General features: G+C 37.2%; 5 protein-coding genes across 10 annotated transcripts; 3 read left to right on the forward strand and 2 right to left on the reverse strand.

Annotated features, from left to right (window-relative positions):
- Nucleotides 1–14,302: 14,302 nt before the first annotated feature.
- Nucleotides 14,303–15,860, reverse strand: LOC140149535 (uncharacterized). Its single transcript, XM_072171614.1, has one exon. It carries the CDS (start codon nt 15,434–15,436, stop codon nt 14,303–14,305), a length of 1,134 nt encoding a protein of 377 aa, XP_072027715.1. The 5' UTR covers nt 15,437–15,860.
- Nucleotides 15,861–21,427: 5,567 nt separating this feature from the next.
- Nucleotides 21,428–71,486, forward strand: LOC140150625 (androgen-induced gene 1 protein-like). 6 transcript variants are annotated; one of them, XM_072172684.1, is made up of 6 exons: nt 21,428–21,574; nt 60,349–60,486; nt 62,667–62,768; nt 66,300–66,415; nt 67,668–67,819; nt 68,863–71,486. In XM_072172684.1, exons 1-6 carry the CDS (start codon nt 21,443–21,445, stop codon nt 68,904–68,906), a joined length of 684 nt encoding a protein of 227 aa, XP_072028785.1. In that variant the 5' UTR covers nt 21,428–21,442; the 3' UTR covers nt 68,907–71,486. The 6 variants fall into 6 exon arrangements, with proteins under 6 accessions (XP_072028785.1, XP_072028784.1, XP_072028782.1 ...); XM_072172683.1 differs by lacking the exon at nt 21,428–21,574 and adding an exon at nt 43,976–44,648; XM_072172681.1 differs by lacking the exon at nt 21,428–21,574 and adding an exon at nt 48,272–48,463.
- LOC140149704 (uncharacterized) lies at nt 23,549–25,770 on the forward strand. The gene is made up of 2 exons (XM_072171771.1): nt 23,549–23,868; nt 24,411–25,770. The coding sequence occupies exons 1-2, from the start codon at nt 23,649–23,651 to the stop codon at nt 25,766–25,768; spliced, it is 1,578 nt and encodes a 525-aa protein (XP_072027872.1). The 5' UTR covers nt 23,549–23,648; the 3' UTR covers nt 25,769–25,770.
- On the reverse strand, nt 26,630–30,647 carry LOC140150624 (uncharacterized). The gene is made up of 2 exons (XM_072172677.1): nt 30,438–30,647; nt 26,630–29,768 (listed from the first exon to the last, which is right to left on the reverse strand). Exons 1-2 carry the CDS (start codon nt 30,594–30,596, stop codon nt 28,266–28,268), a joined length of 1,662 nt encoding a protein of 553 aa, XP_072028778.1. The 5' UTR covers nt 30,597–30,647; the 3' UTR covers nt 26,630–28,265.
- Nucleotides 71,487–76,765: 5,279 nt separating the features above from the next.
- On the forward strand, nt 76,766–86,727 carry LOC140150627 (sulfotransferase 1A1-like). The gene is made up of 6 exons (XM_072172687.1): nt 76,766–77,469; nt 78,714–78,823; nt 79,425–79,662; nt 81,828–81,922; nt 82,449–82,590; nt 85,865–86,727. The coding sequence occupies exons 1-6, from the start codon at nt 77,283–77,285 to the stop codon at nt 85,996–85,998; spliced, it is 906 nt and encodes a 301-aa protein (XP_072028788.1). The 5' UTR covers nt 76,766–77,282; the 3' UTR covers nt 85,999–86,727.
- Nucleotides 86,728–144,179: the final 57,452 nt, after the last annotated feature.

A 144,179-nucleotide genomic window follows, 5' to 3' on the forward strand; every position in this document is an offset into this window, starting at 1 on the left:
TTTCTTCATAATTGTTGTTTTTACCCCAAATCTGTATTTATATTAAGATTTATCGATGTCTTGCCTTCATAAAAATGTATACTTTTATATGTCTTGCGCGAATAATTACAAAGTTATTGCACTTTTACTACATGCATGTCTGAGAGTACACAGCCTCCTTAAAATAAGGCGAAGTCATCATCAACGACTTTGACAGATGACGTCAGACACAATCTCTGTCTTGATAATATCGACATGGACTATATTATAGAGCACGTATGGACTGGAAACTTAACGCATCGATCTGAGGACAGCTTTCAAACATAAGTCTTGATAGTAATACGCTGTTTTACTTAGCCTATATCTGGTGGCAGCAGCATTTTTCTACAGTCACGTGATAATGGCACCGGCGGATAATACACGGGGGGAACCGACGGTGTCCACATCTTTTTTTTTTTTTTTCAGTTTTTTGTATTTTATAAGTACTTGGAGCTGGTGGGGGAGAGAAAGCATTAAAATACATTCAGGAAAAATACAACTCGAACCAAAAATGAAGGCTCCATTTCAAAATCAAAATTACAAAAAAAACAAAAAAAACAAAAACCCAAAACAAAAACAAAAAAACACCAGACAATGAGCAGGTTCAAAGACCTACAGAAGGAAGATGACAAACCAGAGTCATGACCCAATCCGAATCATATTTTGACCTTTACACAAATAAAAAACCAGCCCCCTTCTTCATCACATACAATATTTTTATAAAAACATCCAGTGTTAATTAAACAAAAATCTTTTTGTATTGCGCTGGTATAGGAGTTGCAAGGGCCTGATACTTTGCTGATATCGAATGATGAAATTCGCCATCTTCCTCCTGTGAAAAAATTTGAAGAATAGAAGGCTGACGTTGCGCCAAAACACGCAGGCCTATGTAAGTGTATAATTAGGCCTATGTAATGATAAAATGAACTACCACTAAATGTTCTTGTCAGTGCTGCAGTGCAAAACTTCTCTTTAACATTACATTAAAATAATAGTTACATTGTAAATTGGAACTGACACCAATTGTTTTCAGGAATTCTTGTTTTCCAAGTGTAAGGATACTTTTTGGCGCCGTATATGTAAATTTTACACAAACTTTTTTACCATCAATTCAGTGTTAATTCAAAAAATATTTTGGCGTATATAAAATTAAAATAAAATTATCTGACTCCTAAATCACATAAACTGTAGCACGATTGGGTATCACGAATCGTTATATATCATGTACAATTAATATTCAAATATTCTTTTATACACATGATGCTTCAGTTTTTACACAAAAAAATATTTCATTGAAAACCTTCCCTGTCGGCTATTTATTTTAAAAGGGTAATCAGGCTTCCTTAGCACTTGCAATAAATTAGCATTATTTTTTTTCTTATTCTAACAGCCTTATAGAAACACTTGGTTAATCGCGGCCACTGCTGTGGAATGGACATTATGTTGTCCAAATAATTGATCTGCTTATCTTATTTGGTATCTGTCAAGTATGTCAGTGCCGGATGATCATGCAAATTATGGTTTCCTTAAATTGTGATACCGTTGTATTGAACTATTTTACATTTCAAAGTCTTTACACTATAGCTTTGGAGTTAGTTTTCACTAAAATCTCATAAGCCCCGTGGGTCAAATTTTTTAAGTTTACAGATGTGAAGGATGAGATATTTTACAAAAAGCAATCTCTGCACAGATTGCCATGAATAAAGCACGTGTATCTTCACTTGTCCTATGTATCTTTCACGTGGCAATCACGTTTTACTATTGCTACTCTGTATGGTACGACATAACTTTTGTAACTGGTATAGTTGTAAATGGAGGTTGGCTCTCGCAAAATCTTCTTAACTTTCTTCCGGGATGGACGTACAAAGCGGTATATTTAACGATATGGTGTCAGGTGAGTTTGTTTGACCATGTTTGATGTCATTTACACGCGCTTTGCGTGTGGGCGCATGCGCTCGTTATTGATTTCAAAATCCGACTCGACATCATAGGTCAGGAGGGTGACTGAGAGTTCATAGGAGAAATGTCGGGGACCCCGGATCACAGTCATGTGAATACACAGGCGGTAAAGGACACGCCACGTACGTTACGAGACTGACGAATTAACACATCTGACATGGAATGGCTACAAAACGATGCGCATCTGTGTACAGTTTCCACCTCGATACAGAGCACACATTTCTTCCAAGCAAGAGCTAGCAAGCTCTACACAGCTGTGTTTATACACTACACGGTTGAGTGGAAAATACGGCAACTGTGATTGGTTTTTGTCAAAACCCCGAGTGTATCCTATAAACTTCCCTTCATCCAATCAGAAGGGTTTTTTTATATATGAAAGCTAACACTTCCCACTAAAAACACTTTTTTTTTCATTACGTCAACAGATGACGCAATTCAATGTTTAGAGCAAGGCGAAATGTGGTAAATCTGTTAAAAACAACCTATTCACGCACACTTTTGACGAAAATGTAAATTTAAAAGTCAAAACCCCGAGTGATCCTTAAAATATTCCAAAAGGTGTTGTGTGTACTATTCATTTGAAGATATTCCTAAAGAGTAGCAGTACACATAGCCTTGGCAATCTATAACATTGGACCACAAGAATTATAAACAGTTTTTTGGCTATCTTAAAAAAAAATTACAAATCTCTTTAACCTCCTACGTGCGATGAAGAAATTTTTTTTTTTTTGTTCCAAAGGGAGCCATTTTAAAACTTTGCAATGGAGATTTTTTATGGGATAAAATTATGTTGAAAATTGTTCGAAAATAATCTAGAGTTACATCCATTCCTATCGCTAAATGTCATTTAAACTTAAAAATGTTAAAATTATACCAGAATATTGTGACACAGGGCAGTAATCTAGTAATTTAGATTTCGGAAACAAAATCTTTATTTAGTTATTAGCCATCTATTATAGGTCTATGTATTGATTTGAAGACAAATCCTCAAGGGCTGGGGTATGAACGTTTGGACAGTATTTATTTTGGGACATCAGAGCACATCAGACATATCGAATTGCATTCTGAATACGAAGAATGTCATCCTGATATCAAATAATTTTGATTTTTTGAAATTCGCAATTTAATACACATTTTATGGCAAATCATTAAAAATTGATATTTTTGATATTTAACAGTACTTGAAGTAAACTTTATAAATCTGATGATTTATGCTTAAAGTGATACATGTAGGTGGGATGAAAAGCCGACGATCAATTGAAAATTTTGACCTCTCGTACTGAAGATATGGATTTTTTTTCCCAAAACACCAAAAAAAGTAGGTCTTTTGGGAAAAAAAATCCATATCTTCAATATGAAAGGTCAAAATTTTCAATTGACCGTCGGCTTTTCCTCCCTGCTACATACACTTTAAGAATATATCATTAGATTTATATAATTTACTTCAGTAGGCCTACTGTTATATTATATCAAAATTTGAAAAATATCAAATGTTTATAATTTGTCATAAAATTTATATTATATTGTGATTTAAAAAATTAAAATTATTTGAGGTTATAAATACATGTTTCGTATTCAGAATGCAATTCGATAGGTCCGAGGTGCTCTCATGTCCCACAAAAAATACTGTCGAAACGCAATAAACGCTCATTTTAGATCCCTTAAGTGCGAACATGCAGTAAATTAGCTGGATTTGTAACATACTGCGAGGGCTTAGAGCCAGAAGCAGCTATTTCCATTTGTTTTCTCAATTACATGTTACTCATTTCGGTAACAAATGGACGGTTAATTCTTCCATCCATAAGAAAATGTAAGTGACTTTGGGGTATATGCATGGTCACTTGCGGCTATTAAAACTGTTCAAGTGACCATGCATATACCCCAAATATACTTGCATTTATTATGGAGGGTATACTTAACCGACCATTTGTTGCCGAAATGAGTAACATGTAATTGAGAAAACAAAATAATGGACATAGCTGCTTCTGGCTCTTAGCCCTCGAATTTAAACTCTCGGATTTTTTTTTGCGCGCGCTATAAAGGAATTGGTCTAAATTAATCACAAAAGCTGAATAGTGAGAATGCTGTAGGCCTATGTAGTTTGTTTATTTATTTATTTATTTATTTATTTATTTATTTATTTATTTATTTATTTATTTATTTATTTATTTATTTATTTATTTATTTATTTATTTATTTATTTATTTATCTTTGGACCTAATAGATTTTAAAACTATGGGGTAAAATAGTGATTGATAATAATGAACTTTTCGATTAAAAGCTTATAATTTATTCAACACTATATAAACAAACAAAAGACGAGTCGGGTCAACTAATTATTGTTATAGGCCTATATTAATAAGCGTGTCCGCATAATTTATGCATGTGTTCTTTCAAACCAGACCGACCGACCAGACCGACCGACATGGTCAATATGATTGAATGAACTGATTGGATGAATAAAATCTAATCTTGTATTTATATAGGCCTAGTACATGTAGTAGTATTCTACATGCATATTTACTCAGCAATGAAAGCAAGTACCAGGCGATTGACACTAACTAATTTGCATGGCAGAATGACCCGTCCATTTATTCAACTCCGCAGCCAATTTGGTTCCGTTGTGTTTGCTCATCTGTGTATGGAGAGCCATTCTTGGAGTCGTAAGACTTAGGCTACGCTCTCAGCTAGAGTCCGACGCTGCATTGTACTAGAAATACCTATTCTGATTGTGATGTTCACCATGGCGCCCACAAAATCTTACCCTCCTACACAATATTCTAAGGCGAAGTTCAAATTAATCGTTACCCATCGTAATATAAATTCACACGGTTTATCCTGTTATGATGTTGCCGCCGGGATGTGTTGGTCAGCTGTCATACTGTGAGGCTGATAAGCCAACCGGGAACACACATTGATTTTTAAAAAAAATAGCATTAAAATTAGTATCACCCCGGCGCCCCCCCCCCGTGCACTGGAAAACCTTAATTCTTTAATGTAAAAGAAAATTAATGTGTACATTGGGTACAGAAATTTGTCTCAAATAATAATGAATTTTAAGAAACATACGGGATATAATGAACCATTGACCTAACGCCATGATAGCAGGCTTTATTAGTTATTTTATATACCTTGTATATACCGTATTGTCATAATACCAATATTTGTGAAAATATAATTTTATAATGAGTAATATTTAGCACGTTTTAAATGTGCAGTCCAAATGCACGAACGAATACTGATCTTTGTAGTATTCAGTTTTTATACAACTCATGTCACTAAGTAGGTCATATATGTCTTGGTCTTCTCCTGTTGTATTTGTTCATCTGTGTATGAAGAACTAAAACTCCACCGGTCTTAACTCTTAAACCACCCAAATTCGTGATCTTTTTGCATTGGAAAAGAAACCACGTGAATAGAGTGCCCTCTCAAGGATGTCTACTCTCTGGTAGTAGTATTCTACGTGCGTATTTACTCAGTGCAAGCAAGTAGGTCTATTCCGATATTGTGAGGGCATTGTTGTCTCTGCCATGATAAGACGTCAGTGTAAACAATAATAGCAAATCCGCATTAGTACCGTATTGTTTCTTCATCTGGCGGATTCTGGCCATGATCACGTTCGTCGCAAATGTGTTGATAAAATTCTATATCCTAATTCATGTAGGCCTAATTATTATACACAATTTGATGAGTGCTGCTACCTTCATGGTCTAACTTCAACGTTGTTGGATATTATTGCGAATATGGGACATTTTGCTGAGTTTAATACTTCGAGTTGAACTGATAAACCGTGAATTTGGAGTTGCAATCAGGATTTGATAATCACACGAACTATTAAGTATCTTTGAATTTCGGGTTTGTTTTCGCCATTTAATCACTGTAAGGCAATTGATTAATGGAACAATAATGGAACATTCTATTCGGACAGTAGACCTACGTCAAACAATCCACGTATGTTTGTGGATTATGAATGCATATTCTTTTTACTTTAATTTTGTTGTTACTACACCACACCTTCGCAAATTTCTACCAGAAAAAGATAGGAACTTCATGCCAGGATGGACGTATAAACTGTACTTTTTAACATCTTGGAATCAGGTGAGGGAATTTTTGATGTCCGGTTTTTTTTCTTCAAGAAATAGGGAGAGGGGGTATAGGGAGAGGGGAGTGGAAGAGAGAGAGAGAGAGAGAGAGAGAGAGAGGAGGGAGGAGAGAGAGAGAGAGAGAGAGAGAGACGCCTAGAAAGAGGGAGAGGGAGAGAGAGAGAAAGAGCAGGAGATGGAGAGACTGGCAGAGTGAGGAAGAGAGAGAGAGAGAGGGGGATACGAGATGGGAGCGGGGGAGGGGAGATAGAGGGGGGCAGGAGTGAGTAGACGTCCGTCTGAATGATCCATCCTAACTTTCGCTAATCTCGAGATGCCAATGTGCGTTTTCCAAACTCCGGGTCTCCGTTCAACTGCTCCAACAGTTGGTCATCAGCCACCAATGGTTTTATATATCGTTTCTGATTCTGTCCACACATGCAATTGGTATAATTTGTTTTGTTTGTTTGTTTTTGTTCTACAAATTCTTAACACGTGGCGTGTGTCATTATAATGTTTGTTTATTTAATTCTTCGATTCTTTTTTCTCCCTTAAACAATTGACTCCATAACACAGTTTTAAAATTTGAAACAAAAATATCAAGGATCTAAATTTATCAGTATAATGAACAAGAATATTAATTAAAAGAAACTAGCTCCCAGCTATTTCGGAAATAAAAGCACATTTTGACAAACTATAATAACTTAGGCTTCAGAGTTCAGTGTAAATAATGATGTTTGTTTCGCAACCCCCGGTTTCAACCTCAATCAATATGACGCATGCTATACACAATGTAAATAAACTTTGTACCTTAATTATATTAGTTATGCCTGTAGTCAGATTTAAACTGATAAACCGGTGAATTTAGATGATATGTAGGCCTATACCTTCTTTCCTATTACCACTCTGTATGTTACCTGCATGGAAGCGTTTATTTGTCATATTCCCCAGAAATTCTTTATTGCGCTATTTTTGAACGTGGATGTATCGTAGCATAATACTTTCAACGTTTTGGTAATACATGCGGTGATGTAAATATGGTGAAACATATTTCCAACGGGAGAAAATATTCGAGAAGTCAGTGAGGTCTGAAGTTGTAAATTAGTATTTGGTGATCGAACCCCGGGGATCCAACTATCGTCATATAAATATATATGTCGGATCTTCAATTTGTTTCTTCGTCATTTTAGAAAACTTAACGCAATTGACATAAATGGATCATTCTAATCGGGTAATAGAACTACGTCAAACAATCCACTTATTTTCTTGGATAATTTGGACATATTCTTTATATTTTAATTTTGTTGTAACTACACCACACATGCGCAAACTAATACCAGAAAATGAAAGGAATTTGTTGTCAGGATGGTTGTACTTGTATAAGCTGTACTACTTAACATCGTGGAATCAGGTGAGCATTGGTTTCAGGCCTACGAGAGAGGGAGAGAGAGAGAGAGTGGGAGAGTGGGAGAGTGAGAGAGAGAGAAAGAGAGAGAGAGAGAGGAGAGTTAGTCCCGGGGGGGGGGGACCCCAACTTTGGAGGTGACGCGTATATAGGGCTGTTAAGACCCCCTTTTTCAGCATCGCTGTCACCCAAAGACCCCATATTTTTACATTTTGCTCTCACCGAATGCCCCTTAGTGCGAAAGTGCCAGCCCTACACCTATCTCCATTTCATATTGAAGTGCCCCCCCCCCCGGGGAGTTAGTATCAGGCCTACGTACGTCCGTCTCAATGATACAACCTATATCTCGTGATCATGGTGATGCTAATGTGCGTTTTCCAAACTCCGGATCTCAGTTACGGTATAATTCATTCAATTTGCTCCTTGGCTAACCATCGCGGCCGGTTTTATAATGAAAGACAGAGATAAAAAAAAAAAGAATTTATCGCGTCTGACGTCATCTGTCAATCAAACTCAAGCACGGTTTGTTTACAAGTGTCATGATGATGACTTGCTGAACGCGGCGGTATGATAACCGGGCGCCTTATTGCTAATTTTGCACCTTCAAACTTACCAACCGTATCAAAAGTTAGGTCTTTATAGTAGAAAACTTTATTTCGCGAAGGCACCATGTCAACAATGCCTAGAAAAGTTGCTTTTTGCCTTGTAAAAGTACGTAATTTTTCGCCATTTTCTGCTATTCCTTTTCTCCGATCAGCACCAGATAAATCGGCCTTAATTTTACGCGCAATTTAACATGTGTAAACCAATCAAGGATCATAATTGACAATGACATCAGACGCGATAAAAAAATGTTATCTCTGTCTTATAGCATTTCTGGTTTTGTCAACACTTGCAATTGTTCTAGTTAGTTTGTTTGTATAGGATTTTTTTTTTTTTTTTTAGTTTTTTTTGGTGGGGGTGTTCTTTTTATAATTTAATATCTAAATTGACATGGCGTTTTCTGTAGTAAAAACTGGATTTAATTAAATCCGGCGAAATACAAAATGTGTTCAGTCACTATTTTCAGTTGTTTCCACTATAATTAACATACCGCGTAGGCTGCAACACATTTTGGACTTTCGCCCCCTTGGACTCTATATAATCCATCATGATTACAAGTAGTGTAAACTTGACTATAATTATATATAGGTCTATGGTTCAATTAAAGACCTTCAACTTGTTTAATACATACACTGGCAAACTGTTGCTTAGGCATAGTCACGTACCAATAATATTATAGACTATACCAATAATGGCAGCCCATCGGAGACCAAACGTCGGTTTAAAACTCGTAGTCCTAACACTCCATGTTGCATTGTTAAATATATACCTGTTTTCTGTGTATAAAAACTATGTGGAAATAACACCAAAGTTTCAACACAAGATAATTCCGCATTTGGTTCCAAAAGATAAGCGCCATCTTTTCCCAGGTATAACCACCAAGTCATTTTTTCTAACGCAATGGAATTCGGTAAGTTTATATTTTGATTTGAAGATACGTCATGTACATCATTATTTTTCAAGACAGTTTACTATAGCAACTGCATTCACTGAATTACTATTGAGCATGCGTCAATTCAGATTCTATAGGAGCAAAAGTATTTTTTGAAACGAAAATTTTACCGACAGTTAAATTATGCCATCGATATAGGCTATTCAATGGTAGGCCTACACAGTGGCGTAGATTTCTTTTATACATTGGGGAATGGGGTTGGAAAACATTTTTAAAGTATAGTGAATCCAGCACCTTTTGACGACACAATAAATTTAGGGTACAAAAGAAAGCGCGAGAAAAAATGTTGCCATATTGAAGCTAAACTGGTGAAAGCGCGCAAAAATTGGCACTTTTTGGGCTAGACTGACCAAATATAAGATAAATGTGGTCAGAAACCCATACAGGCCTCAACATGGGGGATGCTTGTACTCCCACGGATCTACGCCTATGTGATGGTACAGCACTGCTGTCAATATTAATTCCTCAAAATCAAAAATGTAATTCAATTTTAATTGGTTAGTCCCGGGTGCATGGTTAACATTCAAAAAATTATCTGCTGCACTGAAAATTTATTTATTATGATAAAAACAATCTAAACATTATTTTTAATTTTTTTCAGCGCAAAAAATAATTTTCTTAATTGATGAAAATCCCATTGTAATGACAAATCAAATGACAAGTGGATGTTGTCAAAATAATTCGTCAAATAATTGCCTGCCTGCGAGTAGTCTAATGACGTTATCAGCACTGCGCCCTCGGGTTGTGATTTACGTACATGTTTTCATAAAATAAACATTTTATAACTCGGGGACAGGAGGGCACTCAAATACTTGCCAATACTGTCGCGATGCCGCGATTTCCAAACATAGGTATCGGACGCACGTCGATCTATTCAAAACCACTCTCCCGTAGCCAGTTTTAAGATTTTGCACGTGCGAAATTAGCGTACATACATTGAAAAGACACAGAATTTGTCCATTTTCAAGTATAGCTAAATATGTTAAAGTCTAACTGTTATTATGATCCTTTTTGTTTGTAAGAAATCATTATAATAATGCTACAGCGATGTGTGAAAATTTGACTTAATTCAAACGAGAGGTTCATACGTAGAGATTTTCCATTGAAATGTGTATGATACTTTCCGTATAAAAATGACATTGCGATTTCACATTTTGGACTCCAACGTCGTATAAAACGCATGCACGTGCACGTTGAAATATGCTGATTTTTACCGCATGTCGAGGTTCATGCAACGCGCGTAATTTTCACTACGAAAAAGTATCATTTTTAAAATAAAGTCATGAAATATGCATGTAGTGAGTGGTTCTTAATCTCCAAAAATATTAGGTTTTTTGTAATATAATATTCGGGAAGGCACTGAAAACAATCAATTTTAAGGGGCATGTTAAGAATGTTCTAAAATCAAATGAAGCCAACTTTTCGTTATCACATATATTAAACAACCATATGTCCAGAACATGGATTTAAAAATCGACGAAATGATAATACAATTTTTTGGATTAATCGGCATGCAATAAGAAGATATAGGCCTACTTTACATAATAGATACGTTTTTTATTCAAAAAACATTACTTTTTCCCAATGATTTTAGAGGTGCAAGTCTTGATGAAGCCGTTGATCGATCATGGAGACAGAATATATACTACCCCAAAAATGTTGCATTTTTTACCTAATGGGACTTGAAGTGCATTTGTTGTCAGCCTATCTTTCAGTTTTAACTTTAATGCAGAGGTTGTTATGGGTTATTATTATATCACTTCATCTGAAATATCCAGGTTCGGCCGTTTTCCATCTCTGTTTGTCTTTCTGTTCATATGCCTATAAAAAATACCATTCACGTATTAGTGTATTGACTTACAAGAACATAGAGTGTCAGTTATATTCACAACTTGTATCTTCATCGATCCAGAACAAATATGTATTAATAACTAATTTTTAGCCTGCTGGACTAGTGTTTGATTAGTCCAGCTAGGCCGACTAATGTTGCTAGACTAGTTTAAGGATTGACTATTCATTGACTATTCTATGGTTAGTCAGGTTGGATGGACTAGCTTATGTTAGTAATGTAGATGGACTAGCTTCAGGTTAGTCAAGCTGGCTTGACTAGCTTCAGGTTAGTCAAGCTAGCTTGACGACGACTGAACTTATGAACCTTTTGGTTCTCTTGGTTCTTGGTTGTATAATCCTTAAAAGCTTCTTTATATTGCCGGTTCTTTAAGGTTCTTTATATTGCCGGTTGTTATATCGGTCATCATACAAACATGTACATGCCAAGCTGCAATTATTTGGATGTTACTTTTAATAGTTATATTAATAGTTACTAGTAAATTTGTCATGGCTGTTTGGGTAGGCCATGACTTGGTCACTCATTAAAACTTCTTTAAGTTTCTGAAATGCTACTTGACAATCATCATCCCAAGAAAACACATGTCCAGCTTCCAGTAACCGGTTAAGAGGATGGGCAATTTGAGCATATCCTTGTATAAATCGTCGGTAGTAACTTGTTATTCCCAAGAAAGATCTAACTTCTGTGAGGTTCTTAGGTACTGGCCAATTGCTAATAGCGTCCACCTTTGCAGAGTCGGTCTTCACTCCGTCTTGGGTTACTATGTGTCCCAAAAATGCTACTTCTGTCTTGAGTAAATTACATTTGCTTGGTTTGAGCTTTAACCCAGCTTTCTTGAGTCGATAGAAAACTTCTTCCAAGTGTCCCAAATGGCTAGAGACAGAGGGGGAGAAGACAATAAGATCGTCGATGTAGATGAGCAGAGTCTTCCATTGAAGTTTGCGAAATATCAACTCCATACAGCGAGTAAAACTTGCTGGCGCCCCACATAAGCCAAATGGCATGGTGACATATTCGTACAACCCTCCTCTGGTTACAACTGCTGTTTTAGGTCGGTCAGATTCCTTCACTTCGATTTGCCAATACCCTGACTGCATGTCAAGAGTAGAAAAAAACTTAGCATCTCCCAAGCAGTCTAGACACTCGCTTATTTTAGGCAAAGGATATGCGCACTTCTTGGTCAAATCATTGACGCGGCGGTAATCCACGCAAGCGCGAACTCCTCCGCATTTCTTCCTGACATAGACAAGTGCTGATGCCCATGGGGATGTGGAAGGTCTGAGTACCCCTGCATCTAGTTGCTGTTGAATAACCTTTTCTTCTTCACCTGCGAATGCCATTGGAGGCCTGCGTGGTGCTGATTTGACTGGTAGCGCATCCCCAGTGTCAATTTCATGTTGTATGACCGAAGTTCTTCCCAAGTCAGTAGGTGATGTAGCGAAACAGTCGATATTGTTATTCAACAGTCTTGCCAAATTGACTTGCTGCTCACTATCAAGATCTATACAACTTCTCTGATATAACTCTTGCAGATCCTCACACCAGGAACTAATGTTGACATCAGAACTCTCCATACTATTACTCTTTAATCTGCCCATTTCCTCAACTTTTGACTTGTCATTTGGGTGCACATGAACATTACACACAGGGAATCTGATTTCCTCTTTTTCATCTTGGTACTTTTCGCTGTGTTCTGCTTCTGCTAACACATGTTCTATCGAGTCAACTTCATCAACATACCCAAGTGTAGTTCCCTTGTACAAAACAATGTCCTCATTAGTCGGATTCATAACTCTCACTGGTATTCCCAAGTCTTGTCTTTTAGTGTCGATAAGGGAGTTTCCAATTATCAGGCTTATATCATCATCATCTTTATACATCTTATTAACAGAATAACGAGAGCTGGGCTCAACCACTCCGTGACGGGTTCCAAATTGCTTAAAATCGGCTTTTCCTTCAACCACACACTCGCTAAGTGCTGGTATTGTTGTCTGCTCCACCAGACTTACTCTTGTCGCTTTCGGGGGTCCCATCTGAACTTCACACGTGGTCCATTGACCATTAATTCGTACTCCTCTAGCTCTTCGTGCCTCAAAGGCACAATCGAAATAATATAAGAAGTCAAACCCCAGTAGTCCCTCATCTTGGATCGGTGCGACGTAAACTTCCCACACAAATGTTTGAGAGCCAATTTTCAACTTTACTTCAGCTATCCCATCGACAGCTATACACTTCCCGTCTGCTGCTTCTAGCTTTACTTTCATACATGGTTTAAGACATGGTTTTAGACCGTCAGGTATTCTGTTAAAAAGGCGTGTTGACATGATGGTAACTGCAGCACCAGTGTCCACAGGTATTTTGGTAGATGCCCCATGAATTTGTACTGGTAATAATGCAGAAACTCCAAACTTATCAATTTGTCGTCTTATCGGTATCTTGGTATACTCCTTGACCGTACCTTGGCCATCAGGCACGGTCACTGGAAGTTTCCCGCCGGGTAATTTCCATTTCCGGTGACTACTGCACTATGTTGCCCACTGCTGGTTTCACTGGTAGCTTGGTTGAGGGTTGACCTAATAGGTGATGGTCTTTGGTTGTTTTGCTGGCTGGGTACAGATTGTGGTGGCCACTGTTGTTGAGGGTGTGGTCGGATGTCATTCCCATTTGACTGTTGTAGGCGTGGCTGCATTGGGTGTGGTTGTGATGGTACTGGTCTTGCCCATGGCTGTGATGTCTGTTGTTGTGGCGGGTGAGGACACTGTCTTGAATAGTGTCCCGGCTCATTGCAGTTATAACATCTGGGAGGTCCTGATTGTCTTCTCGGTCCAGATGGTCTATTATTAAATCGTCTTGGTCGTTGGAGAGCTGCCAACTGTTCCATTTTTTTTTTTTTCTTGGCAGCCAGCTCTCTTTCTAGTCGTCTAGCTACTTCCTCTTCAAACCGTTGAAATCTAGAGTCCGTCAGGTCATGAGGGCTCTCAGAAACACCTTCAAAGTGGACCGCCCGTATCGGATTTCTTCTTGGCTTCATGCAGTCTTCAATGTCAATGTATCTCTCTACACAATCTCTTGCCTCATCTAATGTGCTGGGGTTCTGATTCCCCACAGTTCTGATCATGCCAGGATCCCCCAAGTTCCTGATGAAATACTCAACTTCCATCTCACTTCTTGTATCCTCATCTATGCTTGGCCAAGCGTGCCTTACATAGAAACAGATGTTAGTTGCATATTCAGCCAGGGAGTCCTTTTGGTTGTATTTCATGGCGTCAAGTTTTGCGATGTAACTAGATGGCGTGTGATGTTCTCCGAACCGTTGACGAAGCGCTTTCAACAGTTTAGTATAAGAGCTCCTTGTAGTCTCGTCACACATGTTGTATACAAACTGTGATGCCTCATCAGTCACATGGTGTAACAGGCGAAGTCTTTTAGTCTCGTCATCCCATCCAGAGTACTCTGCCATACTCTGAAACTGTGCAATGAAACCTTCCCAATTTTTTCCCATTGAACAATTTTGGTTTTGGCATTGGTACTTGGAATTTTGTTGTGTTATTTCCTTGCTGCGAGAAAGTATTGCCAGTCTTTGATGACTGCGCAGTTGGTTGTGTATATCTAATGCTGAATGTTTTGGCTTCTTCCAGGGATTGAGCTGCCTCTGTTTGTGCCATTCTGACCTCTGAATCCATCCTTTTCATTTCCTCATCTGCTGCTTTCCTAAAATGCCTTTCGCTGTTTTCTTGTTCTTGCAGAGCTGACTGCACCTGTAATTTCTCTGCCTGAAGTTGCTCTATTTGCTTATCTTTTAACCTGGCTACCTCCTCTGTCTTTTGTTTTAGATTAATAATTTCATCTTGTAGCTCTACATTGTGTGCCATAAGTCTATCATTTTGCAGAGTTTTTGACTTGTCGATATCCACCATATTTTGTTCCAAACATGCAATCTTTTCTTGCTTTGCTTCCTCTGACTTGTGTTTGTCCTCCAGTTGTACTTGTAAATGACCCAGTTGTGCTTGTAACTCATTATTTCTCCCAATTAGTATTTTCTTTTCTTTCGCCAGCTCGTTTCTTTCTTCCTCCAACTGAGTTGCTTCTTCATCTAAGGCTTGTATTTCTTGATCTTTCTTATTAATGATGTGTTGCTGGTCAATGACCTTTTGACCCTTCTCTTTCAGAGCTGCCTTGAGCTGTTGAATTTCTTCTCTCATTGCCTTATTTTCTTCTTTTGACTCTTTAGTTTCTTCTTTCCTTGCTTTGTTTTCATCTTCTAACTCATTAATCTTCCCTCTTTGTTCATCTTCTATTTTCTCTCTATCAGCTTTCAATTCTTTCATCTTCACTTCCACAACTTGATTCTTCCCTTCTAGCTCTTTTATTTTTGTCCTGTCAGCTTCACTATTCTCTTCCAACTCTTTTATTTTTGTTCTATCAGCTTCACTCTTATGCCTATCAGCTTTGCTCTTATCTTCTAGCTCCTTTATTTGTCTTCTTAATTGCTGAATTTGGTCATCATATTGATCATCAAAATCATCTTCTACAGTTGGCCCTGATTGCCTCTTTTTACGTCCAGGCATGATGAATTATTATTGGTAGCGTGTCTTTAAAAGGCCTATCTCGATTTAGTGTTGTAGCTCTTATCCCACCGCTGCCACCATTGCAGTGTTGAGTTCTTGGATATAGAGAATGACTAGTAAATAAGTATCACACACACAAGCTGTAGGTTACTATATAGAGTTATTATTGTTCAGTGTATCTACACACAGAGTGAATGACATAGATGTTGTCTGGTCAAAAGCCAAGCTCTGAATGACTCTCAGCTCTGATCCACTGCTCCTTATATACACTTTTGGGCTCTGCTGGGGGCCCGCTAAAGCGTGGGTGCAGTCTGTGTTGAGTATGGGACTATGGGCACACATCCTGGTATGAGTCATCCCGCAATAATGGGAGGACTCATCCCGCAAAATAATGTGGGCCCGCTAAATAACGGGATGACTCATCCCGCAATAACGAGCCCGCTAAGCAATAACGGATGAGCCCGCTAAGCCATAACGGATGAGCCCGCTAAGCAATAACGGATGAGCCCGCTAAGCAATAACGGATGAGCCCGCTAAGCAATAACGGGATGAGCCCGCTAAGCAATAACGGGATGAGCCCGCGAAATAGTTGGGGTTGTGCAAGAAACATAGAAATTGATAAATACCCCATCTGAGATCTCAACACTATATTGCTCGGACAACATCATAATTATCATTGCCAAGCTAATATTATGAGGACAATGAAAATGACTCCTTTTTTGAGAAAATAAGACGTTTAAAATGATATTCTGCAAAAACAAACTTTTAAGTTTGTTTTTAACTAACCGCTTAAAAGCGGTTAGTTCCTTCGAAGGAGACACTCTTGATATTGGTATATATGGTTTATTCTATCTTACGTTGTTTTAATGTGTAGTAATATATAGGCTTAAATGAAAAGATGTTCGGGATTACCCCACTCTCCCCTATAGTGTCCGCTTCATTTACTGCGTCGGCCCGCTGATTGAAAATTAATTTCGCTTCGAACGGGGGAAGGACATCACGTACGAGCCCGAACTTTACCAACACAATTTCCTCTTTTTTAGGAGAAATACGTATAAAAATGTGCAACAAGTGTCAACTTTTAATATAATAATTATTCTCTTCGAATGGAGATAAACTTGATTTTGCAATAGATATGCCCTTTAGGCCTAAATATTAATACAGCATTTCAAATCAACCATGCCGTACGCCCGGGGCCGTACGTACGCTGCAGACATCAAGTAATTAGAGAGCTTGCGAAATGGAGTTACTTTAACTTTAACTTTAACGTCTAGAGGATTATAGAGGATTACGTATTCAAAACCACTCTGCCATTAAAGCCGCTTGAAGTTAAAGTTAACGCCAGAATCTACAGTGTGCCGTAAATTATGATGAAAATACGTCATAATTAAAACAATGGTTTGCATATTTCCTCATAGACTACATAATTATCCGGGACAATAATATAGGCATATCACAAGAATATTTAATTGAAACATGTTTAGAAGTATAATATTAGCGTATAGCTCATAACATAGGCCTAATTCCCATTGCATTGGTCATCGCCAAGAGATGTAATCCATGTTTATTCATTATTATGTTTTGATGGATCCAAGTTGTGATAATATTGGATCCAAAACATAATAATGATAAAATTGGATGCTTTACGCCCAATATTTATTGGTCTCGCTATGCGTTGTAAAATATTGGACTCGACTACGTCTCGTCCAATATTTTAAAACTCATAGCTCGACCAATAAATATGGGCTCAATCGATCCAATTTTATATCAAACTAAGTGTAATAAGTGTTACCAACAAACCACTTCAGCAAACAAAAGGGAAAAATTTGATGCAGTCGCTTTTACATACCCTTCTTTTGATCACCCATTGATACACTTCCCCTAGTTTAAACAACAAGACGCTGTTGGCAGTACAGAAACCAATCTGACGTTCGCGTTGAAGTGAAATTGAGCAAGAAATCGAATCGATATTTTTGAAGTTGCCGTTAAAGTTCCAGTAACTTCATTCCGCCCCGGGGGGGGGGGGCACTCAATTTTTTTTTGGGTAGGGGTGTGCCACCGTCAGTTTCGAACTTGAGGTCTAAGGAACTGATCGGCAGGTCAAAAAGGGGGGTCTAGGGAACTGATCGGCCGGTCAAAAAGGGGGGTCTTGGGAACTGTTTGACCGGCCAAAAGGGGGTCTTGGGAACTGATCAGCCGCCAAAATCTGAAAAATCTCGGCAACTAAACCATGCAGGCCAAACCAGGGTTCAATTTTGTTGCGTTTTTGCCACAGATTTTTGAAGGAATCGATTTCACTTTGAATTGTGCATTAAATTATTAAATCAGGAAAACCATGCAAAATAGGTCTGTTTGGCCTATTACGATGAAATTCTCAGCAAAGCAAAACAGCATTCGAATCAAATTACTAGACCCTGCAGACCTACAATCTATGCTATTAGCCTACTGATAATTATAGCAGCACTACATAAAAGCCCACCATAAAAACAAACCCACAAAAATATTTTTTTCAGTGCCGAAAAGTAAAACATTGACTACATTGAACTGCATGAGATGATTGAGTGAAGTGTGCAGAATTTGACACCATTCCACTAGACCAGTAGATCGTAAATTACCTTTTAATTCACTGTTATGGCCAGTTGCAAGGATGTGCACACAATTATTTGAGGTACTTTTCCTCATATTTGGCAATTTTATTCCCAAAAGAGATCTCAAAATCATTTATTTCTAGCGAAATGTTCATCAGCTGAAGGCATCGGCATCGCGGCAGGCACTCGACAGTGCAGTGCTGTTTATCAACAAACCAGTGTTGCCACTACTAAAGGAGCCCAAAATCCCGCCCAAAGTTCACCTTACTCCTAATACAATGTGTTTCAATGGGGAAGAAATTTATGGAAAATTCCCTTTGAAGTTTTTGAGCTCGCAAAAGTAGCTTTTGGTACGGTGTCTGATCTCCGCCAAACTCCCCCTTTTATAATTCATATCCCCAAATTTTCAGTTTTCCCCCTTTTTGCGAAACTGCTTTCCCCCTTTTTCAAATATTTCCCCCTTTTAACTTTCCCCCTTTTCAAATAGTTCCCCCTTTTCGACTTTCCCCTTTTCAAATAGTTTCCCCATTTTCTAATTTCCCCTTTTCATATAGTTTCCCCCTTTTCAATTTCCCCCTTTTCATATAGTTCCCCCTTTTCGAATTTCCCCCTTTTCATATAGTTTCCCCCTTTTCGAATTTCCCCCTTTTCATATAGTTTCCCCTTTTCTAATTTCCCCCTTTTCATATAGTTTCCCCCTTTTCGAATTTCCCCCTTTTCATATAGTTTCCCCCTTTTTTTCATATAGTTCCCCCTTTTCAATTTCCCCTTTTTTCATATAGTATCCCCCTTTTCAATTTCCCCCTTTTCATATAGTTTCCCCTTTTCAATTTCCCCTTTTCATATAGTTTCCCCCTTTTCAATTTCCCCCTTTTCATATAGTTCCCCCTTTTCGAATTTCCCCCCTTTTTCATATAGTATCCCCCTTTTCAATTTCCCCCTTTTCATATAGTTTCCCCCTTTTCATATAGTTTCCCCCTTTTCGAATTTTCTTTTCACCTTTTACTGATCAAATAATGGTTTTCCCTCATTTTTTACTGTAACTCCACAACTGTTGGCTGTGCTGAAATAAAATTTCCAGTGCAGTAGTTGTAGTCCTTGCCCCTATAATATACATATCTTACTTGTCCCCAATGCGCCATAATATTTGAGAACAATTGGGCAGGGGTGTAGTACCGGTACCCCCTTAATTGCTACTTAATTCTTCATCTAACATATAGGGCCTACTAATTCTTTTTGGATTTTTGAGGCGTGCACCACTGACCGAAGTCCCTGGTTCATTTGTCTGGTCAATTGAATATACGCCATAGAGCCTTTGATTAGAAAGCACATTTTTATTGTTAACGGGATTGTTGACAAACAAAGAATAGAGAAAATTACTCGGAACTGGCTTAAAAATAAAGTTGCATAAAATCACACAGCCACACTTGTCATAAATATGCAATGCCCATTTTGTCCAGGCCCGTTTTATAAATGTATGCTTTTATTGTCATTTCACTGTTAAGACCGCTTGTTTTAAACTTTGGTGCTAACTTTAGAAAAACACTTTTGAATAATTATATAGCACAAACAATTCTTATTATCTAGGCTTCTGTAACAATGGCAGCCAGTTGTTTGTTGTCTCTGACATATCCCTGTTTATAGACAAGTTCTTCACAGACTTTCAAACATCATTGCTATGAATTTGACCAGCATAAATATTTATGCATGCCATTTCACCCGTTTAACATTCTGAACATCATTTGGTTTATCAATCATATCGGATTTGCTCTTTGTACAGCCCCTCTATAAACGTGCATAAAAGTTGACGGATCCCTAACCCATTGAATTTAGCGGCGCTTGCACAACAGGCTATAAATCTACCTACGTTGGTATCCAATTCATGTAGAACGCCTTTCCAATAATGGATGTAGCGAAATGAGCTCTAGTGAGTGCACGGTACTCTCCAGGGTCCAGGCTTACTGGTAAAGCCTACGCACGGAAAACGGGGAGTACCCAAACAAAAGGGAGTATTAAAAACAAAAGGGAGTATTATTTAAAAGGAGAAACTATTTAAAATGGGAACCTATTTGTGAAAAGCGGAGGAAAGTTAAAAGGGATTATTTGTAAAAGGGGGAACTATTAATTTTACAAAATGGGTGAAAATAAAAAGGGGTATTATTTGTAAAGGGGTAATTCAAAACGGGGAACTATTTGAAAAGGGGAAAGTCGAAAAGGGGAACTATTTGAAAAGGGGAAAGTCGAAAGGGGAACTATTTGAAAAGGGGAAAGTCGAAAAGGGGAACTATTTGAAAAGGGGGAAAGTTAAAAGGGGAAATATTTGAAAAAGGGGGAAAGCAGTTTGAAAAGGGGGATTCGAAAAGGGGGTACTATTTGAAAAGGGGGAAAGTCGAAAAGGGGAAACTATTTGAAAAGGGGAAAGTCGAAAAGGAGAAACTATTTGAAAAGGGGGAAACTATTTGAAAAGGGGGTAAGTCGAAAAGGGGGAAACTATATGAAAAGGGGAAATTCGAAAGGGGGAACTATATGAAAAGGGGGAAATTCGAAAAGGGGAAACTATATGAAAAGGGGGGAATTCGAAAATGGGGAACTATATGAAAAGGGGGAAATTCGAAAAGGGGGAACTATTTGAAAAGGGGGAAAGTCGAAAAGGGGGAACTATTTGAAAAGGGGGAAAGCCGAAAAGGGGGAACTATTTGAAAAGGGGAAAGTCGAAAAGGGGAACTATTTGAAAAGGGGAAAAGTCGAAAAGGGGAACTATTTGAAAAGGGGAAAGTTAAAAGGGGAAATATTTGAAAAAGGGGAAAGCATTTCGCAAAAAGGGGGAAAACTAAAATTTGGGGATATGCATTATAAAAGGGGGAGTTTGGCGGAGATCAGACACCGTATTTTGGGCTTGAAATAGTAGGACAGAAAACACGCCTGTCAAGATGCCAATGAGAGCGGAAATCGATGATCTGAGGGTCTATGGAACGGCTAGAAAATTTTCGGGGCTTCAGAGCGGGCAATCAATGAATTCAGAGGGTCTAAGGAACGGCTAGCGGCTCTGAAAAGGGGGTCGTCGCCGCGGCACATACCCGTATAGCTGGGAAATGTGAGTGCCCCCCCCGGCATTCCGCAAGCTCTCTAATGTCTATGTAGGCCGACACATTATCTTAGTATCGGTGTTCTTGGGACCACTGAAGTGTGTCGTTTTGGAATATAATTATAGTTTATTGCATTTTAATGTAAATACACGGCACTTGCATTTCTGACCTTGTTTATTGCCTTGCACGACGGCGTCTATCCAATAATTGATGTTTTTCTAGTAGGCCTACCAATATACTAAATGGCTGCTCATCGAAGACCAAACGTCGCCTTAAAACTCGCAGTCCTAACACTCCATGTTATAATTACGTTAAATATATACTTGTTTTCTATGTATCAAAACTATGTTGTGATATCACCAAAGATTCAACATAAGATAGTTCTGCGTTTGGTTCCAAAAGATAAGCGCCATCTTTTCCCAGGTATAACAACCAAGTCATTTTTTCTAACGCAATGGAATACGGTAAGTTTATAATTATAATAATTATTTTGATTTTGATGATATCATTATTTTTTCGAGACAGTAGCGCTGCATTTGTTTGACTCTTAAGCATGCATCAATTCAGATAATGTAGCAAAAGTATTTCTTGAAACGAAACGTTAAGTTACGGACGGTTCAATGTTATGTGACAAAAAAAGAATATGACATCGGTGTGTATATAACAATTCCTTTAAAAAGGAACAGGGCGCCCAATTGGAACTTTGATGTGATGTGGCGAAATAGCTTGAAATATAACCGTTTGGATAACATTTAGCATTAGTGGGAAAGGTGTAAAATAAATGGTACTGGTACAAGCGGATTGGTTTCAAATAAAATTAATAAAGTAAATCTAAAAAAACCCAAAAAAACCGCCTGCATACTTTCTATTTCGACATCGAACCGCATACCGCAGCGTAGCCAGCCTTTAATAGGCCTACAGTGTTAGGGGGAAGCCACGTTAGCCACATTTTTGTCCCCACTTGTAAGGAATGGATTTTTCATCCCATTTTCAGTCATTTTAATGACACTTTACCGTTGCCGTCCCCTGATTTTCACTCCTGAAATTTTCAGTTACCATCTGTGGCCAATCTACTGATACAATACAATTGTCCAATATTTCAACCGTATTTGCAAAATGGCCCCAGTCCAAAGTGCGTTGACCTCTGACACATTTCTGCCGTATAAACTTTGTGCAGATACAGCAATTAAACATATTAAACTATACATTTTTAGATGATTCCTTATGACCAAACAAATAATTGTACAACAGGATTGGAATATGTTACGACTTTTGACCCCTGTTTGACCTAAATTGACATGTTCCGGGTTTTGTTGGAGCTGGTCACATTATTTATAATTGTTTTGAAATTCAGTATATTTTGATGTTTTCCAAAACATGTGCAATTTTGGTCAAAGTTAATATTTTGTGTGCAATTTTTATATTTATTTTTGATGTCTTTAAAATTTCATTAAGTGTTCAATCTTTTAAGGGGGTACTACACCCCTGGCCAATTTTGTGCCTATTTTTGCATTTTTCTCAAAAATTATAGCGCATTGGTGACAAGTAAGATATGTATATCATAGGGGCAAGGACTACAACTACTGCACTGAAAATTCAGCAACTCAGGGCAAGTAGTTATTGATTTATTGATCAAATATTGGTTTTCCCTTATTTTAACTGTAACTCCACAAGTGTTGTCTGTGCTAAAATAAAATTTCCAATGCAGTAGTTGTAGCCCTTGCCCCTATAATATACATATCTTACTTGTCACCAATGCGCTATAATTTGTGAGAAAAATGCAAAAATAGGCATAAAATTTGGCAGGGGTGTAGTACCCCCTTAATATGTATTTACCGCTTAGTTTGTAATTTTACATGTAATTTGTCCATTTGGCCACGATATGTGAATACCGATAATAAATAAATAAATTGACCTCCTACCTATAAAATTACCAGAACTTTTACAATTACGCAGTCCAAAGAAATTTTGTTCAGTATCCTTCAGGCAAGTCAGAAACACTTTTAAACATTTGTTACAACGTTCTGGTCACGGAACATTAGCGCGGTTGCTCTACTTATATGATGTATGACGTAATGGTATTAATATTAGCATATTAATAAAACTATTTCTTCATAAGAGGAGTTGGTCATACGAGACCTTATAGACCGTATCGAATAACACGTCACCGATCACGTGATCACTGGACCTGTATCCTGGTTACCGCAACGGGAGCCATGCTGGAGGGCAATCAGCTGTTGAACAGCTGTTGTGGGGCCAGATCGGCGTTTCTAATGTCCCTAAAATGAAGGCATTTTTTTATTATTAATTGAACCAAAGGAATAATTTTTTATGAAAATAAATGTTTTAATGATAAAAGGTTACTCAATTAATGTGAAAAAACTAACAAAAAAATTACGACACCGAAAAATAAAAAATATTATCGTATTTGGGAATTTTTGGATTACGTTCTAGAAACGCCACGTAAACAACAAAACGAAAGCTGAATTTACGATTACTCTACTTTCTTGTCCAATTTTGTCGCGTTTTTGTGAAAATATGCCGTCATTTTGTTGCGTAAAAGATTGTTCAAACCGTTGGGAACGTGATGGAGGAAAGCAAGGTGTTAGTTTCTTCAGAATTCCCAAAATATTAACTAAAGGAGGTGATATAGCAGTGGAACGTTCGGAGAGGCGAAGAAGAATGTGGAATTCAGCGATTAGTGTTGACAGAAAACTAAATGACAACGATAGAGTTTGTTCTCGGCATTTTGTATCAGGTACGTACTGTTATTATTTAATTCTTGATCTAACGTTTTAATCTAGTATAATTTGTCCACTGTGAACTGCAGGAGATGAAATTGTCCTGAATCGTAATTCAATCCTTATATGACCATGACAATATTGCATTCACCATCATGACCATGTTCACCATTCTTTTAGGGTCTATGATTCATGCCATGCACTTGGCCTGGTCATTGACAATGTTGTTTACTACTGCCATAAGAAAATTGGTTAATTTTGTGTTCATCGTAGAACTTTCCCCACTGTGGATTTCTTTTGGACTACCGCAAAGTTGCTGTCGTATTGTACCGAGAGCTCTGCGATGAACACAAAATTGTCAATTTTCTATACTGAAGTGCTAGTACTAGTCATGCTAGTCACCGTCAATCATAATGGGAAAAAATTAAATTATAAAATGCTTGTAATGCTTGTCAATTTGAATTTAACAGTGTCCAGTGGATACAGTTGCTAGTTGAGAGTATATGATTGCCACCTCAAATAATGCAAGAATTAATTATTTATTTATTTTTATTGACAGGTATGCGTGCTAAAGATTGGGAGGAATTCAACGTAGACTGGGTGCCAACTCTCCACATGGGCCATGAAAAAGTGAAAGTAACAACTGAGAAGGCTGTAAAGAGAGATGAAAGAAAGAAACAGAGGGCAAAACGCAAAAGTGTAATAGAAGCAGAGCATTCTGAAGCAAAGAAGCAATTGAAACATGATGAAGCATCCGATGTGACAGTTATAGTTCGCCAGCCACAATTACAGCCTAGTTCCACTGAAAGCGAGTCCACTGAGCATGACGCTGAGGTGGTGCCCATTCCTAAACTCAAAAATATGGAGTCGCAAACTGATATGACCAGGAAAGACATGGAATCGCAAACTGATTTGACCAGTAAAGACATAGATACTCTTCTCAGACATACAATAAATCAAGATGAGTGTATTCGCAAATTTCAGGAGCAAGTTGAACTTTCAAACTCTGTAAGCCAGAAGCGATTGGAAGGTGATGACAACATGGTAAAATACTACACCGGACTACCAACATATTCACTACTTTTAGCAATTTTCAATTTGGTATCTCCATTTATTACTGTCACCCATCGGTCAGCTATGACAAAATTTCAGCAGCTAATTATCGTTTTTATGAGACTACGGCTGAATTTATCCGAGTGTGATTTGGCGTACAGATTTGATGTCGCACAGTCAACCATTTCAAGAACATTTCATTTAACATTAGATGTACTGTTTACAAGGCTCAATCATCTGATTGTTTGGCCTGAAAGGGAGCAGCTACGACTAACAATGCCAATGCAGTTTCGTGAACATTTTGGAGTACGTGTTGCCTGTATCATCGACTGTTTTGAGATTTTCATAGATCGACCGTCTAATTTGTTAGCGCGTGCTCAAACCTGGAGTAATTACAAACACCACAATACCATCAAATATTTGATAGGAATCACGCCACAAGGGACAATTTCATATCTTTCAAACGCTTGGGGGGGTAGAACATCGGACAAACATATAACTGAAAATTCAGGGTTCCTGCAAAAATTAGATGCAGGTGACATCATTCTTGCTGACAGAGGGTTTAACATAGCCGAGTGTGTCGGTATGCAGAGTGCGGAAGTACTTATACCTGCTTTCACCAAAGGTAAAAAGCAGCTCACTCCTGCTGAGGTAGAACTGACGAGGAAAATTGCACATGTAAGGATACATCGTAGAAGCGATGCATTGGTAATGCACGAAAAAAAGTACAGAGTTCTTTGTGGACCAATTCCCATAGACTATTTAGAAAGAAAAGACACTAATGGCTGGATAGCCATGGACAAGATAGCAAGAACTTGTTGTGCGCTAACTAATTTAAGTGACTCTGTCGTTGCATTTGATTAGCAAGGTGATTAGCAAGGTGAAATGCACTTAAGGGGTCACCATTTGATTTCGGGATGGGCATGGGAGTTTTTTTGGAAATAAACTTTGCCCGCCATCCAATTCTGTATATATCCTACATTAAAATTTTTAAAAGTTCGCCTGGCCCAAACTCTCGTGCCCCCCTGAGAATCAAATGGTGCATCCCTAAGTATGATGCAAGGTGACAAAAAATGGTGATTTTTTTTCCGACACTACAATTGAAAAATTGTTATTTTGGGGAATTCCCTAAAATAATTAGTAAAAAAACAGAACAAACTCAACAAAGTGCAACTGAAAAACTGCTTTGCTTGATGTTTCTTGTGAGCCATTGTCTTTTATTTTTTTATTGCAATATTTCCGGAGACTTAAAATAAGTTAACATAATGATATTTAATTGTTTGCGATATGAATTAAAAAGCTACCTCATACTCTATTCAGTACAAACAAGTAGGCCTACCACAAGATATTGTCTGGCAATTCAACATCCATAATAAATTGAGTTTATGGATGTTGTATTGCCAGGCAATATCTTGTTGTAAACCTACTTTACTGAAGAGCACAAGGCAGCTGTTTATTTCATTTTGAACTATGGTGTATAATACTGTGCTTGATGTTTCTCAGGATCCAGTGTCTTATTTTATTTCATTATTTTCTGGAGACTTAAAATAACTTTTAAAACAATATAAATGATAATTGTTTTCCAATATGAAATAAATAGCTGCCACATGCTCTATTCAGTATAAGTAGGCCTACAGTACCACAAGATATTAGCTGGCAATTCAACATCCATAAATTGAGCTTATGGATCTTGTATTGCCAGACAATATCTTGTTGTAGGCCTACTTTACTGAAGAGCATGAGGCAGTTATTTATTTCATTTTGAACTATACTGTGCAGAATTTGTAGAATTATTAACAAAAAAGTGAATGCCGGCAACTGAAAAACTGCTTTGCTTGATGTTTCTCGGGATCTTTATTTTATTTCAATGTTTCTGGAGACTTAAAAATAACTTTTAAAACATTATGATAATTTTTTTGCAATATGAAATAAATAGCTGCCTCACGCTTTATTCAGTATAATAAGTAGGCCTACAGTACCACAAGATATTGTCTGGCAATTCAACATCCATAAATTGAGTTTATGGATCTTGTATCAATTGTCAGACAATATCTTGTTGTAGGCCTACTTTTTTACTGAAGAGCACGAGGCAGCTATTAATTTCATACTGAACTATCATGTTAAACTATACTTAATTTGTAGAAATAATTAACAAAAAAGTGCACACTTGCAGCTGAAAAAACTGCTTTGCTTGATGTTTCTTGTGATCCAGTGTCTTCATTTTCTTTCAATATTTCTAAAGACTTAAAATAAGTTTTAAAACATAATGATAATTAAATTATTGCAATATGAAATAAATTGCTGCTTCATGCTCTATTCAGTATAGATAAGTAGGTCACATACTGCATACATTGAGCTTATGTAGGTTGTATTGTCAGACAATAGCTTGTGGTAGGCCCACTTTACTGAAGAGCATGAGGCAGCTATTTATTTCACATTGAACTATGGTATATTAAAACATGTTGCACACAAGTAACAAAATATAAAACAGTGCATCAGGCAGCTATGTTAATTACATGAATTCAATATCTCAATCAAATAGCTGCAACATGCTTTATGCAGTGTAGTAGGCCTGCAATAAGGTATGGAATCTTTGTAGTCGCCCATGTATACGTCCGGCACACTTCTATAACAAAGTCAGTATAATAAATAGCTGCCTGATGTTTTATTCAGTATAATAGACCTGCTGCATGATGGGCTTGCTATACACTTCCATGTACAGTACATCCATGCAAAAGAAAGCACCAGGCAACTGTTTTGATAACATGATTGATAGTTCAATATCAATAAATAGCTGCCTCATGCTTTATTCAGTATAGCATACCACAAGCAGGTCTACAACTTTAGACCAAAGCATCAGGCAGTTATTTAGAGAGCAGAATTTCATCATGTTTTAACCAATGGATCAATAAGCTTCAATTAACATGCAGAACAAAGTACAAGGCAGCTATTATGTATAAAAGAAATAAAATGGCTTCATTGCATTAAATTTGCTGTTCAAACATTAATTTATTAACACAATAAACACATTTTCACATACTTTGAATTCATGCATTTTTGTCTACATGGTATGCACCCGAGTTTGTAAGGGTACAAACCAAATGATCGATGTCGTCCTATAATTGTAACTAGGGAGTAATACAAGTTGGAAAAATTCTGAACAAAATATTGGTCTGAAAAAGTTCTCTTTAATTATGCAGACTCCAAATTTTCAACATTTCAGGATTACTTTTCTGGTATGTGGAAGGGGCTCTGGCTGAGAAACCAAACTAGTTTATGTTTATAGAACGGTATCAATCTTTTTGGTTGTTCCCTAAAGTCAGACCGCTTTTGGTCTGACTTTTGTTAATTTGTTCAGTTCTTATACTGAGCGTGGTCTCTTCTTCGAAAGAACCTGTTTAGCACAATAGGGGCAATACCAGTTCTTCAGTTTTTTCTGGTGTTCTGTCAGATTGAGGTTGTCGTACTTCATGCATGAAATGTGGAAGGTAGGACCGTAGGGACATTTGTTGTTTCCACATTTAATTGTCTCATCCCAATTTGCTAAGTTATTGCAAAAACAACCAACAGATGCGCTTTGTTGAACTGGTTCCAATGGTCGAGTGTAGAACTTGCCCAGTAGTTCTGGCAAAATACCCAACAAAAAAAACTTACTGCTGCGTTCCACACACACTTCCCAAAAGTCTAGATCAGGAAGAATACGTTCTTTATGAAGCGGTCCCCTACCTGTCCACACGATGAAATCTGCGTACTCTGTATTTGTGCAGTGTATTTGAGCTTGTACTTGATAATAGTACTGATGGTTTTGTTTCAACTTGGGTTCGTCATTTCTAATTTCCAAACAGAATGTTTTATCTTGCTCAATGGCATCGCGTATTGTCATATCTCTCTTGCTGTACGGGCACTTAACCTCTACACATCCATTTCCACAACATTCACACGACACAAGACTGTCAGGTGATGCACCAAGGTATGGAAACTGTGTGTTGATGACCAACCCTGTCTTGCTCATAACAAAGTTATCGTGCCACTTCATCTCTTCTGCATACATATCTAGTACCTTGTCCTCATTGTCAATGCCATGCCTCGTTGCCGCCGTACTAAACTTGTGTTTGTCTGGATAACAAATTGTGTTGATGAGGGACTTGGCAGGTATACGAGGATCTGAGTGACAAACCTGCTTCAGTTTTGAGGCCGTAATTCTGCCAGCTCGAAAGCCATACCACAGCTTACTCTCCGACTGTTTGCGAGTAAGCTCTTCAACGCGAGAACTCTGTCTTTCAGTAACTGTAAATGTTTTCACGAAGTCCTCACATTTACCAAGAATTTGATGATATGATTGAGTTTCCTGTTGTATGTCGTATAGTTTGTCCAAGCGTCCTGGCAAGTTACAATCTGTGGCTTTGGGCACAAAGTCGCCACTGTACGGCGGAACTAGAGAAAGTATGGCAGGCTTGGATGCTGATCGATGAATGGCTTCACAAAATGCATCAATTTCCAGCTGGGTTGGGTTTGGAATATTTCTGCATTGTTTTGGCTCTGCAATCGGTTCAGTTTTACCCTCAACAATATTATCCATTCTAATCTTCTTGGATCTCGCTGAAGTGAAATCAATTTCTTTCACTTCCCGGTAGTCAGCCTTTGAAACTGACGGCACCAACCAGTACGCTGCCACTTGGGTAACCGTCTTCATCTCTCGCTGACGGTTGAGAAACTCTGTAGCAAACAGAAGGGCTCCAATGTGAGTGCATGTCTCCGCTAAGCCAGCCATACAGTCACAGTGCGCTGAACAAATCTCCCCGTCCATCTTGGCAATGACCCATGGTTTCAAAGCAGTTTCACTAAGGCGCTGGGAGTGCATAACCTGAAATTAAAAAAACAAACAAATAATAAAAAATAAACTTTTTATAAAATAAGTGTAAAACTAGGCATGGAAAAATGAATCACAGATGGGCAGATTTGGCAAGGTAAAAAAGGACTAAAAGATACTAAAAATACCCCCAAAAGGCCAAATCTTGTCGATGTCTGTGGAACAAATTTATTATTATTGTTTATATTATGCTTTTTTATTTATTTTATTTTTTTTTGTTTAATATTTTCTATTTCAGTTTTTTTGTGACATCGGTTCTATTTTAGTTTAACCATAATTTTCAATATTTGAAGTTAAAATTCCCAATTTCTGTCTCTATTTGTTTTGGTTTTATATTTCATTCAAGTTAAACCAAAGTGCAAGTTTAGCTGAGCCTGCAAATTGTTTTTATCAACTTTCAACACAGGGAAATGCCATTTTGCACAGGGTAGAGATCCTGACAACTGCCTTTCCGCATCCATGGCCTACAGGTCTTTCCCCCGTGTTACAAAGAGACAAACGCTATTAATCGCGTAGTATGCACCTGCACAGTATAGCTACGGCGAATCGATAAAAACAAACGCCGTAAATTTTGTAAGCATAGTTGTTTCACGTACGAGTGTTCATGAACCATTGAGAATGTGGCAAATATTTAACATGGACGAAGGAAATAAAAACACTTACTCGACAAGTTAAGATGCATAAAGATGTTCCCTGAACATTGTAGCTGCACAAATCCCGAACCCAACCGCTGACAAATTGGTTGTAAGCTTCCAAAGATTTGAAGCTCTTGAACTGCTCCTTCGTGTAGGCACTCGTCCCATACACAAGGTAGTCTACCATGTCTCCCCACGCACACGCTGGAAAAGTTTCGATGTTTTGACACCATTCTGATTTATTGATGACATATGGATCTATATAATCAATCTGACTTATTTTACTTGTGTATCGCTCCCGGACACCTGGATATTTGGTTTCATCTAAACCTAAAAAATAGCGAGATAAAGATCGGGGAAAGTCACCCATGGTCCACACAGATGCCCTCCAATATGGCGACCGACGCTAAACCAGAACGAGGCCAAGGTTTGTTGCTACGGATTAAGTGCCTATTCGATACGGTCTATTGCCTATATAAGTCTAAAGAAGGCTCGTTTTTCTGAATCCTTTTGAAGAGAGCAAGATATTGGTATGGTTTTAAACAAGATTTGACCAACTTTGAAATTTCACCCCCACCCCCCGGCACTGATGTTCCACTACTTGGACTTCTGCCTACTACAGCAGCTGAAGTCCTGACATTTGCTGAAGTATATTACAATGGTGTAAAAAAAATATATAAAAAATAAAGAAGGCGTCATACATCAGCAAATGTTACGGCTTTAAACAGCGGAGGGCACTCAAATAATATGATATGGGATACAGGCCGTTCATGTGGTTTAGATCCGAGTGTATCAAAGGGGCAAGATAAATATTGAGGGGGGACTTTTGGACCTAAATTAAGTGGATTTATTAGGTGAGAATTGAACAAGTCTTTTACAAAAACAATGGGGCTTTTGAGCATTATAGAGTGAGCAGTCCCGCTGAAGCTTATCTGTAGTTCTAAATGGCTTCAAATAAATACACAAAGTTGCCGTTGAAATTGACACATAATGGGGGAAATTTGCAAACGCTGATCATTGATTTGGGCTAAATTTGGCGGAAACTATTGACTAAATTGATATTTTGATGGGTCCAAATTTCTTGTAAAATTGGTATATTGATAGGTCCACTTTCAAATTCTCAGTGGCACATCACCAAAACCAAACTTGATTACCCGCACTTGGAGTGACATAATTGGAGGCAAGCCAAGCCAAACATTGGGAATTATTCAGAGAATTCCAAAGAATGATATCACGTTTGTTTCTTTGGTCGCAATCAATCAAAATGCGGTGTCACCATGGTCATATTTTAGCAAAACACTGTTGTTCATTCAATGGAATTCATTAAACATGGCCTCTGCTTTCGCGCTGGTTCTTGGATTTTTGAGTTACGTCAAAAGGATTCAGGAAAAATTTAGTTTGTTATATATAACGTCACGCTTTTGGAATCAGAAGAAAGCTAATTTTTCCACCATGGTGGGATAATTCTGAATTGACACTTAATTTGGGTGTACTTTGTCTAGGGTCTAATCTCTATCATGGAAAGTTTGCTATATCTTTCTAAATATATGATTGTTTGTTCTAGATTTGGGCTTTAGCGTTTCATATTTGAAAGAACTAATGTTTAATTGCAACATTTCGAAACCACAAACCAAAACTGGGTGCTATGATGTACAAGATTGGGCTACGAGTATGCATTTTACCAAGTTAGCAATAGGTAATTGCTTCATTTTGCATATGCATGACTTTCTTTATTATACTCAAAATCGGATTTTATTATACATGTTATAAGGAAGTTGTTACGTGCATTAGGCTCCTTCACAGCCGGTTTCTTTTTGATTATAATTGTTAAAGGTCATCTGAGCCTGAGGTGGAATAAGTATATATTGTTGGATTGTCAGAATGTTCAAAGTCATGTCATAAAACGTAATCACAAAGTCGTCTGAACATATAGATTGTTGGATTGATGCGAAACTTGGTGGATGTGATTTCCATTGATCCCTTTGTTTGTACAAGTATAAATTAAGTATAAATTAAATGTAGGCTAGACCTATTTAACACACATTTTTCAATTTAGCTTATAGTATGTCATTGGTGGTATTCGTGGTAACAACATTTCCAACCCGGTTAGTTGTGCATGTGCTACTACTGTCTGTTCAATTAGCTTAGATTCTTGAATGTTTAAGATATTTGAAAAAATAAAAAATTATGGCCAAAGTCATCAAAGAAAAGTGTTAGCACAGCCTTAGACCCAACGTGATTTATACTTTTCAAATTCCCAAGTTCAATTTAAAACCCAATTTCTTTTCAATTTTGCCTCATTTTAGGCAGTTACTTGGGTCCATCAAAAGGGTTCGCGACTTTTTTACAAATCGAGTGGGACAGTCCGTTCTCAACTTAGGGCATATACCCTATCCAATTTAGCAAAACAATCTGTCCACCAACCAATCTGTCCTGGCATTTCAATTGTTATACCGTTCCGGTTATTGGATAGGTTCTATAGGTGATGATGGTCCACCGGTTTTTGTTAAACGAAATTATATGGCGCGATTATGCATAACATTATTCTGAGCATTATTTTTTTCCTAAACAAGGACATTAAAATGATGGATTTCGTTCTTATTTCAACTGGTTTACAATGTAAATTGAGTTTTGTTTAATACAGGGTGTATCAAAATGATTGGTACCGACGATTTTTCATTTTGGCAGAATTTATTTTACTATTTTTTGTACCAGTTTGGGGTTAATTGTTTTAATATTTGAAATTATACTAGTTTTATCTTCTCTAAGAATTTTAGATCATTAAGATAGCGCATTCCGTTTAGAAGTTACATGATTCTAAAGGAAAGTAGGTGTTTTACACTTTCAACGCTGGATCATTAGTGCGCCGTTTTCAAAGGTATATTTTACTACAAATACCTTTTAAGTGAGAATGAAAATGTTGAAAATCTTGGAAATGTTTTATTTTGTCCTTGCATATTCTCATTCATAATGTACATGTATAAATGATCTAATTTATATTTACTAGCGGTCACCCGTCTTTCGCGATCAGGGTCTTTCGCGGTTGGTAAATTTTGTTATATTTTGTGTACATGTAAATGTTTTATTTAATGTGATTAATGGTATGAGAGGAGATTATTTATCATTTAGAACTTAGAAGTATAATATTTAGTATCTTTTCCATATAAATCAATGGCTTGAAATTGCAATTAGATCATGATCGAAATAAGTCATCTTGCCACCATATCATATCCACCGTGACTCCGTGAGAAGTCTTGCCCCTGTGGGATGCTGGCCGGTCTGCTATTTAAGATTTTTATGCATTTGTTTCTACAGTACTTTTTAGCCCATTTTGGACAAATTTGTTGTACCTTTTAGCTCATTTTTTATCATTTTCGTCCAAGTTTGTTCCCCACCTTGAAATGTACCTTGCTGCCCCCGCCTCCTGCAAAAGTCCTGGCTACATCACTGAGCAGATGAACACAATTTTATTCACATCCCTCTTGGCCCCTGTGGCCTGCTGGCTGATCTGATATTTTAGATTTCTATGCATTTGTTGTACTTTTTATTTGTTAGCCCATTTTGGTTAAATTTGTCGTACTCTTATAGTCCATTTGTGACAACCCCCCCATGAAATTTGCCTTCCCCCCTCTCTCTCTCTCTCTCTCTGAAAAAGTCCTGGCTACACCACTGTGCAGCTGAAACAATTTTATTCACATTTCCTTACACTCTATTTCATATAAAGTTATGATTTTTTTTTGGCAACCCTGATTAATTTGTCCTTCAAAAGTTTCACTTACAAACTAATTCAATAAACAAACACTCTACTGTTGACTATAGGTTCTCCATAAAAACACAGAATACATGCTAATGTTGATAAATTAGTTGAATAAACAATAGATGTTAATTGAGTTTCTACTGTGTTTGAGACTACAGGCATACTTCTACTGTGTCATGTAATAGTTGAGACTACAGGCATAATATCCTCACACCGATGACAGGATCTTCTCTGGTCAACATTAGTGTATTGTGTTGGCCTGAAAAGTTTTAGCATGGAGGTGCTCTGGTAGTGGCTTTGAAACTAATTAACATAATTTGACACCCTTAACGTAAACAAAAACAAAATTGGACGTTTTATTGGGGTGCGGACAACTTTACTCTACGCAACGCATAAATCTGTTTTCCGAAATAATGTAAAACGTAGAAGTTTTTAGCCTTACCAAGTCGCCAAACTCAGTAATTTATTATAGATTGGGTAAGAGTAATACCTTTTAGGATGGTAATTTAACTTGTAGTATAAGATGCACTGAGATTAGATGCAAGTAGATGGTGTGGCAGAATGGTTATAGACTCTAGACAGTGTCTGTTAGGTTAGACCAGAGAAGATGTGAGTTGTTAGAATGGCTCCACAGTATTCTACACTTCAGCGTGGTTTCATAATGAAGAATTACTGGTTGACACGAAGCTATAGTGCAGAGAAGATTTAGGAGACAGTTTCCAAGAGCAAGGAGTATCCCATGCAAACATGCTATAAATGTATAACTTACAGTTTCAAAATTTGATATGGGCAGTTACAGAATGGATGCATCCCATGTGTTAAGTTTTTTTTTTTTTTTTTTTTTTTTTGTCATTATATTTTTTATTGGAAAAAAGCAAACATAAGAATAATATAATCACAGAGAATCACAATTACAGCTGCAAATGTGTGTATACATACATGGCAATGGCATAGTGTACTACATAATGCACAAATAATGAATAATGAGATACATTTTGTATATCATACAGAGTCAACATACATGTACATGTGACATAATGGCAACAAAATTACAGTGCTGATGCACCTTGTACATCAAATGTCAAAGCACCACTTTTTAAAGTGATTGCTTAATTTACCCTTTTTATAAGCAATATCATACTCCATTTTTCTTTTCATCAAAATGAAGTTTTGCAAAGCAGTAAAGTTTGGGTTCACTTCCTGAAATCTACATCTGTAAATGTAGTATTTACTGCATAATATTAAAAAGGAAAGTAAATTATCATTGGCAATACCAAACATAAGGTCAAAACTATTAAACTGAATATTCAGGTGAAGTTTATCATTTAACATGTTAAATAACTCATTCCAGATACATTTAACTTTATTACATTCACAAAAAACATGAACCACAGTTTCGGGAAATTTGTCACAAAAGAAACAAAGAGGAGAATCTTTTCTTCCAATTTTGTGGAGAAAGCTGTTGAAAGCAATTGCCTTATGGAATAGTTTAAAATAATGATCTTAATTGAGTCTCAATGGTACATTTGAAATTCCGGATATGAATTTCTTCCCACCCTACATTCCCCTTATCACAAAAATCTTCAAAGATATCTTCCCAGAATTTTTGAATTCTTTCAGGGGGAAGCTTGTTTAACATTATACTGTAGGTGTAGCGAGGGACCCTGGGGACCAGGATAAGATTATTAGAGAAAATGTCGAAAGTGTCAAAATCCTGGTCCTCAAAATCATCCAGCATCCCACAATAATGAACAATGCTATCCATCAACACATTATATTTTCTCCTATCTCTGTAAGAGATATCAAATTCAATTATTAAGTCGTCAAAAGATTTTAAGACTGGTGTGGGAAGATTATCATAAAGAACATCAGATAGAGTACAAATCCCTTTAGTATACCAAGAATCGTAATAAAAATACTGTTTTGATTTGGATCTAATACTTCTATTGAACCAAATACAAGTGCTATTCTGACTCCTCATTTCTCGGATCTCATAACCAAGGTCTTCAGTGGCTTTATCTCTAAAAGAATACCACGATCTTATTGAATCAGCCAGCTGCACATTCTTCAGACGCGAAAGAATACTTTCAGGTGCATGAGATTTCCACAGAATTTTAACATCAGAATGAAATTTTTGAAGAAAAGAAATCTCAAGAGATTTCCACATGCACTCATAGTTGTCATCAAGTAAATATTTTACCCAAATCAATTTTTGAGCCTGCGCAAAACACTTTAAATTAACCATACGTAAACCACCCAAAGAATAATCAAGACATACAAAATCCCTCTTCACTCTGTCATTTCCCCCATTCCAGATGAAATTAAAAAATAATTTATTTAAATTTTTTGAAAAAGTTTCTGGAATTTTTATACAGAGCACAGAAAAAGATACAACAACTGTGGAAGCAAAAGAGATTTTATGACACAAATTTTACCAATGAGTGACAAACTTCTAGCTTTCCAACAATTTAAGGTTTGTTCAATTTGCTTCAGTTTCACCTTATAATTTAAGTCAAACAACAAACTCAGATTGAGGGAAAAATTAATACCAAGGTAACTGAATTTGTCTTGAACCCAGCAAAGCCCCTTATCTTGAAATGGAAACTCTTGGTTGCCTTTTTAGAGCCTATCCAAATTGATTTGGATTTAGACATGTTTACCTTACAACCAGAGCATTTACCAAAAGTGTTGAGGATATCAAACAGACTTTGAAATGATTCCTTTGAACCATCAATGTAACATGTAGTGTCATCAGCAAGCATGGACACTTTCAATTCTTTCCTGTTAACCAAAATACCTTTAATATTGGAATTAATCCTAATTGCACTCCCAAGCGTCTCCATGACACACAGGAAAAGGTATGGGGAGATTGGGCAACCTTGAAATATGCCCCGTTCCATATTGACTGATTTTGTAAGGAAACCGTTGTTAATAACAAAAGATTTCCTGCCTGAGTAAAAAGTTTTAACCCATTTGATAAAATTTTCACCAAAATTAAGATGATCCAACACTTTAAAGAGGAACTCATGACTGACCGAATCAAATGCTTTTGGATATCTAATAAAATAACAGCAGCAGGGATATCATTCGCCTCAGTAAAATCAATTACATCTAAAAGTAGCCTAATGTTATTACCAATGCTTCTGCCTTTTAAAAAGCCAGACTGGTCTGAATGGATCAAATTACCAATACATTTCTTTAAACGGTTAGCCATAGTCTTGGCAATAATTTTGTAATCAGTAGTAAGAAGTGAGATTGGTCTATAATTTTGAATTTCCAATAGATCCTTATCTTTCTTTGGCAATAAAGTGACAATTCCATTTCTTTGGGACAAACTAAGAAGGCCACTTTCAAAAGAAAAATTAAAAGAGTCAAGAAGCATATCACTAATGTCGTTCCAAAAAATGATGTAAAATTCGACGGGTAAGCCATCATACCCTGGAGATTTGTTGTGATTCATAGAAGAAATAGTCTGAAAAACCTCATTTTTTGAAAGGGGCTGATCAAGATTATCTTTATCTTCATTGGAGAGCTTGGGAATATCAAGAGGATTTAAAAAATCATTAACTGTTACATCATACTCAGTACAATTCTTTTCAATACCAGAGTATTGGTACAACTTGCTATAAAATTTGTGAATTTCCTCCAGAATATTCTTTTTGTTTGTTATCATATCTTGATCGGCAGTCCTGATGCGATTAATGCTTTTCTTTTCATTAGATCTTTTCTCCAAATTGCAGAAGTATTTGGAACTTCTCTCACCCTCTTCTGCCCAACGGCAGCGGGATCTAGTGATAAGCCCATCAGTCTCAAAATCAACAATCTTATTCAACTGGGAATCTAACTCTTTAAGCTCATCATTGATAGTAGCATAAGCATCGTCATCAAGACCATCGACCAATTTGAGTTGAAGCTCCTTAATCTTATTAATAAGGTTATTCTTAGAGGATGTTCTCTCTTTCTTCTTTCTAGATGTGTACTCAATACAATAACCAGTGATGGTGCATTTGAAAGCATCCCAAATAGAATTGGAATTACAATCAGTGTTACATAGATTGGTCATTTTAAACTCCTCAATTTTATTTTTAATAAATTTAATAAAGTCAGCATCTTTACGAAGATAATTACAATTCAATTTCCAGTAGCCTCTGCCACGGGGGTTGGGATCCAAATCAAATTTCAAATTAACAATTGAGTGATCTGAGTTAACCCCAGGAAGAATTTTAGAACCATAACAGGAACCAATCATATTCTCTGAAATCAAAATATAATCCAATCTTGATAAAATCCCATGTGTTAAGTTCATTCAATATGGGGCTTCACCTCACACTGCCATAGTCGTAAGGCAAATTCTTCAGGAACTAACTTTCTAAAGGTACATGTAAAGCAATTTTAAGTTATTTAGACTGAAATGAGATATTGATTGAGAGCATGTATGCAATAAATAGTTCAAGCAGTGAACCTATTCATCTTGTGTTGTGTAAGTAAAATTATGATTACGACGATCTTCGTTTAAATGACAATAGCATTCAGATGAATCAACCTATTATCTTCAGATTATTAGATCAATAAGTTAACTTATGCCCCTTTCTATTTATAGTACAAAAACTATATTAATTAGCAATGTTATATTTTTGATATATTTTTGAAAATGTCACATATCCCGGTACCAATCATTTTGATACACCCTGTACCATCATTCCTTCCCAAGAATATCAGCATTCGCTTGACATTTTCAGATACAGTGACTTTACAAGAATTGTTTTCTGTAACCTGATTGTTTTAAATAACATTTTCTTGTACAAAAGTTCTTTTGTTTCCAAATGTCCTTCTCATAGTTTGTATATATTCAACAAACAAAACAAATAAATAGTTTTTATAGTGTAGTTTTATATTATAGGCCTATAGGCCTACACCTTCTCAGACCCATTCGCAAAGTAAATAAATAAATAAATAAATAAATAAATAAATAAATAAATAAATAAATAAATAAACAAATAAATAAATACGCAAGGAATGTATTTATATAAGCTGGGCCTATTAGTTCATAAATAATATCGTAATGTTTCAACAGTAGGATTTCAACACAAATAGGCATACTGGCAAATATAACTAGTATAGCTATTTTGCTGGACAATACTTCTTGATGCGGATGGTCGAATAAATAGGCCTACTATCTCAGCGCATTGTGACATTCGTCCCCATTGCTCTAAATGGATTGATTCAAAAAGTTTATGGTACCCGACGTTCTACGGCTTGTTATAAAAAATATCGCGGAAAAGACCAAAATTGAAAAGAAATGGGGTTTTAAATTGAACTTAAGAATTTGAAAAATATAAATCACGTTAGGTCTAAGGCTGTGCTAACACTTTTCTTTGATGACTTTCACCACAATTTTGTATTTTTTCAAATATCTTAAAAATTCAAGAATCTAAGCTAATTGAACAGACAGTACGTAGCATTCCAAGTACTTGTCAACGTAAAATTATGAAACATGAATTTCATCCATGGTGTTGTCTTTTTAAAGACATTTCTTGTTTTATACTACCCTATTAAAATTTTGTACACTCAAGATCTTTTCGGTCTCTCAAAAAAAGTGTCAATGTTAGCCTATGATATGCAGTCTACTGTCTAGCCTACTCTTTCACGGAAATCAACCAACTCTATTTTGAGTAGGCCTAACTTCAGTTGGAAAAGAATGCACTTTTATTTTGCGCATAGCATATTCCACAGCACACCGTGTAGCCGTCACAATATTATTGTATCCACTCTAAAAATAATTGTGCCTCATTTCATTCGTTTACATATTAAGTATCTTTTTCAAAAGATGAATATTATCAAATTAAATAAAATTTGACACAATTGACATAGTATACCTTCTTTCATTTTTGAAACTACAATACATATCAGTACATTATAGACCTATGTCACTTGCAATTTGTATTTATCCACATCATGTGTATACTGAATCAACTTGGTTTAAATTAGTCCGACGAGTAGGACCTTTTTTTCTAAGTTACCAGACTATACTCATTTCACACTGTGATCACTATCTCACATGGTGCAAGAAAGACGAATCGCAAAAGTCCAGTGACCGCCCCGCAGGGCTACAAAGAATCACAATCGGGAGGGGCGGGTAGTAGTGTTAGTGGATTTTTGTGGTTAATCTTTCTTGAGCGAGTCAGAGTATATATGGTAACTAATGAGAAAAAAACAGGTCCTACTCGTCGGACTAGTTTAAATGTACATGTAGATATATCGTTTTGGGGAAGACAGAATCTGTCACCTCACTTTAAATCAAGTAAATAGATCTTAATGCATGGCGCATTTTACTTAATGTGTAGTACTGCATGTAGTAATTTGGCAACCTCGGGGTGCCGTGACTTTTTTGGTGTATACATACAAAGTTAAAGGTGATAATGTCAACTTACGTGAACTTGGCAAACACAATTGAGAAATCAAAACAGTAAAAATAGTCCCATTGGGTTTTTTATTCAACACAAATTCAGGTTCAAACTTTTTTTATAACCACGTTCAGACGAGTATATGAACTGCCAAGTGTAATGAACTTGATCCCAGTCACTCTGAGTCACTGTGTCCACATCCACACACAGTGACTCTTCGGTGACACAGTGGTTTAACATGTTTAATATTGATAGACCTGAAATTCATGAGCCTATAGGCCTACCTCTATAAAAGTGACCAATCATAGGCCTACAGACTGTATCAAAATGATTGGTACCCATCAGTTTCCAGTAATATAGTCATGACTGCCACCTCGAAATGCAACATAGGATCCACACAATTAATAAATGTCATCAGTAATATATTAAACTATATTAACCATGGCCATTTCAAGAAGACCCAACGTTGCATTTGGCAGTAGCAGGATTTTTAATAACCATCAAAACTGATGGGTACCAATCATTTTGATGCACCCTGTATAATGCATATTCATACAAAACTGATCGATACTCGTAAATGTGTCCACACACAACAAACTTCCAGGTTCAAGGGGTTCAGGCTTTTTTTTCTGAGGTGTGCTTGGAGGTAAGGTGGAATCCCCCCGGTTGTGGTAAAAAAAATAACTTTACAAATTGGAATTAAGGAAAAAATACCTTTCTTTTGCTTTTGTTTGGCAACAATCAGAGCTTCCATTCAAAAGTTATATTCAAAATGTAACTTCATGAGGCAAATTTTTTAAATTAATTCTTATGTATTTTTTTTTTCAAGCTGCGATATTTAACGTTTTTCCATTTAAAATTCATATCTCAAAAAGAATCAAGATTTTGACCTCAAATCTTCACTATTATTTGTGATAATTCAAGTGTGACTTTTCCAAAACAAAATTAAAGTAAAACAGTGTTTCTAAAATATAAAAAAATCCTAAAAACAGTGTTTCTAAACTAAAATTCACTAAATTGCTGATATCTCGAAAACTTTTTTTCGCAAACGCATGTCCACACGGAACACAATATCTCAAAAAGTATTTGAGGTATGGACTTCAAATTTGAACTGAGTGTTGCTGGTATGCAGGGCTATAAATTGAACTAGAAGTTTTTAATTCCAAGCTTTGGAACTATGTTGTTGCTATGGCAACATCAAAATAGCATTCAATAATAATTATTAAATTTTGAATTTGACATTTGACCTCCCGGTAGACACCCAAGACATCACATGATTATCATAATTCTAGTTCAGATTCGAGTCCAGCCTATGAAGAACACATTCCCAAAATTTCATTTCTATTGATAAAATACTTTTTGAGATATCATGTTCCAAAGGTCTCTACCTTTGAAATTCACCAAATCCAATATGGCGGCCATTACCATGGCAACGGGTGATATGACCAACAATCTGAGTATTGGATTTGAATAAAAATTGTTTAAGGTATACATGCTACCGAGTTATGGGAAGTTTCATTCACTAAGTTTACCTATACAAGCTTTAGATTCCAGATCAACCAAACCGGGGGGATTCCACCAAACTAAACCCCTTAAAGAGGAAGCCCACACGGCACAAACCTCCAAGAGAGCAGATCTGACCAAACCTGCCTGGTTATCAAATTAATCAGTGACTAGGTTATCTCTGAATGTGACTGGTGCTAATCGATGCAATAACATTAAAACATCAGAGATAACCTTGTCACTGATTAATTTGATAACCAGTCATGTTTGGTTCACCCCAGAACGGATCTGGCGGGGCTTCCTCTGTAATACATGTATCCGTTGGGGTTGCTTGTACGTAGTCAACCGAACCTCTTAAATAATCAAGTTTCATGAAGTGTCAGACCAGTCAATTATCGTCAATTCAATTACACGAACGTAACGAACAGTAAAGTTCAAGATGAGACTAGAGCGCGGTTACCGCACCATGGCTGAACCATGGAGCTCTGGCAATAATGTGGTATACGTATACGTACCACTGTCATGTCACACGTTTCAGACTTTTTTTCTTTCATGTGACACCATCTGGAGTAGGGTGGGGCACACTTTTGTTTTATTTTTGAGACATTCAATGTAGAAAAGACACAGACTATGAGACGGGTAGGAAGCAAACGAAGGAATATCTGGTCTTCACCCCCGGTGCATGGGGAAAATAAATTCATTATATTCTATTTACTTTTTTCTCTTTCACATCATACATTTTTGGTGGGTATGCTTTTGAGGTGGTGGGTCTTTGGGAGCTGACGTCGTACCGGTAAAAGGGGGTCTTTTGGAGCTGCGTCAAGGGAGTCTTTTGGAGCTGCGAACAGTCAAAATCGTTTTGGTTGAAAATCACTCGGAAAAAAACCCAGAAATAATGAGGAATTAAGGGACCGTTCCAAAACACTTGTAAGGAGGGGGGCTGATGCAAAAAAAAAAACGGTCCCTAAGTCATGGCAAATATAGGGATCTTTATAGAGCTGAGCCTGTAGGCCTATGGAACTTTAAAAAATAAGGATCGAAAACGAGGATCTTTCTGGGGGGAACATATCTGTATGGTCATTTGTGTTAAGTGCACCCCCACCCCGGGCCTCCCCTGTTCAAACCATGGTAGGTATTAAATCCATTCAAGTGATGACTTGCGTTGAATAGCGTAATCGGCTTAACCCTATTGAGTGGATTAGGATTTTTTCTGTGGCATCTATAATACCTACCATGTTCAAACCACTAAAGCGCTCCACAGACTCCGAGTATTAGACGTACAATATTGTATGTAACATATCTACGTTATTTAATATATTGCCATTCTATTTCCAGCCTGTTTAAGTTCTAACGAATGTTTGATGACGAAAAATCGATATTTATATGTTACATATAATATCTAGTAGAAATATATTATCGATTTTACGTCATCAAACATTCGTTAGAACTTAAACATTACTGGAAATAGAATGGCAATATATTAAATAACGTAGATATGTTACATACAATATTGTATACATTACTGGAAATAGAATGGCAATAGATTAAACAATGCAAATATGTTACACACAATATTTTACGTACAATAAAAAGTCTGAATACTGCTTTAGTCTTCAAAAGTTATGACCCTTCGAGTTTTTGCCTCCCGTGTGCATGGCGTATATCACGCTTCATTTATCTAATCTTTCACTATTCTGTGTAGGCTTATTCTATGCAGTTATGGTTATACCCTTTTATTTTGCACTTTTCACTCAGTGGACCTATTATAGGGTTTATGAGGTGACATTTATTAATATACTGAACCCGCACAATTCCATAATATTTATGATAAATATCGCTGTGTTTGTGCTGATACAAAACAAATTGATCATTTTGTGAACATTTTGAAAGCATCAAGATCAATCACTCGAGGTCGAGGTGCTTTTGTGTTAAATAGCTAGGTTTATTCTGCATTTCATTCAACGAGGCTTCTGAATGGATATTCAATAGAAATACAAACATATTTAGCGACATAAGATTATGATATTTTTACTATACGCGTGATTATTGATGACCGAACATGCCAAAGGAAAACTGATGAGAACAAGTGCAATCATAGACAGCGGCATTTGTTATTTTTACCTAAAAAGGGACTTTTCTCGACAAGAAAGCGAAAGCTAAGAGGTGAAACCCCAAAAATGCAATAGGCCTACTCACGTGCGGATCTTTAGCAATTGCTGGGTTTCTTAATGCTGCTGTGTACAAGAGTTTACAAGAAAATTTCAATCGTACCTCGGACTTTATGGAGACTGTTTTTCTGCTGAATTCCATTTCTTCATAATACATCATGGGATATTTTCAAACAGGCGTGTTGTGTAGGCCTACCTCGGACTTCATCATAGTTTAGTTCAAAGATTCCGGGAACTTCAAAATGCTGTATTTCATATCTACTGGATTTCATGTCTTGAACCTTACTTTGTTCGCTACTGCAGTATATTTCCGTGTAATTGAGTTAACTCGTTTAGTGCCTGCAAAACTCAGGCTCAGTTTTTTTACGGGTGGTGGAAGTGGGAACTACCTCACAGTGTGGAACGCAGTAAGTACTATAGTATATAGGCCTATAATTTTATAAGTTCAAGAGAGGGTGAGAGGGTGGGAAATTGTAAGTGCCATTATACGGTACCATAGGCGTATATGCCGGGGAGGATACATCCCCCCCCCCCAATATTTTGCCAGGGGGATTGGCAGTTAAAGGGGTACTACACTCCTGGCCAACTCCTGACCTATTTTTGCATTTTTCTCAAAAATTATATCACATTGTGACAGGTAAGATATGTATATTATGATTATAGGGGCAAGGACTAGTACAACTACTGCACTGGAAATTCAGCAACTCAAAGCAAGTAATTATTGATTTATTGAATTGATCAAATATTGGTTTTCCCTCATTAGTCCAGCCGAGCGGCGACTGGACTTCTGTTTTTCAGCGGTTTCTGCTTCTTCTTTCTGTCAACATTTGACATAGGCCTAATTAGCTCTAGCTCCTTCACTATTTGACTGATTATAACCAAACTTGGGCAAAAGCTCCACTACCCCAGCCTTTACATTTGACATGACCCATTTGGGGTCAAATGTCACGCATGAGTAATTTCGGCTAAAAATGCGATTTTTACCAAAAATGCTTCTTCTTTTACAGATTAGGCCTACATGGTAGCGCAATGAGACTTGGTCATCGGCATGGACTATAGATGGGGTCTATAGGGTAAACACAGATTTGGGGTCAAAGGTCATTAAGGGGATTTTTTCTGCACATAACCAAATACTTTCAAAATGCTTCCTTTCCTACAGATTACATAGTACAGAGATGAGATTAACACATATGCACTGACATTAGCTGGTGTCTATAGGGTAAACACGGATTTTGAGTTCAAGGTCATTAAGGGGTAAAATATGGTGGATTACTGAAAATCACCTTAAAGTTCACTTTTTCCTGCAGATTAAGTGCTGTGATCATCAGAATAATGCCAAAATGACTATAGCATTGGGTGCATATAGGGTTATAATCAGATTTGGCTTGAACATGGGGAGGGGTCTGTTTTGGGGTCAAAAGGGGTAAAATTCAATTCAAACGAAAATTAGTAGGCCTATATGTAATCATGGTATGATTCAAAATATGATGGAGGTCATTTCAAGGTCACCAGAGGTCAACCAAAGGTCAAAATGGGTCAAATTCCAAAATTCGTCCACTTTAAGTCTAAATTAGAATATGTAATATTGATATGATTTCAAACAAAATGGAGGTCATTTCAAGGTCATCAGAGGTCAACAAAGGTCAAATTATTCATTAGATAGATTGTTATCAAACGTAATGGCCCAACATTTTTCACGAAAAGGCAATTGTGTTACAAATCTTTTCAAGGTCATAAGAGGTCACTTCAAGGTCACGGCTGGACTTCGCAGCCTTCTGAGGATGCAATATATCTAGTTTTTGACTGTAACTCCACAACTGTTGTCTGTGCTGAAATAAAATTTCCAGTGTTTTCCTAGTTGTAGTCCTTGCCCCTATAATATACATATCTTACTTGTCCCCTATGCGCTATAATTTTTGAGAAAAATGCAAAAATAGGCACACAATTGGGCAGGGGTGTAGTACCCCCTTAATGCAAATATTTTCTATCTTGCTGTATAGTAGCTACGGTATTAACTTATTTATATGTTGCTGAAAAAGAAAATATTGCCACACAAACTCATTATCAACACGAATGTCCTGTTCTTACCAATTCCATATCTGCCTCAGATATATAGTCGATTGACGTCACATGTTGCAGGGAAAAGTTTCCTCATGTAAATTGCATCACCAGGGATCATTCAAAATGGGATTTATGGTTATTGTGCAGGCAAGGAATATTGCTTCGTGAAAACTGGGCTTTATAAACTATGAGACCAGCCGTCTTCATTATGTACAAAGCAAGTCGCCCAATTAAATCAAAGTTCAATATATCATCAATAGTCTAAGGGTGGTGCAATAATTATGTGTACCCCGGGGTGGTGAATTCTCAAAATGGTCTGCCAAAATTGCTTGCCCCCCCCTCCTTTGGCCGTGCCAAAAATCTTTGCCCCCCCTTTCGACGTGCCAAAAACCTTTGCCCCCCTTTTGACGTGCCAAAAATCTTTGCCCCCCCTACACATGCAAGATTTTGGGGAACCCGAATTTAAAACCTTAAATTGTATAATTATCATATAATGCGAGCGCAGCGAGCAGGAAATTTGCATATTTGAACGTGTTCGTAACGTTTTCTTACGCCTTTTTACATGTTTTAGGGCGTAATATAGAAACGGTGCCCAAAATATCTGTGCCAAATATTGCTTGCCCCCCCTTTCGACCTGCCAAAAATCGCTTGACCCCCCCTTTCGACCTGCCAGAAAATGCTTGCCCCCCCTTTTGGCCTGCCAAAAATCTTTGCCCCCCTATAATTCACCACCCCGGGGTACACATAATTATTGCACCACCCCTAATTTAAAGTATACATTTGCGTTGTTGTATTAAAAGCTGAGTGGATATACAGCGCAACCGTTTTCCTTTTTGTGTACGCTTTTTTTCGAAGGCAGTGCTTCAAAGTTACCATATCCTAAAAATCATCTTGCTTTCGTTTTCGGTGGCCAATGGAAATTCTTGACCAGGTGGAACGTGGTAAGTGACTTGAAGTGGGCTTACTGCTAGTCGAATTTGCTCACCGATATAGCTTCATTTTCGAAGAGTCTATTGCTTTCGCTATGTATAGAAATCGATGAAGCATGACACCGTGTTAAGCAAGGGTAGTTCGGGTGTTAACACAGCGGATAACGACGGGTGATCGCATCAGAAATCAAGTTGTGTTAAAATTGCCCTTCAACTCAACTTTTCACTGTTCAAACATGGTTCAAAGTAGGCCTAGTCACCAAAAATAATTATCATCCCAATTTAAACACCAACAGAATATTTAACATGCGTTGCAAAAAATGCCGGTCAATGCTGATCTACCGGAAAACGACGGTCTTTAGTCTTTATTGCGAACTAATCAAGTCATTCAAAATACAGAATTGAAAGTGTGCATGTGTCGCAGTAGAATTAAAAATAAACTGGTAGAGCAGATTTACTTAGAAACTACAATTTGTTCTGTTATGTTGTAATATACCTGAAGCTGCATTATTACTAGTAATAAAAATGTCAATCGTCATATTCTACAAAAAAAAACAACAAAAAAACGGTTCCACGGTTAGCAAAATATAAACACCCAAAAAACATGTGATCCTGTTTTAATATTTGTTTCCGAATGAATTGTAGGCCTAATATTATTATGCTTTTAACTTTATTGAAAAGCTGCCTCTGGGCATGTAGGCCTAATGTATTAAAATTCTGTGCAATATTGAATATTGTAATCAATCAATCAATACTCCCCAGGTTTGCAGTTGCAGCAGGGAAAGTTGAACTAGGGAAGTACCCTGGTTGAACTATGGTTGCAGTCACTCAAAATAATTATTTAGGCCTATTAATAATCATTGGCATTGAAACGCATATACTCTCTACTGTCTATGATTAAGCTCTGCATTTAGTCAATTGCAGGGATTGGCCATTGTTAGTTCCTGCATGCATACTGCACAGTAACTGCGAATCGCTCACTGGAAATAATTGTATTCATTTTACCCATAGCACAGTACGTATTTCTGTGTACATAGGCCTACTATAGGCCCTAAGTGCTGGTGAACATGGCGTCTGGTCTAGCTTACGCATTTTATTTATTCTTTCACAGCGTCGTAGTCATTTTATACGTATACACATGTTATGTAAATTACGTGTTAACAACACTACCGAAAACACATCTTATACATGCATTTGCTGGAAGATGGAAATTTCTTACAGAATGGTGTTTGGTAAGTGCAATTAGGTCTAGCGTATACATGCGTAGTAGAGTAATTTGTTCAAGTTCGTATATTTTTATGTAGACCGAGATTCAGAACTCTGGTAAAATTTGAAATATTTCAATAATTCATTAGTTTTACATGCTGTTTTGCGGTGCGGCGTCGAACCTATGCAAATACCAGAGAAGACCTTTTCTGTATAATTAATACTATTAAATTCTGTAAATTTACGATGGAAATATAATATATTTTCCGTGTGGTTACAAGCTTCTGTTAGTAATACTAAGCCTTCGTTTTTTAAAGCTCTCCTTCTAACGACCGCAGTTGGTCCGTTGCGTTGAACATAATCTACATTTTTAGAACTTTGACGTAAATAGAGACTAGCTGGCTTGATGTACAAAGCTCGTCGCCCATTATCTTCGCGACATTAAAATTATCTGTTATTTTAGGAAGTTTGATAGATCTAATAAATACGATAAAACGGGCACTTGATCAACCACAGCTAGCAGTATATCTTGTTTGAGAGTGCATGTATTTATATTTCACGTGACTGCTTGGATGCTTCACCAGCCAGAGCGTTATCAGGAAATATACTGCACGATTGTCGTTCGTTTGTATAGCTGCACTGCATGTATTGACTATTGACATTGTGTATGTGAACCCAAGTGTCTAGTGTAGTAAAGAATCAACATGGCGTCGCAGCTAGCAATAGCGTTCTGTACTATGGCCCATGTGGTATTGCTAGGCTGTTACTTCTACACGGGTTTTATTTACAAATTTGAGGTTGTGGAAAAATTACATGGCCATCGAATTCGAGCCTTTCAACGTGCTGGATTGCGACCACCGAACTCGTTTGGAGGAGATTTGAAGTTTCTTACAATTTGGAATTTGGTAGGCATTAGACTCATCAAGTACAATGTTTATAATATACGCAGAGTGAGGGTGTTTTTGTGATATAGATATTTATCACAATCAATAGATCAATTTTGTGAGGCCATTTACATGTATAGGATGACTGCAAGCTTTTGTGATAATGAAATTCTGAAACCTAAATAAAAGCATAGTATTTAAAAATGATTCATATAAAAAAATTATAAAAAAAACAGGTTAGGTATAGGCTTGCACGAGAAGTCTAGCCAAGAATTTGCTCACCGATAGCTTCACATAATGCGTAAAGTCGTGTGCAAATTCGAAGCTAAGAGTTCTCGACTAGGGCCTAAGCTCTATCTGACAAGGGGTTATGAAGATACAATTTATTCAAACCAACACAAAGTAAATCATACATTTTCCTAAGCTAATACATTGCCCGCCACCACCTCAACCACCACCCCTGATTTTTCACATCCAAACTGCTGTCATTTTGTTATCTGAATTCCTCTTTCAATGAAACTTCTCACAGCCATAGCCTCATCTTTCAGCTATAAATTGATGTATTAACCAGCTCTATAGGCTAAGGGGTTGTGAAGTTATAGTATTTTATTGACGACTCCATTCAGAAAAATGTAACACCGCCACTCTTTTTGCATGCCCACCTAATGACTTGCGACCTACTGCCTTTTGAGAGACAGGTGGTTTTGAATCAAGTTGCTTCCCTTCCAGTGCAATTGCAAAATGGAATATCGAGGTTCATAACACAATCAAATCCTACTGTGTTTTTATTTTAGTGAGACATATATCGAGGGTTGAGAAAAAGCCTTGAACTCACAATGGTTTTCATTGTGAGTTATTAAAGGCTCGGTCACCCACCAACACTGTCCTTTACACACCTGAGAGCAAATCATACCAGACAGGCCAAATTGCATTCTGAATACAAGGAATGTCCTGATGATATCAAATAATATTATTTGGATTTTTTTGGATTATATTTCATACAAATTTTATATGGCAAATTGAAGATATACGGTACCGTACACATAGGGGCCTACATGTAAGTTTCAAAGACCTTAAAACATTTGAAGTCTTTTGGGAAACAGTATAATTATCTTCAATATATGAAGAGCTTGTTTCCAAACCATGTTAAGTCCACAAACACATGTTTCTGATTTACCTGTGCGATATTGCAATGGGTTGTGATGCTACAGGTGTAGTAATTTCAGTTGGATGCACCATTATGAAGCAAACAGTGGAGGGATGTACAGTAACTCAGCCTGTGTGAGGCCGTTGGTTCCCAAATGAGAACAATAGTCTGCAATCTGCATATATGGTCAATTCCAGCCAAAGCGGGACAAAATTCTCTCTGGGGGCCATTTTTAAAATGTTTTCCTTTTCAATTCTAGACTTATCAAATGAGACGATCATATCTAGTGAATCATCAGGTGGAAGTGCCCTCGGATTGAAAAATAACTTTTCTTGCTAGACCAAATAAAGTGTTAAATGCGCATATGCATGTTACCCACAAATTCAAGCCTTTTTCACCTGTTGTACGCCATAAAAGTTCACTTTCTTTAATATCTTTCAATATTTTATGTGTGACTCATATACACTAGAAATCGGTGAAGACTTTGAACGTAAAATAGAATTTTATTACATATATCTACAAAGAAATATTTTGGTTATTACACATTTTAATAAAGAACAAGGTGTACAGTTAAGATTGTGTCAATTCTTCGAACTCTTTCCAAAGTGGATGTCAGTTAACATTACTGTATTTATTTCGAAAGATTAGAATAAATGCTTCATATAAATATAAAGTTAGATTTTGTATCTCGTCGCAGGATGAGGATCTCGGATGGATTCGTGGGTAACAGCGTCTGGAAAATAGCAATTCCTATTAATTTTTTTTTAATAAAAATAAAAAATACTTTTCCGTATGTCAATAATTCAGGCTGCAATGGCACTAAACTGAATTTTAATCAAAATACAGACTACATGGAATATTTAGAATGGATCATTATGGCATTTTGGGTATAAAAATTTTGAGAATAATGAAGCTGCCAAATTCAAATAGACAGAGCAAACAGTTTTATATTATTATTTTAGTAAAATCATTCCATATTTTCATGCAGCAATATTCTATTAACTTGTGTTTTGACAGTTCCTATGAACTAAAACACTATCAATACATTGTTAACTATAATTTAAGTAGGGATTCGTGGGTAACCAAAATGTTCGTGGGTAACACATATTTGAAGGTATGTATTGGTAATTGGCAAAATAGAAAATATTACAAAAGGTTGGAAACCATCATGCGGTTATTCCTCCATTGTTTTTCAATGATTCCCGTTTCTCTAACCAATTGCATTTACCCAAAAAATGGTAATTTAGGATAATCAATCAAAACTTCATGATACAGCTTCAGTATACCTTCAAGAGGACGCTATTAAACAGGACTGTTTTGGAACCTATTTCGCATGCTTTCAAAATGTTAAGATGCATAAGAAACATATAATTTACGAGTAAATCCTTGGATTCGTGGGTAACGCCGAATTCGTGGGTAAAGCTATAAGTACTATAGTACCGTTTGGGGTTTACGTTTCTTAGGTGCATAAACTGTAAGTACTGTAAAAATTATAGCATACCCATGGCTTGAATATGTGCTGATTTAAACTTAAAATAAACAATCTCCTTGTTTTTCAAGGTTAGCATCTATTCGGGATTCGTGGGTAACAAAAGTTTAAACCGTCGTAGATTCTTTTTTTAAAGCGGTGAACGTATTTTTACGACTTACAATTTTAAGCGCTTGTCAAACTAAATTCAGTGTCCAAAGTCATTAAATGTTAATTTAAGGCGATATAATACCCCGATTTTCATCAGTACCCCTCTTCTTTTTTTTTTTGCAAATTTATTAAGTACATATATATGTTTATCACCTCATGTCCTGAACTTATAAAATATATCTACATATAAAGTGACTTTCAACCATTTTAGTAAGTCATTTTAACCCTATATATTTTTTGTTTACTGTAACCTAGTAACTCAGATCTGTGTTTCATAACAAACCATAATTTATTCTTTTCAAAATGTTCAAGTAGGGTACATGAATAGAATACATTAAATCCTTTGTTATACTCTCTATAGAAAATCTATAGTGGTGCATGCAAAATACCTACCATGATATAACACTGAATAAATTAAATAAACACTTATACAATGGATGCATAATATAGTCATTAGTTGTTAGGAGAAGAAAAGGCTATTAGGTCACCGTATGTCAGGTTATAGGTCAATTGGTTCAGGTCAAATTTAAGCATCAATTTTGAATACACATGTGAGAGTCTGTGATACCATATGAGGCATAATTTTGATATTCTGTCTTTAACTGGATATATATCGAGAAGTGCATGGTGGATATACTAATATACCTTGGGATGTAAATGGTGAGTACAATTTAGAATGCCTAGTTGAGACGGATTTCACAAATAAATATAAAATAGTTACCAAAATCACAAAAGTTAAGCTTACGGAAAACTACCCAAAATGGTTGTATAGGTGACAAGAAATACAATTTTTTTCATCATTGCTGTAGTATGGTTGTTGTAACCTGTTACCTATGGCTTAATTAAGTTTCAGTGCAATAATGTCGCAAGTTAAAAATACAAAATATAGCTCAACATTGAAAATAGAAGCATTTTAACCAGTTCCTTTTTTGATAGTTGTGGAGCACCAAGTTCATGAAGTCATAAAAGAAATCAGGAACCACTTATTCCCATTTTACATATCAACTTTATTTCCCTAATGTGTTAGCAACACATATCCAAAATTTTAACGAAATCCGTTGATAGTAAGCTTTCTAAAATGAAGTGAATTTAAATCATCAGTGATGTACCTCCTTTTGGCTTCTATCTGTAAAAGCATGTAAGCTACATTGATACCGATACCACCAATAAAACGAGAAGATTTGCCCCTTCATTTTGCATACCACTTTGTCCAATTTTGTTTTGTAATTTCTTCACAAAATGCAAAAAAAAAAAAAAAAAAATCAATGGGTGTAGTACCCCTTAAGTTATGGCAATTATATTTGCTGGACTCGTGGGTAACAGTTGATACGTGGGTAACGTCAAATTTGATTTTATGGAATTTTATGGGTAAAACGTATTTGCATAAAATAATCGCTTGGACCTCAGAATTATAGAACGAAACTTCGTTTCATGATATAGTCATTTATGGCATATTCACTAACATTTTTCAGAACGATCATTTTATTTTTGATACGCGGGTAACAAAATTATTAGCCAAATTGACTTAATGGCCTCTAGAGTCCACAAACTTTGGTGGAATTCAATCGTTTTACATACGATGAGAGATCATGCAAACGTCTTTCTAACGGTAATAATTTCATTTTGATTGAAGGACATTCAATGACATATATGGTGCTTTATCTTTGAATTCGTGGGTAACGCCAATTCATTTAAGCCATCATAACTTGTCCTCTGGTATGACTTGCTAGTAAAGGTCTATATGCACAAAGAGAGCACATTGGACGTGACATGATATGCTCCATCAATAAAGTGATTTCCTTTATTAATGACATTTTAAAGTGGAAAGTTAACATAGAGAGAATTTTGTCCCGCTTTCGCTGGAATTGACCATATATATATATATATTGTTATAAGCAGCATTGTTGTGGTAAATAATGGCTTGTTGATGGTACAACTTATTGTTGCCAATGTCAAACTTGTCCAAGTAATTGTGATTGTATCACACAAGTAAATGAGAAACATGTGATTGTGAACTTAACAAGATTTGGAAACAAGCTCTTCATATATTGTATATTCAATGTTTTTGAGTCGGTCTGCGCACTGCCAAAGTAAACATGGTAAAGGGCAATTTCGACTGCTCAGGGCCAGAACTTCAGAAGTGGGTAAGTGCAATAACTGCCCTGTGAATATTTAGCAATTTACACACAATCAATTGTAGCTATTGCTGTTATCCAATTTTGGCAATGAGCAGTCGATATCAGCTGGTAAACAGTGAAGATACTGCGTTTTTCTAGAGGGCAACAGTTGGTTCACGGGGGGGCACTCAACACAAATGACATACAGGTATGCTGCCCTGGAAAACCCCCTGTTTTTGGACCGCGCAGCTCTAAAAGACCACGCAGCTCTAAAAGACCCCTGAATCTAAAACACTAGAGCACTGAAAGATCCTTAATTTTGATAACTTTAGCTCTAAAAGACCCTTAAATCGCTCATTCCTCCTGGTGTTTATTAGGCGAATTTCAACCAGTTCGCAGCTCCAAGTTTTTTCTTTGAAGTATGTAAAAACACGTTTTGATTTTTTTTTATATAAATACCCGATAGGATTGCACATAATATCTGGCATTCCACTGATCTCTTTTGACTTTATCATGGGGTATATAGCAGTTCTTTGAATCAATAAAATTAAAAAAAATGATTTTTAAAATCGAATAATTCGATTTAACTCAAATAAATCGATTTTTTATCGATAACCCTGTCAATATAACCCCCTGAAATGAATAAGCAAGACACGTCGTTTTCATGAAGAGAGACATATCTTTTTATGAGGTTTTCTCTGCCCTGTCAGAGGGGATAAGTGTTTTCGTCTCAGTTTTCTTTGTTCTTACTTCGGATGGAAAATTTAAGGTCGGCTTTGGAGCATCCTTCGAAGGGGTAACAGTGTCACAGGGGATATGGTGTGGTTTTTATTGTGTCGGTTTTTTGTTGTTGTTGTTTGTCTTTGATGGAAAATTTAAGGTCGGCTTTGGAGCAAAACTAAACCTTCAATAGAAGATTTCTCTACTACAATGACTACAATCCGGGCATGTTGTCTTTTTAATACAAGGATGAAGTTGAACCCCAAAATGAAGCAAGCAAGCAAGCAAGCAAGCAAGCAAGCAATCAAGTGAAAAGGAAGTAAATGAGTCAAGCCACATGTTCTGTTTATGTAAACACGCGATGATCATGATTCATTTCGATCATTGCATAACATATGATTTGCGGAGCTCAAGTGTCTGATCGATTGGAACAGTCTGGTATGCTTCGTTCCACTCCGAAGCTTCAACAGACTTTAAAAATTCATTGGAAATATTAACCGAAAATGGCGTGGCGTCTTCCACTAGTTTTCTGCACTTTCGTGCACTTCGCGTTTTTGATATTCAATCTCTGGATATATTATTACTATAAATTTGTCTTTATGCCTAAGTTAATCAACAAGTTTATAGAAGAAGCCAAAAGTCGTGGAATAACTTCACCGCCGTCAGACCAGGCCGCAGGAGACTCCGCTTTTCTCACCATTTGGAATCTGGTACGGTAGGAAGCATGTTCGAAGATGGAAAGATTGCATTGCAATTTGCCATCATGTCGATTCAACTTTCATTGTCGTATTTTTGTCATTGAATTTCATCAAAGAATACATGCATGTACATGTATATGGCATTTAGGCCTGTAATACTATAGAATTAAGAAAAGTTCAGCCTAATATGCTACATGTATAGGCAGTTTATACTAACGACTTTGGTATATATATATACTGTCATTTGTTACCAGTTTAAATTATAGACCGAAATATAATGGTACTTTAGGCATTTTAGCACAAAATTGAGGTATTCTTTGTAATATTCAAATGTATGGCATTCGAACGCCTTAAAATCGTTAATTGCGTTCTACATAAATGTTTCATAAAACCATGACGTCATGCATTACATGTCTTACCCCTCTTAAGTTATATCATTTCCATCGTTATATGATTCTCACGTGGCCCGTGTGCATAATAGGCCTATGGGTCACCTTAATGCTTGGATTAGGCTTATATAGATCTTGACAAACAAAACATCGCTACGGACTGAAGAACCCGAATCTATATAATATCGTTCACCTTCGCTTCATATTGAATCCCGATATTAAATTGATAGAATGCACTTGTGATTAAAACAAGCATGACAAGCAGCGTGTTTCAACAGAATAACTTGCGGACCTCATCTTCTATTCATACTGGTGATAGAAATTGAACACACTACAGTCACGGACGATATATATAGGAGCGACGCGTCAGACAATCTAAACTTGAGCGACGGATAAGACTTCTTGTACATGTATATAGGCCTACCATTGTCTACAGGACCATAAATTTCATATCATCGAAGATAGACTGATGCATTTGTGAACAAAACAAGCAGTATTTTTCAACAGAATAACTTGCGGACCTCATCTTCTATAAGGACGGGAGATGATATTGGTGACACCTACACTCACGAACGATATAGGAGTGACGCGTCGGCAATCTACCTGTAAACTTGAGCGACTGATAATCATTCTTGTACCATTGTCTACAGGAGCATACATTTCATATCATCGAAGATATAATGCTGCATTTGTGAACAAAACAAGCAGTGTTTTTCAACAGAATAACGGGAGATCATATTGGTGACACTTACATTCACGGACGATTATATAGGAGCGCGGGCCGCGTCGGACAATCTACCTGTAAACTTGAGCGACGGACAAGACGTCTTGTACCCGTATTTGTTGTACCGTTGTCTACAGGAGCATAAATTTCATAAAATCATTGAAGATTTTTCAAAATGGCATGGTATTATCGTCTGGTCAACTTATTAGTTCACTTGTTCTTTCTTGCGTATTATATTTTCGCTCCTCCGTACTTATTGGCTGGAATTGATCCAACCAAAATACAAAATGGGTTTATGGCGGGAACATCATCAGGAGAACAGAACACGACGTCATTTCAACGGCATTCGGCGAAGAATGATGAGTTTGGAGGCGGCTCAAAGTTTCTTACTTTATGGAATCTGGTAATATACAGCATTATTGTATAGGCTTGGATTGAGGAAATTCTTTATGAATACAGACCTGATGAATGTATTCATTTTGTATTAACAGTTAGGCCTACTATATCACTTTTTGCTTATATATACAAATCCGTGTGAATTTGGCTCGATCATGCCATACAATGTATAATTGAGCTTAGGTTAACAACATTTTGTTATAGTGATACGTAGTAAATTATTTCTTTGGAGCAATATGTATAAAAATCGCAGTATTGGTTCTCGAACCACAAACCATGAGGATCATGAGTTCTAGGGGCGCTTTAATTAGTAGAGTCGGGCGTTCATCAGGGGAAGGTTAGGCTTACTCTTTATGGGAGGCTTATCCCCCCTCCCCAATGTTGACCGGGAACACACACAGTTCTAAATCAGAGTTTATGATCAGTGTATACATAATTTCTCTTGAATGCCGAACCTGAATTATTAGTACCTCAGAAAAAAAGGTTCAACTTAGAACCTTTTTTTGGCCTGTATGCAGAACCCTAAGCAGTAATAAGGTTCTAAAAAGAACCTTAAAAGTTCTATATAAAGAACCTTTAAGATATAAATAGGCCTGGGGACATTCTAATTCATTCATTCAGGGACTCATCACACAGTTCAGAAAAGTAAAACGTAGTGTTAACCCTTTTTGGTAGGCCCTACTAAAAATCATTTTCTTGGATAAAAAACCTTTTTTTTCTGTTCTACTAAGAACCTTTTGAGGGTTCTTTCTTTAAGATTCCTTAAAGGTTCTTCAAGCTTAAGGTTCTACAAAGAACCTGTTTCTTGGCTACAGAACTTTTTTTGGTTCTACAAAGAACCCAATTGAAACCCAAGTTCTGTAGCCAAGAAAAAGGTTCTTTGTAGAGCCTTAAGCTTGAAGAACCTTTAAGGAATCTTAAGAACCCTCAAAGGTTCTAAGTAGAACAGTAGAACAAAAAAAATGTTCTTTATCCAACGAACTGATTTTGTAGTAGGCCTACCAAAAAGGGTTAACACTACGTTTTACTTTTCTTAACTTTGTGATGAGTCCCTGAATGAATGAATTAGAATGTCCCCAGGCCTATTTAAATCTTTAAGGTTCTTTATAGAACTTTTAAGGTTCTTTAGAACCTTATTACTGCTTAGGGTTCTGCATACAGACAAAAAAAAAGGTTCTAAGTTGAACCTTTTTTTCTGAGAGTGTGGCCCGGCTCGCGAGGAGCGTCGAGGGTCATCATGATCATCGAAAATTCGTGAACAAAATAAGGACACAATCATGAACCCTAACGCTCTGCAGTTTGTATTTCATTTCATTTCATTTCATTTTATTTAGCACTCAATATACATCAAAAATTGCAAGCAAAAAGAAAATACAATAGATTGCACATTATGGATAAAATACTTTAAAATCTACTGTACATGTAAGGCCCCTATGTAATTCAGGGTACCAGAATAAACTATTGCACGAGGTGACAATGGAATAAATACCAATGAGTACCAAGGATAGCCCAAAAAGCCTTCCGAAGAAAGCTAATTTAAAAAAAAGGAGGGGGGTAAGAAAGGAATGAAGAAAGAAGGTGAAGAAAAAAGGTTTTCTCGGATCCCGTCTTGAACCACGTACCCGCGTGCAATGCTGAACAGAAGACCCGGGATAGCACGGCATGAGTGCATGGGTATACCTTTGCCAACCAACATTTTCGCGCATGGGATACTTGGACCCCCGGGCTTGGACCTGTAGTCGCTCTGTGCTGTATTATTTTGCAGTATACGCAATATGGTTCTCAGAATTTACTTCCTTACGCAACAGACCCAACAGATGTTTAGGCTATCATCGTTTTATAATTCAGAAATTGCAAAACGTTGATAGCCTACATAACACGCTTAGCATGAGTCACTAATTAAAGGACGTCTCCGACCATCACATTATGCCTTACTATGTTAGAAAAATAATTAGCAAGCACGAATCACATGGTTTTATTTAAAAACAAACTCATATTGACCATAAAAACGAATTAAAACAGTCGTAAACACGCGATATTCAAAATTCCCGCGCCGAAATTGTGTAGTGCAATGACGTCATGGTTATTTGTGCTCAACTGTCGCTATCACACCATTCATTCTGGGAGGACATTGCACCAGACATGCCAGATGTGTTTTGGCGTCCGAGAATTTTGAATATCGGGTGTTAAGAATTGGCTTGTTTTTATGGTCAGTATGAGTGTGTTTTATAAAACCATGTGATTCGTGCTTCATATAGGCCTAATTATTTTGCTAACATAATTATAAGGCATATTGTTGTGATTGCCGGAGACTTCCCTTAATGATAAGAAAGTTTTTGTCATGTGCAGGTCATGTGATAACCATACTTCATTTCTCGGAATAGGCTAGTGACACACGTGTAATATATTGAAATTACAATATATTGAAATTACAAAATATCTGCGGAGGCCAACTTGTGTATGAAACTGAAACTGCAAATGCATTCTTTGCAGTTTTTAATAGACCTAAAGTATTTGCACGTGCAAATTTATTCGTCCAACTCTTTATTATTATTGGTGTTGTTATTATTATACCCATGAACCTTAATGTTATAGCGTTAATTGCATTTCAGTGGTGTCATATAGGCCTAATCGTGAACTGCATGGTACTGCACAAGCTTGTACATTATAGCCTAAATACCGAAAAATAGTATTTCTTCCACAGCTCTTCAACTACGAGTCTTCTTTATCGAAGGTTTCGAACCAGAACTCTTAACTATAGCAATGTCCAAATATTTACATTTTTGAGAAATATTAAGTATATCAAAAAAAAAATGTTTTTAAAACGTTATAAACGCGTTTTGGTTTCGGTCTAAACGGTTTTAATAAGGGTTATTTTAAAGGTCATGAAACGTTTTTCAAATATTTAAAAAATTTATTTTGCAAAATATTTTATCAACACTGAAATCAATACGTTCGAATGTTTTACAGCAAGTTTTCAAAAATGTTATTAAAATGTTATAATGTAAAACCCTTTATATAACCCGACATTTAAACGTTTTCTGTCAAACGTTTTGCGTCTTCATAACGGGTGCTAAGCCCTCAATGTCTTTAGCGGAACATTTAGATACATTGTTATTTCGATATGCGATGATCAGTTTTGTACCATCAATATAAATTTCACAAATCTCTCTTTTTCGTTTTTATTCATCTCACAGATCTTCCAGACGTTTTACTTCTTTTGGTGCTGCGTGACAGACTTAGTACTGACGTCAGGTTCCAGGAGCCCGATAGCAAAGAAGTTTGTTGCTTTTAGGGACTGGTTCTTAGCAGCTGTAGCTTTCCCTATTGGCACGGTAAGCATGCAGAGGATGATTTAAGGAAGCCCCATCATGCACTGTAAAAGTGTTATCACTAGAGTTTCAACTGCCACTTTACTTTTCAAATCCTATTGAACTCTGTGCAAAAGATGTTGTTTTAGAATTGCCCGTGTGTCATTATTACTTGGTCGATTTCAGATCTAAAGTGATGTATGCATGAAGGATAATTCACACCTTCTGTAGATAACATAAAATGTGAAATCGACCAATATTTTGAAGGTGTTTTTATTGTAAATATATCTATCCAAATTCAAATTTAACCATGCACGTGTGTATGCAGTGGGCGGGCAGTGGTGTCATATTCACTCACACAGCTGTGCTAACCGCAGGACTTGCTGGGAAGTGCTTAAATCATCCTCTGGTAAGCATGGAACTCGTTGTGATTTTGTAGAATGCCGTATCACAGGTTACTATAAACCGTCCCTACCTAACTAGCATGTGAAGCGCTTCAAGCGATTCGCCAATCGCGTATAGCGATCAAGGCAAAAACGGCTTTTCACTGAAAAACCAAGTTGGTAACGTCGTCGATCTCTGTTGATGGAATACTACCCTATCCTGAATCCTGATCCTACAGACGGTTTATATTAGGTATATGTCGTGATACTGGCATTATGCAAATCATCGTTAATGTTCAGGTTCCCCTTAGTGCACGGCAAGTAACTATGTAGGCTACATGTATGTTTTGCACGTGACACCTGCCTATGACACCGGGAACATGGCAACACTTTCCTTCTTGATATTATATTGATATAGCTATTAAGGGCTCGGATAGCAACGTTTGCACAGTATTTTTTCTGGAACATGAGAGCACATCAGACATATCAAATTGTATTCTGAATACGAGGGATGTCCTTCTGCTAGGCCTATCTAATGATTTTTTGAAATTCGCGATATAATACACATTAGATGGCAAATTATTAAAAATTGTTGCTCCGCTGTTTTTGCAGTGTTAATGTGTCAAATGAATTGACAAAATGATTCCAAAGAGCTTACAGAATTCTTGTCTCTAGGCTGTAAACATTAAGAAATTAGGGTTTAGCATGGTTGGCGCAAGAAGAGCTTTCTGCAATAGCTGCCTAATAGACATTTGACAACTTCTGCATTCTATATTGTATATACAGTCTAAACATTATGACACCCGGCAGCTATTGCAGGTATAGGGCCTTTTTGCACTAAAGCCACAATGTGTCTAAAAGATAGATGATGCTGTCATTCTATCATTACTAACCAGGAAGACCCTTCATAATGATACATTATAGACCCTATTTGAGTCACTACCTGTTGTATATAAACACATAGCTTGACCCCATACTTCCTGATCCAAAGGGTCAGTTATAGTCAAAATTAAGATTTTTATGAAACGGCATATTTTTTTTTATAGTTTAGAAATACAGAAGATATCTCAAATGGCATGAAATAGTTGAAAAGATAAAACACATGTTTGGGTTTTTAACATGCATGGTTGTTTTTGACAATATGTATCAAATAAAACATGATTATTGAAGGAAAAATTAATTATGAATTAACAGCCACATTATACAGAAACACAAACGGATTTAAACAAACGAATAAATAAATCACACACCATGGATAAAAGGAGTAAAAATTGGTGTAAAAGGTAATATCGCGTGAAAGAAACAAAACATTTCACACGAGTAGGGCCTATCCAATATAAGAATATTACGGAGAAAGTGATATTTGTGTTAAATCAACATGATCAACAAACGGCAAACATTTTTGGCAATATTTTCAAATGAGTACAAAACGTCTGTCAGCAAGCGTGGAAACGTTTTCACGTTTTAATAGCATTTTTATGCAATGTTTCCACAAAACGTTCGCAAAATTTTAAAACTTTACAAAACACTTCTTTCAACACTTTCCACAAACATAATTTACAGTAACATTGTTTTACCATAATAAACAATATAATATTATTTTTTTATTAACAATCATTTATATAACCCAACATTTAATGCTTTAAAAATGTTTTGGACATTTTTACAAAGTATTTTTAAAACATTTCAAAACAATTATGTTGGGATGGTACGAAAAAGATGTAAACATTCAAAGTTTATTATTAAAGAGAAAGTTTATAAGTTTAAATGTCATTAGCAACTTAGCATCAAAACGTTTCGCAATATTTGTCTGTTTTGCAGCTAGTGGTGTCGATGTTCTGGGCAATATGGGCAGTTGACAGAGAGCTAGTCTTTCCCAAAGAACTCGATGAATTCTTTCCACCTTGGCTGAATCATGTGTTGGTAAGTACTGTTATAAATATAATACTACTCATCATGAGGTTACCATGATTACGGGGGTATGGCTCACACCTTTGATGACCATACAGATTACAGACTCAGCATATATGCCCAAACAGACTGGGATTATGCAGTTTATAGAATAAAGCTGTATACGCTCTCAATGAAGTCAGCCCATTTAGTCCAGGCTTACATGACTCGGGGCTGCTACAGACTTCTTAGTTGATGTAGAATATAACATTAATCTATTCCCATTCTATTTCCAGTTTACGGTGTATCCTTTGTGTAAGACTAGAGAGCACCAAATAAATTCTAACTCTAATCCTAACCCTAACCTTTATCCTAACCCTAACCCTTACCCTAACCCTAAATCCTAACCCTATAACCCTAACTCTAATCCTATTAGTATTTCGTGCTCTCTTACACTGAGGATAAACCCATTTTACCTCTAACGAATGTTTGAATGGCATCGAATGTCTGGTAGAAATATATTATCAATGTTACGAAGATATGTTGCATCGAATATTCTATATACAACTAAAGTCTGTAGTGGCCCTGAATCATGTAAGACTGCACTAAATAGGCTGATTGTCAAGACATAATTTAGGGATTCTACTGTTTTAGGCTAACTCTACCAGGTTTACATGAAGATACACTAAAAAGGGAATTTACCTCAGATAAAAATATAAAAATATAAAGATACCCTATTTGTTATCATTTTAAGAACACATGAAGTTTGGTTTACGAACGCTGTTTTGTAATTTCAATCACATGATCACCTGGAGAACAAAGTCACGGGATTTGATGTTTCCGAACCAAGATACATATCTTGAAAATGTTACTGTTAACAGTAGGGTCACTCCATATCAAATCAAGGAGGCGCCCCACCTGACCCCCTCAGATTTGCTTTATATTTTAGTCATATGTTGTACCTGTAAAAATATTTAAAACCTGCAAATTTGAGGTCTGTAGCTCTTACGGATTTTCTGTGGCAGGCATTTAAAGTTGGAGTAGGGAGGTCTAAATTTGGACCTAAAAGTCCCAGTAATTGTATAGGTTGACTTCATATAAAATGACAAGCCCAAAGTTGACCATTTTCTTATGATTGCATGTAGTGCAAATGTGCCGAATTCGGAAGGCTTGAAAGTCAAATTGGCCACAATATTAAAAATAAATGATTAGATGAGTAGTTATTGGCCCCATTTACTTGTATTTCCATTTCGTTTTCAATATATACAGATTTTCTATGGTAGCCATTTAAAGTTGGAGTGCAGCGCCCTCACGAAGATGTTTTGTAAACTGGCAAGTTTAGCCCCCTAAATTCACATTTTTGTCAGATTAATTTTTTTGTCACCGATGCTATATATAGGATAAATACAATGCATACCCAAAAATTGGGGTCACAACTCATTTACATTTCGAACAGCGCCCTCACAAAGATGAAATTTATTGCAAATTCAACATTTTCAGGGCGCTCAAAGTCGATGTGGTCAACCTTCAAAATTTATAAAACATCACTTTTATATGACTACTAGTCTTAAATTGCAACTTTGCTCAATCCCATTAATTTTATAGATTGACTTCATATAAAACGACAAGCCTAAAGTTGACCGTTTTCTTATGATTGCATGTACTGCAAATGTGCCGAATTCGGAAGGTTTAAAAGTCAAAATGGCCACAATATTGAAAATAAATGACTAGATGCATAGTTATTGGCCCTATTTACTTTTATTTCCATTTTATTTTCAATATTGGGGCCAATTTGACTTTCAAGCCTTCCGAATTCGACACATTTGCACTACATGCAATCATAAGAAAATGGTTAACTTTGGGCTTGTCATTTTATATGAAGTCAACCTATACAATTACTGGGACTTAGCAAAGTTGTAATTTAAGACTTGTAGTTATATAAAAGTGATGTTTTATAAACTTTGAAGGTGGACCACATCGACTTTGGGCCACCTGAAAATGTTGAATGTGCAATAAATTCCATCTTCGTGAGGGCGCTGTTCGAAATGTAAATGAGTTGTGACCCCAATTTTTTGGATATGCATTGTATTTATCCTATATATAGCATCGGTGACAACAAAAAAATAATTAATATGACAAAAATGTGAATTTAGGGGGCTAAACTTGCCAGTTTACAAAACATTACATTTTTCTTGCATATTTAATGAGCCCGTGACACAACGCGCAATTACAGAATTTTTTATTTCTTATTTTTGACAAATTGGGCATGCAGTTAGTGTGTATGCAAAGTTTCAGACCTCTCTTTCTTTTTTATAAAGAAGGCACAAACGCCCAAAGATGAAAAAAAGATTAAAGGGCAACTTTTGGGTCCAAATTTAGACTCCCCTACTCCAACTTTAAATGGCTGCCACAGAAAATCCGTAAGAGCTACAGACCTCAAATTTGCAGGTTTTTAATATTTTTACAGGTACAACATATGACTAAAATATAAATCAAATCTGAGGGGGTCAGGTGGGGCGCCTCCTTGATTTGATATGGAGTGACCCAGTAGCGGAATTTTCACTTCTATCTGTGTGGAACCATTCAAATTCTTCTGTTAAACATATATTTAGAGAGCACAACTGAAGAACGAATGTTTAGTATGTTAATATCATTCAAAAAAATTAAATACTTGGAGAGAGCACAGCAGAAGAACGAGTGTTTAATATGTTAATATCATTCAAATTACTTGGAAAAGGGGATTTAATATTTTAAAGTAATTATTACATTGTTGGTTCCACGTGTACGTTTGACAAGTTTCAGTAAATTCATTTCGATTCTTTCAATACTGTGTTACATCTTATTATATAGCATTGTTATAATCGCTTTCTCTAAACCCGGTCATATGCATCGGAGACATTAATACTTTGTCAAGAGGTTAAAAAGTAACTAAGGCCCACGTTATACTTTATATTCGACGTAGAATATTCGATGCAACATGTTTTCGGTATTCCATTTCCAGTCATGTTTAACTTCCAACGAACATGACGAATGTTTTTAATGAAAATCGATAATATATTTCTACCAGACATTCAAATATAATTGATTTTCCGTCAACAAACATTTGTAAACTGAATTAGATGGAATAACAAGCACTTATTGAACGAATACCGTAAAACCTCGTCTACAAGCATTATAGTGTGTTTTTGATGAAAGCTAAGTTAATATGAAACAGCCGTGAATATGCCAATACAATAGATTGGTCTTGTATCAATAATTTATTTGCTCAAACTCCATAATATTTTTATGCTGTCGATGGATGGCGCCTGGATTAATTTTCATCAAATATACTCTATATGCTGCTAGACGAGGTTTTACGGTATTCCACGTCGAATATGGGATGGGGATGGTGAAAATTCTTCCACCCATCTCTCTCTGACGAAAGTAGACTTACGAATTTTCCGTATGGTATGGTAATTGACCCTTGATTCAGGGATCTTCTCTATTGTCATAAAATTATTGTACTTCCACTTTTTTTCATCTTCACTAATTTTGAAAAACATTTTGTTTTGTTTTGTTTTCCAGCACACAACTGTATTGCCAATTCTTCTTATAGAGATGTTTTTAGTACAGCACAAATTACCGTCACGAAAAGTAGGAGTGATGGGAACCTTATTTGTTGGATTGTCATATTTATTATGGTAAGTCTATGTTAAAACATTTCCCATTTAATATTAAAGAAATAGCGAAATTGCATGGACAACTTTCTTTAGTCCCATCGTAATATACAATGTATTAGATCCTGTGTAATATACTGGGCGGGTACCCAAAAAGGTGGTTTTGTTACATTTTGATGTGCAGCTTGGATTTCAAAACACTGTCTCTTGAGTATTCCTTCACTTAAAAGATTCAATTAGATCTTAAATTGATGCTAATTTATTCTATATTACTCATGTTTTTAACCTGTTTTAAAATAATTTTTAATTATTTTCTTATGACGTTTGGCATGAAATGTGCCAAGGGTGGTTGAGGATTAGGAGGAGGAGGATTAGGAGGAGGGATTCGTATCATAAATTTGATCTAAAACCCCCATTAAAAATTTGAATCGAGTTAAAAAATGTCTAAATGAACTCCCAGACATCTAAACCAAGTAAATAAATACAGAAGGTCATTTAAAAGACTAATTCTTGCTCAGAATGATTGTAAATGTGGAAAAAAGAGGTGGGGTTAAATCCCACCTACTTTGTGAATGTTTTTGCCCGCACTCTCTCATTTTTTAACCGATTTCCTTAAAAAAAGGTGTCAAAATGCTCAGAAGGATGAACCACTTCAAATGAGACGTGTAGGTAAAATGTTTGAAATATTTCATTTTTTTACTATGTAACACAAAGGTACCACAGGTTATGACACAGGACCATTACCATTTTGTTCAATTTTATGAAAAAAAAGCGTGCAAGAAAAAGCACCCACACTTCAGAAATGGTGTTTTGTAGTTACAGGAAAAAGCACCCAAATGATTTTCTATAGTTTCACAAGTTTGATATGTATACAATATACATTGTGTTCTGAAAAAGCATCACAAGTTTGGAAGGTTTTTTTCTCTTTGCTTTTCTCTTAATTCAAAATATTATAAAGAGACTAAGCATTAAAGGTCTAACATCGTTGGCCAGGCTAAAAGCCCAGTTTTGTGCAGTAACTAAATACCATCAATTACTAGATTTTTATACTAGGATTTGGGCAGGTAACCTTTTACACTCAGTACCTTGGCGAATTGAACACTTTATTATCATGGATTATGTTTTACTATAAAATGTTAAGCTTGTGTAACATTTTATGAATAAATCCAGATGTGCTGTTAACTCTTTGAACAAGAAAATATTAACTCGTGCCCTAATATTAACCCATGCCCTGTAGGACCAACTAACATCTCACATTGTCTGTTCTCCATTACAGGGTCCTATATCTAGGGTATGCAATGGATATATGGGTGTATCCTGTTTTAAAAGTACTTTCTGGATTCTACTTCGGGTTATTCCTCACAGTCAGTGCTTTCTTTCTACTGGGTCTATATATAGTGGGAGAAAAGATTTCTGAATTCTGTTGGAGTAAGTATTTTGATATAAGTTTTTTTCTTACGTGTAATGATTTGAGACATTCTTACACATTTTCATCATCGTCGTCTTCGTGGTCATCAGCATTGCATTATTATCATCATTATCATCATCATCATCATCAGTCCAAGAGAACGCCAAATATGGATCAGGAGTATTACATAATAATACCCTGCTATGACAATAGCTGCACTAGGTTAATCGTATAATCTCCTTATGTGGTTAGCATGGCTGGGCCAGGAAATCCACAAGGTCAGCCAATGTATGTACATGTATTCGGTACATATGCCATATCTTTTACAATGGGTGATAAATTTCTGGTTTGTTTTATTTCAAAACGCAACAGTCGATATTCTAAAGCTTGGTCCAAAGAAGAACCAACTCTAGTAATTTATGTGGTTTCAAATTATATCGGCCGTTGCCTTTTTGATAGAAATGGTGTTTGTTGATGTGCACAGTTTCCCATTAGATCCCCGGGATTAGATCATAACATGCTGTTGTACATCCAAGGTCAAAGGTCTTTTAATCCATATTTGGCGTTGTTCTGGGACTGATCATCATCATCATCATCATTATCATCATCATCATCTACATAAGAAGGCACCCAGCAAACACATAAATGTTCTTAAAGCGAAAACGTTTTAATAACATTTAAATGTCGGGTTATATGATGTAAAATAGTTGGGCAGACAATTTTGCAACATATTTTAACACATAAATAACATTCTAAACAGAATGTTTTGCATATTTTTTTTTAATGCTATTAAAATGTTTTATATAGCCAACATTTACACAATTTCTGTCAAACATTTTGTGTTTGCTGGGTACTAGTACTTAACATCAAATCATTATAGGATTCCCAACCCGAATGTTTTAAAGTCATCACCATCACCATCATCTTCATTTCGTCATTGTCATGATTATCATTATTTTCTCATCAATATACTGACCATGCTTATGAAGTATAATACATCGCAAGTAATGAATTATCTTCAGCTAACAATAACTTTTGTTATTTATTTCTGACTTTGTTCCAGGAGGGTACCCAGATAGTGACTACGAATTTACCAAAATAGATTAAGATCTTCACGACTCCGTCTAATCCACCGTATATGGCTGAATATAAGTTTTTTGTAGAGCTTAATCAACTTGTTGGTTTTATAACATTTTTACTACGCCTCATGTTTATAAAAGCACTTTTTTCAGTGGCATATGGGCATGATGAGGGGAGGGGCAAAGATGAAATTTTCCCGGTGGACATCGTTTTGGCATTGTGAAAAATTATAATTTTAGACTATATTCTCCCCATAGAGGTGACATATGTTATTACCGTACAGTTTTAAATGTTGCACTATTTAGCCCCAAATCAATATGTTGTTTACTGGGCTCAAGATCATGAAGCCCGTCATGAAGATGATTCGCAGATTTCTGGTCTCGATCTCTGCACGGCATAGATGGAGCTGGCTGCTAAAATCATCTGGACGGACGCTCGGCCCCCCCTTCGTCCCCCATAACCACTGAGTTGCATTAATTGAGATTATTTGTATGCAAATTACATGGATAAGACTACTTCAATAGTTCATGAAAGAAATACAGACCATTCACCGACAGGCATAGTCACTGTGCTTTATATGCTGAGAATTATCGCATAAATGCACCTCAACAGACTAGTATTTTTAATTCGGTGTTCATGTGTGTGTCTTTCCACTTTCATTCAAGAATTGACTATACATTATCAACCTGTTGAGTATTAGTTTTGCTATGAAATTGGCCAATCCATTCGTAATCCACCTCCCCCGTTGGAAGAATTTGGAAATATTCTCACAGGGGGAGTATGAATTTCAAATGGAATTAGCACATCAACCAGCTCTATTTGTAACTCACCCTCCCTCTGTGGAAGATTCAAGTTGAATCTTTCTCATAGGGTGTATGAAATTCAAATGGAGCTGCCTAATGTGTTTATTCCATTTGAAATACATACTCCCCCTGTAGAAGATATTTCTACAATCTTCCACAGGGGTACTGTTGATTACAAATGAATAGCCCAATGGAACTAGTTTCGGGAGAACTTACAGACGTTTTTGAAGAGTAGTAGATTTTTTTAATAACATGTTTGTGGGAAAATATTACACAGGCCTTCAATTTTATTTCATTGAGAAATGGTGAAGAAAGAACCTCAAGGAGCAGTGTTGACGTTTTAGGGGAAAAAAGGTGATAAGTACACGTTTTTGTAACATAAAAGCAGTGCTGAAACTCATTCTTTTTGAAGTAATACTACCAGTGTTTTCACCTATTTGTGACGCCAGTGCTGGGTGGTCGAATGTAGCTTATTTCCATTACCTACATTTTGCCGACTGTATCATGTACCGGGTACTGTCGTATCTCAAAAGGCTGCCTTGTGTGATTTTTTCATTATTATTGTCATCTAATTGTATGAGATCTACACGGTAAAATTAAATGTTTATTTTGAGGTATTATCACAGCAATATTACAATCTTATTTACATTCATAAAAAAGAAGCATGCTGAAATATAAAATAAGAAGATGAAATACAACAAAGACACTAAAAATTGCACAATGCTCCCATTTGAGATATGACATGTATGACAGTATAGTGCAAGCTACGATTTTTTAGCGTATTTGGTTCCCGCGTATTTAACCTTTTGAAACCATAGCAAGTAGGCCTATATTTGAAATTGCTTAAAGATGGTGTATTCCTGGAGCACATCTGGGCAGAAAAATCCTCATAGGTACTCGTGGCCCTTGAACATGTTTAAAACAAAACTGCCAATGGCTTTCTTAGGAGGTTTTGCTTAAAAAAATTAATGTTCAGGAGCCAATGACGCATTATATTGGAGGTTTTTCCTACCCAACGAAGTGAAATTATACCTACCTCATATAGGACAGTTATTCATTGTTGCTATCTTTTATTTCAGACGATCTTTACCTTTCAATCACATTGTATCTCAGAAAAAATGTAATAAATTGAAGATATTGCAAGAAAGAGTGGTAATATTTAACAGTGTTTTGAAAATGTTATTGACACATTTTATAACATTTCTGTAACCCGCCATTTAAGCGTTTGCTGGCAACCACATTTATCTATATTACCTGGGGGGCACTCACCTACTTTTAAAGTGACGGTATGTGTCTGTAAATAGATCCCCTTATTTGAAGTCGAATATACCCGATGCCCCCTTTTTTTTAAAGTCATACCCGATAGCCACCTTTTCTTTATGTCCGGCTACCTCCTTTTTTCCCTAAAATTTTATCATCAAAATGCCACAAAATAATGCAGAAACTTTCAAATTCTGTTATTTTAGCAAATTTGTATTATTATGGGAAATTTGTACTGACAAGAAATAGAATTTTGCTGATTTTTTTTTCTTCAAAATTTGCTACCGATGACCCATTTTTGACATTTATACCAAATGACCCCTTGATTGAGCCGACCGCCTTGATTGAGCCCCCCTAAATATTACACAGTTACAAGCTAGAGGTAGCTCTTAAGGGAGTAGGCCCCTATATGGTTTAATTTAAGAAACATACGGCCCGGGGGCTACGGGATTTGAACCAAATATAATGTCACCTATCACAATGTATAACTTTTGAAATGGTGCATTTCATTGTTTGAATTATTAAAACAAATATGATAAAATCACGTGTGTTTTGTTATTTTTCTGTTATTTTAATTTATGCTTGTTCATTTATTTATTTATTTATAATCTACATATTTTCATGTATTTATTTTATTTGTTCATTTATTTAATATGGGGGGTATTCTATTTTACTTATTTAGTTATTTCTCCCCCCTTATCCGATCTTTTCTTCATTATAGTATTTATTTCACCCCGGCCCCTCTATCATGTCTCTATAATGAAATTAACTTTTACTGCGAGGATTTTCACATTGATGGGATACCTAAATTGAGTAACAAATTCTGTTCTTCATACCCGTGTCACCTGCTGCTTGAGGCGAATATCGCGATAGATTTACATATAGCTGAATATTGTCTTCCCATAATGCATTTCAGTCGTTTGTATGCACGCTTTCAAACTAAAAGTTTATGATTAAATACATAGAATTGAAGAGGGGCGGGAGAATATTTCCATGGACACACAGTAGAAAGAAATTTCTGTGAAATTAGGAAATGATTTAAGGTCTCGGATAGCGACGTTTTTACGTTCTTTTTGTGGGACAGCACAGCAGACATATCGAATTGCATTTTGAATATAAAATATATATGATGAATGTCCTGATGATATCAAATAATTTTGATTTTTTATATATTTTTGTTTTAGAAATTCGTGATATACCCAGCAAACACAAAACGTTTTCGACATCATTCGCAAAAGGTTATAAAAGGTTGTCAGAAAACGTTTAAATGTCGGGTTATATAAAGGGTATATTAAGAGTATAAAACGTTTTCTTTACCTTAAAAAACATTTTTTGATAATCTACTGCTCAGCAAACAAAAATGTTTTACAGAAAACGTTTAAATGGCGGGTTCTATAAAGGTATAAAAACGTTTTAATAACATTCCAAAAACATTCTTGAAAACTTGATACAAAACATTCTAAACAGAATGTTATTTTGGGGTTGAAAAATATTTTGCAAAAAATGTTCGCCTAAAATATTTGCAATAACGTTTTAAAAACGTTTTCATGACCTTTATATAACCCGACATTTAAATGTTATTAAAAGGTTTTGAAAAGAACATTTTAAGAACATTTCTGTGTTTGCTGGGTTCAAATATTTTAACATAATGTTAACATATTTAAAAAAAATGTTTGCAAAAATAGTTTAAAATAACATATTTTGAAAACATTTAAAAAATATTGTTGTAGTGTGTTTTCATACAAAACGTTTTAAAACGTTATTATGACCTTTATATAACCCGACATTTTAATGTTATTAAAACGTTTTTACCTAAACCAAAAACGTTTTTGTGTTTGCTGGGTAGGCCTAATACACTGCGTTTTATGGCAAAATTTATATTTTTTAAATTTAACAATTCAACTAATGTGATATTATGTCCGCACCATAGGCCTATATATAGTTCAAGCATGCATTTAAACATATATATTCACCAAGCTTAACACAAGAACAAATGATAATGGGACAATTTAAATGGAATAATCAGAAATACGTAACTGATGATTAAGCCATTTTTACTTTGTTCTCAAAATTCAGAAAAATTACTTTGGCAATATCATTTATTTATATATCGTAGCAGGGTCACGGATATGAAGTATTATTTCAAAGGAAACTGATCCGGATTCATCACATTGCTATTTTCACCAAATCGCTGTCTCCGCATTGGTTGAATGACCTGTTGGCATCGACTGCCTACATGAGTTCCAACCAATTCCGAGGAATGTGTATTTATTAAAGTGCCTCATAGGATTCACTCGGTCGGACATCCGGGAACATTGTCCCCTTCGTCCCCTTTGCACAAGCGCGCCCATAGCAACCAGCTCGAGAAAGGGGAACTGCACATGCGCTGCACATGCCCACACTGGTTTTACAAGGCTATTTCCCCTTTGTGACGTCAGCCCGACCAAGAGAATAATCAGTAGGGCCTAAGTGTTAACTTTAACCCACTTATGACACGTTTTGGCTTACAAATCCAAACGAAACATCTGTAATTCGACGTAAAAAAGAAAGAAAAGAAACTGTTCTACACGCCCGCCCTACCCAGAATTTCGTTTTGGAGACGTGTTTTCGTTATTTGGCAAAATTCGTGTAAAATCAGTCATATTAATTTTGGCTGAACATTTTGGAATACCGTATAGGCTATGTTTGCAACAAAATCCTCAGACTTTTTTTCAAATGTTTCAACTTTATTCTCAAAATCATTTAAAAAAATACTTTTGGCAATAATTATCGTAGCTGGGTCACGATATGAGGTAATTTTTGTTTAAAAGAAACGGGTCCGCATTCATCACATTGCTATTTCCAGATTTGGTTGAATGACCTTTACCTCGAAATCCAACTCCTTTAATCGAAATATGTGTGTGAAATGCCCCATAGAATACTCTGTAAATATGAAGTGTTAACTTTAACCCACTTATGACACATTTCGAATTACAGATGTTTCGTTAGGCTTACAACATATACAAACGCAACATATCCATCCATAAGGGGCGCACCATTTTAATTCAAGAGGGGACATGGGAATTTTTGTTTTGTTTTGTTTTCTAAAGAAAAAAAAAAACTTCGCGGCTTCGCCCACCAGTGAGACAAATGGAAAAAAATAAAATAAAATTCGTCCCATCACTCATGATGGGAAAAATATCCATGCGTGACCCAAATTCCCGATCCCCCTCTGAGAATCAAATGGTGCATCAGCATCCCCAAATCAAAATATTTCGCAGTGTCAGAGCCCCGGGTCATTTTCCGATCAATAATGAACCCTAACACTAAGACCCTAACCCTAACCCCCCCCCGTAGGCGTACGTATGTAGGGCTGTTAAGACCCCCAGCATCGCTGTCACCCAAAGACCCCATATTTTTACGAACCCAGCAAACACAAAACGTTTTTGACATCATTCGCAAAAGGTTATAAAAGGTTGTCAGAAAACGTTTAAATGTCGGGTTATATAAAGGGTATATTAACAGTATAAAACGTTTTCAGAACCTTAAAAAACAATTTTTGATAATCTACTGCTCAGCAAACAAAAATGTTTTACAAAAAACGTTTAAATGTCGGGTTATATAAAGGGTATAAAAACGTTTTAATAATATTCCAAAAACATTCTTGAAAACTTGATACAAAACATTCTAAACAGAATGTCATTTTGGGGTTGAAAAAATATTTTGCGAAAAATGTTTGCTCAAAATATTTTCAATAACGTTTTAAAAACGTTTTCATGACATTTATATAACCCGACATTTAAATGTTATTAAAAGGTTTTAGAAAAAAAATTTTAAGAACATTTCTGTGTGTGCTGGGTTCAAACATTTTAACATAATGGTATTGAAGTATTGACACAATAACATTTTTTGAAAACATTAAAAAATATTGTTGTAGTGTGTTTTCATACAAAACGTTTTAAAACGTTATCATGACCTTTATATAACCCGACATTTTAATGTTATTAAAACGTTTTTACCTAAACCAAAAGCCAAAATATAACGTATTTAAAACGTTATTAAAACGTTTTTGTGTTTGCTGGGAACACATGTTCTGTCACCCGAAGACCCCTTATTGATCTGTCACCCAAAGACCCTTACACTCAGTGAGTTCAATTTAAACAGCAACTTTCATTTATCACTGATTTTGTTACTTATTTTGAAGAAAAACAAAAAAATTTGAAGCCATTTAGAACTAAAAATTCGATTTTCGAGGTTTCTGTGGCGCGGTTTCGGTTCTCACCAAAGATTCCATTTAAAAAAAGGTCATGTTCTCACCCAATGACCCCATATTTTTTACATTTTGCTCTCACCGAATGCTAAAAACCATGCTCTCACCCAATGACCCCATATTTTTTATACATTTTGCTCTCACCGAATGTCCCTTAGTGCGAAAGTGCCAGCCATACACCCCGGGGGGGGCACTCACATTTCCCAGCTATACGGGTATGTGCCGCGGCGACGACCCCCTTTTTCAGAGCCGCTAGCCGTTCCTTAGACCCTCTGAATTCATTGATTGCCCGCTCTGAAGCCCCGAAATTTTTCTAGCCGTTCCACAGACCCTCAGATCATCGATTTCCGCTCTCATTGGCATCTTGACAGGCGGGTTTTCTGTCCTACTATTTCAAGCCCAAAAGCTACTTTTTTGCGAGCCCAAAAACTTCAAAGGGAATTTTTCATAAATTTCTTCCCCATTGAAACACATTGTATTAGGAATAAGGTGAACTTTGGGCGGGATTTTGGGCTCCTTTAGTAGTGGCAACACTGGTTTGTTGTTATAAACAGCACTGCACTGCTGAGTGCCGATGCCTTCAGCTGATGAACATTTTGCTAGAAATAAATGATTTTGAGATCTCTTTTGGAATAAAATTGCCAAATATGAGGAAAAGTACCTCAAATAATTGTGTGCACATCTTTGCAGCTGGCCATAACAGTGAATTAAAAGGTAATTTACGATCTACTGGTCTAGTGGAATGGTGTCAAATTCTGCACACTTCACACAATCATCTCACGCAGTTCAATGTAGTCAAAATGTTTTTCTTTTCGGCACTGAAAAAAATATTCTTGTGGGTTTGTTTTTATGGAGGGCTTTTATGTAATACTGCTAGCTGCTGCTATAATTATCAGTAGGCTAATAGCATAGATTGTAGGTCTGCAGGGTCTAGTAATTTTGATTCGAATGCTGTTTTGCTTTGCTGAGATTTTCATCGTAATGAGGCTCCTGATTTAATAATTTAATGCACAATTCAAAGTGAAATCGATTCCTTCAAAATTTGTGGCAAAAACGCAACAAAATTGAACCCTGGTTTGGCCTGCATGGTTTAGTTGCCGAGATTTTTCAGATTTTGGCAGCTGATCAGTTCCCAAGACCCCCCCCCCCCCTTTTGGGCGGTCAAACAGTTCCCAAGACCCCCTTTTGACCGGCCGATCAGTTCCCTAGACCCCCCTTTTTGACCTGCCCATCAGTTCCTTAGACCTCAAGTTCGAAACTGGCGGTGGCACACCCCTACCCAAAAAAAACTTGAGTGCCCCCCCCGGCCATACACCTTCAAATTGAAGTGCCCCCGGCCCCAATCCTCTTTCTGATCGTGCAAATCGTGCATTATGAGATTCGGAAGGATAATATACACTGACCATAAACCGCAATGCATCCTGGTACGCATAATAAAGTCGATTCAAAGACCAATGTAAAGATTCCGGCGGATATTGCTTCATCATCTCCACGATATTTCAGTATTAGTGTATTTGCTTAGGAGCTCCATAAGCCACTAAGCAATCAGTTACACGCGACGAATTTGATGTGAGGTTTTAATTAAACAAATTAATCTCATAAGAAAAGGCTAGGGTCACCATAGTCTTTTGTTTTGTTAATGACTAATTTGCTCCTGATCTTAAAGATGTGGATAGCACTAGCACTATACTTATTCGCCAGTGTGTGAAATGAACTGAACACTTGTTGACGAGAATGGATTCACATTGTATACGTCATAATGATGTTTGGTTAAGGTTTGTCATCTACTCATCAATTCGATTTTAAAATCAACTCGTCGGAATATTGCCACATTTATTTTATTCACCCTGGGTGTTCACAATTCTCTCTGGTCTGTATTATGCTCTGATATATTATTTGACCCCGGGATTTGACCAGAACAACGCGATAGATTTTTACAGTGATTATTTTGTTATAAGCGAGGGCAAGTACGTAAACTTGAGGAATGCAACGGAGATTATTGGAAATATATTTCATTTCAAATCATTTATAGCCAAACTGGAATCGAGTGGAATATACATACATTACATATACACAATATCTACAAGAACTATGTCATCATCAATCTCTCCGATAGAAGATGGAACGTGTGAGTGTTGTCCAGATAAAGGAAATGGACCATATTATACCAATAAAGGATGTCTGTTTTCTAAATTAATGCCGAGGAGTGCGGTAGAAGATTTGCAGAAATGGACAGCGAGAAATAAAGACGTATTTCTTCTAAGCTATCCCGGCAGTGGTAAGTGACATTATTGATTTATTATACGTGTCTAAAATCTACGTCATGACGTGGATTCTATTTTATTTATTTTTTTAAACCAAATTAGCTATTACAGAATTAAGAACTAAGCAAATAAGCATATAGTTTGTGCATTTAAAGTTATCATTTGCCAAAATACTATATAGCGCAAAATATTAGGTTTGCATTGATTTTGCTTTTTTAAACCTTTATTTTATTTACACTGGGCAAATTTTAACCTGCAAAAATGTAATTTGTTTACATATTTTAACTGTTGATGTTGACTCAACGTTAATAAAAATAACATCAACAAATTATTATTGTCATTATAACTATATTAAAATGTCCGTATGCCTTCCTCGAGGCAGTAATAATTTAGATATCGTTTTTATTTCATTTCTAAAGTAATTATGATAAGTATATATTTTCGGAAAGAACATGGCACAAGGAATCCAACTAACATAACAAGATTCCTGCACAAATGAACATTTTTTGGGAAAATCACAAAATTGTATTTTACTTTGCCTCGAGCAAGGCATACAGATTTCAGACTATAGTATGATAGTCGTGTTGGTAATATATAATTTAACAAAAATATTGCCAATTTAGTTTTTATTTTATTCATAAGCCTATAAACATGAGTTATGTTCGATGATATTGTTGTCATGGTTACCAACACATTTAACCCCATGAGAATTACCTGCCGATTGGTCAAAATGAATATTGTGTCCAATTTTGAACCAATCAAGGAGGGTATTAATAAGATCGTCTGCAAATGCAAGTTTGACTGCAAATAGTTTGAAGCCTAGTCATAGCTAGCAATTGAAATGGGCTTATACAAGTTACCAACCAATCAGAAATACTGTTGACCAGTAGTGTCCAGAGATTCATACTCCCATCTGTGCTCCATCAGATGTCGAATATTCGTTAGAAGCCGGTCGAGTGCAGATCCGTCGGAACACGCTTTTCAATACGGAATAAACGCTAACATCATCGTGACATCATCATCCAAGCAGCAAAGTTCATTTCCCATTGAAAAAGCGTTATCCGACGGATCAGCAGTCGACCATTCTGTTAATTGCAACAAGTATGCGTTATCCAATCTGTTTAAAGTTATATTTTTTTTATCTTCTAATGAATGTTCGATGTCATCAAAATATAGATAAAAAATAACTTGACAACAGATTGAATAGCGAATACGTGTTGGAAATATTTCAACATACTTTAATCTTTCTTGGATATAGGTATCCACTGGTTACGAGAGCTTGTCTGGCAGATAACTACGGATGATAATGCTGTAACAGACTTAAGTACAAACATTGCTACAGAATGTACACACCTTAACATACGACAGGTAAGACGATAGATACACCGAGCCACAGACTGTCAGACATGCAAAAAGATAGGGATCGAAAGAGACAGCCAATGACAGATATAAAGACAGATAGGGGAGACGGAGAGAACTGGCAAAAGAGAAACTGAGACAGATGGAGTTGCAGACAGGCAAAGAGAGGACATGTAGGAGACAGAGATCGTGGGACTAAGACAGCGAACAAATAGAGAGTTGGGCAGACATACAATAAACAGACGAAATAAGATAAATAGATAAACGGGCAGAGGACAGAAAAACAGAAATAGCTCTAGGAGAGAAGAGAGATGTGAGAGCGGTGGTGTATGGGAAATACGGTGATAAATGCAGGTGGGAGAGATAGAGGGAAAAGGAGAAAGAGAGGGGGGGTGGAGGAGAAAGAATTTACGCGCAAATATGTGCATATTTACAAACTTCTGAAACAGGAGTTCATTGGGTGTAGGCCTAAGCTGATGAAAAAGGGGTGGGTTAGAGTTTACCTCAAAACGGGGGTCTATTTACAGGCATGTGACGCGTGCCCCCCCCCGGAGAGAGCAAAAATTTTTATACACCTTTGTCACATCACACATCACGTTTTTAATTACAGCTTACAAATGAACCACAAATGACATCTTCGGCTGACGAATCTCCCCGTCTCATCAGTACCCATCTACCAGCAGAAATTCTTCCTCCAAGTATCCTGACGAACCAGTCAAAAATAATTTATCTAGCTAGGTATCCTAAAGATGTTGCCGTTGAGTATTATCAAATCACGAATCAACATGAGCTTCTACCTCGATATAGAACCTGGAGACGGTTTTATAAGGATTTCAGAATAGGACATGGTAAGTAGCCTATATACGAGGAGCACCACAAACCATAATCATAACCCTAATTTGTAATGTATCTTTTAAAGGAATGATGATAAGTCCATGCATTTTCAGAAAGGAAATCATGCAAGGAATCCAACTATGACACAGCAGTTAAAGAAAAATCAATTTTAGCACTTTTCTTAAAAACTGCTAATTTTTTCAGAAATCTGCCGTTCTAGTTGGATTGCCTGCACGTATCGTTTCCTTCCTATAAATGTATACTTTTATAAGTAGGGGAGAGCGGGGAGTGTTCGCCCTATATTTTTCTGACCAGCCTAGCGATGTCAATTTTAAGGTTAGGGATGACCTGATTAGCCCATGTGAAAGCCCTATGTCTTAGCTATATACAGCCACAATCCCAGAACTATAGTCCTTACAATAGCAACAGGATAGAGCAAACAAAAAAGTTTTGCAAAGTGGCGAACTTGCCCCATATTGGGGCAGGTTCGCCCATAAGGTGGGGTAAGTTCACCCTAGTCACAAAAAAAGGTTTAAACATTGCATAACAATAACATATTAAGTGCAAACATTTAGCAAGAGTTTACAGGAATTTCATTCTCTTCTGGGGAATCACTAAATTTGTTGCAGGTATCGGGTCAGGGTAAAATGTATAGGGTCCAAAGTGAGTGTAAACCTATCATGTTGACAACTTCGGGGAGATTATGGATTATGACATAAACGGTGGTATGAGTAATACTGATACCTCATAACTTTAAAAAACATGCTTTTCATTAGTATTACCTTGTTTAATGGTATAATTATAAATATTTTGCATAATACGCTGATGGGGCAGGTCCGCCCTCCAGTTTGGGGTAAGTCCGCCCGGGGAAGATACAGGGCGAACATGCCCCATCTTCAAAAGGGCGAACTAGCCCCTTGTGCACATTTTTATATTTTCTTCAGGGTATGCAAAATACAAATCGAATAAGGAATTTATAACTGCATTAAATCTTTGACAAATCCCATATGTTCCCAATACAGATATCCATTAAAACCATCTGTATTTATGTATCAATGATAATACAACATTATTAATGCAAGAAAAAATTACGTTTTGGTGTAATTTTTTTGTTTTGGCTGCAGTTCGATGAACACATCCCTATATGTCGCGTAGCTAATATGAGAAGTTTATAATGACCTATGTCACCTACTTTTGCCATCACCAAATTCCCCGATAGCCGTAGTGCTGAGAAACAAGGGGTGGGCGAACCTACCCCTAGGGCGAACACTCCCCGCTCTCCCCTACTAAGGCCTAAAAAAATTGTTTGATTGGCGTAACATAAAATTCAGTTTTTAGGGTAGGTAGGTCGGGAATCCTAACCCTAAACCTAAAACATAACCTGAACCCTATATTTAATCCTAACCTAAAAGCTAACCCTAATTCTTACCCTCACCCACAAAGCACATTGTCTCTTATTCAAAGGATGTCTAGTAATAAAGTCTTCTAATAAACATAGGACCCTTCAACAAAGCCGGGTACCGGGTGTCTTTCAATTTAAATCCATAGCCTACACCCCTAGAGCAAGATCCCACAGAGGGGTGTAGATCCGCAAATGCAAATGGAGTCGCCATTTGAAATTCACATCCCGGCCTGATCCCAGGTATGAAAGTTTAAGGTCATATCTTTCAAAAGGTTGTGTATAAAAAGCCAAAACAATGTTTGCCTGCCCTCCACCGACCGACCCAAAATTAGCCAAATTCAGGGTCGACCCGGCCCTTAAAAAAAAAAAAAAAAAAAAATTTTAGTTTTTAGTTTATAATTTTAATAGATTTGTATTACTTTTTCTGTGTCAAAATTTCATTTCAAAGCTAAATTTGGATAAACAACATTTTTCTTAAGAAGGAAGTCATTACTGTAAACTCATTATAACCTTAATAACTACCGGTATCAATTCCTGCATAAATTTTTCCAATAAACTGGCGTCTTATGCCTGTTGTTAAAAGAACTACAGATCAAAAATTATATTAAATATTACACTCCCCGTTCAGTAGCAAAGTTTTTATCTTGTTTATGTCATGTGTATTTGAAATTCCAATTATGTTGGAAAATTAGGCAAAAAAAAAGAAGTAATTTATTGGGCCTAATTCACCTTTGTAAACTTGAATGTCTAACCTTTTCTCCTCTATCATAATTGCAGTGTATGGCGGTTCATGGTTTGACCATACATTGTATTGGTGGAATAGACGTCATCAACATAATGTTCTGTTCATCAAACACGAAGAATTAATCACGGTAAGTAATCTCTTCTTCGCCGTAGAAGTGACGTAGTTAATCGGATTAACTACCATAGCAATAGATGAATACAATTTTGCCTATATCGCCCCGCACTACAACGTTCATGCGGTACCGATGCATTGAACCATAGATGTCAAAGAAATGCTAATCGCTTGCACCTGTAAGATTAGTGTCTTTGAAAAGAGCGGTATTGTATTCAATCTATTATATGATTGAAGACAGGTGATGATTGCAACCTGTTGCAGTGCAGCGCGGTATATTCAAAAATTGCATTCATTTATTGCTATGGTAGTTAATCCGATTATGACGTCACTTCTACGGCGTATTATTACGCAATGATTAAATTATTCTAGTCAATCAGAAAACTTGGAAATCAAAGACGGAGTCAATAATATTACGATACCGTATCTCTCGTCCCTCTTTTTCCTTTAGTTCCTTTCATTTGTCTATAGGAATTACTTTCCGACTAACTCACTCTGTTAGACTTTATAATACTCTTAATAATTATTGTTATATTTTTCAGGATTTCGAAGAAGTTCAATCGAAGTTGAATGCTTTCCTCGGGTGTTCACCAAAGAATGTACAACAAAGTCCATGCAGGTGTTCCATTCAAACCTCGATGAAGAACGGACGTAACCCCCACAATTCATCATTGGCTTCAGAAGGTAAATAATAATATACATCAATAAAGATATATAAGGTTAATAAAATATTGCCATTCAATTTTTTATAAACTCCATGCTTTTACAATTTAGCTCTATGTACGTGGTTGAATCCAACCAAAAGTGTTCACGGGCCAAAAATAAAAAGTCCAAAATAAAAATGTCTCCACAATTTTTTTCCTTTTGCCCATTGATTGATGGCATGTTGGCCTTATAGGAACCAAAAGTGCCATCACTAATCTTGAAAAATAAATCCAGGACGTGTGATAGTAAATGTGACATCAAAACCCAATGTTACCTACGAATGACACTAGGATGCTTTCACTATCGCAATACTAATCAACCTAAATCAAATGGAATATTCCCATTAACACTTTTTTCGTGTAATGTAGACCACGGGGTGTCAGGAAAATGCTAACTCAACCAGAAAATATTTGTTTTTATTTTTATAGCGCGATCAATATGATCTCAGTCAATTTATGCTAGTTTATTTTTGATAATGTTGTTTAGGTCAGTTTCTGTATTTTATTTATCAAATGAGTACGAATCAATTTACATATTGTATAAGAAAGAGTAGGATGTCTGTTTTCAGGAATATTAGGAATTATACGCATATACCTATCCCATTACAAAATGATAGGTGAAGAAACCCGGGTATTCGTAGATAACATGAGCGATTTAACAATATCTATATTAAGTTTAGAGGTTCAAATTTTGATATTATGATAATGAATGAATAAAATAGTAATTTTTAGATCTCTTTCAGATGGTACGTCCAAATGAATAAGTGCTTTTACCTTAGATCAAAATTTTTTTGATGCTTTTAGCAAGATTTTGAACACTTCATTTTGATATACAAGTAGTTAAACAGCAAATTTACATAATAAATAATTGTTGAATGAATACGTATATGGGTAATAATATTGTCCGGGGGTACCGCTTAAAGTTTTTGACAATTAATTTCCATTGGTAGGGACACTTCATTACACATGTCATGTATTATGCTGTATTCGTAAGTAACATTGTCAGTATTTGTAGGTAAGAATTAGACTTTTGGTGGATATCGCAATCAAATCTTCATTTGTGACACGATCTGGTCCATGGGGGCCAAAGGAGGCATTTTTGAAAATTGGGTTACTGTAATTATTACATTCTACATACAATAGCCTATGTTTTTTAACACAAAAGATCTAGCATATTTGGTTCTAAAGTTACGAAGTTTTTAGATGTCTATTTTCTTATGTATTTTATTGTTTTTTTACTCCATACTTTGACCTTTATCTCAGTTTGAAATTCGCCGCCTTTGGCCCCCATGGACCAGATTGTGTCACATTTTATAAAGCACTTTATGTGCGTTTATTGATACTTGAGACTCTATCATGTATATTTAATGTCGGTTCACAGTGGTTGAAAGAGGACTGAAGTAAGAAACAAAGGCACTAAAGTGACTTTAATTTGCTTAATTGCACACAAATCGCTTAAAACCGTTATTGCAGACTTGTGAAGTCCATCTTGGAGTCAGTTACGTCTTGTGGCTTTTCGTTTGAGGGCAACTACAATTAGCTTTATACCAGGGTCCATCAATGTGTTGTCTAGATAATGAGACAATGAGAACAGTCGTTTTTTCCATGGTATTCGTAGGTAAACTTAGCGAAAACGTCAAAAGTTACCTTCGAATAAACCAATTTGGACACAAATTACTCAGAAACCAGAAGGTCGGTAAACGTTTAAAATGAAACACACATGACAGCTGACAAATCCAAGTATTTATCCCCTTCTAACCTTCTTCGAATTTGATTTTTCTTTCAAATGAGCAGACCGTAGTCTATTTCAGTACATATTTTCAACAATAAAGCCGTATTCCGTTTTGCATGGTGGGCATGTATGTGAATTCGCAAGCGTCATTGACATATGATTTGATAGCAAACATACAGGCCTTCGTTATGTACCAATACGGGCATTGGCATGAATGGCGGTGTTTCACAATACTGTCATGATGTCAAATTGTATTCGTAGGTAACATTCGGTTACCGAAATTTACCTACGAATACTTGCTTTTATTGTTGACATTTCATAACCCTGCATCTTTTGCTTAACTATTGTTTACTATTCTCTCAGTTTGTGGAAATGACACAGCTTTTAACATGTATTCGGAGGTAATTCAATTTTTTTATCAAACCTACCTTTGTGCAATTTAGAATTTCTGACAGCTAAACACAATAATAAAGATGTCCGAATGCAATGCATTTCAGTATTGGACATATCAAAGCTTGTATCAATTGCGCATTTATTAGTGATTTCCATTTTTAAAGATATATCTAGTGTTATGAACAATTGTATTCGTAGGTAATGTAAAAAAATACATGAATGTCATGAGTGCGTGCAAAACAGATATTTCGGTAGATTATTAAAGGACCACTATGGGCCGATATAATGACGTTATTACCAAAATTTTTCTTGGGGAAGATAATTACGTGGCATACACTGCTGGGTGGGGTAATACAAAACGATCTTATCCACTTTGTGCCATTATTATGTTTTGATGGATCCAAGTTGTGATAATATTGGATCCAAAACATAATAATGATAAAATTGATGCTTTACGCCCAATATTTATTGGTCTCGCTATGAGTTGTAAAATTGACTCGACTACGTCTCGTCCAATATTTTAAAACTCATAGCTTGACCAATAAATATGGGCTCAACCGATCCAATTTTATATCAGCGTTAGACGGGGAAGTTCGTATCAAAGATGTAAATTAAGGAACTAACTTTCTACGTTGCGTCTGATACCATCAGACTTCATTAGGCTACTGACCCGATGGGCTGGTGATGTGATACTTGAAGACGACTGGGGACCTTCTTGATAGCCGGGTCCCATACGTGTAATAAGTTGTGCCGGGAAGTTGTGTCACAGTCTCCCTTTCTTGCTAAGAGACGACTGCTCATCTCTCTCCCAGATGGCTTCCTTGATACCTCTCCTGTGCCACTGCTCCTCCTTATCAAGAGTCACTACGTCCTCGGTGTCAATAGCATGACCTGGGTCCTTAAGATCCCTAGTCGTTTTCAAGTATCACATGACTAGCCCAGCAGGTCAGTTGCCTGATGAAGTCTGGTGGTATCAGACGCAAAGTAACAAGTTGTAACAGTAAGTACCAGTAAACTATTTATTTCAAATCTTTGTGATTTTAACGACATGGTTAACTGAGAATATTTACTATTGCACTGTACAATAGTACTGTTATATTATTTGTATTGTTAATTTTCTATAATACAGGTTATTCAATCTACAATCTAGACTGGCGTGAAGTATTCAGAGTGTCACATAACGAAGACTTTGATTATCTTTATAAATCCAAGATGGTTGATTGTGGACTTGTATTACGGTCTGATAGTGGAATCGTCAGTTAGTTAGTGTCTCCGGTCACTGTTTAGAGCTATATGAACATGTACTCCAATTTGCTGTTTAAGGACGTATTGTCCGACCAGAGACTCTGAACACAACAGTTGGACCTAATCTAACGGCACGTATCCGACACTTTTACTTGGAACCTTAACGTAGCAACCTTGCCTTCTAATTTGAATTCGACCCTGGGTCTTTGCATCCATTCGCGCCTTACTCATGGAAGCGTTATTGACGTGCAGAGTGTTAACTAAGTGGATTGTAGCAATGTTGTATTACACAATAACAAATCCATGCTACCAAGTTGAAGTATCCAGAATTTGAAATGTGATGACGACTTTCCAATTAAGATTGGATGCCGATACGAGATATTATACTGTGGATGATATATTACAGTTCCGAAAGAGCTTTTAGGTTTTTAAAAAGCTTAAAGAGCATCGTACCTCGCCCACTGCCCCCAAACAGGAAACGAACCAAATGAACACGAGTCTGGTTGATCTTCTCTACGACATAATATAAATTGGCATTTAAAAGTACATCTGCTAAAATACAGCAATTAAACATTCTAAATGATTGAAATCGAATCATAAGTACAAATGGAAATGGTGTATCCAAAGCCAGAGGATGATTTAAGGAAGCCCCATCATGCACTGTAAAAGTGTTATCACTAAAGTTTCAACTGCCACTTTACTTTTCAAATCCCATTGAACTTTGTGCAAAAGATGTTGTTTTAGAATTGCCCGTGTGTCATTATTTATTTTGGTCGATTTCAGATCTAAAGTGATGTATGCATGAAGGATAATTCACACCTTCTGTAGATAACATAAAATATGAAATCGACTGGCATTTTGAATGTGTATTTATTGTAAATATATCAGTCCAAATTCAAATTTAACCCCGGGATTTAACCATGCACGTGTGTATGCAGTGGGGGCGGGCAGTGGTGTCATGTTCACTCACACAGCTGTGCTAACCGCAAGACTTGCTGGGAAGTGCTTAAATCATCCTCTGATCCAAAGCCATTCAACTCTGATATGGCTATATTATATAGTCAGTTATTAAACAGAGGCTTAGGCACCAGAAACAAATTTGTTCGATCTTTGGATCGACCGTCGATGCTGCTTCGATGTCTGTTATCAATGAACTATCAACTAATTAATAAGAATTAATGCTACATTCATATCGGTCAATATCAATAAAGGCAATAATTACTATATTATGATAATTAACAATAGTAAATTAATTGATTTCATAAATAACACGGATCGAACAAGCATCGATGGTCGATCGAAAGATCGAACTAATTTGTTTCTATTGCCTTAGGGATACATATCAAAAGTCGCCCGGCGGTCGATCACCGGTTCCAGGCGATTCCGTCCGATTGGAGTCGGTTTCTATTGTTCTAACAACGGAACGCGGTTCTACCGCCGGTAACCATGGTAACCAGCGGTCGAGTTTTGATTTCATCCCTCACTAACTACCCACAAACAAAGAGTGTAATAACTTTGAAGTGCTATACTTTCAAATAATAAGGTAAACTATGTTTACAGCATTTTGGACCAACTAATATTGTATAATCAAGCTTGATTTTTGTAGAGTACCAGAGGCCACATCATGGGGAATGGTTATCATCACCTTTTGGGTGGTATTTTGAGGTGGAATATAGTGTAATCTGGTATATTTATAAGAAATTGAATCGTAATAAGCACTTGTATACCCATACAGATTGATCCATTCATTCATGTGTTACCAGTGTTCGTGTTACCAAACTTGGTAGCCGATGGCTCCATTTGTAGATGCTCAGCGGATTTCATATGTCCTCCACTTCTTCCTGATGTCCCTGTTGATTTTGTACTTGATGTAATCTCCTGGATCTTATCCTTCCACATAGTTCGGACACGACTTGTAAACCCAAAAGCTAAGAAGATGAAGACTCCTTGAAGGGAATTCAAGATGATGTAGATATAACTTACAGCAACATTGCCTGGTATGAGAATGTACAAGTATGCGAAGATCCATGTGGCTCCGATGACACCGCTTAACTGTAAAAACACAATGATATTGTTGTAATGTCGGCATTTATTGTGTATTTTACCTACACCTCGTACAAGTACATGGGATCTGATGTGAATAATTAAAACAGTTTTGATGAATATTATAATTACTATATTTTGATTTATTATAATAAACCGGATAGACAAGACAAGACAAGCACTCTGTATTATTTAATCATGTTAATGAGAGTCATTTCACATTTGAAGGAGAACCAATGAACATCGGTGATTGATCCCGAACCTTCGGTATACTTATCAGATGCATTTTGTTTATTAATTACCACCATGACCGTATAGAACTGCATCAGTATTATATGAGCAGATCTGGGGTTGATCCTGAATGAGAGACTTTTTACTTTAAAGCCATATTATAACATTTGCTGAGGAAGACGCCCTCACTGAATTTTTAAAATTCCTTTTTTTACACGATTAAATTGTACTTTATTAAACCAATATACCCTGCAAAAATCAAGATTCTAAGTGCTGTAGTTTTGTCAAAATCCGTGATTTTGAATAAATGGCTGATTCAGCGCTTTATTATTACGATGGAATTATTAGTCGAACGCATACACGATGTTCATAACACACAGTAGGCCTACGTCACGGCGTGCAGGACGGTGATATACAGAACGACGGGTCGTACCACAACATGACCGGAGGAGTGGTACGTATTGGCGACATGTGCGCTGGTAGTAAATTCCAATTTTCTTTGCTTTGCCGTAGTTGTTCGGCTCAAAAATAAAAGGGATATATCTGACAGTAAAAGCTAACATTTTATGGCAAAGAAATGCTAATCTATTTTGTTTGAAAATGTTATAATATTGCTTTAATATACAGCCTGTCTCAAAAAAAATTGTGCAAGTGAAAAGCGCCCTCTCTGGCAGTTAGAAAATACCGTTGTGACATAATGTTTACATCAACGTCAAGGGCGTAGTCTCAGCTCTCAAAATTAATGCCGTTTGTTCTGTTCAATTTGCTTGTTTTAATCTCGAGATATGTTTAGTTAAAGACGAAAGGGTAAAATCTCAATTGTGCCACTTTTACTAGGAAAGAGGGCTTTACATGTAACAGTGATAGCATCAAGTTTATCAAGAGTTCCTTCGTGAAATCAAAAGAATGCATCATTTACACAATACAACATTTTTTTTACTGTTTTTACTGTTTTATCATGGTGCAGGAATGATGATTCTCTTTTTCTACTTTTTCCAATTAAAAGATAAATAAATATTTCACATTCTGCTGTAAAAAATAAATACATGTGCATGTCAATGATTTTTTCAAGGTAAATGCCGTACTCTCAGTCACTTGAGACATGTTAAAAGACAAACAAATATTGCGCACATGTTATAGGTTAATGAACGCGTATTACTTGTTGGGAGAGATATTAGACAAAATAATGCACGCGTGCTGATGTTGATGCGTCTAATGCATGCGCCCCGAAAGGAGGAGTGCATCAACATCAGCTATCATTGATTTACATGTACAGCTCCCTTCCCTAGTAAAAGTGGCACAATTGTGATTTTACCCTTTCGTTGTTAAATAAACATATCTCAAAATTGGAACAAGCACATTGAACAGAACAAACGGCATTTGAGAGCTAAGACTGCACCCGTGACGTTGATGTAAGCATTATGTCACAACGGTATTCTCTAATTGCCATAGAGGGCGCTTTTCACTTGCACAATTTTTTTTGAGACAGGCTGTACTTTAAATATACCTTAACTTTCTTCTTACCCGTAAATATATAACCACTTCATACGAGATTTCCTCTATCGTTCCACCAGTTCTGGCCAACTTGCTAGCACTGCGTTGCCTCCGCAACTGAATCGCCATAAATATGAAGGAGCTGATACTACCGAATAACAAGAAGGAAATTGGTATCACGAAAGCAAATAATACAGCCTTAGGACCTCGTATGAAACAGGTGTTTTCGTCAACACTGCCGTAATGGAGGTTAATGGGTGTGCATTGGCAGAAGTGTAACGAAAGGCATATGACAATTATGACGGTAGGGACGGTCCAACCAAAACACATGTATTTCCACAATGAATGCCCTCCTCCACTGCGAACAGAAACTCCTCTTCTAGAGAAGGTTCTGGCAATATTCAATGCAAATAACATCATCCAAGTGAACGCTGCAATCCAGAAAAAGTGTGTCACAGCGGCCCATGCCGCGCATGCCGCTGTACTGAATAAAAAGAAGCCGGCTAAAAGAAGACCGAGATAACCAAATAATAAGGCGACAACGAGATTCATAACAGCTTTACCGGCAAGGTTCCGCAAGGTAGCAAACAAAAGGTACGTTATTAAAGTAGCTATTAAGGCAATGACGGATAAGCAACTACAAACTGCTGCAATGATGTCCAATGCGCTTCGAGGTACTCGAGATGACGTCGGGGCCAATGAACATACTTGGATTGTGCCGTCTATGAAAAGCACGTACTCGTCACTTTGTAAGGTTCTGTTGGACGCAATCAGGTGGATGATATCATTCTCAGGTGATGTGACAAAATCTGAGGGATTGATGATGGCGGTTAGTGTGCAATTCAAATTGGTGTTAATCCGGCATGAAGGATGAGAAACAATAGAGTTATAAACCAGTAAGGTTTGATTGTATTCATACTTGGTGTAAGATAAAACCATATACGAAGTATTATCAAAATCGAATATCTGAATTGGGTCGACTTTGAATGGGGTACATGTGGAAGGAACAGCGAATCCAATGGAATACCGTATGTAAGTTGATATATCGCTGACATTACAAGCCGACATCACATCCGATTTATCATTAAATGCGATGACTATAGCATTCTCAAAGTTGCTTATTTCTAAGTTTGTTTGAAACAACAGATCAACAGAGATATAAACTCCAACAGATGTGACGCAGCCTATATTTCCCTCCACGCACGTCGTTGTCTCCTTACGGACCTCTCTCGTTGATGCCTGGATAGCGCCTGTTTCTGTTATATTTCTAAATCCAATGTATTCCAAGAAACACTGGAATGCATTGAGTGATGTATTTGTTCCTGTTATTATTGTCTCGTCAACTTGCGGGTCTGGAGGATTGGGAGACTGGCACTTCTCATCTATTAAAATGAAATTTGGAGGACAAGAGAGACTTCTGCACAACTTCAGGAATGGATCATACACAGTATTGTCAGTGCATGACATAGTGTCGCTTCCACTATAAGAGTTACTTTGGAAATCGTCGAAGTTAAACAAAACTTCGACGGTCAAGAAGTCTCCGAAACCAGTACATTGTTGATAAAAGCATATCTCCTCCGGGTATTCAGGGCTACATGAAAAATCCCCGCATGGCAGGCAGTATTCAGGTAATTCATTTTCCAACACTCCATTGCAGAGAGCACAGTGAGGGTTTCGGAAACGACCCGGGAATGACGTAATAAAAACTGGCGCAAAATAAGATTGACAAGAAACAGCCAATGGAGAATCTTTGGATTCTGAAGCGCATGCGTCGATTAAATTAACAGGGCAACTGCGGGGTCGAAAGGCGTCGTTTGGCCGATTCACAATGTACATATCAAATACCAAAAATATATACCTTTCTTCAACCTTCCAAAATGTAACTTCATTGGGGTCGATTCCGTGACATATTGCGCAAAAGATATTCTTGTAAGTAGCGTTCATTGAGTCATATACAGGAAGAAGGCCTATAATATCTGTAATATTTCTTTCAACTTCACAATTGAGTCTAGTATTGATATCTGGCCAAGACTCAGGACATCTGGATACTAAAACGAGACCATAGTCGATTTCAGCGAAACCAGGTAATCCAATGCATCCGTAATACGCTATTGGTACATTGTTGATTGTTAGCTCTTCAGGTGGTGGACCGTCAGGAGAACAATGTATGTTAATATCAAAGTCAATACAGCAGTCGTCAAAAACTACACAGGCACAGTCGCATTTACAAAATTCGGCTGGGTTGTTGTAAGGATCTGTTGATAAAGGGTGCCCGCAATGATGAGAACCGCAAAGAGGAACTGCCTTGCCGTCAAGTTCAAAATCTACAATAGATGCAGAAAAAAAAGGATTAGAGAAAATCTTGACGTGTTGTGTTACATTATTTTGTCCATCGTGTCCATTCAGTCTATATCCCACTGAATCAAATTCTATATTCAGTCTATATTGCACTGAAGTGAGCACACCACTAAATCAATGCCCCATTTGTACAACCCTGTGAGTTCCGGTAAAATATAAAATGTTTTTGAGGTGTTAGTGGCTGCTCTTTGGACTATAAGCTCTACTATATAATCAGAGAGAGTAGCGAATTATAGATTAAATGAAAGTGTAAAGCCTATGCATGAATATGAATCACCTAAAAAGTCGCATTCTTGTAATTATCGAGAGAATGGGTCCGCAAATTAAAAAATGGGCAGAAACAGGTTTGCAGTCTTGAGAGCATGTCAAAGCAAGAGAAAGCAAGAGTAACCTTAAAGATTTTGGCACCTTTGCCATTGTCAAAGATGTGCTAACATAGCCTGCTAGTGGTACAGCCGAAAGCCGTGTACTTAAGACAAAATAAGGCATTTATATGAATCTGTAATTAATATACTGACAATATATAAATTAGCTACATGTACTAGAATGGGGCTTCAACTTCGTCAATACTGCTGTTTTCTTCGTTTTTGCTAAATGTTTCATTTCAAAAATACCAAATGACAATATAAATGACTCATTCTTCACTTTTAAGCAATTTATAAACAATTTTAATTTTTTTACACTTGCGCTGGATCACTGAATGGGACTTCACTTTAATGTAAAATTGACGACAGCTGAACCACATAGTTCAGCTATGCTGCAGGAACCGCTCTAAGGTATCAGTAGATGGCGCTATTTATACCATATATTCAGTGCGATATAGACTGAATATCGAATGTGATTCAGTGCGATATAGACTGAATATTAGAGAGACCAGATTGTATAAACACATCCAAAAAGAAAGTCCACACTTGATCGGATGATCATATTACTTTGCGAAAAATTAATTAAAATCAATAAAACACAGAGATTTGTGTTAGCTCCATCAGCAATTACATTAAAATTTAATTGAATGACATTTGAGGCGATGCCAAAAATTTGAAATGTATATGCTCTCCAGGTTGAAAAACTGCGATCAGCATTGTCAGTTGCCGATCCATGGTACACGCTGACCGCCACTGACATCAGGTGTATGGAGCATGTTAGGCTAATAGATGCAATTTCACAATGCGTGATTCGTTTCGATTTGCAGCTTTTCAAATCGCACCAAACTTCCCAATTATTCAGATTTTTTTACACTGCAGCTAACAAAATATTCTCCTCACATCACGACCACCTACTTATGTGCTGTGTTAAACTTTCTTTTTGGATGTATTTATGATACTTGCTTACACTCTGCACACTGAACGCCGGGGCTCCCAAAATTACTACACAATGCTACATTTTCCAATCGACAATCACCAAATGTCTCTTCTTCGCCACTGCAATAAACATTGTTTATGATGACATCTCCTAAATCTGTCTCGATAAGATAACCTTCCGGTACTATCCCGTACGCATATGCGTAACCAAGTTGCTTGCATACTACATTAGCATCACGTGGGTCCCAATCGTCAGCACAGACTGTTGTCCAGTTGTCGGTGTTTGGACATCTGGTCTGGACATAGCCTTCACCAGGAATGGGACCTTCCACTAGCCGGACATCAAGGTCTGTCGAATCTGTTTAAGAACAAGGTGATATGGTCAGTTATGTCATTGGGCAGCCTTGAAAATTGCCAGATCTTGTATGTTATCCTTGTCTGACCTGGCAGATGAAAATCCATATCTTCCTGACTGAATGGGCTTTAGAACGTTAGCCAGGGGTGCGTGCAACTTAAGCCGCCCAGCACCTTCCCCATTTAAAATGATACGATGACAAATATCTAAATATTTGAGCACATGGGACGTCATAAATAGTCTAAATATAACTTTTGCTTGAAAAGCACTAGTGTTTTTCTATGTCAATGTCACTGTCACGTGTTCTAAAACCGTTTAGAACACGTATAATATATATGTCGTGTTCTTACAGTTTTAAGAACATGTGTCAGGTGTTAAAGAGGTGGGACACGCCCGAGGTGTTCTTTGCAATTTGCAGTGTACAAAGTGTTAATATTTCCGATGAAAAGTATTGTTGAATGTACAAAAAAATTATAACTTCAGTGACCGTTCTCTTTACCTGTTACACATCGAATCCAAGCGTCGTTCTCATGTGAACACGTAGTAGAATTCTGGAAACTAACGAAAAAGCACTCCGAAAGGCTCTGTATTCCTTGTAAAGGACACAACGCAAACAAGTCCTGAACAGGACCCAATCCATCTACAGGAAGATCCGCATGTGTGGGAGCTATTACCTGAGAACAAGGGATAGACAATGGCCATCCAAGATCAAAGCATACCAATGGTGCAATATCCATGACAAATGGATCAGAACAGATGGTATGCCATCTGGAAGAAGGTTGTCCTTGGATACCGCGGACCTCGAGTCTTCCTTCATTTGGAGTACGTCCTCCCGTCAACCGCCATTCCGTAGGCTCTTTAAAGGCAAAAAATGTACAGGGTGTATCAAAATGATTGGTACCCATCAGTTTCCAGTGATTATGGACAAGACTACTACAACAAAACGTAACTCAGGACTATCTTCTGTTCAGAGGGATGTTATGAAAGGTTATCAAGTCATTGGCATTTCAAGAAGATCCAATATTGCATATTGAAGAAGCAAGCTTGACAATAAATACCAAATCTAATGGGTACCAAACATTTCGATACACCCTGTATGAACGAACAAACTGGGACGTGAAATGACATGATCACAAGGTTTGTTCTTCCCTGTTTTCCCGACGATATTACGCATTTGTTGTCTTCAAATCGTACCAATTTGTCACATAATAGTGATATCAAAATAGGATCTCTCGTACAATCCCCACCTGCACGGACACAAATTATTAATATCTGGAAAATCTCAATTTACCATTATCCTCCGCAATAAAAACCGAAAGCTAGCATTACATATCTGATATGCTTGGTGATGAATGTTTAGTAAACATACCCCTACCAAGTTACACACACATTCTCGAACACACCCCACACTCACCCTTAATTAAAAATTAATCACCCCACCCCTACCCATACATCCCTACACCCCCACACCACACACATACTCATTTATAACCTATAACTTTCATCTGGGTATTTTCAAAACTGCTCATAACCCAGCAAACACAAAAACGTTTTAAAAACGTTTTTAATAAGTTATATTTTGGCTTTTGGTTTATATAAAACGTTTTAATAACATTAAAATGTCGGGTTATATAAAGGTCATGAAAACGTTTTAAAACGTTTTGTATGAAAACACACTACAACAATATTTTTTAATGTTTTCAAAAATGTTATTGTAAACTATTTTTGCAAACATTTTTTACCAAATATTTTATCAACACTTAAATAACATTATGTTAAAACATTTGCGCATAGCAAACACAGAAATGTTCTTAAAATGTTTTTTTCAAAACGTTTTAATAACATTTAAATGTCGGGTTATATAAAGGTCGTGAAAACGTTTTTAAAACGTTATTGCAAATATTTTGGGCAAACATTTTTCACAAAATATTTTTTCAACCTCAAAATAACATTCTGTTTAGAATGTTTTGTATCAAGTTTTCAAAAATGTTTTTGGAATGTTATTAAAACGTTTTATACCCTTTATATAACCCGACATTTAAACATTTTCTCTAAAACATTTTTGTTTGCTGAGCAGTAGATTATCAAAAAATGATTTTTAATGTTATGAAAACGCTTTATACCCTTAATATACCCTTTATATAACCCGACATTTAAACGTTTTCTGACAACCTTTTATAACCTTTTGCGAATGATGTCGAAAACGTTTTGTGTTTGCTGGGAAGATACTAACTTTATAGTGGAAATTTCAATTGAATGAACGCAGCGTGTGCGACTGTGCGTGAGTAACGCGGACGCGAATCCAACCATGCCAAAGCACTCGTGATTGATATACAATTGGATTCGATTTAGCCCATATTAATGGTCGAGCTATGCCCTCGAGTCCAATATATTAAAACTCATAGCGAGACCAATAAATATTGGGCGTAATCCAATTTTATCATTATTATCCAATATTTTCACACACTTGGATTCATTGAAACATAAAATAATGGTTAGTATTGTATCCAAGGTCGTGCGTTCGCGTTGTAGTTTTAAATACGCGATATACGATCGCGGTTGGATCGAGTGCAACTGTTGAAAGCTGTGTTCATTCAATTGAAATTCCGACTGTAGTAATCCATTATCAAGTGCATTTACATCCCGTGATTTACACACATCCTCCATAATCTACACTCCCACATATACATTCAACACCCCATCTACTACCAATCCGAGATATGAATACATAAACATCCCTTCACCACACACCATCAACAACGCACTCTGCAAACATATTAACTTACTTACCTGGTGGTATTCCGAACTGGCAATTCACAATACTTAGCATGATACATACCAAGGCCAAGTTTAACAGCCACTTATCAGGATTATGCCTGACAGATAAATCAGAAACCGGCATTTTGATATCGGTGTTCTTGGCAACATGCATTTAATCAGAAGTTATACCAGATTATAACTTATACAGAATTCAACTTCTTTAACACTTCGTAGGCTATATATAATATGGAAATATCAAATGCACCGTGTGTACACCATCATGACCCCCGTGTTTTTCTGTGTTGTGGTCGCGTTCATGCATGGATTTGCTTTATTGTCTGTCCAAACGCATTTTGCACAATCTAAAATATTTTGTTAACTATATAAGCGTAAACTTGCTTTTATTTAAAATCAGCGGTATGCAACAATGATGGTCAACAATTATTTACTATTTATAGTTCAACTTCATCAGGACGGTTAACTATTTATTTTACAGGGTGTCCCACGAAATGAAATCTGACGAATATAATGCTTCGGACGGACGACACTATACTGGCGTATGAGCAGTTTTGACTAAATGAGCTAAGTTAGGTTTCATTATGTATGAAGCTCTGGATTCTGATAAACTTTCAAGACAAGCATGTCATTAATCAATAAGATGGCGTATCTCACAATATGGGACAATTTTGCACGACATTTCCCATTTTGTGTACGACATATAGGCCAACGCCGCAATGTCGTATGTATTGTGGCTGATATAGATATTGATATGAATTCGACATACAGGCGTATCAGTTTAGTCATTTATTCCAGTAGTGTGTTGTGTAAGATTTACAACAACATGATGCAGGTGTCAGGATGGGTGATGTTAGGATCAACAACATCCGCTATGCGGATGACACCACCCAGTTTTTGAAAAGCTCCAAATTGGTACAGATGAATTTGAATAAAGCATGCAAGAATTGGGGATGAAGATCAACCCAACTAAATGCAAGTGCTTTGGTCATGTTGTCCGGGATGCCTGGCAACAGATTACCAAGTCTATCACCAGGATTTCACACAACCAAGAGGAAGATGCCTTCCCCTACTGCGTTGGAAAGACCAAAGACAACAGATATAATAATATTTGCAGCTTCCAGTCAGCAAGGCAGAACGACTTGCAAACAATTAACAGACAGAGATGAAGGCGGCACTCCAATTAAAATGTACTCGATGATACTCAAATTCTTCCTCTGGTCACAATGAATAAAAAACGTCAATCACCAGTTGTCTTGTGGTAAGATATATATATCAACATCATCTGGAGTTCCTTGCAAGGAGTCTTAACCTGCTAAGCCTGTGGGTTTACAAGTTGTGCAGGGACTATATGGAAGAACAAAAGCCAGAAGATGACATCAAATGCGGGTACTAAATCAACGGGACTTCAACAGGAAAAAGTGTCCCGATGAAAAAGAGCGCCATGCCAGCAATAAAATACTTTTGATCATGGAGGCGTTAGGCAAAGTAATCAAACTGATTTGTGAAACTATAGTTATGTTATGAATCGTGATAAAATTTGGAAGGTTAAGATATGGGAGGGGATCCCAAATTTACATCCTGAGGATACTTATCCTTTACATAAGAGTTTATATACCAACAATTCTTTCTTTCTTTCACGAAAGCTACAAATAATATGCACCGGTCTTCTGAAACACTGGAAACCTTTACGTCACGCCAAATAATGCTATTACGAGCAATACATAGGGCACCTTCAACCAAACCACCCCGAGGACGTTAGGGCTAAGTTAGGAAAAGGACTTGTTTAAATAGTATACAAATACTATATAGTTTGACGGGAAATAGGGGAAGCTAGGGAATCCGAACTTTTGTCTCTAAAGATGATGATGGCATGACAGGGTCAAATCTATCGACTGGTAAGATCGGTCATACTAGGGATAGGTCAAACAACTTGGGTTGTGTTTGCAATTGACCATTGAATTGTGATGTTTAATAACCGGCTTTTTCTTTTCTCCTCCCTTTCTCGTTATATCCTTTCTTTCTGACGCCCTGTTATCTTTCTCCCTCTTCCTCTTTCTTTCTTTCTCCTTTCCCTCTCCTCTTTCTTTCTTTCTTTCTTTCTTTCTTTCTTTCTTTCTTTTTCTTTCTTTCTTTCTTTCTTTCTTTCTTTCTTTCTTTCTTTCTTTCTTTCTTTCTTTCTTTCTTTCTTTCTTTCTTTCTTTCTTTCTTTCTTTCTTTCTTTCTTTCTTTCTTTCTTTCTTTCTTTCTTTCTTTCTTTCTTTCTTTCTTTCTTTTTCTAGGGGTTAGGCCTACTAACTCTTGTACATGAATATTTTCACCCTAATTCGATTTACACATGTATAATGTTGTTATCATTTTTGTTGTAGTTCTTGTTGTATATTATTGTGTAATCAGGCAGTGGCGTAGAGGGGGAAGGGGTGGGAATTTCCTCTACAGACATTTTTTAGGGATAAAATAGGGACGACAAAGAGTATTAAGTGTCATTAAAATGACTACAATGGGACAAAAAATACTGGCTACGTCACTTAAATTGGGGTAATATCAGCATTGATTTATTTCACCAAAGATATCAAGAATGATTTAAAAAACAACACATTTTCCATTCAGAAAATGTGTTGTTTTAGAAATTCCCTTAGACAAATTGCCGAAAAACTGCCAAAAATCGGCTTGTGCCCCCAATTAGGCCCGGTGACCCGCCCCACTTTCAATAGGATGACTCACGCTACTCCAGATGACAGGCTCGTGGTCTAGTGGTTTGATAATTATACTATCATACGCTTCGAGTTCATTAATTTCTGCATGGCTGATTATGTTATTAACAACGCTCCTTTAATCAAGCACATGAAAAACCCATCAGGCGGGCCATCAGGTAAGGTGGTACATGGTACAACTCGAAATCTACAGAACAAATTTCACTACAATATACAATATTGTTATACCAACAGTGAATTCGGTATTTCGCCAATCACCATCATACAGTGTACTCGTCACGCGAAAAAATAAAGTGCTGTCACTAATTAAGTTACTAATACAATTCAGATGTCATTATTATTCTCTTGTGGCGATGTTGCTTACCGGTACATTGAATCACCATCCAAAGTGTGTGAGCTTATTTCCTCGTTCGGTGCTTTTCTTGGTATTGCTAAATTTTGGACTTCATGCTCAGCTGTTACCTCCACCAGAATTAGAAGGTAAGTACTAGCAATCTGTCAATGATCAAATATATATTTCTTCAAAGCTTTTCTTCAAAGGCTAACTCTAAGCGAAGACTGAGGTAACTATAAGCTATAAGCATGATAAGTTGTACGCAACATTACCTACCACAAATCAAGAAATCTCAACCTCAGATGATATCCCACCATGCCGAAGGACTTAACACTTATTCTGTGAAACACCACCTGCACCTAAAGGTCACCTGTATCAGTTTGCATTATGGGTGCAATGAAAGACTTATACAATTCTTGTCTAGCTGGTGAATGTGAATAATATGTCCTGTAATGCTATTGGATTAAATGGACACTAAACATATTACATTTTCAGATGTGTTGATTCCTCCAGTCTTTAAGGGCTGGGTTATGGGCAAACTTGAAGTACAGGTAATTGGAAAGGGGAAGCAACGACTTGCCCTAGATCACAGCAGCAGGTAGTGATTGGGCCGCCGAGTACGAATATGCATTTATTTTGGAAGGTTCATGTTTGTTTTAAGTACATTTTGTGACGAACAAATTTAATCTTTCCCCAGAGTAGGCCAGTGCACATAAACGTTGAAAAAAAAACCCAGTGTATCCGGCCGGATTCGAACCGGCGACCTTCGTATTACCAGCACGACGCTCTGGGGAAAGATTAAATTTGTTCACCATATTAACCCAGAGAATTAAGTATAATAATTTTCATACATTTTGTGACGTTTTTCCAAAAATGGATACTTTTGGTGATATTTCAAAAAAGCGAGATACCAAAGACAGATCATTGGGCACATACTTTGTTAGCTTTTGTTATTGTTAACACAGTTCTTTTCCACATACCTACGTTGCCATTCGCTTTGGTGGTTTACTAATACTAGAGAGATTGCGGAGAGGCGTTCACTGCAAACGCCATACGGGTTACGGATTTCTGCATTTTGCGGTAGAACGTCATAGTCCCGTTCACATCCAAACTAGCCTCCTACACAGCCAGATTGTGTCGGTCCTAACGCTCGTCGTTACTAGTTATGTTCGTGATAGCCGCATAGAGTCTGAACCAAGACTACGTGTAAACGCAATTGCAATCATGATGGCGCTATGCTGAGACAAATAATCTAAAGGTAATAGGAAGCACCCATTGATTCACCTTGGGTGCATCGAACCAGAGAAGATTATCTTCTTTCATCGAACTACTTTCCTCGGTATTGATATGCAAATACGACTGGCTGTATCTATAATGCTCCAAGCATTCAGTCCAGATTAGCGATATTTGAGTTTTGCGGGCTATTGGAAAATGAGTATAGGCCTATGTTCACACGTGTATGCTATTTGTCTAAATAATCTAAACAGAGTTTGGTGTTGGATGCCTAGGAAGTCTTGGTGTATAATATTCGAATAACAAGAAACAATTCTCCATTATCATATAAATAATACCCTACTTTCTAAAGCAAAATGAAAATAGATAATATGCCTAGTTCGATTACTACCCAGTAAACACAAATATATTACAGAAAACGTTAAATGTCGGGTTAAAGGTTATGTGAGGATCAAGGGCATTAAAAGTTTTAATAACATTCAAAAAAACCCTTTGTTCTAAACTTGCTGATAAACGTTCTAACACAATAGACACTTAAATATGTTTGCCAAATGATATTTTACTATAGCATTTCGAATTTTGGCTTAAAATGTTGTTGTATTACTTTTTTCAGTATAACACGAGTTTTCATGATTTTTATATAAACATACATCGATATGTTATCAAAACGTTTTAACTGAAACCAAAAACACATGCATTATCATGTTTTAAAAGCATTTTGGAGTTTGCTGAATAGTATCCATAAGCAAAACACTTTGACAGCTGTTTATTGCACAACGAAAAAGCAAGGCGAAAAATAGCGTTGCACGAACTTCTGTTCCCCGTCCCAAACAGACAATTATACCGCATTTATGCCGTAACACGACACAATCTTGCCTAAAACGCCTCTTCGCAAGCTGATTTTTGGACGGCATTTTCCACACACAAATGAATAGGCAATCTGCCCGTTCGAATTCGCGTCGAAAAAAATCGAAATTTGTTCACTTCTTCTTGTCTATACGAGATCAAATTTTAACCCCAAAATGGATTTTATTACATGTCGGACTCTACTTGTTCTATTAGGATACTTTTATTCGTTTCATAACATGATAAAAATAACATTTATCTGCATTTTATAATGCGTTTTTTTGTCATTTTGGAACGTCATTTTTGCTACCAACCGCAACGTAATCGCCTTTACGGTAATTCCACGATTGACCAATTCACAATAGATTTCACCCTCTAGAGGGCATAATAACCGATTTTCGACTAATGTAGCTTGCCGTTCGCGTTCCCGTGTCACGTTTCACGTAAATTTCGCAATCTCTCTATTATATATTTTGTGACTGCAATTTATTGTTTTCAATGCATTTTAAGATTACCATGAAGTTAACGCTGATATCTAGGAAATGTTTGTTTTAGAATTTCAGTCTGATCGTCGGCTTTTGCAGAATGCAGATTGGCTCACAATGAATGTTATAATATAACATTCATCGTGAGCCAAGGGCACGACGAGCGAGAGTGTCTTCATATTTCCCGAATGGAAGCTTGCGTCTACGCTATATGCTATACTAATATGGATATCAGAGAGTTGATATTCTTGAGAGGGCACTCCGATTCACGTGGTTTCTTTTCCAACGCTAAAAGATCACGAATTTTGGTGGTTTGCAAATGAAAAGTGTCCGCACTATCGATTGATTACGTAACTGTTATGAATAATTTATTAAGTTTTTCAATGCAATCGCCTCGACCCATTAATACATATTATCTGTATTATCAAAGTACTTGGAACAGCAATCCGGTGAGTTCACTGAACTACGCCCTAATACTGATGGAGTTTTAATGGCGTTAATCCTCTCCATACACAGATGAACAAATACAATAGATGAAGGTCAACACGTATGACCTCCTATGTGACATGTTATATGTGATGTACAAAACCTGAATATCATAAAGATCAGTATTCGTTTGTGCATATGAACTGCACATTTACGTTGCTAAATATTACTCATCATATATAATGACAAATATTGGTATTATGACAATACGGTATATACATTGTATATAAAACGACTAATAGATCCTACTATCATGGCGTCAGGTCAATGTTAATCATATCCCGTATGTTTCTTAAAATTCATTCATATTTGTGCCCATTTTTATAGGTGCACAGGTAGATCCGTGTTTTTTTTAATTTTCATTTCCTTTTAATGAAAGAATTAAGGTTTTCCACTGCACGGGGCCACAAGGGTGATACTAATTTTAATGCTATATTTTCAAAACGAATACGTGTTCCTGATTGGCTCTATAGCGATTTCTCAAAAAGGTATTTCTAGTACAATGCAGCGTCGGACTCTAGCTGAGAGCGTAGCCTAAGTCATTATAGACTCCAAAAAGGGCTCTCCATACACAAATGAACAAACACAAGGAGGGTAGTCTCCTCCGTGACCAGCTTGATTTCGATGGAGCGAAACCAAATTGGCTGCAGAGGAGACGGGTAATTTTGCCATGCAAATGAGGTGAGTGTCATAGCCCTGGTGGATATGTTACTTCGTTGTTAGTTGGCCATTATCAAACATGTGCTGTGATTGTCACCTGTTTGAGATTTTCTTTGTATAATGCCCTACCTATCAGCAAGTCGGCCAATGATGGACCTTGTTATAGGCTTGAATGAACACTCTTAATCATATAAAGGCCCGGTCACACTATGACGAATAGGGGTGAACGGCAAGCGACGTTAAGCTGCGAATTGCAATTTTGAATTTATCGTCACTCATCGTGGGTTGCCGTTAGTTGTCGCTGACGAATCCGTTAGCGACCGCAGACGGCCGAAATTATTCGTCGCGTTCGTCGGCAAATTTTCAACATGTTGAAAATGTTGTGACGACAAAAAAGTAGTTGTGATTTCGTTCACATTTCGTTGGAGACCGCAACCCTCATTTCATTGACGTTTCCATACCGTGCGAAGCCGTCTCTAGTCGTTTTGAGGTCGTCACAATTTCGTTGGTAGTCATTGACGAAAAAACAACGGCAAGTGACGTCCCATCTCGAACCCTGACGACACGTTGCGGCACGTAACGAAATTGTAACGATCTTGGTGCGACAGTGACCTGCGAATTTTTCCGGAGAGTGACGGATATTGACTGTTGATCGCGGGTCGTTTGCGAGTACCTGCGGCATTGAAACGGTGGTCTGGTCTGCGATGGGTTACGATTGTTAAACGATGGTCCACGATTTTAACCTTTTGTGCGATTTTGACGTCTGTTCATATAAAAGAAATATCAATAATAATCAAAAATATTAATATTTCTGATTTCTGATATTGATATTTTATTATTATTGATATTGATGTTAATATTTTTGATTATTATTGATACTGATATTAACATTTTTGATTATTATTGATATTGATGATAATATTTTTGATCATTATTGGTATATATATTGATATTAATAGTTTGGATTATTATTGATATTGATTTTAATATTTTGATTATTATTGATATTTGTAATATTTTTTATTATCATTGATATTGATATTAATATCTTTGATTATAATAATTGATATTGATGTTAATATTTTTTTAAATTATTGATACAGATATTAATAGTTTAGATTATTATTGACATTGATTTTACTATTTTTGATTATTATTGATATTTATATTATTTCTTTTATTATTATTGATATGTGTAATATGTTTGATTATTATTGATATTGATTGTGGGATAGGCTTTTACGACGGGAATTCATAACAATTAGTGGGTTTTAGCGGGTTGCCGTCGGACAAGTTTAGAACTGTCAAGCTTTCGTCAGGAGTAGCTCTGACTTCTTCAGGACAAAGTACCTAAGAATGAGACACGTAGACCGCCCATTGCCTACTGATGACTTTGAAAAGAGCCGTTCACTGAAGACTGCCCCTTGTCAACAGAGAAAAAGGAGATCTCGCCTATCTGCTAATATACAGGTTTTGGTGGCTCTGAAAAGTGCCGTTCACTGAGGACTGCCCCTTGACAAGGGGCAGTCTTCATTAAACGGCTCTTTTTAGAGCCACCAAACCTTTAAATTTAGCAGATAGGCGAGGTCTACTTGTTTCTGTAGACAAGGGACAGTCTTCAGTGAACGGCTCTTTTCAGAGCCATCAAACATTTAAAATCAGCAGATAGGCGAGGTCTGCTTGTTTCTGTAGACAAGGGACAGTCTTCGGTGAACGGCTCTTTTCAGAGCCATAAATTCGAATTTATCGTCACTCATCGTGGGTTGCCGTTAGTTGTCGCTGACGAATCCGTTAGCGACCGCAGACGGCCGAAATTATTCGTCGCGTTCGTCGGCAAATTTTCAACATGTTGAAAATGTTGTGACGACAAAAAAGTAGTTGTGATTTCGTTCACATTTCGTTGGAGACCGCAACCCTCATTTCATTGACGTTTCCATACCGTGCGAAGCCGTCTCTAGTCGTTTTGAGGTCGTCACAATTTCGTTGGTAGTCATTGACGAAAAAACAACGGCAAGTGACGTCCCATCTCGAACCCTGACGACACGTTGCGGCACGTAACGAAATTGTAACGATCTTGGTGCGACAGTGACCTGCGAATTTTTTCCGGAGAGTGACGGATATTGACTGTTGATCGCGGGTCGTTTGCGAGTACCTGCGGCATTGAAACGGTGGTCTGGTCTGCGATGGGTTACGATTGTTAAACGATGGTCCACGATTTTAACCTTTTTGTGCGATTTTTGACGTCTGTTCATATAAAAAGAAATATCAATAATAATCAAAAATATTAATATTTCTGATTTCTGATATTGATATTTTATTATTATTATTGATATTGATGTTAATATTTTGATTATTATTGATACTGATATTAACATTTTGATTATTATTGATATTGATGGTAATATTTTTTATTATATATTTGATATTAATAGTTTGGATTATTATTGATATTGATTTTAATATTTTGATTATTATTGATATTTGTAATATTTTTTATTATCATTGATATTGATATTAATATCTTTGATTATAATAATTGATATTGATGTTAATATTTTTTTAAATTATTGATACAGATATTAATAGTTTAGATTATTATTGACATTGATTTTATTATTTTTTTTTTTATTGATATTTATATTATTTCTTTTATTATTATTGATATGTGTAATATGTTTGATTATTATTGATATTGATTGTGGGATAGGCTTTTACGACGGGAATTCATAACAATTAGTGGGTTTTAGCGGGTTGCCGTCGGACAAGTTTAGAACTGTCAAGCTTTCGTCAGGAGTAGCTCTGACTTCTTCAGGACAAAGTACCTAAGAATGAGACACGTAGACCGCCCATTGCCTACTGATGACTTTGAAAAGAGCCGTTCACTGAAGACTGCCCCTTGTCAACAGAGAAAAAGGAGATCTCGCCTATCTGCTAATATACAGGTTTTGGTGGCTCTGAAAAGTGCCGTTCACTGAGGACTGCCCCTTGACAAGGGGCAGTCTTCATTAAACGGCTCTTTTAGAGCCACCAAACCTTTAAATTTAGCAGATAGGCGAGGTCTACTTGTTTCTGTAGACAAGGGACAGTCTTCAGTGAACGGCTCTTTTCAGAGCCATCAAACATTTAAAATCAGCAGATAGGCGAGGTCTGCTTGTTTCTGTAGACAAGGGACAGTCTTCGGTGAACGGCTCTTTTCAGAGCCATAAAAACATGTATATTAGCAGATATGCGAGATATACTTGTTCTCTGTTGACAAGTGGCAGTCTTCAGTGAACGGCTCTTTTCAGTGTCATCAGTAGGCAAGGGGCGGTCTACATGTCTCATTCTTAGGTACTTTGTCCTGAGGAAGTCAGAGCTACACTAATTGTAATTGATATTGATTTTACTATTTTTTATTATTATTGATATGTGTAATATTTTTGATTATTATTGATATTGATGTTAATATTTTTGATTATTATTGATATAGATATTAATAGTTTGGATTATTATTTATATTGATTTAAATATTTTTGATTATTGTTCATATAGATGTTAATATTTTTGATTATCATTGATATTGATATTTTTGAGTGGATGATCAGAACGTTTTGAAGAGTGGAAACGCCAAAGTGGACTATTTATTTATTTATTTATTTCATTCTTATTTAACCTGGGTTAACCTTTCAATGCACTGGCATTGTTCTCCCAAGGTGCCCAGGTGACACGCACACACACAAGCTTTGGTGTCGGCCGCTGAGTCACGTCATCATCGCCGCAATCCACCGTCAGCTGCCGTTCCTTGCCGCAAGAAAATCCGCTGCCAGCCGTCCGACCTCGTTGTTTGTTGTCAGGCTAAGTCGAGACATCGTCACTCGCCGCCCAGACAACGTCCGGTTTTGGTCGCAAGTCTCCGTTTCCTGCCGCAGCCTTTCGTCCCTTGCCGTCGTGTTGTCGCTGAAGGTCGTTCCTACTCGTCAGCGAATCTTGTTTTTCCTCTTTTTGCCGTCGCTTTGCCGTCAACATTTTGTGATTTTCACGTTCGTTACCTTTCGTTGCTTATCGTCCGTCATAATGCCATGATGTGACCGGGCCTTAAGCATACAGATAAAAGACTGGTTGGTTTAGCAGCTGGTCGTGGTCAATAAATAATCCTACAGGGAACACAGTTTGACCGTGGAGTAAAATACCCATTATTGGTTAGGCGCGGATATTAAAAGCACAGCTCCTTTGTGTGTATAGCAGAAAATTATAAATAATATATAGAATGTTTGGAATTTTATAAATTCCCAGGTCTGGCTATTTTTTCAAGGCTGGGAAAACTTGCAATTTTTGAACTGCTAACTTATTTGGCGTGCGATCTGAGCTAGTCCTTGTGTGATAGCTGTGTCTCTTACAGCCAAACTCCCTCTGGAATCCAAACCAGGTTCCCGCCCTTTATTAATCCCTTATTATATAAAGATAATTGTTGTCCTCAAAACTGTTCATAGCAACTTACCTGATACTAAGGGGACTAAAATAGTGCGACTGATCACATATATCGATCAAGTAGCAACTAAAGAAACTGAAAAATGCATAACTTCCAAACTGATCTTTTCATGCATATAATATACGACTTAGGTACAAAATGTCACACATGTTACAGATTAAATGGAACAAATTTTACCAGAAGTAACGAGACAAGAACTTTTAGCGTCATGCAGAAACTCACAATACGTACGGTTAGAGTAAGACACATACACATATAGCCATAAATTTTAGCTAATATGAAATTGTATTTGAAATACTAAATAACAGCAGAAGTCGGTGAATCCCAAACCATTACATAGTAACGGATCTACACAATACGGTAAAATACATATTGACGGACGTTGAGATTTCCAAAAAAATTGTGAAATCCATAGACACATGAATTGCTACACATTAATGGCAACTTTATAATCAATGTCCAATCACAGATATTGGACACAATACAATTCAGTTACTCAACTTTTTCCCAATATTCATTTCTTGATAAATTGCGATCGACATCTGTCACTATGTAATGCACCCTGGGTTTGGCATCTGTCACTATGTTATGCACCCGACGAATTGGTCAAATGATATGAGAAGATACATCACTTTCAAATAGAAGCAGTTGATATCAAGAAATATCATGATGCCAGGGCTACTTAGTTTGATAATAATTATACGCTGCCCAATTTTGTATAATGTGCAAAATATTTGACTGGTGGCATTTTTCAATGTTGAATTTACTGAACAACGCCGGGTGTCCAAAATAATTTACTGTGTGGGCTAATTTTCCTGTTATTTCCTGCCAAAAATTGCGTGTTCCCCCTTCCGCTCGCCAAAAAATACTTGCCCACCCAATTTTACCCTTCCCCAGCATGCCCAGGGCTCATAATCATTGCACAGTCCTTCCGTGTATCCCAAACAGTTTAGATACATTTTATTAAGTAGTGTTCTATCCCCCAAACGCTGTTCCTTGAGACGCTACAAATGTTCCCGACATTTATTCGGCTTCTATTCCTTTATAGGATACCAATCACTGGAATGGCGGTTAACCGGGGGAATTACTCCCAACGAAGGAAGACTTGAAGTACGCATTCAGAAGACGGCTGTTCCTAACGTATGGCATACAATCTGTGCCGATACGTTGTATAACAACTATCTACCGCTTGTATGTTCCGCTGTAGGGTTTCCATTTCCTCCTCTACCATGTTCCATGAAAATTGTACCTACTGCAGATCTACCTGTGAGTGACCTGGGACAGATTCTGGCCGTGTCTGCTCATTGTCCACCCACTGGATATGGGCGGAGTTTTCATGATTGCTTATTTGTTGACCTGTTAAATGCTACCGAATCATGCTCCCACGACAATGATGTTTGGATAAGATGTTTAGCAGGTAATATTATGATGATAGATAAATTATGTAATAAGATTTGTAAATCTCTACAGCCGGGGCGTAGCAAGAGGGGCTAGGGTGGACGACGTCCAGGGACCAAGGGTTCGGGGCCCCCGAGTAATAGCAAAAAGAAAAGAAATAAGGAGTAATAAAGGAGATGTTAAAAGGGCCCCGTACTGCTCCTTGTCCTTACGCCCCGAGGCTCTTGCTACGCCCCTGCTCAGCAGGGATGAAACCCTAAAAAGAAAAATGGGAAACCCTTGTGTAAATCAGGTGAAAAAACAGCGATATTGGTTTCGTTAATTTTGATATGATATAATAGTTTCAACTTGTAGTTTCTTGAACCAATACAGCTTAATTTAAGCATTGAACAGCAGCCACGAAAGCTACAAATAATATGCACCGGTCTTCTGAAACACTGGACCCCTACTTCCTTAACCTTTACGTCACGCCAAATAATGCTATTACGAGCAATACATAGGGCACCTTCAACCAAACCACCCCGAGGACGTTAGGGCTAAGTTAGGAAAAGGAATTGTTTAAATAGTATACAAATACTATATAGTTTGACGGGAAATAGCGGAAGCTAGGGAATCCGAACTTTTGTCTCTAAAGATGATGATGGCATGACAGGGTCAAATCTATCGACTGGTAAGATCGGTCATACTAGGGATAGGTCAAACAACTTGGGTTGTGTTTGCAATTGACCATTGAATTGTGATGTTTAATAACCGGCTTTTTCTTTTCTCCTCTCTTTCTCGTTATATCCTTTCTTTCTGACGCCATGTTATCTTTCTCCCTCTCCCTCTTTCTTTCGTTCTCCCTCTCCCTCTTTCTTTCTTTCTTTCTTTCTTTCTTTCTTTCTTTCTTTCTTTCTTTCTTTCTTTTTTTCTTTCTTTCTTTCTTTCTTTCTTTCTTTTTTTCTTTCTTTCTTTTCTTTCTTTCTTTCTTTCCTTCTTTCTTTTTCCTCTCATTCACACACACAGATGTAGCTGATATTGAAGTTCGTTTGGTAGATGGCCTTTATCCTGGAGATGGCTATGTCCAGACCAGGTGCCCATACTCTGGAAACTGGACAACATTCTGTTCCTCCGATTGGGACCTACGTGACGCTAATGTAGTATGCAAGCAACTTGGCTTCCCATATGCGTATGGGACTGATCCACAGGGATCTCTTACCTCAGACCTAGGAGACATTGTCATGAATAATGTCTATTGCAGTGGAGAAGAGATGTCGATTGGAGAATGCCGATTGGAGAACGCCAATCTAAACTGCTCCTATGCACGCCCTGGCGTACAATGCACAGAATGTGAGTTGAGAACTGAGCACAACAAGTATATATTACATTTAAAACAAAAACAATTTCTTTAGACTAAATTACAAAATAAAGTGGTCAATACATTGGAGACACCGGTTCAAACCCTTTGTTTGGAGCCAATCGATAAAAGCATTCAGGGCCTCTATAGGAGGGCTATGTTCAGTTTGAGTGAAAGTTTGTGGATTTCCCGTACAGATCGCCCATCTTTGGTGTCCGTCGTTCTTGAAAAAGACTTTCACTTTTTAAAAAGCTCTTCCATTCAAATTGATATAAGTTTTTGCTCTAGAGTGAAAGACTACTTTGTGCGCGCAATAGAGTTTAATGTGTGAAATGAATGATCACAAATGTAACATTTCATATCACTTTCTCTCTGCTTCTTCTAATCGTCCTCCTTCATTTTTGTAGTGGCGTTATCGCACAGTGTCATCGCCCCGATATCTTCATGGCAGAAATCGCCATGGTAGATTGAATCCACAGCCACGCATAGCCATTTTGTTCCGACCTGTTTAATAGTTTTGAGACGCATAATGAGCCGAGGGACATCCGACTAAGGCTACTGACAATGGCCTGGTAATTGACCTCTCTGTGTGTGAGTGAGCATGTATACGCCATGGAGTCATCTGCTTTTAGACTGCCTCTACGAGTGAGTGCAGCTAGCCTATGCTGCGCTATAGTTCGGCACATATGAAATCAGAATTTTTGTCAGTTTTTGAGGTCAAGACACACGCTTCTTTCTCAATACACAAGCTAACGTCTATCATATCCTTTCAACACATACACGTATGTTCAAGTGCAAGGAAATAAATATGACTTCTTTAGAACAATCAAAATACGGGAGATATTCATCATTTTCTACCCCGGTATCCAAAGATTTATCGCCTGAATATCAAATCGTGCATAGCACATTCACGTGTATCGATCCCGTGTATTCATTTTAGTGTCTCTGCTGTACTATGTAATTATTAACCAGGCGATGTCGGTGTGTATCGTTGTCACTAGCATAATCTTCATCATCACTATTATCGTCGTCATCATTTAAACCATAATTATCACTATCATGGTCATCACCATGATCATCATCAGCATCATCATCATCATCATCATCATCATCATCTACAACATCATCATCGTCGTCTTCTACATCATCATCATCATCGTCGTCGTCGTCGTCGTCGTCGTCGTCGTTGTCGTCGTCGTTGTCATCATCATCATTATCATCATCATCATCGTCGTCGTCGTCGCCATCATCATAATCATATTTTGTATCTGAGCAACAACAAAACACAAAACAAAGATACCAAACAAATAATTAATATTATGTGTACCCTTTGTCTATTATATTTGCCTTTTTAGATTACGACATTGGCGGTTTGGGTCTCCCAATTTGTGGCAGGCACCACTGTGCATATCCTCTGAACCCATCCAACAGAGAATACTGCAAGTGCGACTGTGCATGTTTATCGATTGGAGACTGCTGTCCGGACTTTGACCCTGATATCCACTGTTCCCTAGACGATCCGTCAGACCATACCATCAATGGCGTCAGCATACAGTATTATGAATGTATCGGAGTGCCTGGAATCGAACAAAACAATTACGGTCTTGTTTTAGTTGGAAAGTGTCCAGATTCATGGAAGGATATCAACACTAGATTGAATTGTGAAATTAAGCGCGATGTCTCGGATATTGTAGGACAAATTCCAGTGCATGATTCAGACAAAGTAGTCTACAAGAACGTGTACTGCGCATTATGTCATGGAATGGCCGTTGAGGATGTCACATTTTGGACAGTGACAGCTGTATATGAAGGAGAACTGATTTATGAATTAGAAAAAGTTGTGCATGGAGGTGAGTTTATCGGCTACGCTGTTGATTGCCCTGATAAGTCCGTCAGACCTCGAAGCTGTTCTTTTGGCTTAGTCGACAGGTGTCCTTCTGATTTCGAAGATGCAAAGATCATTTCTGCATGTCAATCTTACTTTGCTCCCATCTACTCCATACTACCATACAGAAACCCACATTGTGCATTGTGTAACGGAGTGCCAGAACATCATTTTACGGAGTACTGCAGCTTAGGATGCGGCCAAACAATGTGTCCTGCTGATGCGCCAGAGGTTGCATGCATTCATTTAACCTGTGGACATGGTGGAAGTGGCAAACACTTTTTAACAGTTGACGCTTTGTTCAGCTTCAATGACTTGCTAAACGACGCCTCATGCCCAGACGACGACGTCTATGATCCATTTCTGAAGCAATGCCGAAGTCTTTCTTGCCCTCCAGAATTTGTTCTGGTCGATAATATATGTACTCCTCTCAAACCTCCTGATTCTAAGATCACCGAAACTGAAATAAAAGGTACAACAATTTCATTTAATGGCTTAACTTGTCTATTGGATATCATTGGATATAAATCTTCAGAAATAGGAGCTACACAAATATTCACTACTGAAAACCGCCAAGAGATTACAAAATGCGTAGCGGAGGATATAGGGTGCGTTATATCAGAAACATCAACCGTCTCCATTTCGTTTCTTTTTCAGGAGGATACGAATTTGTCCAACTTTGCAAATTCCATAAACTTAATGTTGGAAAATCTTACTGATTTGAGATCTACTTGTAACGTTACCAATATTGCAGCTTATATAAGCTATTCGAAAAAATACGCTCTCCCGTTTAATTGCGGTCCATTCGCAAATAATTCAAGTGAAATATTCAACATTACCGATAAGCATGTATTGTCTTACCAAACATATGATTTCAACACAACAACCGTTAATGCCACGTCTGTCCGCCCTTCCAGCTCATGTTTGATTAACACAAGACTGAATTGTACTACTATAGTATCACTCAACGAATCAGATTATATCATGATGACGTCATCAAATGAAAACAGCATCTACTTATTGGCTTCAAACAAAACGCTCTCAAGAGACCAATATCTGCTTCTAGCAGATGGAACTATTCTTATCTGTTCCTCGACAACGTCGCCACCAGCACGCGTCAGTCGAAGTGCCTTGGACATAACTGCTGCTGTATGTGGTTGGCTATCAGTTATTGCCCTTATAGCTACTCTAATAACTTATCTCATATTTACTTCATTAAGGAACCTTGCTGGTAAGGCTGTCATGAACCTTGTCATTGCCTTATTATTTGGATATCTTGGTCTTCAACTAGCGGGGTTCTTTCTGATTAGTGACCAAGCATGCGCAGCTTGGGCTGTTGTGACGCACTTCTTCTGGATTGCCGCATTTACTTGGATGATGTTATTTGCGTTCAATATCGCCAGAACATTCTCAAGGCGAGGCGTATCCGCTCGACACAATTCCGGCGGAAGTTCATTTAAGAAATATTTATTTATCGGCTGGGCAATTCCAAGCATTGTCATCGTGGTGTGTATTGGGATGCACTTGTGCAACTGCACACCTATAACCTTTCATTATGGAAACCTGGAAGAAAGCATCTGCTTTCTACGGAGTTCAAAGGCAGTTTTATTTGCATTTGTCGTGCCCATTAGTGTTTTGTTATTCCTGAGTATAGCTTTTTTCATATTCATGACAATCCATTTGCGGAGGCAGCGTAGTGCTGGCAAGATTGCACGAACTGGGGGAGCTGTTCAAGAGATTTCATATGAAGTTTCTATATATCTAAGGGTAAGCATTTTTAAGGTAGAGTATGCTTCACACACTAGTGGAAAATTTAAAATGAAAATTCTTTCAAAGCGATGATAATTGGACAAAACTACGAGAATTGAACATTTTCTCACTTCTATGAAACTTTCTCATCCAAATGATATTGAATTTTACCTAAATATTTTTGAGATCTATGGTATATACTTAGCCCCCACCAAAAATATTGGGGCACCTTCTTGGTTCCGAAGCCACTGTAATGCATTTTTTACGTTGTATATCAACAATATTTGGAATCAAACCGTAAACTGACATTTTAACCATGAAATAAGATTAACTTTATTTTGCATTCTTTGACATCAAAACAATCAAGAACCCACGAATGCAAGATATGCTCGAGAGGCCTGGCGGCCAAAAAAGGAAAACCACCATTATATTAAATTTTAAAGCAAATTTATACAAATTTACAGGAATTAGGCATACAAATGATCCTTCGTAACCTCTCTTTTATTCTCTTAACAGTTGAGCGGCGTCATCGGAGCGACCTGGATCTTTGCATACTTGCACATTATCATACCAGGCAGTGTTGTTGTAAGTTATATCTACATCATCTTGAACTCTCTGCAAGGAGTCTTCATCTTCCTGGCATTTGGGTTTACAAGTCGTGTACGGACTATGTGGAGGAACAAATACCTGGAGATGACATCAAATAGCGGTACTAAATCAACGAGGACTTCCACAGGAAGAAGTGTTCCTATGAAAAAGACTGCTAGCAATGAAGTACTCAACGTTGATACGTCAAGAACGGCAGCAAACTATGTTGACACTAGTATTTAGTAACACTTTCACAGGGAAAATACATTATTATCAATTAAAAGTAAAACTGGTTAAATCCACAAAATGACCAAATTTCCAACATAAGATGACCTGAAACTTTTCATGTTTTCAACCACTGAAGTGTAATTTTTTTTAAAGCCATCTTCCTTTTTGGGACCTGAGAGGAACACACCGCTAGGATGGAAAAACCGAGGGGATAAATTTGGGGGATTTGGGGAATATATTTTAGTGATTTTAAAGCACCTTTTTCAGATGACCTTCCAGAAGCATTACCCAGGTCTAGTAAGTGGTATTTAACCAAGAGCACAAGTTATGCACATGATGTAGTTATGAACATTGTGATAAGGTCGTCCGGCATAAAATAAAAAAGTTTAATCAAAGTTAGGTTTACTCTGCAGTTGTTACCGAATCGAGGCCGAATATTCGACGCCGAATTTTGGAGGGGGTGGTGTTTTTTCAGTCGACAGATGCAAAAGACCAGAAGAATGATGAGTTGAAACAGATAACATAACATGGTTTAATTCCGACATCTTATTGACGTCGATAATGATAAAACAAAAAACTGGTAAATAATCTTGATGATTGCAGGACGGTTCGCTTGTTCATTTTCCAGGGGAGTCACAAGAATCGTTTCTTGGCAATGTGGTGTTTTGGTGCATTGACAAAGGCAACAGTGTTTGCTGAAACGTACACAAGTAAGCGCAATTTTTGGATCAGATACAAAAAACCTTGTTTACTGAATTTACTCTTAAGATACTGATGAATTTATTCAATCATGTATTGATGATTACTTAAACAGAGTACGAAGCACTGCAGGAATGGCGGTTAACGGGAGGAATGACCCCCGGCGAAGGAAGACTAGAAGCCCGCATTCAGGGGCCTGAACCAAACGTGTGGCATACACTTTGCGAAGAAAGTTGGTTTGACAGCAGCTATCCACCAATTCTCTGCGCCACCTTAGGCTTTCTTCCGTTACCATGTTCTATGAAAATTGTACCTACTGCAAAGCTACCCGAGATTGACATGGGACAGATTATGTCTGTGTTTGCTGTTGATTCGGATTTGAGCCTAATGAACGCGACCGAAATGAGCTCACACGACAATGATATTTTAGAAATCATTGAATACAAATTAATTACAGATCTAAAATACACCAGTTAAACCAGACATATTGTCGCATTGAATATCAACATGTTACAAAACTAAAAATAATCATTCTCATTATGAGAATTATGTTAATTAGCTAATTAATATTTATTACTGATTTTGTAAACTTTAAAGTAAATTTTCTCGTATTTCATATTTTCACCAATTTTGGAATTTCAAACAAATGTGGAAGCAAAACTACACCCCCTACTGGCCTGAAATTTGGAACGAATATGCTTTAATCACTGATATGATCTGTGCATTGAGCCTACCTTTGAAGATGTTGACTGCATACTTCAATGTGAAATGTCTGCCATACGAAAATTGCCCATGACGAAAATTTCACATGGCATGATTCTTGGACACAGTTGATAGCCTTACCTGCCCCCCCCCCCCCCAGTCTGTACAAATAGGCTCAGTGCACAGATCCCGTTGAGACCTTTAATTTGTTAGCTTAATGAGCTTCATACGATGTTTAGTTCTTGCTCTACATTTTTGGCGTTTCTCGGTTGTCCAGCTAATTAATTATGCAAATTAGCTAATTAATATTCATAAAACTATGCACAAATGTATTTCTCCATATTGCCATCATTATGTAAAATCTAACAATGATGTGATGTTTAGTTACCAAAATGAGTCAATCCCAGGTCTCACACGTTAAGATAACACGCAAAACATGCCCGAAAATAACCATACTACCATGACTACGGAGGCATAATGTTCAATTTTCACGGGCTCGAATTCTATTTGCACAATTTTTAATGTTAGGCTTTATCTGTTCAAACAACAAGTAAGGGATGAAATCAAAACTCAACAACCGCCGGTTCCGGGCGGTTCCGTCCGGTTGCCATTGTTTAGAACAAAATAGCAACCGGACGGAACCGACTGGAACCAGAGGTTGACCGCCGGTCTAGTTTTGATTTCGTCCCTAAAGCATGTATGTATTGACAGTTGCGTATATGCCGATACGCTGGATTTCATGAGTTTGGGCCAGATGTCGCGTTGCTCCGATTGAACTAAAAAAATCTATAGGTTCGTGGTGGGGACTAGATTTACCTTTTGCGTGCCCCTGGGCACGGCGACATGTTTGACCCCCTGGTGCTTGGGATGGTACAAATGCGCGCGAAAAAGCTTTAATGGTCATGGTTTAAGTCGGAATTTAAGCCCGATGACTGTTTTAAATCTGAAATGGTCAAATATGAGATTAATTTCGTCAAAATAATTTTTTTTTTTTCCCCTAGAACGTGGCCCTGGGCCGGGGGTAACGCACCTACTTACCCCCCCCACCGAAATCCTTGTGGTCGACTTATGCTAAAAAATGTCTTTGTACACGATTTTAGGTCCTCTGTTTCAAAACTAAATTTTTCAAGATGGTGCCGGCCACCATCTTGGATTTCTGGGTGAAAATGATGCCGTAATGTCAAACGAATGTCAGAATCGGAATCCTTGTACTCGACATATCCGAAAAAGTGTCTTTGTGCATGATTATTGGTGCTCTGGTTCAAAACTTAAATTTTTGTTAAGAAGTTATGCGGAACAAAAGATCACAGGTCGATTTGCTTGTTGTGTATGGGTCAAAAGTCAAATTTGCTCCAATTTGGGTCAAAGTTGAGGCAAATTGGTGGCATAGCTTAGTGGTTTCAAAAAAAGATTAGTTTGCACTATCTGTGATGTCTAGTTACCATGTTACACAGCAAAGAGTCAAAAGCAGGTAGGATTCTTGACATCACAGATACTAAAAACTTTCCTTTTCCTGAATTCCTTAGACTTGAAGAATTTTGCATCCATTTTTACGAACATCGGAGGAACTTGGTAATTGTATGTCCTACGTACACAAATGTTACATTTTTGTGATCCTTAGACCCAGATAGTTTGACACATTTTTTGGTGAATTTGGGGGCTCTTTTAAATTCAGCATACCCAAATTAACCAAAATAATTTGGATTACAGCTTTTACGCGAATTTGCTCCTTGATCAGCACATATTTTCAAAACAAACAGAACCAGTCTATAACGACTTATTGTTGAACATAACTTTATTATATCTATTTAGTATTCGACGTATATTGTTCAAAGACTTAAACTGGTCATTTCTATATAATCCAGGCAATATGGCTTCAAACTAATTGCAGCATAATTTTCATAATCTGCCATTTTTTAAAGGAATACATTGTCATGGTTAGTGACCAAATTTGGCCTTTGTATACCATTTTGGTTTTTGTGAAAATTAGACCCCTTTCGCCAACAGGAATTTAATAGGACTTTTATAATAGCGTTCTGGAGACCTCGTAAAATGCTTTGTGGTGAAAAAAATGTTGCAATTAGTTTATAGTGATACCTTAATTTGTACGGACTAATAATTACCCAGGGAGCAAACCCCCATATTTTGGTGCAAACTGACTTGGCAAGATATAAAAACGTGTCCTATATAGATGGATTCTAAGGACTATAGGCTACATCCCTAGGGTGGACACGTTTTGAAATCAGCTGCACAGGGGGTGTTATGGGGGGTCAAAGTTTTCCCCCCGGAAACCCATTTTTGCAGCGTAATACTTAATATAGTGCACTATAATGTGACAAAATCACCTTTTATTTGCACAAAGATTAGTAAAGTAATGATTAAAATTATGCCATACATTTGATTGCACTGGGCCACCATGTTGGGGGTGGGGTGGTGGGGGGCTCTGGATAATGGGCTGGGGGTTATCAGATGAAGTAGAGCTGGGCATATATGGCATGTGTGGTATCATATTTCGTTAAATTTTGCAATCAATACACTGATCTGAGTCTGAGCGGCGCTTGCACTCGCATCGCATTAAACTAGACAAAGTTCGCTAAACTGAGGCCTGCTTCAATTGCCAACCTTTATCGAGGGGCGAGTTTGAGGTTTCATAGTCATCTATTACCTATACCATTTTTCACCCCGATGTGGCAGTGATGTCAACGCGTTGTGAACAGCTGTTTCGCTCGCGCATCTATGCGGTGTCTTTAAGCGCGTGCGTATGTACACCAGCGCCATCGAACTCCAGCGAGTGATGCTGCGCCTAATAAAATTCGTTTCATATCTCTTTCCCGCCATGAGTGTCGCAAAATACATCATCTCCCAGGGGGAGTACAGAGTTATGTTCATTGCATTCTGGAAAACGGACATTTCGGCTGGTGCCTTCATCACAAAAAAGGAATCCCCGATAATCACGATAATGGCGCGCGATCACGAACACCCGGCAAGCGGCAGAGCGTTTCAACCAATGACAAGTCTTGATTGTGTCCGTTTGTCTGCAATGCGCGTGCGCCACGCCGCTCATTGCAACCGGCATGGTAGTATGAAACCAGCACAGAGGAGTAAGATATCTTACTCCTCTGTGGAAACCAGCTTTATACTGACGTGACCCCGGATGTGACGTCACTGTCACATCAGGGTGAAATATAGTCTCGGTACCAGCCGGTTTGTGCTCCTCTGTCACCGTTAGTGACGGAGGAGCACAGACCGGCTGGTACCAAGACTAGGTGAAATGGTATTGAACAACGCAAACCAGCCAAATTTGTCATAAGTTTGGATAGCCATTAGAACAACCGTGAATATAGTGTCAGAAAGTCTTACACATCTTAGTATAACCTTGTCGTTTAGTGTGATACTGAATGCAGCGCCATATTTGGAATATATTCGTACACGGTGTGGGCAAATAGTTGCTCAAATGTAGGCTAAGTAGGCCTAAATCATGAAAATCGCTTAATCGGAATAATACTAACCAGTAACGGACACTGAGACAGCACTACGTTTGAAGTTTGAGTAAAGCTTTTCCTTGTTATAAAAAACAAGGAAAGGCATTCATTTTTATCACAACGCGATATTTTTAAAAAGTACATTTTGAGAGGGCCTACGCTGGTTCTTTTGATTCTAGTGTAAAATCTGTTCATCACATGTAGTCCGATTTGGTAACTATGGTCTCATCAAAGTCTTGAGAACTCTTTTTGATGTTATGTTGGTTAACAAAAACGATACTGTTAAAAATAGCGGTATTTATGCAAGCGACGTATCTATTGTGTAAAATGCATTGAAAATTGTCGGCTAAAGAGGGCATAAATTAAAATCGCGAAGAGTAATAGCAACAATAACTATCTACATTCCAAGCGGAAACGCTTTTCAAAAACATACCACCTTTTTCGGGCAATCGCTGAAACCGAAATATGAAATTCCAGGCCATCTGGAAAAAAGTGCGTGAGCAGAAATGACCATGAACTTGGGTCACCGAAACAAGTGTTTATATTGGTGTCAGGCCTATCATAGTGATACAACAATTAGCCCCCAATAATGGCTTTCATTTGAACCGTTATTTGTTAAACTGCGATTTTTACTTTTTGAGAAATCAATGAATGTATCAAAAAACTTTTCGAAAGTCGATTTAAAATGGCATAACCCGTTAACAACCAATTATTCAAAGGGGTTTAGGTTATTGGGTTGTTTATTGGGAGAGATTATTTAACATTGATATTTATATTCTATAATAATAAATTCACTTTAAGGAAAATTTGCGTGTATCAAGGTCGAATTTTTCTGGTTTTACATTGCAATAATATTAAATAGTAGGCTACCAGGCTTTGCATTTTGTACTTTTATTTTATAGTGTTTAAAACTTGCAATTAATAAAGTGGTTTTACATGACAAAACATAGTGTCACCGGAAATTGGTAGGTGAGATTCACATGCCAGGGTTGCCAAAAATTCCAGCCCAAATGGTTGGTCAAATAAGTGAAAAGTCGCCGATTTTTTTAATTATTTACCATTGGTTCCTATGGGATAAGGAACTACCAGAATTCGCTTTAGCCAATGTCGGAAAGTAGTCCTTTTTTTCTTAGCCATCAATAATATTATTGGTGATTATAGGACAGGATATTGTCGCGTAGAAAATCTTCAAAGTCGTCCTATATTGGGCTATTAAATCGCGAGTTTAATTGGCAACCCTATACTGACCTGAGCGAAGCAAACTATAGTACATACAAAGCAAATATGTTGACATTGTGTTAAGCGTCAGCGGTGAAACAAGAACTGTCTTTAAAAAGACAACACGGTTGATATAATAAAAATTCCTTTAAAAAAGGAATGGGCGCCCAACTATGTGGATTTTTTCCCCCTTTAAAACAATAATGTAATATTAGCATAGAAAGGAAAGAAAGATTTGGAAATGTAAAGCTATTTATTGCAGTGGGAGAGGTGCAAAATCGTTTGCATGGGATGTAAGAGGATTTGTTTCAAATAAAAAGGAATAAAGCTCAGGTTACCATTTCGGTTATTATTGTTAGGAAATGGTAGATCATGTGGGGGAGTGATTGTTGGAGCAAAATTATTTCATTCAGAATAGGCCTATAGGTTTACATATTTTATCCTTATGGATTGTTGTAAAACAGCTTTTATTGTTTCTGATTGACTGCATCAGGTTACCATTTGGTAGAAAATGGTTTATGATGGGGGGTAATTGTTGGAGCAGAATTATTTTATTCAGTTGATATAAAAACATAGAATGCGCTATCATGATATACATGTTCACTTAAAACAAAAGTGAAGAAATAATTTAGGCCCAAATAAATAAACAGCACAGCACACAGCAGTTGATATCTTGTAAATATACAGCCTATACAGCATGTGATATCTTGTCAAGAATGATAAGTCATATTAGGCCTGTATAAAATTTGAAAATGTGTCTGAAGATAATTTTACACTTAGAACAAAAAATAAAGCAATATTCAACACAACCATGCATCTATCATGAATGATGAGAAAATTGATGATGAAAACAAACAAACAAACAAAATAGGCCTATAAAAGAGCATGCACCCCAATAAAGAATTACCGGTACTTAAAATTAGGTAAAACAATGAAAAAATCATATAACGGGAAATAAATATGACACATTTGTAAATAAAGTAATACCGTATTCAAGTAAAAGTGCAATATTAAATGAAGAATACGAACAAATGTGTATCATGATAATACACTTGAAACAAAAATAAAGAAATACACGACCATGATAATGTGACCTTAAGGGCGCACACCACTAATTAAGCATCATTTTGAAATATACATAAAAAAGTAGTACCTTTCTCACCTTTGATTTTGTATTTAAATCTGCGTATACATGTGCATGAGAACAATTATTTTGTAGGCCTATAGCCGAATTTGTAAAATAAAATGAAATTTAGTAACAAAAAAAAGGCCACACAGAAACTTTGTATTGACAAAGAAAAAAAGAAAACTTTATACTACAAGTATTTTAACTCTTATCAAGTTTTTCCGGGAATAACGAATATTGACTGCTAGGACCAGAAAAGAGGGCTGTTAAAATGATAGGCCCAAGATAACTTCAAAACCATGCAATGACATTGCTTTAAGACCACCGAGGGTTTATAATTATAATATATAAAGCTAGCAGTCAATAACATATTAAAAATGATTTATTTTATATATCATAGGCCTAAAAAAGATTTTATTTTTCATCTAATTCGTTAAATAAATTTGTTTCCCGTTAATTCAAAATAGGTAGTTTCATCAAAACTTGGAATTCAACATTTTTACGCAATATCCTGTAACTTATATTAAAACGTCCAATTTCTACATTCCTAATCCTAAGAAAGCTAAATAGGCCTATATGAAAATTTGAGAATTAAGAACAATACCACCAATAGAAATGCTCTTTATACCTAAATATTTCAACTTTCCCGGTGTATATAATTCTGGGATACTCTGTATTTTGAAGGAAGATACCGTAGACCCTCACGATTTTCAGTTTGTTTTGCGAGTAGGCCTACTCAGTGGCATCTCTGGGTGGGGTATGGTGGTAGGGTATTAGAGTGGGATAGGCCTATAAGGGTAAGGTGGTAGAGATTAGAGGGATGTGGGTAGTGGATTTTAAATCCATTTTGTGCTACTAACAAACCCTCTCTACCATAGTATCCACCTCAAAATCAAACTATAATTATGATAATCAATTTCTTGCATTGGTTTAATATTCAAATGGCACAGACAGACAAACAACATCGCAAAAAAAATGGGCACATTGGGCTTATACAAGGTTCTGAACAGAAACATCACATGCCGACCAAGACAGCACAAATGCCTCAACCAACCAATCAGAACACACCAACCAGAATCACACATCGCTACCCTTCCATAACCCGTATTTACCGAGAACCGCCAATGCAGGGAACCGCGAAAGCCGAGAACCGCTCTAGTTTATAGTTGTTTACACAAAAGTATTAAGCTCATTGTACACGCACTCGCTGAGTTCCAGTCAATTACTGGTACCAAACAATTGCGGTCCCCGGATCAGCCCATCCCTGCATTTGGCAGCGATTTGTCTCTCTAGAATTACGCTCATTTTACACTTACTCGCTGAGTTCCAGTCTGCCCGAGCGATTTGTCTCTCTTTACTTTGAAATACAAACAACGCTACCGCCGATGACGTCACTAGCGATTGTCGCTGCAAAGTTGAATGGAAGTCAACTGGGAGCGAGTTGACGTTCGGGAGGCAAGCAACTGATATCGATCTATCGAGCGTCATGTGAAGTGACCAAAAAGTCGCCAAGCGTCAAATCAAGTGACCAAAAAGTCGCCAAGCGTCAAATCAAGTGACCAAAAAGTCGCCAAGCGTCAAAATCGCTACTAGCGAGTTGGCAAGCTTTAAAATCGCTACTAGCGAGTTGGTAGTATACAATGAGCTTTAATTTCTGAACATGAATTATTTTCTAAACAAGACAAATGATTGGCAAATCATGTTGTCAAAATAACCTTTTAAATTAGCCTGTAGTCTGCGATGCGGCGATGCCACATTAGCGATCTACAAGGACTATAAATGAAAAAGCACCGGGTGGCCGGCGACGGGACGAAACGCATCCAAACAACCGATCATCGTCTGGGATCATCGCATTGCCAAACGACACAATCTAAATTCAGCTTTAGCCTTTAATGATATTGTCAATGAAAAACAGTGAATAACATTGCATGACATCTGCATGGCAGCATCCGTACAGAGTAGTGTATGATCATGAACCAAAACACATTAAGCATCACAAAAAACGGATTCCTGATGGTCGATCATGTTCAATTCTAATGATTTTCACTATGCGATTCACTGTCACATGATGACGATTAGACTGTGCATACGATATACTGTGCATTGTATAATTTAAGCTTACTTATCGCATTTTCGTGAAGATCAGAATTCTGCACCAGATGCATGCGTATTTACTCTACGGTGTAAATGAATGACTCGAAATTTTCCGATATTTGGGTGTACTTGGGCGTTAGAAATCAACATTGTGTCATGTACAAAATTACTTTAAAACGGTCAAATTTGGTATCAATATTGAAGAGAAATAGCATATTTTTCACTTAGCTATCGATTGGTGAAGACAAAAACGAAGGAAGATGTAATTGAAGACCGAATTAAAAATACTATTTTGCGTCTGACATCAGAGCAAAGGCGCGACGTGATTAGTAGCTGACCTGCGCAGTACAGCATTTGGTCTGTTTGACAGGACGTCATACGCGAACTAGTCTTTCTTCAATCGAAGCGAAGTCGGTCTTCAATCCAAATCGGTCACGTCATCAAAGTCTGCGGGTGCGACAAAACATGTGATGTCACCAAATCTTGTGCTCTATGACGAAAATTCACGTTCTGCTTTACGTCATGGGGGGGAGATCTTTTTGTTAAATGCACTTTTTGACCCAGATCTATACTGTTTCATATATTTATCAGAATTTCCAACCCTTTTAAACACATTCTAAGGCATTCCATGCCCTACAATGTCAAAGTTGTGGCTACATCATAGATATCTGGGCCATCTCAGATCATTACCAGCTTTTCATATGAAAGTAAGTAAGGTGTTCCGTTAAAGCTTTAGTCGTGTGCTGCCACCTAGCAGTGGTTCCGGGAACCTGGCGTCCAGTGTATATGAATCATACACATATTCGAGTTCATAGGTCATTAAGGAGTCACTTCCGGTAGAAAACCAAATTCCTTCAAACATTTGTATTAGCTAAGAAAAAATAGAAGAGTGACGGTATGTGCACACATAAATTATGTTTATCTAATGTATGTGGTATTTTTATTTGGGGGCAAAGGTCACTTCCGGTATGAAACGAAATACCTTCAAAATGCTACTTCTCCCACAAATTACGAAGGACGGTGATGCAACTTGCACACATGCATTGCTATTACCCAGTGTCTATGAATCATACACAGATTTGAGGTCAAAGGTCACTAAGGGGTTAATTTCGGTATAAAGCCAAATACCTTCAAAAAATATTTATAAGCTAAGAAAAACATAACACAGTGACGGGTATATTCACACATGAATTGATGTTACCCAGTGTATACGTGGTATTTTTTTTATTTTGGGGCGAAGGTCATTAGGTCCACGATGACACAAATAGCAATAGTTGTGGTCTAAATTTGTGTGATTTTGAGTTGAAATCACGTTTTTGACCCATGTGACATGTGACCCCACGGGTATCATGTGACATGTAAGGGCATGGTTAGTGCTGATTATGACTAAGTTAGATCAAAATCGGTGCATGCATATGAGTGCTAGAGCAAATGTAATGGTCGGTAGAAGAAAGAACTAGAGTCAACAGAATCTGAGCACAAGCCGCAATTTGATCTTTGACCCCTAAACTTTGACTGACCCCTATTACTTGACCCCTGGATAACGGATGGAGTCAACTGCTCTTGCATTGTGCTTAGGATGTCATAAGAAATATTCCTGGTGAATTTCAGCTTAATCGAAACTTATACATGGATTTTGATTTTTTTTTTAATTGATTGACCTATTGACCCCTTTAATGACATTTGACCTTAATAAAAAAAAACCTATGTACACCAACAAAATGTAATGTTTCAATTTTAATTTAAAAATTCTACTATGTTTAGTTGTTGAGATAAAAATTCTTGAAGTTATTAGCTAAAAACAGGAAGTGACCCCTTAATGACCTTTGACCCCAAAAATAAAAATACCATGCGTACATCAGGTAACACTGATTCATGTATGATGGTTATATTACTCTGGTCTGTTTACATTTTCAGATAAAAAATCTTTGAATAGTTTTTGATAATTTTGGTTTCTGACCGGAAGTAACCCCTTAATGACCTTTGACCCCAAAACTGTAGGCATCATAAAGACCCTGTCTAGTAGCAATGCATGTGTGCTTATGGCGACTCTCTGCTATGTAATTTGTAAAGACAGTGATTTTTTGAATATTTTTTAGACTTTGACCGGAAATGATCCCTTAATGACCTTTGAGCCCTTATCTGAGCACACCCTATAGACACCAACTAAAGTCGAGTCAGATGATATAACCATGTCCTCATCGCATGAAATTTGTGGAATGAGTAGCATTTTTGTGAAATCACATTTTTGACCATTATAGCTAGGTCAAAGGTCACAGCAAGGTCAATGTCAAATGGAAGGTTTGACCTAGCCCAGTGGTCATTTGGGTCAAGTTTGGTTGAAATTTGTCTATCCCTTGCGGAGCTAGATGCAGTTAATCATGTGTTGCCAGAAGAAGAAGAAGAAAGAAAGAACTAGATCTATATATAGATCAAAACACAGTGGCCAGGGTTAACCTTTGACCTCTATACTAGTAATCTTGGATCAGGAGTTGACCCCTGGGTCACAGATGGGGTCAACTGCTCTTGAATTGTTCTTAGGATGTCATAAGAAATATTCCTGGTGAATTTCAGCAAAATCAGGACTTATACATGGATTTTGATTTTTTTTAAATTTTTGGTTGACATTTTGACCCCTTAATGACCTTTGACCTCAATGAAAAAAAAACCTTATGTACATCGACAAAATGTGTTGTTCCAATTTTAATTTAAAAATTCTACTATGTCCAGTTAAAGTTATTCAGCTAAAAACAGGAAGTGACCCCTTAATGACCTTTGACCCCCAAAATAAAAAATACCATGCATACATCAGGTAACACTGATTCATGTATGATGGTTATATTACTCTGGTCTGTTTACATTTTGAGATAAAAAATTTTTAAACATTTTTGATAATTTTGGTTTTTTACCGGAAGTAACCCCTTAATGACCTTTGACCCCAAAACTGTAGGCATCCTGAAGACCCTGGTTAGTAGCGATGCATGTGTGCTAATGACGATTCCCTGCTATGTAATTTGTAAAGACAGTGATTTTTTGAATATTTTTTAGACTTTGACTGGAAATGACCCCTTAATGACCTTTGACCTCAAATCTTTTCAATAACTTTTGAGGACTGCCCAACGGTGATTCATTTGCCTTAGTCACGTGATCATTGTATGTAGTTTGTGGGAGAAGAAGGAATTCATAGCAAAATCACGTTTTTTACCCCTATATCTAGGTCAAAGGTCAAATGCAGGTCAAAGTCATATGACTTGTGCGGACATGGTCAGTGGTCATTCTGATGACGTTTAGTGAAAATCGGTCATACCACGGCTGAGCACGAGAATATACACGAACTATGAGGTCTCAGAGAAGAAGAAGAAGAAGAAACTAGACTAAGCTGTGGTCTAACCCACGAACACAGCCGTGTTGTTACCCCTAATGACCTTTGACCCCAAAATATATGAAAACGGCCTTAGATATTGGCTAATGTCAATGAATGGGTGCATGTGGCACCACTTTGCTATGTTACTTGTGGCAGAAGGGGCATTTTGAAGGTTTTTCGTCTCAGACCGGAAGTGACCCCTTAATGACATTTGACCCCAAATAAAAAAATACCACATATGAATTGGGTACCCACAATTCATGTGTGAACATACTGTTACTGTCCTATGTTTTTCTTAGCAAATAAAACATTTTGACGGTTTTTCGTTTTATACAGGAAGTGACCCCTTAATGACATTTGACCCCAAATAAAAAAATACCACATATGAATTGGGTGCCCACAATTCATGTGTGAACATACCGTTACTGTCCTATGTTTTTCTTAGCAAATAAAAAAAAATTGAAGGTTTTTCGTTTTATACCGTAAGTGACCCCTTAATGACCTTTGACCCCGAATCTGTGAGGACCCCATAGACACTGGGTAATAACAATGCATATATGCAAGTGGTGTTACTGTCCTACGTAATTTGTGGGAGAAGAAGCATTTTAAAGGTATTTCGTTTTGTACCGGAAGTGGCCCCTTAATGACCTTTGACCTTAAATAAAAAATACCACATATACACAGGGTAACTACAATTTATGTGTGAACATACCGTTACTGTCCTATGTTTTTCATAGCAAATAAAAATTTTTGAAGGTTTTTCGTTTTATACCGGAAGTGAACCCTTAATGACCTTTGACCCCAAATCTGTGAGGACCCCATAGACACTGGGTAATAGCAATGCATGTGTGCAAGTGGGGTCACCGCATACGTAATCTGTAGGAGAAGAAGCATTTTGAGTTGAAATCACGTTTTTGACCCCTATGACCCCTACGTGACCTTTGACCCCACGAGTTTCATGTGACATGTAGGGGCATGGTCAATGATGGTTGTGACCAAGTTAGGTCAAGATCGGTGTAAGCATGTGAGTGCTAGAGCAAATGTAATGGTCGGCAGAAGAAGAAGAAGAAACTAGACTAAGCTGTGGTCTAACCCACGAACACAGCCGTGTTGTTACCCCTAATGACCTTTGACCACAAAATATATGAAACGGCCAAAGACATTGGCTAATGTCAATGCATGGGTGCATGTGGCACCACTTTGCTATGTTACTTGTGGCAGAAGGGGCATTTTGAAGGTTTTTCGTCTCAGACCGGAAGTGACCCCTTAATGACATTTGACCCCAAATAAAAAAATACCACATATGAATTGGGTACCCATAATTCATGTGTGAACATACCGTTACTGTCCTATGTTTTTCTTAGCAAATAAAAAAAATTGAAGGTTTTTCGTTTTATACCGGAAGTGACCCCTTAATGACCTTTGACCCCAAATCTGTGAGGACCCCATAGACACTGGGTAATAACAATGCATGTATGCAAGTGGTGTTACTGTCCTACGTAATTTGTGGGAGAAGAAGCATTTAAAAGGTATTTCGTTTTGTACCGGAAGTGGCCCTTAATGACCTTTGACACTTAATAAAAAATACCACATATACACAGGGTAACTACAATGTATGTGTGAACATACCGTTACTGTCCTATGTTTTTCTTAGCAAATAAAAAATTTGAAGGTTTTTCGTTTTATACCGGAAGTGACCCCTTAATGACCTTTTGACCCCAAATCTGTGAGGACCCCATAGACACTGGGTAATAACAATGCATGTGTGCAAGTGCTGTCACTGTCCTACGTAATTTGTCGGAGAAGAAGCATTTTAAAGGTATTTCGTTTTATACCGGAAGTGGCCCTTAATGACCTTTGACCCTAAATAAAAAATACCACATATACACAGGGTAACTACAATTTATGTGTGAACATACCGTTACTGTCCTATGTTTTTCTTAGCAAATAAAAATTTTTGAAGATTTTTCGTTTTATACCGGAAGTGACCCTTTAATGACCTTTGACCCCAAATCTGTGAGGACCCCATAGACACGGGATAATAACAATTCATGTGTGCAAGTGGTGTCACCGTCCTATGTAATCTGTGAGAGAAGAAGCATTTTGAGTTGAAATCACGTTTTTGACCCCTATGACCCCTGCGTGACCTTTGACCCCACGAGTTTCATATGACATGTAGGGCATGGTCAATGATGGTTATGACCAAGTTAGGTCAAAATCGGTGTAAGCATGTAAGTGCTAGAGCAAATGAAGTGGTCGGCAGAAAGAAGAAGAACTAGACTAAGCTGTGGTCTAACCCACGAACACAGCCGTGTTGTTACCCCTAATGACCTTTGACCCCAAAATATATGAAAACGGCCATAGACATTGGCTAATGTCAATGCATGGGTGCATGTGGCACCACTTTGCTATGTTACTTGTGGCAGAAGGGGCATTTTGAAGGTTTTTCGTCTCAGACCGGAAGTGACCCCTTAATGACATTTGACCCTAAATAAAAAAAATACCACATATGAATTGGGTACCCACAATTCATGTGTGAACATACTGTTACTGTCCAATGTTTTTCTTAGCAAATAAAAAATTTGACGGTTTTTCGTTTTATACCGGAAGTGACCCCTTAATGACATTTGACCCCAAATAAAAAAATACCACATATGAATTGGGTACCCACAATTCATGTGTGAACATACCGTTACTGTCCTATGTTTTTCTTAGCAAATAAAAAAAATTTGAAGGTTTTTCGTTTTATACCGGAAGTGACCCCTTAATGACCTTTGATCCCAAATCTGTGAGGACCCCATAGACACTGGGTAATAACAATGCATGTGTGCAAGTGGTGTCACTGTCCTACGTAATTTGTGGGAGAAGAAGCATTTTAAACGTATTTCGTATTATACCGGAAGTGGCCCCTTAATGACCTTTTGACCCTAAATCTAAAAATACCACATATACACTTGTAACTACAATTTATGTGTGAACATACCGTTACTGTCCTATGTTTGTCTTAGCAAATAAAAAATTTGAAAGTTTTTCGTTTTATACCGGAAGTGACCCCTTAATGACCTTTGACCCAAAATCTGTGAGGACCCTATAGACACTGGATAATAACAATGCATGTGTGCAAGTGGTGTCACTGTCCTACGTAATCTGTGAGAGAAGAAGCATTTTAGTTGAAATCACGTTTTTGACCCCTATGACCTCTGCGTGACCTTTGACCCCACGAGTTTCATATGACATGTAGGGGCATGGTCAATGATGGTTGTGACCAAGTAAGGTCAAAATCGGTGTAAGCATGTAAGTGCTAGAGCAAATGAAGTGGTCGGCAGAAAGAAGAAAGAAAGAAGAAAGAACCTGTAAGAAAAAAGACACAGCCGTGACTAACGTCACGGCTGTGTAACTAGACTAAGCTGTGGTCTAACCCACGAACACAGCCGTGTTGTTACCCCTAATGACCTTATGACCCCAAAATATATGAAAACGGCCATAGACATAGGCTAATGTCAATGCATGGGTGCATATGGCACCACTTTGCTATGTTACTTGTGGCAGAAGGGGCATTTGAAGGTTTTTCGTCTCAGACCGGAAGTGACCCCTTAATGACATTTGACCCCAAATAAAAAATACCACATATGAATTGAGTACCCACAATTCATGTGTGAACATACCGTTACTGTCCTATGTTTTTCTTAGCAAATAAAAAATTTTGACGGTTTTTCGTTTTATACCGGAAGTGACCCCTTAATGACGTTTGACCCCAAATAAAAAAATACCACATATGAACTGGGTATCCACAATTCATGTGTGAACATACCGTTACTGTCCTATGTTTTTCTTAGCAAATACAATTTTTTGACGGTTTTTCGTTTTATACCGGAAGTGACCCTTAATGACCTTTGACCCCAAATCTGTGAGGACCCCATAGACACTGGATAATAACAATGCATGTATGCAAGTGGTGTTACTGTCCTACGTAATTTGTGGGAGAAGAAGCATTTTAAAGGTATTTCGTTTTGTACCGGAAGTGGCCCTTAATGACCTTTGACCCTAAATACAAAAATACCACATATACACAGGGTAATTACAATTTATGTGTGAACATACCGTTACTGTCCTATGTTTTTCTTAGCAAATAAAAATTTTTGAAGATTTTTCGTTTTATACCGGAAGTGACCCTTTAATGACCTTTGACCCCAAATCTGTGAGGACCCCATAGACACGGAATAATAACAATTCATGTGTGCAAGTGGTGTCACCGTCCTATGTAATCTGTGAGTGAAGAAGCATTTTGAGTTGAAATCACGTTTTTGACCCCTATGACCCCTGCGTGACCTTTGACCCCACGAGTTTCATATGACATGTAGGGGCATGGTCAATGATGATGGTTATGACAAAGTTAGGTCAAAATCGGTGAAAGCATGTAAGTGCTAGAGCAAATGAAGTGGTCGGCAGAAAGAAGAAAGAAGAAAGAAAGAAGAAAGAAGAAAGAACCTGTAAGAAAAAAGACACAGCCGTGACTAACGTCACGGCTGTGTAAGAACCTGTAAGTCACTCTCCTACGTAATCTGTGAGAGAAGAAGCATTTTGAGTTGAAATCACGTTTTTGACCCCTATGACCCCTGTTTGACTAACGTCACGGCTGTGTAACTAGACTAAGCTGTGGTCTAACCCACGAACACAGCCGTGTTGTTACCCCCAATGACCTTTGACCCCAAAATATATGAAAACGGCCATAGACATTGGCTAATGTCAATGCATGGGTGCATGTGGCACCACTTTGCTATGTTACTTGTGGCAGAAGGGGCATTTTGAAGGTTTTTCGTCTCAGACCGGAAGTGACCCTTAATGACATTTGACCCAAAATAAGAAAATACCACGTATGAATTGGGTACCCACAATTCATGTGTGAACATACCGTTACTGTCCTATGTTTTTCTTAGCAAATAAAATTTTTGACGGTTTTTCGTTTTATACCGGAAGTGACCCCTTAATGACCTTTGACCCTAAATAAAAAAAATACCACATATACACAGGGTAACCACAATTTATGTGTGAACATACCGTTACTGTCCTATGTTTTTCTTAGCAAATAAAATTTTTTGAAGGTTTTTCGTTTTATACCGGAAGTGACCCCTTAATGACCTTTGACCCCAAATCTGTGAGGACCCTATAGACACTGGGTAATAGCAATGTATGTGTACAAGTGGGGGCACCGTCATACGTAATCTGTGAGAGAAGAAGCATTTTGAGTTGAAATCACGTTTTTGACCCCTATGACCCCTGCATGAGCTTTGACCCCATGAGTTTCATATGACATGTAGGGGCATGGTCAATGATGGTTGTGACCAAGTTAGGCTAAAATCGGTGTAAGCATGTAAGTGCTAGAGCAAATGTAGTGGTCGGCAGAAAGAAGAAGAACTAGACTTAGCTGTGGTCTAAGACCACAAACACAGCCGTGTTGTGGTGACCCCTTAATGACGTTTGACCCCAGAATATATGAAAACGCCCATAGACATTGGCTAATGTCAATGCATGGGTGCACGTGGCACCACTTTGCTGTTATTTGTGGCAGAAGGGGCATTTTGAAGCTTTTTCGTCTCAGACCGGAAGTGAACCCTTAATGACCTTTGACCCCAAGTAAAAAATACCACATATGAATTGAGTAACCCCAATTCATGTGTGAACAACTGTCCTACGTTTTTCTTAGCTAATAAAATTTTTTGAATGTATTTCATTTTATACCGGAAGTGACCACATAATGACCTTTGACCCCAAATCTGTGAGGACCCCATAGGCACTGGGTAAGAGCAATGCATGCGTGCAAGTGGCGTCACTTTCCTACGTAATTTGTGGGAGAAGAAGCATTTTAAAGGTATTTCGTTTTATACCGGAAGTGACCCTTTAATGACCTTTGACCCAAAATAAAAAAATACCATATATACACAGGGTAACCACAATTTATGTGTGAACATACCGTTACTGTTCTATGTTTTTCTTAGCAAATAAAAAATTTTGAAGGTTTTTTCGTTTTATACCGGAAGTGACCCCTTAATGACCTTTGACCCCAAATTTTGAGTTGAAATCACGTTTTTGACCCCTATGACCCCAGCGTGACCTTTGACCCCACGAGTTTCATGTGACATGTAGGGGCATGGTCAATGATGGTTGTGACCAAGGTAGGTCAAAATCGGTGTACGTATGTAAGTGCTAGAGCAAATGTAGTGGTCGGCAGAAAGAAGAAGAACTAGACTTATCTGTGGTCTAAGACCACGAACACAGCCGTATTTTGACGCCTTAATGACCTTTGACCTCAAAATATATAAAAATCCCATAGACATTAGCTAATGTCAATGTATGGGTGCAAGTGGCACCACTTTGCTATGTTATTTGTGGCAGAAAGGGGCATTTGGAAGGTTTTCGTCTCAGACCGGAAGTGACCCCTTAATGACCTTTGACCCCAAATGAAAAAAATACCACATGTACAATAGGTAAACACAATTCACGTGTGAATATACCATCACCCTCCAATGTTTATCTTAGCAAATAAAAAATTTTGAAGGTTTTTCGTTTTATACCGGAAGTGACCCCTTAATGACCTTTGATTCCAAATTTGTGAGGACCCCATAGACACTGGGTAAAAACAATGCATGTGTGCAAGTGGCGTCACTGTCATACGTAATTTGTGGGAGAAGAAGCATTTTAAAGGGATTTCGTTTTATACCGGAAGTAGCCCCTTAATGACCTTTGACCCTGAATAAAAAAATACCACATTATGCACATAGTAACTACAATTTATTTGTAAACATACCGTTACTGTCCTATGTTTTTCTTAGCAAATAAAATTTTTTGAAGGTTTTTCGTTTTATACCGGAAGTGACCCTTAATGACCTTTTGACCCCAAATCTGTGAGGACCCCATAGACACTGGATAATAACAATGCATGTGTGCAAGTGGTGTCACTCTCCTACGTAATCTGTGAGAGAAGAAGCATTTTGAGTTGAAATCACGTTTTTGACCTCTATGACCCCTGCTTGACCTTTGACCCCACGAGTTTCATATGACATGTAGGAGCATGGTCAATGATGGTTGTGACCAAGTCAGGTCAAAATCGGTACAAGCATGTAAGTGCTAGAGCAAATGTAGTGGTCGGCAGAAAGAAAGAAGAAACAAGAGCTATATAGAAATTGTCATGCGAGACATGACACACAAGCCGACCTGTTGATGGGTCAAGTTTGAGAAATTTAGAAATTTGACCTTTGACCCCTAAACTTTGACCTTTGGGGTCATAAATATTTTTAACATGTTTAGAATGTCGTAAGAATAATTCCTGTTGAATTTGAGTTCGATTGGACCAATTTCGAAATTTGACCTTTGACCCCTATAACTTGACCCTTGGGTCACGGATGGGGTCAACTGCTCTTGCATTGTGCTTAGGATGTCATAAGAAAGATTCCTGGTGAATTTCAGCTTAATCGGAACTTATACATGGATTTTGATTTTTTTTAAAATTTTTGATTGACCTTTTGACCCCCTTAATGACCTTTGACTTCAAAGGAAAAAAAACCTTACGTACACCGACAAAATGCATTGGTCCAGTTTTAATTAAAAAAATTCTAGCATATTTAGTTGTTGAGATAAAAATTCTTAAAGTTATTTAGCTAAAAACAGGAAGTGACCCCTTAATGACCTTTGACCCCCAAAATAAAAATATCATGCATACATCAAGTAACACTAATTCATGTATGATGGTTATATTACTCTGTTCTGTTTACATTTTGAGATAAAAAATTTTTGAGCATTTTTGATAATTTTGGTTTTTGACCGGAAGTAACCCCTTAATGACCTTTGACCCCAAAACTGTAGGCATCCTAAAGACCCCGTCTAGTAGCAATGCATGTGTGCTAATGGCGACACTCTGCTATGTAATTTGTAAAAACAGTGATTTTTTTTTATTTGCGAGTTTTTCAGACTGTAACCGGAAATGACCCCTTAATGACTTTTGACCCCTTATCAATGAACACCCTATATACACCGACCATAGACAAGTCATGTGACCAAACCGTGTCATCATCGCATGTTGTTTGTAGGAGAAGATACATTTTGAAGAAAAATCACATTGTTGACCTCTTTATCTAGGTCAAAGGTCACACGTAGTTCAAAGTCATATGACATGTGCGGGCAATGCCAACGGTCCTTCTGACAACGTTTAGTTAAAATACGTCAACCCGTGACTGAGTTATACGTACGAATGTGGTCGACAGAAAGAAAGAAAGAACTAGACTTAGCTGTGGTCTAAGACCACGAACACAGCCGTGTTTTGACGCCTTAATGACCTTTAACCTCAAAATATATAAAACGCCCATAGACATTAGCTAATGTCAATGTATGGGTGCAAGTGGCACCACTTTGCTATGTTATTTGTGGCAGAAAGGGGCATTTTGAAGGTTTTTCGTCTCAGACCGGAAGTGACCCTTAATGACCTTTGACCCCAAATGAAAAAATAGCACATGTACAATAGGTAAACACAATTCACGTGTGAATATACCATCACCCTCCAATGTTTTTCTTAGCAAATAAAAAATTTTGAAGGTTTTTCGTTTTATACCGGAAGTGACCCCTTAATGACCTTTGATTCCAAATTTGTGAGGACCCCATAGACACTGGGTAATAACAATGCATGTGTGCAAGTGGCGACACTGTCATACGTAATTTGTGGGAGAAGAAGCATTTTAAAGGAATTTCGTTTTATACCGGAAGTATCCCTTAATGACCTTTGACCCTAAATAAAAAAAATACCACATATGCACAGAGTAACTACAATTTATTTGTAAACATACCGTTACTGTCCTATGTTTTTCTTAGCAAATAAAATTTTTTTGAAGGTTTTTCGTTCTATCCCTGCAGTGCCCCCTTCATATCTTCTGTCACCTTCGCTTTGAGGACCCCATAGACACTGGATAATAACAATGCATGTGTGCAAGTGGTGTCACTCTCCTACGTAATCTGTGAGAGAAGAAGCATTTTGAGTTGAAATCACGTTTTTGACCCTATGACCCCTGCTTGACCTTTGACCCCACGAGTTTCATATGACATGTAGGGGCATGGTCAATGATGGTTGTGACCAAGTTAGGTCAAAATCAGTACAAGCATGTAAGTGCTAGAGCAAATGTAGTGGTCGGCAGAAAGAAGAAAGAACTAGACTTAGCTGTGGTCTAAGACCACGAACACAGCCGTGTTGTAACCCCTAAATGACCTTTGACCCCAAAATATATGAAAACCCCATAGACATTGGCTAATGTCAATGCATGGGTGCACGTGGCATCACTTTGCTATGTTATTTGTGGCAGGGGAGGCATTTTGAAGGTTTTTCGTCTCAGGCCGGAAGTGACCCCTTAATGACCTTTGACCCGAAATAAAAAAATACCACATATGAATTGGGTAACCACAATTCCTGTGTGAACATACCGTTACTGTCCTATGTTTTTCTTAGCAAATAAGAAATTTTGAAGGTTTTTCGTTTTATACCGGAAGTGACCCTTTAATGACCTTTGACCCCAAATCTGTGAGGACCCCATAGACACTGGGTAATAACAATGCATGTGTGCAAGTGGTGTCACTGTCCTACGTAATTTGTGGGAGAAGAAACATTTTAAAGGTATTTCGTTTTATACCGGAAGTGGCCCCTTAATGACCTTTGACCCTAATTAAAAAATACCACATATACACAGGGTAACCACAATTTATGTGTGAACATACCATTACTCTCCAATGTTTTTCTTGGCTGATAAAATTTTTTGAAGGTATTTCGTTTTATACCGGAAATGACCCCTTCATGACCTTTGACCCCAAATCTGTGAGGACCCTATAGACATTGGGTAATAACAATGTATGTGTGCGAGTGGCGTCACTGTCCTACGTAATCTGTGGGAGAAGAAGCATTTTGAGTTAAAATCACGTTTTCGACCCTTATGACCCCTACGTGACCTTTGACCCCACGAGTTTCATGTGACATGTAGGGGCATGTGCAATGATGGTTGTGACCAAAATCGGTGTACGCATGTGAGTGCTAGAGCAAATGTAATGGTCGGCAGAAGAAGAAGAAGAAGAAGAAAGAAGAAGAAAGAACCTGTAAGAAAAAAGACACAGCCGTGACTAACGTCACGGCTGTGTAACAAGAGCTATATAGAAATTGTCATGCGAGACATGACACACAAGCCGACCTGTTGATGGGTCAAGTTTGAGCAATTTAGAAATTTGACCTTTGACCCCTAAACTTTGATCTTTGGGGTCATAAATATTTTTAACATGTTTAGAATGTCGTAAGAATAATTCCTGTTGAATTTGAGCTCGATTGGACCAATTTCGAAATTTGACCTTTGACCCTATAACTTGACCCTTGGGTCACGGATGGGGTCAACTGCTCTTGCATTGTGCTTAGGATGTCATAAGAAAGATTCCTGGTGAATTTCAGCTTAATCGGAACTTATACATGGATTTTGATTTTTTAAATTTTCGATTGACCTTTTGACCGCCTTAATGACCTTTGACCTCAATGAAAAAAACCTTATGTACACCGACAAAATGCATTGTTCCAATTTTAATTTAAAAATTCTAACATGTTTAGTTTTTGAGATAAAATTCTTGAAGTTATTCAGCTAAAAACAGGAAGTGACCCCTTAATGACCTTTGACCCCAAAATAAAAATACCATGCATACATCAGGGAACACTGATTCATGTATGATGGTTATATTATTCTGGTCTGTTTATCTTTTGAGATAAAAATTTTTGAACATTTTTGATAATTTTGGTTTTTGACCGGAAGTAACCCCTTAATGACCTTTGACCCCAAAGCTGTAGGCATTCTAAAGACCCTGTCTAGTAGCAATGCATGTGTGCTAATGGCGACACTCTGCTATATAATTAGTAAAGACAGTGATTTTTTGAATATTATTTACAAGTTTTTCAGACTGTAACCGGAAATGACCCCTTAATGACCTTTGACCCCTTATCAATGAACACTCTATATACACCGACCATAGACGAGTCATGTGACCAAATCGTGTCATCATCGCATGTTGTTTGTAGGAGAAGATACATTTTGAAGAAAAATCACATTGTTGACCTCTTTATCTAGGTCAAAGGTCACACGTAGTTCAAAGTCATATGACATGTGCGGGCAATGCCAACGGTCCTTCTGGCAACGTTTAGTTAAAATACGTCAACCCGTGACTGAGTTATACGTACGAATGTGGTCGACAGAAAGAAGAAAGAAAGAAACAAGAGCTATATTAGAAAGTCATGCGAGACATGACACACAAGCCGACCTGTTAATGGGTCAAGTTTGAGCAATTTAGAAATTTGACCTTTGACCCCTAAACTTTGACCTTTGGGGTCATAAATATTTTTAACATGTTTAGAATGTCGTAAGAATAATTCCTGTTGAATTTGAGCTCGATTGGACCAATTTCGAAATTTGACCTTTGACCCCTATAACTTGACCCTTGGGTCACGGATGGGGTCAACTGCTCTTGCATTGTGCTTAGGATGTCATAAGAAAGATTCCTGGTGAATTTCAGCTTAATCGGAACTTATACATGGATTTTGATTTTTTTTAAATTTTTGATTGACCTTTTGACCCCCTTAACGACCTTTGAACTCAATGGAAAAAAACCTTACGTACACCAACAAAATGTATTGTTCCAATTTTAATTAAAAATTCTAACATGTTTAGTTCTTGAGATAAAAATTCTTAAAGTTATTCAGCTAAAAACAGGAAGTGACCCCTTAATGACCTTTGACCCCCAAAATAAAAATACCATGCATACATCAGGAAGCACTGATTTATGTATGATGGTTATATTATTCTGGGCTGTTTATCTTTTGAGATAAATTTTTTTGAACATTTTTGATAATTTTGGTATTTGACCGGAAGTGACCCCTTAATGACGTTTGACCCCAAAACTGTAGGCATCCTAAAGACCCTGGCTAGTAGCGATGCATGTGTGCTAATGGCGACTCTCTGCTATGTAATTTGTAAGGACAGTGATTTTTTGAATATTTTTAGATTTCAGACCGGAAATGACCCCCTTAATGACCTTTGACCCCTTATCTGTGAACACCCTATAGACATCGACCAAAGTCAAGTCACATGACCTAAGCATGTCACCATCACATGTTATTTGTGGAAGAAGATACATTTTATAGTAAAAATCGCATTTTAGCCATTGTGAGCAGGTCAAATGTCAAATGGAGTTCAATGTCATGTAACATGTGCGGACATGGTCAGTGGTGTTTGTAACCAAGTATGATCAAAATCGGTCAAAGCATAGCAGAGCTAGGGCGAAACGTGGCAAATCACGCAAAATGTCACGTTTTGCTAAGAAAAATCAAAAAAAATCACGTTTTTGACCATTGTAGCTAGGTCAAAGGTCAGATGCAAGTCAAAGTCATATGACATGTGCGGGCAATGCCAATGGTCCCTCTGACAACGTTTAGTTAAAATACGTCAACCCGTGACTGAGTAATACGTACGAATGTGGTCGACAGAAAGAAGAAGAACGCCAAGAAGACAGTACAAGCCGACGTTCGTCGTCGGCTTGTAAGAACAAGAGCTATATAGAAATTGTCATGCGAGACATGACACACAAGCCGACCTGTTGATGGGTCAAGTTTGAGCAATTTAGAAATTTGACCTTTGACCCCTAAACTTTGACCTTTGGGGTCATGAATATTTTTAACATGTTTAGAATGTCGTAAGAATAATTCCTGTTGAATTTGAGCTCGATTGGACCAATTTCGAAATTTGACCTTTGACCCCTATAACTTGACCCTTGGGTCACGGATGGGGTCAACTGCTCTTGCATTGCGCTTAGGATGTCATAAGAAAGATTCCTGGTGAATTTCAGCTTAATCGGAACTTATACATGGATTTTGATTTTTAGATTTTTGATTGACCTGTTGACCCCTTGATGACCTTTGACCTCAATGGAAAAAAAACCTTACGTACACCGACAAAATGTATTGTTCCAATTTTAATTAATAAATTCTAACATGTTTAATTCTCGAGATAAAAATTCTTGAAGTTATTCAGCTAAAAACAGGAAGTGACCCCTTAATGACCTTTGACCCCAAAATAAAAATACCATGCGTACATCAGGGAACACTGATTGATGTATGATGGTTATATTATTCTGGTCTGTTTATCTTTTGAGATAAAATTTTTTTGATAATTTTGGTTTTTGACCGGAAGTAACCCCTTAATGACCTTTGACCACAAAACTGTAGGCATCCTAAAGACCCCGTCTAGTAGCAATGCATGTGTGCTAATGGCGACACTCTGCTATGTAATTTGTAAAGACAGTGATTTTTTGAATATTATTTACAAGTTTTTCAGACTGTAACCGGAAATGACCCTTAATGACCTTTGACCCCTTATCAATGAACACCCTATATACACCGACCATAGACGAGTCAAGTGACCAAACCGTGTCATCATCGCATGTTGTTTGTAGGAGAAGATACATTTTGAAGAAAAATCACATTGTTGACCTCTTTATCTAGGTCAAAGGTCACACGTAGTTCAAAGTCATATGACATGTGCGGGCAATGCCAACGGTCCTTCTGACAACGTTTAGTTAAAATACGTCAACCCGTGACTGAGTTATACGTACGAATGTGGTCGACAGAAAGAAGAAAGAAAGAACTAGACTAAGCTGTGGTCTAACCCACGAACACAGCCGTGTTGTTACCCCTAATGACCTTTGACCCCAAAATATATGAAAACGGCCATAGACATTGGCTAATGTCAATGCATGGGTGCATGTGGCACCACTTTGCTATGTTACTTGTGGCAGAAGGGGCATTTTGAAGGTTTTTCGTCACAGACCGGAAGTGACCCCTTAATGACATTTGACCCTAAATAAAAAAAATACCACATATGAATTGGGTACCCACAATTCATGTGTGAACATACCGTTACTGTCCAATGTTTTTCTTAGCAAATAAAAAAATTTGACGGTTTTTCGTTTTATACCGGAAGTGACCCCTTAATGACATTTGACCCCAAATACAAAAATACCACATATGAATTGGGTACCCACAATTCATGTGTGAACATACCGTTACTGTCCTATGTTTTTCTTAGCAAATAAAAAAATTTGAAGGTTTTTCGTTTTATACCGGAAGTGACCCCTTAATGACCTTTGATCCCAAATCTGTGAGGACCCCATAGACACTGGGTAATAACAATGCATGTGTGCAAGTGGTGTCACTGTCCTACGTAATTTGTGGGAGAAGAAGCATTTTAAACGTATTTCGTATTATACCGGAAGTGGCCCCTTAATGACCTTTGACCCTAAATATAAAAATACCACATATACACAGGATAACTACAATTTATGTGTGAACATACCGTTACTGTCCTATGTTTGTCTTAGCAAATAAAAAAATTTGAAAGTTTTTCGTTTTATACCGGAAGTGACCCCTTAATGACCTTTGACCCAAAATCTGTGAGGACCCTATAGACACTGGATAATAACAATGCATGTGTGCAAGTGGTGTCACTGTCCTACGTAATCTGTGAGAGAAGAAGCATTTTAGTTGAAATCACGTTTTTGACCCCTATGACCTCTGCGTGACCTTTGACCCCACGAGTTTCATATGACATGTAGGGGCATGGTCAATGATGGTTGTGACCAAGTAAGGTCAAAATCGGTGTAAGCATGTAAGTGCTAGAGCAAATGAAGTGGTCGGCAGAAAGAAGAAGAAAGAAGAAAGAAAGAAGAAAGAACCTGTAAGAAAAAAGACACAGCCGTGACTAACGTCACGGCTGTGTAAGAACGCGAAGAAGACAGTACAAGCCGACGTTCGTCGTCGGCTTGTAAGAACGCCAAGCAGACAGTACAAGCCGACGTTCGTCGTCGGCTTGTAACAAGAGCTATATAGAAAGTCATGCGAGACATGACACACAAGCCGACCTGTTAATGGGTCAAGTTTGAGCAATTTAGAAATTTGACCTTTGACCCCTAAACTTTGACCTTTGGGGTCATAAATATTTTTAACATGTTTAGAATGTCGTAAGAATAATTCCTGTTGAATTTGAGCTCGATTGGACCAATTTCGAAATTTGACCTTTGACCCCTATAACTTGACCCTTGGGTCACGGATGGGGTCAACTGCTCTTGCATTGAGCTTAGGATGTCATAAGAAAGATTCCTGGTGAATTTCAGCTTAATCGGAACTTATGCATGGATTTTGATTTTTTTTAAATTTTTGATTGACCTTTTGACCCCCTTAATGACCTTTGACCTCAATGAAAAAAACAACCTTATATACACCGACAAAATGCGTTGTTGTAATTTTAATTAAAAAATTCTAACTTATTTAGTTCTCAAGATAAAAATTCTTGAAGTTATTCAGCTAAAAACAGGAAGTGACCTCTTAATGACATTTGACCCCCAAAATAAAAATACCATGCATACATCAGGGGACACTGATTCATGTATGATGGTTATATTATTCTGGTCTGTTTATCTTTTGAGATAAAATTTTTTGAACATTTTTGATAATTTTGGTTTTTGACCGGAAGTAACCCTTTAATGACCTTTGACCCCAAAACTGTAAGGCATCCTAAAGACCCCGTCTAGTAGCAATGCATGTGTGCTAATGGCGATACTCTGCTATGTAATTTGTAAAGACAGTGATTTTTTGAATATTATTTACAAGTTTTTCAGACTGTAACCGGAAATGACCCCTTAATGACCTTTGACCCCTTATCAATGAACACCCTATATACACCGACCATAGACGAGTCATGTGACCAAACCGTGTCATCATCGCATGTTGTTTGTAGGAGAAGATACATTTTGAAGAAAAATCACATTGTTGACCTCTTTATCTAGGTCAAAGGTCACACGTAGTTCAAAGTCATATGACATGTGCGGGCAATGCCAACGGTCCTTCTAACAATGTTTAGTTAAAATACGTCAACCCGTGACTGAGTTATACGTACGAATGTGGTCGACAGAAAGAAAGAAAGAACAAGAGCTATATAGAAAGTCATGCGAGACATGACACACAAGCCGACCTGTTAATGGGTCAAGTTTGAGCAATTTAGACATTTGACCTTTGACCCCTAAACTTTGACTTTTGGGGTCATAAATATTTTTAACATGTTTAGAATGTCGTAAGAATAATTCCTGTTGAATTAGAGCTCGATTGGACCAATTTCGAAATTTGACCTTTGACCCCTATAACTTGACCCTTGGGTCACGGATGGGGTCAACTGCTCTTGCATTGTGCTTAGGATGTCATAAGAAAGATTCCTGGTGAATTTCAGCTTAATCGGAACTTATACATGGATTTTGATTTTTTAAATATTTGATTGACCTTTTGACCCCTTAATGACCTTTGACTTCAATGGAAAAAAAACCTTACGTACACCGACAAAATGTATTGTTCCAATTTTAATTAAAAAATTCTACTATGTTTAGTTGTCGAGATACAAATTCTTGAAGTTATTTAGCTAAAAACAGGAAGTGACCCCTTAATG

This window comes from Amphiura filiformis, chromosome 4 (assembly GCF_039555335.1).
Source record: "Amphiura filiformis chromosome 4, Afil_fr2py, whole genome shotgun sequence".
In the NCBI taxonomy this organism is placed as follows: domain Eukaryota; kingdom Metazoa; phylum Echinodermata; class Ophiuroidea; order Amphilepidida; family Amphiuridae; genus Amphiura; species Amphiura filiformis.

Coding starts and splice junctions, on each gene's coding strand:
- LOC140149535 (XM_072171614.1), bottom strand. CDS start 15,436: ATGCCTGGACGTAAAAAGAGGCAATCAGGGCCAACTGTAGAAGATGAT.
- LOC140149704 (XM_072171771.1), top strand. CDS start 23,649: ATGCCGTCATTTTGTTGCGTAAAAGATTGTTCAAACCGTTGGGAACGT. Junction 23,869..24,410: donor TTCTCGGCATTTTGTATCAG/GTACGTACTGTT, acceptor TTTTATTGACAG/GTATGCGTGCTAAAGATTGG.
- LOC140150624 (XM_072172677.1), bottom strand. CDS start 30,596: ATGGTAGACTACCTTGTGTATGGGACGAGTGCCTACACGAAGGAGCAG. Junction 29,769..30,437: donor TATGCATCTTAACTTGTCGA/GTAAGTGTTTTT, acceptor TTTTAATTTCAG/GTTATGCACTCCCAGCGCCT.
- LOC140150625 (XM_072172678.1), top strand. CDS start 56,931: ATGGCATGGTATTATCGTCTGGTCAACTTATTAGTTCACTTGTTCTTT. Junction 57,159..60,348: donor TTCTTACTTTATGGAATCTG/GTAATATACAGC, acceptor TTCATCTCACAG/ATCTTCCAGACGTTTTACTT. Junction 67,820..68,862: donor GATTTCTGAATTCTGTTGGA/GTAAGTATTTTG, acceptor ACTTTGTTCCAG/GAGGGTACCCAGATAGTGAC.
- LOC140150627 (XM_072172687.1), top strand. CDS start 77,283: ATGTCATCATCAATCTCTCCGATAGAAGATGGAACGTGTGAGTGTTGT. Junction 79,663..81,827: donor GGATTTCAGAATAGGACATG/GTAAGTAGCCTA, acceptor TCATAATTGCAG/TGTATGGCGGTTCATGGTTT. Junction 82,591..85,864: donor TTCATCATTGGCTTCAGAAG/GTAAATAATAAT, acceptor TCTATAATACAG/GTTATTCAATCTACAATCTA.